At 46.5% G+C, this 144,179-nt stretch overlaps 2 protein-coding genes and 1 long non-coding RNA gene across 9 annotated transcripts in view; 2 read left to right on the forward strand and 1 right to left on the reverse strand.

The window, feature by feature from the left end:
- Positions 1-31,126: 31,126 nt before the first annotated feature.
- LOC143805447 (uncharacterized) lies at positions 31,127-32,265 on the reverse strand. The gene is made up of 3 exons (XR_013221246.1): positions 31,896-32,265; positions 31,614-31,851; positions 31,127-31,423 (listed from the first exon to the last, which is right to left on the reverse strand). It is a non-coding gene; the product is annotated as an uncharacterized LOC143805447 (long non-coding RNA).
- A 178-nt stretch (positions 32,266-32,443) lies between these two features.
- Positions 32,444-89,648, forward strand: SEC16A (SEC16 homolog A, endoplasmic reticulum export factor). 6 transcript variants are annotated; one of them, XM_077284802.1, is made up of 33 exons: positions 32,447-32,768; positions 36,103-38,532; positions 39,226-39,660; positions 39,937-40,073; positions 40,440-40,501; positions 40,592-40,727; positions 40,820-41,015; positions 41,604-41,784; positions 41,860-42,002; positions 42,333-42,394; positions 43,024-43,162; positions 44,027-44,266; positions 44,472-44,569; positions 44,991-45,072; positions 45,204-45,321; positions 62,243-62,354; positions 71,977-72,082; positions 72,167-72,307; positions 74,179-74,292; positions 74,384-74,585; positions 78,204-78,437; positions 78,616-78,701; positions 79,330-79,377; positions 79,467-79,616; positions 80,011-80,088; positions 81,627-81,686; positions 81,806-81,926; positions 82,150-82,287; positions 82,617-82,708; positions 83,517-83,576; positions 84,954-85,013; positions 86,668-86,754; positions 88,792-89,648. In XM_077284802.1, exons 2-33 carry the CDS (start codon positions 36,157-36,159, stop codon positions 88,858-88,860), a joined length of 6,363 nt encoding a protein of 2,120 aa, XP_077140917.1. In that variant the 5' UTR covers positions 32,447-32,768; positions 36,103-36,156; the 3' UTR covers positions 88,861-89,648. The 6 variants fall into 6 exon arrangements, with proteins under 6 accessions (XP_077140914.1, XP_077140916.1, XP_077140913.1 ...); XM_077284803.1 differs by having other exon boundaries at positions 39,229-39,660; XM_077284799.1 differs by having other exon boundaries at positions 32,444-32,768; positions 36,103-39,660; positions 84,954-84,992.
- Positions 89,649-132,937: 43,289 nt separating this feature from the next.
- INPP5E (inositol polyphosphate-5-phosphatase E) overlaps positions 132,938-144,179 on the forward strand; it is a 16,099-nt gene continuing 4,857 nt past the window's right edge. The window contains exons 1-9 of one of the 2 annotated variants that reach the window (XM_077284805.1): positions 132,938-133,193; positions 134,968-135,794; positions 136,540-136,663; positions 140,797-140,894; positions 141,330-141,454; positions 142,109-142,228; positions 142,648-142,755; positions 143,007-143,168; positions 143,539-143,654. In XM_077284805.1, coding sequence (XP_077140920.1) covers positions 135,100-135,794; positions 136,540-136,663; positions 140,797-140,894; positions 141,330-141,454; positions 142,109-142,228; positions 142,648-142,755; positions 143,007-143,168; positions 143,539-143,654 — 1,548 coding nt within the window. In that variant the 5' untranslated portion in view covers positions 132,938-133,193; positions 134,968-135,099. Of the gene's footprint in view, positions 133,250-134,967; positions 135,795-136,539; positions 136,664-140,796; positions 140,895-141,329; positions 141,455-142,108; positions 142,229-142,647; positions 142,756-143,006; positions 143,169-143,538; positions 143,655-144,179 lie in introns of both variants that reach the window. The other variant, XM_077284806.1, reaches the window with a different exon arrangement.

Consider the following 144,179-nt stretch of genomic DNA (forward strand, 5'->3'; position numbering starts at 1 on the left):
GAGTATATTCCGACTATAAGACGCACCCCCATTTTCCCCAAAAAATTTTTGTGAAAAAAGTGCGTCTTATAGTCTGACAAATACAGTAATTCAGCTATTTTCTGCTACAGAATGAGAAAATACTTCAGAGTGTAATCTGCTCAGGCAGTTGTATTCCCCCCATAAACCCTAAACATGCAAAGGCCAATGGAGTTAGCCCCTATCCTGGGAATTACACATTTCCAGAGTTTAATGGGTGCCCTCTTGAATCAGACAGTAGCTAGGGCTGACTTGTGCTGGATGTGTTGAAATGGTGATTTTTATCCAATAATGCCAGTGGGATTGAAGGGTACATGTGCTGTCGTTAAATTCCTGATACCATTCCAGATTGTGACTCCAAGTACAGACAAGCTACATGAATATGCAATGGAAAACCAGAGATACAAGCGTGACACCAGCATTACTACTTCTTTTGACCCTCACGTGTACATTGATTCTATTGTAGTACCAGACGAGTTCAAAGCCAGAGATCAAGTAGCAGTGGGATATGAATTTCTATTCCCCATCAGTCCATTTATTAAATATGTGGATTAGATAAATTATATCTACTAAGACCAAGTGTATTGGATGCTAACCCTGAGAAGTGCCTGAATGTGGCATCCCAGGGGAGGACATACCGCATGTGCAGCCGATGCAGTTGCATCGGGACCCGGAGGTAGAGGGGGTCCCCTGCAGGGCAGTTAACACTGAGGGCAATCTGGCCTGTTTACCGGGTCCCTGGCCAGATTGCCTTCATGTGCAGAAAGGCAGCGATCCCTGCAGCTCCACTGCCTATAGGAGAATATGGTAGCGGAGAGGAGCTGCAGGGATCCATCCTCCTTCCTGCTCGTGCTTCCTGTCTGACACAGCAGCGCGGCTGTATGACGTCAGTATTCAGCGCGCTTCTGTGTCAGATAGAAAGCTGCCGGCGATGACGATGCTGCGGCTAACGTGCGGAGAGGTGATTGATGTGTGTGTGTGTGTATGTTTGTGTATATGTGTGTAGGTGGTGATGTGTGTGTGTGTGTGTAACGTGCAGAGAGGTGAGTGGTGTTTGTGTGTAGGTGATGGAGAGGAAAATGATGGGGGTGATGGAAAGAGCAATGATAGTGGTGGTGGGGGAGAAAGCAATAATGGAGGTGATGGAAAGGGCAATGATGGGGGTGGTGGGGAAGAAAGCAATAATGGAGGTGATGGAAAGGGCAATGATGGGGGTGGTGGGGGAGGAGGCAATCATGGAGGTGGTGGAATGGGCAATGATGGGGTGGTGGGGAACAAAGCAATTATAGAGGTGGTTAAAAGGGCAATGATGGGAGTGGTGGCTAAGAAGGCAATGATGGAGGTGGTGGAAAGGGCAATGATAGGGGTGGCGGGGAGAAGGCAATGATGGAGGTGGGGGGAGAAGGCAATGATGGAGGTGGTGGGGGAGGGCAATGATTCGGGCGCTGAAGAGGGCAATGATTGGGGTGGTGGAAAGGCAATGATGGAGAGGGCAATGATGGAGGTGGGGGAGAGGACAATGATGGGATGCGGGGTGGGGAAGAGGACAATGAGGGATGTCGGTGATTGGGATGGCAGGAAGGGGAACTAATAATGGACTTATGAACAGGGGAAGGTAGAGGAAGACGTTAGATACGGATGTAAAATGAATTGGGTGGTGGAGGAGGATGCTAAGCCCCTGATAGTTTCCTCATCCATCTCACAATTTATTATGATGCTATTGGGGACTTAAAATTTATTGGGGATTGGTAGAGGAGGCGATAAGGTGCATAGGACCCTTTATAATGAAATGAAAGGTGGGAGAAGATGTACTGAATCGGGAGGTGGCGGAGGATGCTCAGTACCTGATAATGTCTTCTTCCACCCCCAAATTCATTTTGATGCTATCAAGTACTTATAATGAATGATGGGGACACACGACAAGGACTAAGGCTATGTGCACATGTTCAGGATTTGCAGGAGAAAATTATGAAGCACATCCTAATGTGTTGGCAGGAAGAAAGATGCATAAAATACTTTTTTTCAACATTTTTGCCATGCTTTTGTTACTTATTTTTCCCCATTAGCAAGGAGGGAAATACGCTGCAAGAATTGACATTATGCAGATTTTAGTCTGCTGCAAATATGCAAGGCAAAAATAAGCAATGTGTACATGAGACTTCAGGGATCTCATTCACTTTGTCTCTACTGTAAAACCTTGCACGTTTTCCGTGTGCACATAGCCTTACAGGTAATTGGGGAGAGTCACAGACTGAATAATTTACATTATTAGGAGGCAGAGAGTATAGTTAATGGGGGGCAGAGTGCTGCTTATCACTTTATATTTTAATGGTGCATGGCTAATCCTTATATATTATTTCTAAACACTCTTTTTCGGTGATAACTTTGTATCTCTGTTCATACTGCACCCACACACACAAATGATACACTATTTGAAAGGTAATCTTGCCCCCTTCAGCAAGAAAATAGCCAAACAAACCACACATCCATGATGTGATCATAAAATACAGTTTAAACATTAATTTTCATAAACCTGCTGTAAGGAAAAATGACCTGCAGGTGGCATCACACTACCACAAAGCACACTACCACAAAGTAGATTACAGACATCACAAACAAATTCTAACATTTGCCAGCTTGCCGAACTCCTTGCCCAGCCGATTGCAGGCACATTGGAGGATTGCACACTTCACTGCAGGTGAGTCACATATGCAAACACATTTGTAAACATGTACTGCTTTTTCGGGGATTACTTCGCTCCACCCACAAATTAATACACCATTTGAAAGGTAAACTTGCCCCCTTCAGCAAGAAAAGATACAAACAAACCACACATTCATGATTTGATCAATAAATACAGATTAAATATTCATTTTCAGAAACCTGCAGAAAAAAACAATAACCTGCAGGTGGCACCACAACCTCAAGACATTTTGTTAGCCTCTACTTATCAAACCAATTTATTGTATTACCAATCTACATATATAAATACCTCTCTGTGTTCATCATCTCATTAACCCCTTCCCGACCTCCGCCGTACTAGTACTGCGCTGCGGGAGGTGCATTTCTGACCAGAGCAGTACTAGTACGGCGCCGCCATTGCGCGGTGACCTGGTTCTGATGGCTGCTGTCCATGACAGCAGACCATCTCTGCACATAGCCCCGGGGGGCAGCATAGCCCCCACAGGCAATCCCTGTGATTGGCTGGTCAATTCTGACAAGCCAATCACAGCAATAAAACAATAAAGTTATTAAAAAAAAGCATGTGACTGGCTGTGATCTGTGCTGAGTGACGTAGCACCAATCACAGCCGTCAAAGTAGGTGGTGTGATCACCACGTCACCTCACCTGATTAACCCGTAGGGCGCTGATTGGCTGAACAATAGCTTCTAGCCAATCAGCGCCAAAGGGGTTAATTTAAAATAGCGATCACCGCCCTGCACGCCATATTTACCTCAGATTTGGCGTGCATAGCGGTGGACTAAGCCCCTCTGTGTACCTTGAGAGAAAGAATCCATTGGTGGCCAGTGTGATCAACCCGGCGATCTCCTGCCTCCTTCTGCAGCGTCCTGCTCCAGCTTGTGCTCTCTGCTGCCATCTGCCTGCTGTGTGAGGCCTGTGATCACAGCAGAGCAGCAGCACCTCCCCCACCCCTTCCCCATCCCCCATCCCTGTTCCAGTACCCCTCCACCTCCCCTCCCCCACCATCCAATTGACTTTTTAGCGCACTTTTTTGCGCTTTTTTCCTGTGCGCGGCGTCCCACGCAGAGCATTCGTGCTCTTCCTGTGTCTGCAGCACTCTGACCAGTATCGCTGCTGATCAGAGACTTGCCATGGGAATTTTTCTTTTTTTAGATAGTTAGCATAGCGGACTTCGAAGTCTAAGCCATGTCTGATTTTTTTTTTTTTTTTTTAAAGAAAAATAGGCATTAGACCTACCAGTAATTATGTTTCCAGGAGTCCATCCTGACAGCACCATGGAGGATGTCCTCCTCCCCCTTGCTGGGACAGGAAACACACGAGAGTTTAAAAGGTCATGTCCCACCCCCAAATCCTCAGTGTTGTAACAAGAACCGCCTCATGGAAATGCAAATAGTACTTTAATGACAAAAAGAACATATAACATCATATGTCAGAAACACATTACATCATGCATCTAAATATCAAACCAGGGAGGGAACAACCAGTGCTGTCAGGATGGACTCCTGGAAACATAATTACCGGTAGGTCTAATGCCTATTTTCCAGGACGTCCCTCCTGACAGCACCATGGAGAGTACCAAAGTACCTCCTTAGGGTGGGATTACCGCTTGGAGAACTTTTCTCCCAAATGCAGTGTGTTGACCAGACAAGACATAAAGTTTATAGTGTTTACAAAAGGTATTGGCACTAGCCCATGTTGCTGCCTTGCAAATCTGCTCAAGAGAGGCGCCTGCCCTCTCAGCCCAGGAAGCAGATATCCCTCGTGTAGAGTGTGCATGTAGACCCCCCGGAGGTGGGACCCCTTCAGACTGGTAGGCCTCAGAGATCACGGATGTGATCCAACGAGCGATAGAGGCCTTACAGGCCTTCTTTCCCTTATTCTTTCCCCCGAAAAGAATGAACAAGTTTGGATCTATTTGCCAGGAACTGGTGGCTGCTAGGTAATCTAAGACTGTCTGTCTGACGTCAAGGGAATGAAGGGCTTTTTCTTTTGCGTTGGCAGGGTTATTACAAAATGAAGGTAATACGATTTCCTGGTTTCTGTTCTTTGCTGAGCCTACTTTCAGAATAAATGAGGGATCAAGTTTAAGGATTAAACCATCTTCTCTAATCTGTAGGTACGGATCCCTAGTACATAGGGCCTGGATTTCCCTCACCCTCTTGGCCATGGTGACTGCCACTAAAAATGCTGTCTTCCGTGTGAGGATTGATATGGGCATATTATCAGCCAGGGCATATGCGTCTTTACACAGGAATCTGAGGACCAAGTTGAGGTCCCAGGGAGGCGTCAATTGCCTAATGGTGGGGCGCAACCTCTGAGTAGCTCGGATAAATCTGACCACCCACGGGTGTGATGCTAGGGGATAGTCAAAGAAGGCGCTAAGTGCCGAGATCTGCACCTTCAAGGTGCTTGGTCTAAGACCCTTGTTGAACCCAGCCTGCAGAAAGTTTAGGATTCTAGGTATGTCAGGAGTGTCTGCCGCAACCTCAGACCTGCCACCCTCCAGACAGAAATGCTTCCAGATCTTTAAATAGATTGCCGATGTGACTGGTTTCCTGCTGGCCTTAATAGTGGCTATCACTTGATCTGATAAGCCTCTGGCCTTCAAGATGTCCCCTTCAGGATCCATGCTGAGAGATGGAGTTTCCCTGGATTCGGGTGGTAAATTGGACCTTGGTGGATTACATCCTCCCAGAGAGGAAGCTCTATTGGGTTCTCGATCGCCAGGTCCGCTAGCAAAGGGAACCAGCTCCTTCTTGCCCAGTATGGAACGATCAAAATAACCTGAGCTCGATCCTCCTTGATCTTCCGGAGAACGGCTGGAATCAGTGCCAGAGGTGGAAACGCATATGAGAGAGGTTCCGCCCAGTCTTGGCTCAGAGCGTCTACCCCTTCCGGGAGGTCCAGTGGGTTCAGAGAGAAGAATCTTGAGACCTTCGAGTTTCTTCTGTTTGCAAACAGGTCTATATTGGGAGTTCCCCAACGAAGACATAGATCCTGGAAGATATCCTGGTTGAGTTCCCACTCTGTTGGGCACACCCGCCTTCTACTCAGATAGTCTACTATCACATTCGGAGAGCTCTCCAGGTGAATTGCAGAAATGGATAGGACCGAATTTTCTGCCCAGCGAAATATTCTTCCCACTAGATCCTGGAGCAGATGGTGTCTTGAGCCCCCCTGATGTTTCAGGAATGAGACCGTTGTCACATTGTCGGATAGTATCCTGACATGACGATTTGCAAGAGTGTGTCGATTTCTTCTCAAGGCCTCCCAAACAGCATACAGCTCCTTGAAGTTGGAGGAGCTGTGAATGACATGTGCTGGCCACCTTCCTTGTAGGATCTTGCCCTTTAGATGGGCTCCCCAGCCCCACGCACTGGCATCTGTAGTGACTACTACGTAGGGGGAGGTAGACCATAGCACTCCGACTCTTAGGTTCTCTGGCTGTGTCCACCAGAGGAGACACCTTCGTATTGGATTTGTTAGCTTCAAAGTACTGTCCAGTGAAGACTGGCGATGAGCCCATTTGGAGAGAATCAATCTCTGCAGAGGTCTTGAATGTGACTGTGCCCATCTGACACATGGTATGCAAGCCATCATTAGACCTAGCACTCTCATGGCCATCCTTATTGAAGCTCTGTGTTCTAATAGGTGCCTGATCTGGATCTGGATTGCCTCCAGCTTGTCCTCGGGCAGTAGGGATATCCTGCTTCTGGAGTCTAGACACACTCCCAAGAAGGTCTTCCTGTGTCCCGGAGTCAGGTCGGACTTCTGCCAATTTATGACCCATCCTAATTGTTCCATTATCGATATTGTCCAGCTTCTGTGGGCTGATAGTGTCTCTGGCGATCTTGCTACAAGGAGAAAGTCGTCGAGATATGGAACTATTATGATCCCCTGGTTTCTCAGGAAGGTGACGATCTCCGAAACCAGCTTTGTGAATATACAAGGTGCTGAGGCAAGCCCGAAGGGAAGGCATTGAAACTGGTAGTGACAGGTCCAGGACAGCAGAGCTACAGCAAACCTCAGAAGCCTCTGAGATGAGGGGTGGACGGGGACCTGAAAATAGGCACTCTTCAGGTCGAGAATGCACATCACAGCATCCCAGTCTATGAGGTGAATCGCTGATCGTATGGACTCCATACGGAACCTTTTGTACCTGACCCAGGTATTCAAAGGTTTTAGATTTATTATCGTGCGGGAGTCGCCAGACGGTTTTGTGATGGAGAATAGGGAAGAGTAGTGTCCTGGCCTACTTCTAGTGGCGGGACCGGAATTATGACTGCTGAAGAGAGCATATATTGCAAATCTATAAAGCATGGCAGAACCCTGCGTGACCACCGTAGGAGCAATGTATCTTTCTGGAGGAGGGGAGTAGAGCTCGATGCTGTATCCCTCTGCCACGGTCCGGAGGACCCACTGATTCTGAGTGATCTGGGCCCAATTCTCTGCAAAATGGCGGAGCCTTCCCCCGATATATGTGGCGTCATTGTGTTTTGGACTTAGAGGATGGGCTGAAGAAGTTCCTGTTCTTATTGCCCTGGCTACGGGAACCCCTATATGATCCTCTATTGGATCTACCCCCTCTGAAATCGTACTGTCTCCTGAAGGGGAATCCTTTCCGAAAGGATTGAGACTTTTTAGGTTTGTCCTCTGGGAATCCCTTCTTTTTATCAGAGGCAGATTCTAGAATAGTATCTAGAGAAGGACCAAATACTCTTGACCCTGAAAAGGGGATTGAGCAGAGCTTGGTCTTAGAGGCATTATCTCCTGACCAGGATCTTAGCCAAACCGCCCTTCTAGCCGCGTTAGATAAAGAGCCGCTTCTAGCTGAAAATCTAACTGACTCTGCTGTCATATCAGATAGGAAAGCCATGACCGATTTCATAATAGGAAGGGAGCTCAAAATGTCAGACCTCGGGGTTTTATTGGACAGATGCGCTTCCAATTGCCCCATCCATAGGTACATAGATCTGGCCACCGAAGTGGCTGCTATGTTAGTCTTAATTAGGGCCGCAGAAGATTCCCAGGTCCTTTTAAGAAGTATGTCAGCCTTTCTGTCCATGGGATCGCACAAATTGGATGAGTCCTCAAAAGGTATGGCTGTCTTTTTGGTGACCTTTGCCACCGGAACGTCTATCTTGGGTATTTCCTCTCATAACCTGACTTCCTCAGGCTCGAATGGTAAGCGAGCCTTAAAGTCACGAGACAGTACCAGCCGACGTTCCGCCTCCTTCCACTCTTCCAGTATCATAGCTTTAATATGTTCGCTAATGGGAAAGATTGTCTGTCGACGTGACATAAGTCCCCCGAACATCAGGTCCTGTCTGGATTGTGGCTTAGATGTCTCTTCTATCTGCATCGTGCTTCTCACTGCCTGCACGAGCTCGTTCATCTCCTCAGCCTGGAAGAGGTATTTTCTATGGTGGTCTTGGCTCCCTGAGGGGAGCTCCCCCTCTTCTTCTGAGACTGAGTCGTCTGGGTCGGACCTGTCCTCAGAACTAAACTCTGGCTCTCTCAGGTCTCGCTCCCGTCTGGCTCTCTTGCGGCCAGGGATGGGGCTGGACTGCCCTGAAATGCTGGACATGGAAGCCTGAACCTCTTCCCGGATTAGGGACCTCATTTCTGACAGAAGTGAAGATTGTTCATCCCTCATAACCTTAGATGTGCAAGATGCACACAAGGTCTTGCCGTGGGAGTCCGGGAGTTTCACGTGGCATATGGGGCACCTGTTGGACTTTGTAGAGACCTTGCCGGGTTTCTTAGCTGGTGCGGGGGGGACAACGGGGGTTCGCTTATCCTTAAATGACATAAGATAGGGAGTAAAATAGGATAGGCCTGAATTTTTTGGAACTGCAGTGAGGGAAGTCTGCGCTATGCGCACTTACCCCTTCCTCGCCGGGCATGTCTTCTTCCATGGCACCCTTGCTGTGGTAGACAGAAGGCCCCAGTGACTCCAGACGCTGGATAGGAGCGCCCTTGCTGCTATGCGTTCCAACGCTGGAGCGCACGCACTTCCCCGCTTTACGACGTCACCGGAAGTGACGGTTACCGGATGCCGCGATACCAGAAGTGACGCGGTTCTCACGGAGTTTCGGAAGACGCCGTGCAGGACGAGACACCGCTCTGGATGCCACGACTCCATGCCACATGGAACCGCGTCCGCAGCCGAGAGCATCCCCTTGGGAGGAGCGGCTGCCACCAGGAGCCTCGTCCCGCTCCTGGTCTTTGGAGCAGAGGGACTCCCCGCCCGGAGAGTTTCTACCCTGAGCCACTTGACAGGGGGAAGGGTATTGGCAAGCCGCACGATCCCCCTGAGCTCCGGTAAGCCTGCGCAGCTTCTCTTGTGCGTCCCTCCTTGCAGAGACAGGAAAAACACTGAGGATTTGGGGGTGGGACATGACCTTTTAAACTCTCGTGTGTTTCCTGTCCCAGCAAGGGGGAGGAGGACGTCCTCCATGGTGCTGTCAGGAGAGACGTCCTGGAAATAATAATAGTAGTTAGTACAGTGTAGTTTTAGACGTAGCGTAGCCGGCGTCAGTGTTTGGTGATGCCCCCTTTTCCATCCCCCCTCCCTGTTCTAGTACCCCCTCCCCCACCTCCAACTGAATTTTTAGCACATTTTTTTGTGTGCGCTGCATCCTGCGCAGAGCATTTGTACTCTTCCTGTGTCCGCAGCGCTCTGATCAGTATCATTGCTGATCAAAGGCTGCGTCACAGGGATTTTTCTCTTGTTAGCTAGTAAGCGTAGCGGACATCACAGTCTAAGTGACATCCGATTTTTTTTTTAGAAAAAAATAATAATAGTACAGTTTAGTTTTAGACGTAGCAAGGTAGCGCAGCCGGCGTCATTGTTTGGTGACGTCCCTTTCCCATCCCCCCTCCCTGTTCCAGTACCCCTCCCCCACCTCTAATTTAATTTTTAGCGCACATTTTTTGCGCTTTCTTTGTGTGCGCTGAGTCCTGCGCAGAGCATTTGTGCTCTTCCTATGTCCGCAGCGCTCTGATCAGTATCGCTGCTGATCATAGACTACACCACAGGGATTTTTCTCTTTTTAGCTAGTTAGCGTAGGGACATCACAGTCTAAGTGACATCCGATTTTTTTTTAGAAGAAAATAATTATAGCAGTTAGTACAGCGTAGTTTGAGACGTAGCAAGGTAGCATAACTGGCGTCACAGCGTTAGTGACGACCGATCTTTTATAGAAAACAAAATCGTATAGAGTAGTTTTATAGGTAGTGTATTAGGTCTAGTCGGCGTCAGTGTTTGGTGACGTCAGATCTTGTTGTAAGTTTTGCTGGCGTCACTGTTTGTTGCTATCGCCGGGTAATTTCTAGTGCATTAGGGGAGCGTAAGTGACATTGTTGCTGACGTCCGTTTTTCTTTTGTAAAAAAAAAAATTGAATTAGTTGAGTCGATTAACGTTTTAGTGAGTGCATTAAGGGAGCGTACGTCACATCGTTGCTGATGTCCGTTTTTCTTTTGTAAAAAAAAAAGAATTACTTGCGTTGATTAACTTTTTAGTGAGTGCATTAGGGGAGCATACGTCACATTGTTGCTGACGTCCGTTTTTGTTTTATAAAAAATAATGATTTGCAGCGGGTAAATTTATAGGGAGGGCATTAGTGTAGTGAACATCTAATTTTTTTTTTAACATCTTATTTTTCTTTTCATTTATTTCTTTTCTACATTTTATCTCTCTACTTTTTTCTCTCCATTTTGTTATAAAGAGTACCCTATTACACAAGCCCCACACATTACACGTTGTAAGATAATGTAAGACTATTCTTACTGAGTGTATTGGGGGACACTCGCTTTGCCGCGACATTCAGCACACGGGCACGGGTTTTTAACCCCTTCCCGACCCATGACGCCTATGCGGCGTCATGGAATGATCGCATCCCTGCAGATCGGGTGAAAGGGTTAATTCCTATTTTACCCGATCTGCAGGGAGAGGGGGAGTTGTACTTCAGCCTAGGGGGGGTGGCTTTGCCCCCACGTGGCTACGATCGCTCTGATTGGCTGTTGAAAGTGCAACAGCCAATCAGTGCAATTTGCAATATTTCACCTATGAAAATGGTGAAATATTGCAATCCAGCCATGGCCGATGCTGCAATAGCATCTGCCATGGCTGGAAATCATGTTCTGGCCCCCCCCCCCACCGCCCCCGATCTCCTCCCCAGTCCTCCGTTCTGTCCGGTACCCCCCTCCGTCCCCCTGTTCGCTCCCCCGTGCTCCTGTCCGCTCCCCCGTGCTCCTGTCCGCTCCCCCCGTCCTCCGATCCCCCCCCCTGTGCTCCGATCCACACCCCCCCCCCCCCTCATACTTACCGATCCTCCCGAAGTCGGTCCGTCTTCTCCCTGGGCGCCGCCATCTTCCAATATGGCGGGCGCATGCTCAGTACGCCCGCCGAATCTGCAAGCTGGCAGATTCGTTACAAGTACATTTTGATCGCTGTGGTAGGTTCTACCACAGCGATCAAAATAAAAAAATAATAAATAAACCCCCCCCCTTTATCACCCCCATAGGTAGGGACAATAATAAAATAAAGAAAATATTTTTTTTTCTTTTTCCACTAGGGTTAGGGTTAGAACTAGGGTTAAAACTAGGGGTAGGGTTAGGGGTAGGGTTAGGGTTACGGGTAGGGTTGGGGTTAGGGGTAGGGTTATGGCATGTGCACACAGAGCGGATCGGCCGCGGATCCGCAGCGGATCGGCCGCGGATCCGCAGCGGATTGGCAGCGGATAGGCCGCGGATCGGCAGCGGATCCGCAGCGGATTGGCCGCGGATCTGCAGCGGATTGGCCGCGGATCCGCAGCGGATTGGCAGCGGATTGGCCGCGGATCCGCAGCGGATTGGCCGCTGCGAATTCGAAGCAGTTTTCCATCAGGTTTACAGTACCATGTACACCTAAGGAAAACCAAATCCGCTGTGCCCATGGTGCGGAAAATTCCGTGCAGAAACGCTGCATTGTATTTTCCGCAGCATGTCAATTCTTTGTGCGGATTCCGCAGCGTTTTACACCTGTTCCTCAATAGGAATCCGCAGGTGAAATCCGCACAAAAAAACACTGGAAATCTGCTGTAAATCCGCAGGCAAAACGCAGTGCCTTTTACCTGCAGATTTTTCAAAAATTGTGCGGAAAAATCTCACACGAATCCGCAACGTGGGCACATAGCCTTAGGGTTAGGGTTGGAATTAGAGTTAGGGTTGGAATTAGGGCTAGGGTTTGAAATAGGGTTAAGATTAGGCTTGTGGTTAGGGTTGCGGATAGGGTTAGGGGTGTGTTGGGGTTACAGTTGTGGTTAGGGTTGGGATTAGGGTTACGGTTGGGATTAGGGTTAGGATTAGGGTTGGAATTAGGGTTACGGTTGTGTTGCGGTTAGGGTTGTGGTTAGGGGTGTGTTGGGGTTAGGGTTGTGATTAGGGTTATGGCTACAGTTGGGATTAGGATTAGGGGTGTGTTGGGGTTAGTGTTGAAGTTAGAATTGAGGGGTTTCCACTGTTTAGGCACATCAGGGGTCTCCAAACGCAACATGGCGCCACCATTGATTCCAGCCAATCTTGCGTTCAAAAAGTCAAATGGTGCTCCCGCCCTTCCAAGCCCCGACGTGCGCCCAAACAGTGGTTTACCCCCACATTTGGGGTACCAGCGTACTCAGGACAAACTGGGCAACAACTGTTGAGGTCCAATTTCTCCTGATACCCTTGCAAAAATAAAAAATTACTTGCTAAAACATAATTTTTGAGGAAAGAACAATTATTTTTTATTTTCACGGCTCTGCGTTATAAACTTCTGTGAAGCACTTGGGGGTTGAAAGTGCTCACCACACATCTAGATAAGATCCTTTTGGGGTCTAGTTTCCAAAATGGGGTCACTTGTGGGGTGTTTCTACTGTTTAGGCACATCAGGGGCTCTGCAAATGCAATGTGACGCCCGCAGACCATTCCATCAAAGTCTGCATTTCAAATGTCACTACTTCCCATCCGAGCCCTGACGTGTGCCCAAACAGTGGTTTACCCCCACATATGGGGTATCAGCGTACTCACAACAAACTGGGCAACAAATATTGGGGTCCAAATTCTCCTGTTACCCTTGTGAAAATAAAAAATTGCTTGCTAAAACATCTTTTTTGAGGAAAGAAAAATGATTTTTTATTTTCACGGCTCTGCGTTGTAAACTTCTGTGAAGCACTTGGGGGTTGAACGTGCTCACCACACATCTAGATAAGTTCCTTGGGGGGTCTAGTTTCCAAAATGGGGTCACTTGTGGGGTGTTTCTACTGTTTAGGCATATCAGGGGCTCTGCAAACGTAACATGATGCCCGCAGACCATTCCATCAAAGTCTGCATTCCAAAACGTCACTACTTCCCTTCCGAGCCCCGGCATGTACCCAAACAGTGGTTTACCCCCACATATGGGGTATCAGCGTACTCAGGAGAAACTGGACAACAACTTTTGGGGTCCAATTTCTCCTGTTACTCTTGCAAAAATAAAAAATTCTGGGCTAAAAAAATATTTTTGAGGAAAGGAAACACATTTATTATTTTCACGGCTCTGCGTTATAAACTTCTGTGAAGCACTTGGGGGTTCAAAGTGCTCACCACACATCTAGATAAGTTCCCTTGGGGGTCTAGTTTCCAAAATGGAGTCACTTGTGGGGAGTTCCTACTGTTTAGGCACATCAGGGGCTCTGCAAACGCAACCTGATGCCCGCAGAGCATTCCATCAAAGTCTGCATTTCAAAACGTCACTACTTCCCTTCCGAACCCCGACGTGTGCCAAAACAGTGGTTTACCCCCACATATGGGGTATCAGCGTACTCAGGAGAAACTGGACAACAACTTTTGGGGTCCAATTTCTCCTATTACCCTTGGGAAAATAAAAAATTGTGGGCTAAAAAATCATTTTTGAGAAAAGAAAAATTATTTTTTATTTTCATGGCTCTGCGTTATAAACTTCTGTGAAGCACTTGGGGGTTCAAAGTGCTCACCACACATCTAGATTAGTTCCTTGGGAGGTCTAGTTTCCAAAATGGGGTCACTTGTGCGGGAGCTCCAATGTTTAGGCACACAGGGGCTCTCCAAACGCGACATGGTGTCCGCTAATGATTGGAGCTAATTTTCCATTCAAAAAGCCAAATGGCGTGCCTTCCCTTCCGAGCCCTGCCGTGCGCCCAAACAGTGGTTTACCCCCACATATGGGGTATCATCGTACTCAGGACAAACTGGACAACAACATTTGGGGTCCAATTTCTCCTATTACCCTTGGGAAAATAAAAAATTCTGGGCTAAAAATCATTTTTGAGGAAAGAAAAATTATTTTTTTTATTTTCACGGCTCTGCGTTATAAACTTCTGTGAAGCACCTGGGGGTTATAAGTGCTCACTATGCATCTAGATAAGTTCCTTTGGGGGTCTAGTTTCCAAAATGGGGTTACTTGTAGGGGAGCTCCAATGTTTAGGCACACAGGGGCTCTCCAAACGCGACATGGTGTCCGCTAACGATTGGAGCTAATTTTCCATTCAAAAAGTCAAATGGCACGCCTCCCCTTCCGAGCCTTGCCGTGCACCCAAACAGTGGTTTACCCCCACATATGAGGTATCGGCGTACTCAGGAGAAATTGGCCAACAAATTTTAGGATCCATTTTATCCTGTTGCCCATGTGAAAATGAAAGAATTGAGGCTAAAAGAAATTTTGTGTGAAAAAAAAGTACTTTTTCATTTTTGCGGATCAATTTGTGAAGCACCTGGGGGTTTAAAGTGCTCACTATGCCTCTAGATGAGTTCCTTGGGGGGTCTAGTTTCCAAAATGGGGTCACTTGTGCGGGAGCTCCAATGTTTAGGCACACAGGGGCTCTCCAAACGCGACATGGTGTCCGCTAATGATTGGAGCTAATTTTCCATTCAAAAAGCCAAATGGCGTGCCTTCCCTTCCGAGCCCTGCCGTGCGCCCAAACAGTGGTTTACCCCCACATATGGGGTATCATCGTACTCAGGACAAACTGGACAACAACATTTGGGGTCCAATTTCTCCTATTACCCTTGGGAAAATAAAAAATTCTGGGCTAAAAATCATTTTTGAGGAAAGAAAAATTATTTTTTTATTTTCACGGCTCTGCGTTATAAACTTCTGTGAAGCACCTGGGGGTTATAAGTGCTCACTATGCATCTAGATAAGTTCCTTGGGGGGTCTAGTTTCCAAAATGGGGTTACTTGTAGGGGAGCTCCAATGTTTAGGCACACAGGGGCTCTCCAAACGCGACATGGTGTCCGCTAACGATTGGAGCTAATTTTCCATTCAAAAAGTCAAATGGCACGCCTCCCCTTCCGAGCCTTGCCGTGCACCCAAACAGTGGTTTACCCCCACATATGAGGTATCGGCGTACTCAGGAGAAATTGGCCAACAAATTTTAGGATCCATTTTATCCTGTTGCCCATGTGAAAATGAAAGAATTGAGGCTAAAAGAAATTTTGTGTGAAAAAAAAGTACTTTTTCATTTTTGCGGATCAATTTGTGAAGCACCTGGGGGTTTAAAGTGCTCACTATGCCTCTAGATGAGTTCCTTGGGGGGTCTAGTTTCCAAAATGGGGTCACTTGTGGAGAAGCTCCAATGTTTAGGCACACAGGGGCTTTCCAAACGCGACATGGTGTCCGCTAACGATGGAGATAATTTTTCATTCAAAAAGTCAAATGGCGCTCCTTCCCTTCCGAGCCTTACCATGTGCCCAAACAGTGGTTTACCCCCACATGTGAGGTATTGGTGTACTCAGGAGAAATTGCCCAACAAAATTTAGGATCCATTTTATCATGTTGCCCATGTGAAAATGAAAAAATTGAGGCTAAAATAATTTTTTTGTGAAAAAAAAGTACTTTTTCATTTTTACGGATCAATTTGTGAAGCACCTGGGGGTTTAAAGTGCTCACTATGCTTCTAGATAAGTTCCTTGGGGGGTCTAGTTTCCAAAATGGGGTCACTTGTGGGGGAGCTCCAATGTTTAGGCACACGGGGGCTCTCCAAACGCAACATGGTGTCCGCTAAAGATTGGAGCCAATTTTTCATTGAAAAAGTCAAATGGCGCTCCTTCCCTTCCGAGCCCTGCCGTGCGCCCAAACAATGGTTTACCCCCACATATGAGGTATCAGCGTACTCAGGACAAATTGGACAACAACATCCGTGGTCCAGTTTCTCCTTTTACCCTTGGGAAAATAAAAAAAATTTCGCTAAAATATCATTTTTGTGACTAAAAAGTTAAATGTTCATTTTTTACTTCCATGTTGCTTCTGCTGCTGTGAAACACCTGAAGGGTTAATAAACTTCTTGAATGTGGTTTTGAGCACCTTGAGGGGTGCAGTTTTTAGAATGGTGTCACTTTTGGGTATTTTCAGCCATATAGAACCCTCAAACTGACTTCAAATGTGAGGTGGTCCCTAAAAAAATGGTTTTGTAAATTTTGTTGTAAAAATGAGAAATCACTGGTCAAATTTTAACCCTTATAACTTCCTAGCAAAAAAAAAATTTGTTTCCAAAATTGTGCTGATGTAAAGTAGACATGTGGGAAATGTTATTTATTAACTATTTTGTGTCACATAACTCTCTGGTTTAACAGAATAAAAATTCAAAATGTGAAAATTGCGAAATTTTCAAAATTTTTGCCAAATTTCCGTTTTTTTCACAAATAAACTCAGAAATTATCGACCTAAATTTACCACTAACATGAAGCCCAATATGTCACGAAAAAACAATCTCAGAATCGCTAGGATCCGTTGAAGCGTTCCTGAGTTATTACCTCATAAAGGGACACTGGTCAGAATTGCAAAAAACGGCAAGGTCATGAAGGGGTTAAAACAAAACAGTCTATTTGGTTTATTAAGGTATCATAAACCACATCACGAACAGTCCATTTATACACTGTACCAGGACATCACATCAAGTTTCATATCCTCATTCTGTGGCAACTAAACACGCTGGTCCTCACTGACCAGTTGCCACGGGTTACTACACAGTTCAGGTTACAAGCACCAACAGCTTATAGAGGTACCTTATGGGAGCTCCTGCTCCATCTGCTGACTCCTTGTCAGCCCTCTCTCCTGGGGAAACTGCCTAACGGGGTTCACCAACCTGCCTGGCCGGCACACATCAGTCAGTCCAGAGCCACCGAAGGCCGATAGCTTCCCCAACGCCGATCATCCAGGTCCACAGTCTCTCAGGTGCTCCAAGAAGACTCCACTCGCAGGAGCTTCTAACACAGACTGTCCAGGACCATGATCACACTGTAGTCTTCATAACGTCCGTCCCACCTGGGACCGTCCAACACAGAGGCATGTGGCCTGTCTGGGTGCTATTCAGGACTTAGTCCAACACCCAGGCCACCAGGTCCAAACCATGTGCATACACAGGAAGCCTCCTCCCAGGGCTTCCAATACGGGAGCACACAGCTCATGCACAGGCTTCCAGGACCTTGCACTTGGACCATTCAGGTCCAAACACTGGAACCACACAGAAGACCCCTGTGACCCACACCCTGGTCAGGTTATGTACCTGTAACCACACCCACAGTAATGGATCACCTGGGCTGGTCACGTGATCCTGACATTACTGCAGGTCAATTCTCACGGCCTCAATACGACTCCGTGCACATACCGGGGAGACCATGCAGCGCCCCCTACCTGTTACAGGGGTCACTATATCACAACGTGTAAAAGCACCACTTACACACACATCCCCAGGGTTTGGGAAAAAAAATAAAAATGGCCCATTCGTCAACAAGACACTATTCACCAGAGGAGGCTTACGCAATCCTTGCGTCCGACACAGATTCAGCCAGTGAGGAAGATCCCACATTCCTCTATTCCTCATCATCCTCCTCCTCCTCATCTGGTGAGGAAGGACCCCCAGCAAGGCGCCCTAAGCCCCAGGCAACTCCTGCAGCAATCGATCCCGTATGGATTGCACCCCCTGAAAATTTTCAGCCCGTCATTCCAGATTTCAGCAGCAGCTCAGGCATCCAGTTTGACACCACTGGCCTCACTGAAATTGACTTCTTCAAATTATTTTTCAGTGATGAAATAATAAATCTTATGGTGGCCCAGACAAACCTGTATGCCCAACAATTTTTCACCCAAAATCCCACGTCATCATACGCCAGATGGACCCCCGTAAATGCAGCAGAGATGATGACATTTTGGGGAATTTTGCTGCATATGGGCATAATAAAAAAACCAGAGATTCGGCAATACTGGAGTACTGATATTCTCTACAGTACACCGGTATTCCGCATGGCCATCACAAGGAAACGTTTTGAAGGGATCCATACATTTTTGCATTATAATGATAATGCTCAGTGTCCTCCCAGAGACGATCCTAACTTTGATCGTCTATATAAAATTCGGCCAGTGGTTGAAAAATTCAGCAGAAAATTTGCTGAGGCGTACACCCCCCCGAGTGACATCGCTATTGATGAATCTCTTGTTCACTTCAAAGGGAGGCTAAAATTCCGACAATACCTGCCCAGTAATAGGTCCAGGTATGGAATAAAGCTGTACAAACTGTGCGAGAGTACCTCAGGGTACACCCACAGATTTAGGGTCTATGAGGGGAAGGACACCCAAATTAACCCCCCTGAATGCCCCCCCTTCCTGGGGGTGAGTGGGAAAATTGTGTGGGAATTTCTGCACCCACTGCTGGATAAGGGTTATCACCTCTACATTGATAACTTTTACACCAGTGTCCCACTCTTCAAGGCCCTCTCTGCCAGAGGTACAGCTGCATGTGGCACCGTGCGAAAAAATCAGCGAGGCCTCCCTAAGCCGCTAATTGGGCAAATGCTGAGAAAAGGGGAAAGCAGAGCCCAATGCAGCGACAACATGCTGGTGGTCAAGTATAAGGACAAAAGGGATGTCCTTATCCTGACCACCATACACCGTGACAACAGCACCCTTGTCACTGTTCGTGGGACCACGACACAAGTCCCAAAGCCAGATTGTATCTTGGATTACAATCGGTACATGGGGGGTGTGGATCTTTCAGATCAGGTCCTCCAACCATACAGTACCATGCGAAAAGCCAAAGTATGGTACAAAAAATTGGCCTTGCACATTGTACAGATGGCAATGTACAATGCTTTTGTGCTGTTCCGATCTGCAGGCAATACGGGGACCTTCCTTCAGTTTCAGGAGGTAGTCATCAAGGCCCTAATGTTTGGCACTCAGGGAGGTGAGGGTCCCAGTACTTCTGAATCTGATAGTGCCCATATTGTCCCAGGTCAACATTTCCCAGGACAGGTTCCCCAAACAGTGAGGACAGGACGATCACAAAAACGATGCAGAGTATGCTCCAAGAGGGGAATCCGAAAGGACACAATTTACCATTGTGAGACCTGCCCTGAGAAACCTGGCCTTTGCATTAAGGATTGTTTCAAAGCATACCACACGTCCACAAATTAATAAAATTTGTTTATACCCTGTTGACACAACACACTTTTATAAATCTGATGTACCCCGCACATCTTACATATAACACCACATTATAAATTCATACACCAGTAAAACAAAAAGCATTATAATCAATACTATAAAACTATGCCTCTAGATAAATTCATTCAGGGGTGTAGATTCCAAAATGGGGTCACTTGTGAGGGGTTTCCACTGTTTAGGCACATCAGGGGCTCTGCAAACACAACATGACGCCTGCAGACCATTCCATCAAAATCTGCTATCCAAAACGTCACTCCTTCCATTCCGAGCCCTGCCGTGCGCCCCAACAGTGGTTTTCCCCCACATATAGGGTATCGGAGTACTCATGAGAAATTGCACAACAACTTTTGTTGTCCATTTTCTCCTTTTTTACTTGTGAAAATAAAAAAATCGTTGTTGAAAAATCATTTTTGTGGAAAAAATTTGATATTTTTTTTCACGGCTCTACGTTCTAAACTACTGTGAAGCACCTGGGAGCTCAAAGTGCTCACCACACGGCTAGATAAGTTTCTTGAAGGGTCAAGTTTTCAAAATGGGGTCACTTGTGGGGGTTTTCCAATGTTTAGGCACATCAGGGGCTCTTCAAACGTGACATGGCATCCGCTAGCAATTTCAACCAAATTTGCATTCAAAAAGTGCTCCTTCCCTTCCGAGCCCTGCCGTGCACCCAAACAGTGGTTTTCCCTCACATATGGGGTATCAGTGTACTCAGAAGAAATTGCACAATAACTTTTGTGGTCCATTTTCTCCTTTTACACTGGTGAAAATAAAAAAATCATTGCTGAAAAATCATTTTTGTGGAAAAAACGTGATTTTTTTATTTTCACGGCTCTACGTTCTAAACTTCTGTGAAGCACCTGGGGGTTCAAAGTGCTTACCACACAGCTAGATAAGTTCCTTGAAGGGTCTAGTTTTCAAAATGGGGTAACTTGTTGGGGTTTTCCAATGTTTAGGCACCTCAGGGGCTCTTCAAATGCAACATGGCGTCCGCTATCAATTCCAACCAATTTTGTGTTCAAAAAGTCACAAGGTGACTCCTTCCCTTCCGAGCCCTGCTGTGCGCCCAAACAGTGGTTTTCCCCCATATATGGGGTATCGGCGTACTTAGGAGAAATTGCACAACAACGTTTGGGGTCCATTTTCTCAATTTACAATGGTGAAAATAAAAAAAATTGTTGCTAAAAGATCATTTTTGTGACTAAAAAGTTAAATGTTCATTTTTTCCTGCCACGTTCCCTTAGCTGCTCTGAAGCACCTGAAGGGTTAATAAACTTATTGAATGTGATTTTGATGGGTGATTTGAGGGGTGCAGTTTTTAGAATGGTGTCACTTTTGGGTATTTTCTTTCATACTGACCCCTCAAAGTGACTTCAAATGTGATGTGGTCCCTAAAAAAAATGGTTTTGTAAAATTTGTTGAAAAAATTAGATATCGCTTTTAACCCTTATAACTTTCTAACGAAAAAAATGTTGGTTCCAAAATTGTGCTGATGTAAAGTAGATATTTGGGAAATATTATTTATTAACTATTTTGTGTGATATGACTGATTTAAGGGCATAAAAATTAAAAGTTTGAAAATTGCAAAATTTTCTAAATTTTTGCCAAATTTCCATTTTTTTCACAAATAAACGCAAGTCATATCACAGAAATTTTACCACTAACATGAAGTACAATATGTCACGAGAAAACAATGCCAGAATCATCAGGATCCGTTGAAGCGTTCCAGAGTTATTACCTCATAAAGTGACAGTGGTCAGAAGTGTAAAAATCAGCAGGGTCAAAAAGGTGAAAACAGGCTGGGTCTTGAAGGGGTTAAATACATTAACATTTGACCAGCTTGATTTTCCAGAAATTACCTGCGCCTCCAACAACCAATGTGTGAAAATTTTGAACGGGCCAACTAGTAGTATATTAATGGTGGGTACATATCTGTATTGGGGGGAGACACATGTATGTATACAATATATGTGACCTTCTTATTCTTATTTTCAGGGCTGAAACGATCATCGTGACAAGAGTGGTGGCTGGGAGATGTCGACATGAAGGTCTGACCAGATGGAGAAGAAACAGGAGAAAGCAGCTCTAAATCAGACGAGACTTCAGCGGTAAGTGCCTGAATTTAGATATTATTCTATATCTGCACTGTGTGACGTGGAGTGATAATGTTTTTTTGTAAATTCCTTTATTCTACATTCTCACACTTGTGTGAAATGTCTGTGTGCTTCCAGGCTTTTTTATCAGATGGCACACTGACTCAGAGTTTTATAGGTCCATTCACACATACATGAAAATCACGGATCTGAGAACGAGATCCGTGAGGGTCAGAGAATGTTTTGTTCTGATCCGATTTTGAGGATCAAAATAGGACATGCTCAATGCATTTGTAAAAGCATCAATACATATTGGTTGTCCTTGACTATGCTACGTGGTACCCAGAAGCGGTTCCCCTAAGAAACTCCTCAGCCAAAAGTATAGCCAGTGAGTTGATCCACATCTTTGCCTGAGCAGAAATACCAAGAGAGATCCTGACAGACCAAGGAACACCCTTTATGAGTAAAGTGATGAGGGAACTGTGTAAGGCCTTGAAAATTATACAACTGAAGATGTCAGTTTACCATCCATAGACAGACGGCCTTGTGGAGAGGTTTAATAAAACCTTGAAGAGTATGTTTAAGAAGGTTATAGAAAAGGATGGTCAAGACTGAGACTCTCTTCTCCCATATCTGTTATTCTCTATCCGAGAGATGCCATAAGCCTCTACCGGATTTTCTCAGTGTGATCTCCTGTATGGCTGACATCTGCGGGGGCTTCTTGATATAGCGAAAGAAACCTGGGAAGTCGAAGTCACGCCCTACCAAAGCATCATTGAGCTTGTCACCCAGATGCAGGAGACGGTTGCGACTGTAATGCCCATCATAAGACAACATCCTCCAGGCCCTAGAGAATCTATTCCGGGTCTACAAGCGGTCAGCCAGTGTGAGGCAGTTCTGCCACTGGGGCCGAGTCCTCACACTTATTCCAACGGTAGAGAGTACGTTTTTGGACAAATGGCAAGGACCCTATGAAGGAGGTAGAAAAGCTAGGTGAAGAACTACAAGGTTAATCAACCGGGAAGACGTAAGCCGCACCACGTCTACCACATTAATCTTATCAAACCATGGCACGACAGAAGGGTCAAGCCAGAAGGGAACATTAAAGGTGTCACAACAGCAGAGACACTGTTGAATGCCCAAAAACAGCAGTGTCAAGAATTGTTGTAGCAGAACCGGGACACATTCTCAGATTTGCCGGGGTATACAAATGTCATAGAACGCGAGGTTCTGACTGAACTAAATGTGCGGGTGAACGTGAAGCCCTACCGAATTCCTGAAGCCTGCGAGAACTGATCTCCAAGGAAATGAAGCATATACTGAATCTCAGAGTCATTGAGGAATCTAAGAGCGGGTGGTCTAGCCCAATTGTCCTTGTTCCAAAAAACAATGGAGAATAGAGATTCTGTAATGATTATCGGAAGCTGAACGAATTCTTCAAGTTCGAGGCATATCCGATATCGCGTGTCAATTATCTGATCGAGAGACTTAGGCCGGCAAGATACATAACCACCTTGGATCTAACAAAGAGATATTGGCAAATCCCCATGTCACAGGAAGCCAAGGAGAAGTCGGCTTTCGACACACCCGAAGAATGCTTCCAATACGTCCGGATGCTGTTTGGACTGCAGTGAGCTCTGGCCATCTACCAGAGGACCATGGACCAGGTCCTCACACACCATAAAAACTTCACTGCAGAATACCTGGACGCTATTGTAATCTTCAGCCTGAATATGGGAAGTCATCTGGAAAAGGTCCAGGTGGTGTTTGATGCTCTCAGGAAGGTTGGAAGTTTCTATAAATCTAAAAAAATGTGCCATGGGGAAAGAGGAGGCCAAATATCTTGGATATGTAGTAAGTAGAGGCAAAAATCAAACTCTAGATCAATAAAGTGGATGTAATCCAGAAGTGGCTGAGACCGCTCTCAAAAAAACGAGTTAAGGCCATTTGGAATCGTGGGGTACTACAGGAGGTTCAGCCTAAACTGTGCATTGATGACCACACCCCTGACCGACCTTCTTAAGGGGGACAAAATTGGTTATGGCCAAATGGACTTCGGAGGTGGAGACTGCTTTTCAAGAACTGAAAGTAGCTCTCTTTAAACAGCCAGTTCTAGTAGCTCCCAACTTTAAGCAGGAATTTGTACTCCAAATGGATGCCTGAGAAATTGGATTAGGAACGGTCCATTCTCAGGATTACACGGAGAGGAGCATCCTGCTCTCTACCTGAGTAGGAAACGGTAGGCATGTGAGAAAAATTATTCCATTGTAGGAAAGGAATGCTAGGTCAAAAAGTGGATGGTGGACACATTGCCATACTATCTCTTAGGGAGATGATTGTAACGCTCGCGCCGAGACTGGTTGGCGCGGGCGCCTGGGGGTGTGGCCCCACTGGACCACAGACCGAACTTCCCTGGAAGGGGCGTAACTAAGTAGCTTCCTAAGTGTTCGCTGGAGCCACTGATGGTGAGGTCAGACTTGTGCAATAGGAAGCTACCAGGTACCACTCCAGGGTGGAGTTGGACTGTGGATGCTGATCCCACCGGGGACAAGACACAGGCAGGCAGGCACGGCTGTGACACTGGCTGACGGATCGGTATGGCAGAGGCCCTGACGGGCAGACTGGCTTGACGGAGATACAGGCAGGCAGACGGGCGCGGCTGGCACTCAGGCAGACAGGCGGGCACGGCTGGCACTGGCAGACAGGGCTGATACTCTGGTAGGAACTGGTATACAGGCGGATGTATGGAAACAGGTAAGAACCTGTTCAGACATGTGAATATAAACAAACAGATAGAGACCTGTACGGCAATTTGCAGAAGAGAGGTAGAGCAAGAGCGGATGCAAAGCAGAACCACAGGAGGCGGAGCAAAAGAAGAAGAGAAGGCGGAGCAGAGAGGGAGAAGGTGGAACTAAGAGCAGAGAAGGAGAAGGCGGAGCAGAGGAGAAGGTGGAACTAAGAGCAGAGATGGAGAAGGCGGAGCAGAGAGGGAGAAGGTGGAACTAAGAGCAGAGAAGGAGAAGGCGGAGCTAAGAGCAGGAGGTGGAGCCACATGCAGAAACGCAGGAGGCGGAGCCAAGAGCAAGAGATGTAGAACCGCAAGGAGCGGAGCCAGGTAGAACCGCAAGGAGCGGAGCCGCAGAGCGAGAGCTGAGCGGAGCCGCAGAGCAAAGCCACAGAGTGCAGAGCTGAGAGCAAAGCTGAGAGGCACAGAACCACAAGTTGTGGCAGAACTGAGCAGAGAGAAGCAGAGCCACAGATAATGGCGAATAGAGCAAAAAGATAAGGCGGAGGTACACACAGCAGAGTGGGAAATGACTAATGACAAAGGAGGAACAGGAACGGACATAGACCAGAGTTCAGACAGGAACAGACACGGATACGCAAACAGAACACAGATGAAGGCCTGCTAATTGCAGCCCTCTGAGACAGGAAACAGACACGACCTGGCAGCTCAGTAGCAAGTGCTAACTGAGTGAAATAGTTTGCTCAGGCATCCTCCAATGGGTGAGGATAACTTAAGTATCAGAGGCCTCTAGGCCATTGGCCAGGGACACCTTAGGGAGGTGCACACAGTCTCAATAAGAATCCGGAGTGGCTGGCGCCGCCCCCCTATGCACACAGCCAGGAAGTGTACACAGAGCAAGCGGCCATGGAGCACATGGCATGGAGCCGGCAGCAGACAGATCTCACAGCATGGCACTGGGTGAGTTGATGTAACAGGCAGGTGGGAATGGAAGGCCATGCAGTGATGCCAGCAGGGTTGTTACAATGATTTTAATTAGTGTCAGACCATGCCCCACTCAGGTGGATGAGGGAGAAAAAGGGGGAAAATGCTTGTGTTACCTGCTGGTTTCTAGCTTCTACTGTGGAACATAGCGCTGGGAACTAACATGGTAATGTTGATGCTCTCTCGAGAATCCCGTGAGTAGTGGTAGAATGTGTCAAGCTCCATGGTTTTAGGCAGAGATATGTAAGGTGACTATGATATAAACCTGAAGTAATGCTCTAGTACACATAGTATTAAGAGAGGTTAATCGACCATGTTAGGGTCAGGTCTTATTGTGGGCAGCTGAAGAGTTAGGGCAGGAAGGCTGCTCACAATCCCTCCATGATCCCCTGGGTGTGGTTCACATTGTAAAATGGCACGTGTTTATCACACACATGGTTGTGTGTGTGGAGGTGGGTAGACTTCCATTCCAGGCCAGTGCGCCTTTGCTAAAGGACTAAGGGTACCGTCACACAGTACCATTTACATCGCTACGACGGCACGATTCGTGACGTCGCAGCGTCGTATGATTATCGCTCCAGCGTCGTAGACTGCGGTCACACGTTGCAATCACGGCGCTGGAGCGATGCCGAAGTCCCCGGGTAAACATCGGGTTACTAAGCGCAGGGCCGCGCTTAGTAACCCGATGTTTACCGTGGTTACCAGCGTAAAAGTAAAAAAAAATAAACCGTACATGCTCACCATCTGATGTCCGTCAGGTCCCTTGCCGTCTGCTTCCTGCTCTGACTGAGATCCGGCCGTACAGTGAGAGCAGAGCGCAGCGGTGACGTCACCGCTGTGATCTGCTCTCACTTTCCGGCCGGCAGACAGTCAGAGCGGGAAGCGGACGGCAAGGGACCTGACGGACATCAGATGGTGAGTATGTACTGTTTGTTTTTTTTTACTTTTACGCTGGTAACCACGGTAAACATCGGGTTACTAAGCGCGGCCCTGCGCTTAGTTACCCGATGTTTACCCTGGTTACCAGCGAACGCATCGCTGGATCGCTGTCACACACAACGATCCAGCGATGACAGCGGGAGATCCAGCGACGAAAGAAAGTTTCAAACGATCTGCTACGACGTATGATTCTCAGCTGGGTGCCTGATCGCAGTAGCGTGTCAGACACTGCGAGATCGTAACGATATCGCTAGAACGTCACGAATCGTGCCGTCGTAGCGATAAAAATGCCACTGTGTGACGGTACCCTAAGAAGTTGGACTCTAACTCAAGCTGGCAAACCCACACTATTGTATGGACTGTTTACTTTATGTATCACTTTGTGCTAGTATTTGAGTTTTCCTGTGATGTGTTTTATGAGTAGAGATGGGCAACCCGAACAGTAAAGTTCGGCGTCCATACTGAACACCTACTGTTCGGGCATGGACACTGAACATGGTCTTCACCAGGAAGTCCATACTACTGTTCGGGTTCAGACCTCCGAACACTGGGTGTCTGTCGCGCTGTCATATGCATGACAGCGTGGCAAACACTGCATCTGATTGGTCGTAAAATAATCACCTCCAGACAACCGCGGTTTCCACGCTGTCAAATTACAGCGTGAGCCCACAGATATGATCGGAGGTATAAAGTTTACCTCCGGTCACTGGTGTCAGATGATGGAACTACTGCTCCCATCAGCCGACACCTGCTGCCACTAATAACAGTAAGAGCAGGCGGCAGCTGATGGGAGTATTCATCAGCCGGCGCCTGAGCTGTAATTAAATAATAAAAAAAGGCATGGGTTCCCCTGTTTTGTTTTTTTTAAACCAGCCAGGCAAAATTCACAGCTGGCGGTTGCAACTTTCAGCTGTCAGCAAGCCTGGCTATCAAGAATAGAGGTGTCCCCATGCTGTATTTTTTAATTATTTAATAAATAATTAAAAAAAATGGCATGGGGTCCCGCCCATTTTTGACAACCAGACAAGCTAAAGCAGACAGCGGGGGGCTGGTATTCTCAGGGTGGTAAGAGGCCATGGGTATTGGATCCCCCCAGCCAATAAATAGCAGCTCACAGATGCCCTGAAAAGGCGCATCTATTAGATGTGCCAATGCTGGCGCTTTGCCCTGCTCTTCCCACTTGTAATGTAACAGTGGTAAGTGGGGTTCATATTTGTTATGTTGATGACACCTTTGTATTTTCAGGTGACATCAAGCCAACGGATTACTATTGGAGAAGTGTCTATAAGACACCCATCCATTACTAATCCTATAGTTATATGGTAAAGACAGAGCTAGAATAAAGTATTTTATTTGAAATAATACAAACACTTTTACTTTTTAAAATAAAAATAACAAAAACAGTTATACTCACCTAAAGCCTAATTCCACTGAATCCCTAGTCTCCTGTAATAAAACAAAAATAAAAAACAAGAATATCCCTCACCTGTCCGTTGTTTTGACTCATGCTGTAATCCATGTCTGGGGGATAAACAGTTTTCAACCTGGATGTTGCCAAGATGCGACCGTCCAGGCTGAGAACCACTGGTGAATGAGCTGCTGCGAGCGCAGCATCAGTGACTAGGTGTGACGTCATCAAGATTACTGAGGATCCCTGAGGCTACGTTCCCAGCGGGGCTGAACTGCAATGACCTTGGTGAGATCTCTGCTAGAACCGTCAGAAAGTCTCATGGTGCAGAGGCGAGTTCACCGGGAGACTTTCTCACAGTGCAAGCGGGGATCTCACCGAGGTCACCGCATTTCAGCCTGGTTAGGAAAGCAGCCTCAGTAACCACCAGTAACCTCGATGACATCACTGCTAGTCGCTGATGCTGCATTGCAGCAGCTCATTCACCAGTGCTTCTCAGCCTGAATGGTTGCATCTTGGCACCGTTTTTTAATTATTAAATAATTAAAAAATACAGCATGGGGACACCTCTATTCTTGATAACCAGGCTTGCTGACAGCTGAAAGTTGCAACCCCCAGCTGTGGATTTTGCCTGGCTGGTTATAAAAAAAAAAAAAAAACAGGGGAACCCATGCCTTTTTTTTATTATTTAATTACAGCTCAGGCGCCGGCTGATGAATACTCCCATCAGCTGCCGCCTGCTCTTACTGTTATTAGTGGCAGCAGGTGTCGGCTGATGGGAGCAGTAGTTCCATCATCTGACAACAGTGACCGGAGGTAAACTTTATACCTCCGATCATATCTGCGGGCTCACGCTGTAATTTGACAGCGTGGGAACCGCGGTTGTCTGGAGGTGATTATTTTACCACCAATCAGATGCAGTGTTTGCCACGCTGTCATGCATATGACAGCGCGACAGACAACCAGTGTTCGGAGGTCTGAACCCGAACAGTAATATGGACTTCCTGGTGAAGTCCACGTTCAGTGTCCATGTCCGAACAGTAGGTGTTCAGTATGGACGCCGAACTTTACTGTTCGTGTTGCCCATCTCTACTCATAAAACACATCACAGGAAAACTCAAATACAGCCTTTGTCTAGCACAAAGTGATACATAAAGTAAACAGTCCATACAATAGTGTGGGTTTGCCAGCTTGAGTTAAGGTACCGTCACATTAAGCGACGCTGCAGTGATATCGACAACGATGCCGATCGCTGCAGCGTCGCTGTGTGGTCTTGGGGAGCTGTCACACAGACAGCTCTCCAGCGACCAACGATGCCGAAGTCCCCGGGAAACCAGGGTAAACATTGGGTTACTAAGTGCAGGGCCGCGCTTACTAACCCGATGTTTACCCTGGTTACCAGTGTAAATGTAAAAAAAAAAAACAATACATACTTACATTGCCGTGTCTGTCGCGTCCCTCGCCTTCAGCTTCCCTGCACTGTGTAAGCGCCGGCCCTAAAGCACAGCGGTGACGTCACCGCTGTGCTTTGCTTTACGGCCGGCACTGACACATTCAGTGCAGGAAGCTCTGAGCAGCAGCGCGGACGCCGGGGGACGTGACAGACATCAGAGGGTGAGTATGTAGTGGTTTTTTTTTTACTTTTACAATGGTAAACAGGGTAAATATCGGGTTACTAAGCGCGGCCCTGCGCTTAGTAACCCGATATTTACCCTGGTTACCATTGTAAAACATTGCTGGCATCGTTGCTTTTGCTGTCAAACACGACGATACACGCCGATCTGACGACCAAATAAAGTTCTGGACTTTCAGCAACGACCAGCGATATCACAGCGGGATCCAGATCGCTGCTGCGTGTCAAACACAACGATATCGCTATCCAGGACGCTGCAACGTCACGGATCGCCGTCGTTCTCGTTGCAAAGTCGTTTAGTGTGAAGGTACCTTTAGAGTCCAACTTCTTAGTCCCAGACGTCGATTACAGCATGGGACAGAACGATGGACAGGTGAAGGATATTGTTGTTTTTTATTGTTTTATTCCAGGAGATGAGGGACTCTGTAGAATTAGGTGTTAGGTGAGTATAACTGTTTATTATTTTTAAATAAAAAAGTAAATGTGTATTATTTTATTTCAAATGAAAGACTTTATTCTGGCTTTGTCTTTATTTACTATATAACTATAGGATTAGTAATGGATAGCTGTCTTACGGTACGTTCACATTTGCGTTGTGCGCCGCAGCGTCGGCGCCGCAGCGCACAACGCAAACCAAAACGCAGCAAAACGCATGCACAACGCTGCGTTTTGCGCCGCATGCGTCCTTTTTTTAATTGATTTTGGACGCAGCAAAAATGCAACTTGCTGCGTCCTCTGCGCCCGGACGCGGGCGCCGCAGCGACGCATGCAGCGCAAAACGCAAGTGCGACGCATGTCCATGCGCCCCCATGTTAAGTATAGGGGCGCATGACGCATGCGGCGCCGCTGCGGCGCCCGCCGCTAATGTGAACGTAGCATTATAGATGCCTCTCCATTAGTAATCCATGGGCTTGATGTCACCTGACAACACAAACGTGACATCAACCCCACAAATATGAACGCCACTTGCCACCCCTACAAGGCAAGTGGGAAGAGCCAAGCAATGCGCCAGAATTGGTGCATCTAATAGATGCGCCTTTTCTGGGCAGCTGCAGGTTGCTATTTTTAGGCTGGGGGGGGGGGCAATATCCATGGCCCTTTACCACCCTGATAATACCAGCCCCCTGCTGTCTGCTTTTGCTTGGATGGTTGTCAAATAATGGGGGGAGACCTCACACCATTTTTTATTATTTAAAATTTCTTGATTCTTATTCTTGATAACCAGCCTTGCTGAAGCTGACAGGCTGAGGGTTGCAGCCCCCAGCTGAGTTTTGCCTGGCTGGTTATCAAAAATACAGGGGAACCCACGCCATTTTTTTGTTTAATTATTTATTTACAGTGGAGGTGCCGACTGATGAATACTCTCATCAGTTGCTCCTGCTCTCACTGTAAATAGCGGCTGTAGGTGTCAGATAATGGGAGCAGTAGACCCATCAGCTGACACCAGTGACCGGAGGTAAACTTTATACCTCCGATCACAGCTGCGCACTCATGCTGTCTTTTGACAGAATAGAAGAAGTGGCTGTCTGACCGGCGGGGATGATTTTACTGCTGATCAGAAGCGGTTTTTTTGCTGCGCTATCATATACATGACAGTGTGGCAAACACAGGATGTTTGGGTCCCCCATTAAAGTGAATAAGGTATGGGTTAGGGCCCGGGTACTGTTCTGGTACCCACACCCAAACTTTTTGTAACTGATCGGCCGAACCCGAACATCCAGGTGTCCACCCATCTCTAGTTATGAGGACTGAAATAAAACAGCCGCACTTTTAAATAGAAAAGGTGAACCTCATATTGCTCCCAAGTGAGCAGCATTGTTACACCCTGAAAAACACCAGATACTTACTCGAACCTGGGAAAATTGGCTATTTGCCCACTTTGATGCCAGTTCTGATGCCAGAACCTGTTTGGGCCAGGCTGCCGTGTCCTGAACTAGATGCATCATTATCTGTGTCTGCAGTGTGAGATCAGTGGCCCAAAGCCATTGAACCCCTTCAATAACTGATGAATAAGAAACCAGCTTTAGGGTACGTTCACACAGGACTTTTTTGCTGCTTTTTTTAATGCTAATTTTCAGCTGCTTATAGGTGCGTTTTTTTCATGCGTCTTTTGTGGTATATGGTGAATCAAACATGTTTGATGACTACACCAAAGACACTCAGTTAGTACTCAAGCACGCTCACATAACACGTTATCAGAGCACGTTCACATCACTAGTATTTACCTACTACCTGGTCATTTAATTTGTTAGAAAAGGACATATGTTAAGTTTTTTATTTACCAATCTCCCAGTGGAGCTTAGCATCGCCTTCATCCCAGCGGGGGAACAATTTACGGCAGATTACATGCCATGCATCTGCCTTTTTTTGACGATCACTGTAGTTTGGGCAAGCTAAATCCCAAATTACAGGCATTGTTTCCACCTTGCAAAAATAAATGAAAAAGTAATTACCAAATGCAAGATGAAATGAAGCCAACATTCATGACAAGGAAGATACAGACATACACATGCAGAACACATGAACATGTACATAACAGCACATGAGCATCGCAAAGTGTACCATTGCAAACAATCGGATAGATAGATATATCACAAATTAAAAAAAATATTACCTCCATGATTAGTTGGGAAACATTAATGCCCATCCTCCTATATCAAGACATGGCTAACACCTCACTACCAGAAACTCCCTCACAATAGATCACAATCAGGACACCTCACAATGGCTCTTCACACCTCACAATGGCTCTTCACACCTCACAATGGCTCACAATGGCTCTTCACACCTCACTACCAGGAACTCCCTCACAATAGATCACAATCAGGACACCTCACAATGGCTCTTCACACCTCACTACCAGGAACTCCCTGACAATAGATCACAATCAGGACACCTCACAATGGCTCTTCACACCTCACAATGGCTCACAATGGCTCTTCACACCTCACTAACCACACCCCTAAGCTCTTGGCTGTGAGATCCCTTCCTGCTGGCCATGATTTTCTGCACAAAAAAAGCAGCAAATAATGCTACATGCGTTTTTTCAGCGTTTTTTTCATCACCCATTCAAGTCAATGGGTGAAAAAACGCTGCAAAAACGCAGCAAAAACGCTGAAAGAAGTGACATGCCCTATGTCCAAAAAAAGCAGCAAAGCAGAAAATACTGAGCAAACAAAAAACCAACGTGTGTGCATGAGATTTCTGAAATCTCATAGGCTTTACTGGTACTGTAAAAAGCAGCTGAAAATTAGCATAAAAAAAGCAGCAAAAAAGTCCTGTGTGAACGTACCCTTAGCCCCGAATAAAAAAAACTTCAGGGTCGTCACATTCATTCGATATTTTAATGATTTTTCCTCACAGAAATACAGATTGTACTGAATATTGTGTAGCACGATCTAACCTTGCAGGACGAGGTGGACATAATCACGTCTTGTCGTGCTGGGACTTGAAGTTCTTTAGCAGCGAAAAAGCGCAGCTCAAGACGGCGATTACCTCAGAAACCGACGCCAACAACATGGCCGCCGGCCGCTGAGTGGCGACATAATTTAGGTGTAGACGACACCCACTCCTCGCCCAGGTCTCAGGCATGTTCCGGAGTGCGGTGACGTCATAACGTAACGTGTTCTGACGTAGGAATGTACACGTCGGCGAGCCGGATATCCAAGATGGCGGCTCTGCCGACTTTAGCTTAGTTTGTTCGCTGCCGGTAGACGGTGAACGGAGCCGTTGATTTGTGCGGGCCGAGCTGAGGCCGCTAGGACTACAGGTGAGGAGGAGCGGGGAGCACAGCGCCAATATGGGGTGGGGGTCTGTGTGTGGTCCCGGGTATAAATCTCGGGGGGGGGCTGTGTGATGTGTGGTCCCGGGTATAAATCTCGGGGGGGGCTGTGTGATGTGTGGTCCCGGTTATAAATATTGGAGGGGGGCCTCTGTGCGATGTGTGGTCCCAGTTATAAATATTGGAGGGGGGCTCTGTGTGATGTGTGGTCCCGGTTATAAATATTGGAGGGGGGCCTCTGTGCGATGTGTGGTCCCGGTTATAAATATTGGAGGGGGGCCTCTGTGTGATGTGTGGTCCCGGTTATTGATCTTGGAGGGGGGCCTCTGTGTGATGTGTGGTCCCGGTTATAAATATTGGAGGGGGGCCTCTGTGCGATGTGTGGTCCCGGTTATAAATATTGGAGGGGGGCCTCTGTGCGATGTGTGGTCCCGGTTATAAATATTGGAGGGGGGCCTCTGTGTGATGTGTGGTCCCGGTTATAAATATTGGAGGGGGGCCTCTGTGTGATGTGTGGTCCCGGTTATAAATATTGGAGGGGGGCCTCTGTGTGATGTGGGGAGCGTCCATGTGATGTGTGGTCCCAGTTATAAATCCAGGGTGTGTGTGATGTGTTGTCCTGAGTATAAATCGGGGGGGGCTCTGTGTGGTCTCGGGTGTAAATCTTAGGTGGGTTTGTGCGTGTGATTTGTGGTTCCGGGTGTAAATCTTAGGGAGGTTGCGTGTGTCGCGTGGTCCCGGGTGTGAATCCTGGAGAGAGGTCTCTGTGTGATTTGTGGTCCCTGGTGTAAATCTTGGGGTTTGTGCATGTCATGTGTGGTCCCGGGTGTAAATCTTCGGTGGGAGGTGTGTGTGGAGTTCCAGGTATAAATTTCAGGTTGTCTGTGTGTGATGTGTGGTCCCAGATGTAAACCTCAGGGTCTGTTTGTGATTTGTGGTCCCGGGTGTAAATCTCACTGGAGGCAGAGGTCTGTTTGTGTGTGATGTATGGTCCCAGGTATAAATCTAAGGGGTCTGTGTGTGATGTGTGGTCCCAGGTAGAAATCAAATCTGAGGGGGTCTGTGTGATGTGTGGTCCCAGGTAGAAATCTGAGGGGGTCTGTGTGTGATGTGTGGTCCCAGGTAGAAATCAAATCTGAGGGGGTCTGTGTGTAATGTGTGGTCCCAGGTAGAAATCTGAGGGGGTCTGTGTGTGATGTGTGGTCCCAGGTAGAAATCAAATCTGAGGGGGTCTGTGTGTGATGTGTGGTCCCAGGTAGAAATCAAATCTGAGGGGGTCTGTGTGTGATGTGTGGTCCCAGGTAGAAATCAAATCTGAGGGGGTCTGTGTGTGATGTGTGGTCCCAGGTAGAAATCAAATCTGAGGGGGTCTGTGTGTGATGTGTGGTCCCAGGTAGAAATCAAATCTGAGGGGGTCTGTGTGTGATGTGTGGTCCCAGGTAGAAATCAAATCTGAGGGGGTCTGTGTGTGATGTGTGGTCCCAGGTATTAATCTGAGGGGGTCTGTGTGTGATGTGTGGTCCCAGGTATAAATCTGAGGGGCTCTGTGTGTGATGTGTGGTCCCAGGTATAAATCTGAGGGGCTCTGTGTGTGATGTGTGGTCCCAGGTATAAATCTAAGGGGTCTGTGTGTGATGTGTAATCCCAGGTATAAATCAAATCTGAGGGGGTCTGTGTGTGATGTGTGGTCCCAGGTAGAAATCAAATCTGAGGGGGTCTGTGTGTGATGTGTGGTCCCAGGTAGAAATCAAATCTGAGGGGGTCTGTGTGTGATGTGTGGTCCCAGGTAGAAATCAAATCTGAGGGGGTCTGTGTGTGATGTGTGGTCCCAGGTAGAAATCAAATCTGAGGGGGTCTGTGTGTGATGTGTGGTCCCAGGTATTAATCTGAGGGGGTCTGTGTGTGATGTGTGGTCCCAGGTATAAATCTGAGGGGCTCTGTGTGTGATGTGTGGTCCCAGGTATAAATCTGAGGGGCTCTGTGTGTGATGTGTGGTCCCAGGTATAAATCTAAGGGGTCTGTGTGTGATGTGTAATCCCAGGTATAAATCAAATCTGAGGGGGGTCTGTGTGTGATGCCCCCGTTGTGCGGCGCTTTCACAGCTAGCGTCGGTGCGCCGCAACGTCGCATAGCGACGTGCAGTGCACGACGCTAGTGTGAAAGTAGCCTATTCTGTCATGTCCTGTTAACTCATTAGTGGCTGGTTTCCCTGCAGGATGCTTCGTAGTTTACATCTGGGAGATGAGAACCTGACTTGACTTCTCCCATCTGAGGGTCTGTCACAGTGTAGACGATCCTCTGTCACCTGAAGGCGTCTTGTCATGATCGTTTCTTACAGTGTATCAGTATAGACCATCATTTTTTATCTCAATGGAAACAATTGTAACAAACCCTCAACTGTGAGATGCATGAAGTGGAAACAATGCACGATCTCCATTAACTGACAGCGAGCCGAGATCTTTAAAACATTAAGTTAAAAATAAAGTTGAAAATGACAAATTTTTTATTTTATTTTCCCTTTAAAGTTTGTGCGCCCCTAAAAATACCGTACATTTTGCTTGTAATTTTTGATATATCCGGTTTACTCTACAAAGACCCTTAAAATACAAATGCTTTTCCTTCCGGGAAGTGGGCGCTTGTCTAACAGTCCTTAGAGTGGAGAACAGAACATGCTGGTACATGTAGTCCTGGTGACAGTCTGGTCATGTGATCTGCTCTGGCTGTGCGTCGTCTCGCTGGTAGCTGATATGATCTCTGGCTGTTTGCTCGTTGACGTTTGCTGTTCCACGTCAGTTGCAGCTCCTTTATTTGCTTTCTACATTTCATTTCATCTGCAGAATTCGTGCTTGGTGTTGCTTTTCTGCAGGCGATGTCCTTGGTGTCTGCAGTCCATGGTTTCCCTGGTGTTAGGCGGCACTATGGGAAGACCATGTAATGAGGCCTGGTGATCGGTGTCACATCCTGGTCGGATAAGGAATTGCGGGGAGTGATTGTTTGCACAGTGGAGCCAATGCTGCTCTGCTCTGCTTCCCTCACTCCTGGACTCTCGCGCTGTGGCTTGTGATAGTCGTGGACTAAATCATTCTCTTTCCAGATAGTCATGGCAGACACGATATGTTTACTGGTCATACAGGCCTGGCCACAGATTGGTGCTCCAGTCCACATCTTGCCCACTACCCGGCCTTCATCTTGAACTCATAATTCTCAGAGATGGGTCTGGTATAACCCTATAATGACAGGTCAAGGAGGCATTGCCCTTCGTGTGTGCCGCGCATGAGCCATCATCACTTTACTATTTACCATCTTGTCTTCTCCTCCACAGGGCAGTATCCTGACATTTCCATTAGAAGATCATTTTTGGTTACTAGAGAGGAAAATGCAGCCGCCGCCGCCGCCTCCTCAAGCTGGTCCTCCGGGGATGGGGGGACCTCCTCGCATTGGAATGACCACTACCAATCAATACTGGCGTAGGAGAACTCCTACTCCTTCAACAGTAGCTCCCCCACCAGTGCAACCAGTCACAGACCCTTTTGCTTTCGGCAGAATGACCCCCCAAAATATTCCACCAACAAATGCACCTAATGCTACCATTATGTCAGCACCAAATCCACCGACGTCGCTGTACCCCCAGTCTGCTACTACTCTGAACTCCTCTCTTGGTGACGGAGGTCAAGTGTTACCGGTGTCTTCATCTCAATCCTTGGGAGCTGTTGCGGTGTATAGCAATGTGTCTGCTCCTTCAGTACCAATTGGGCATTTTACAAATAACCTGGCTTCACCCCCTATCAGTCACCCTGCTGTATCGTCCCTGCAGAACACAAACAGTGGACTAGACAACACCAATGCTCCTGTACCGGGCCGATCTCACAGTATCCAAGGCGTTCATATGGAAATGAATAGCAGCAGTAATGCTCCTCAATTACAGTCTCAGCAAACCACTGTACCATGGTCCTCGTCCCCGGCCACTCCACCTACCTCCACACAGCATGTCCCTGCTACTCAGCAATCGACTCACACTGCACCCTATTACTCCCCTCCATACTTAGAAGTTTCACACTTGCCTCCCCAGACTAGTGACCCTGGATATTTTTCTGCACCACAACGGACACCAACAGTAACTTATCCTCTTGGAGGTGGATCAGGTCAAGTACAGCAACATAACATACCGCCATACGGAAGCCTCATGCCAACGGATTACACACATAACCAGAATCCAGAACACAACAGCTGGTACAGCCGGTCATATCCGGATCCACTTAATCAAGCTCCTCTGCCCAATCCCAACACTATACAGACTGGAGCACCATTCTCTGCACCAGAAAACAGACCCCAGAGCGAGCCGGCAAGACCTATAGGGCAAATCAGCAGTGAGACAGATTCTGGGACCATATCCATGTTCTTCAAAGGAGATGAAGCTGAAAATGTGGAGATCCCTTCCACAGACAAGCAGCACAGGCCTGGACAGCAAGCTGTGGATGCAACTTGCTACCAGAGCCCCGGCTACCAGGGGAGCTTGCATCCATTTACTACCCCACCAGGTGTCCCTAGTGTTGACTCACCTTTACATCCTAGTGCTCCTAACCCTCAGCATACTTCATTATCCCAAAGTGCCAGTGGTTTTCATGATCCTAATGTCCCGTGGAAAACAGAGAATCAATCTGCAGAGGCCAAAGCGCCTACAGAGCTCCCGTACGATAATGTGGAGAACATAGAATGTGTACAGAACCTGGAAGTTCTTCCCAATGAGGCCCCTAATAACAGCCTATTTTCTACTGGCGTAAACCCCGAGACCTTTAGATACGGACCTGTACTTGGTTATGCTCTACCCAAGAATACGGTGAACCACACTGAAGGAGGCACAAACCTGGAGGCTCCTGGCGCAACACCTCGTCCTGTCAGATCGGATAGCGTATCTTCTAGCTATAGTAACTTAAGTCATAGAAGTTTGCCTGTTTCGGCAAGACCTCAGGAGCCGGAGGGCACCTTTATTCAGAAGGAGAGTGGAAGGCTTGAGAATGAAAACAATAGTTTCTTCAAGCAGATCGATTCCTCACCGTTGTCTGGAGATGTTTCTGTTCATGGAATGCCGCAAAATGCCCACCATGGAAATCTATCTCAGCCGCTCACACCAAGTCCACCAAAACCTACCGGGATCTTTCAGGCGAGTGTCAACAGCTCCTTCGAGCCCGTCCGTTCTCATTCAGGCGTTAAAGCTACAGATATCAACAAGTCGAAAGTAATCGGCGATGTCAGAGAGAACCATAAGCTGCCGCCAGCTTCTTCCCACAATGCAGGGCTGGCCGCTTCTCCTGGGAATTTGGAACTACCACCCGATAATCTGGAAACCATATTTTCGGGTAAAACTAACGCTGAGGTTTGTGCTGTAAACAGCGGACACCAATTTTCAGGAGGATCCGCGCTGGATAACATATCACTACTGCTAGAGAAACGCCCATCCTCCAGAGCACAAGGCTCAAATAAGAAGTGTGAGAGTCCCGCTACCACACTGTGGGCACAAGGAGAGCTGCCCAATTTTGGAGGGAATGTCCTTCTGGCCCCCCCAGCTCCTGCTGTTTATGTACCTCCTAAACCTCAGACTGAAGTCATTCAACCCCCAGAGGAAGGGTCATTGGAGGTTCAACATGGCAGGCCCGACCCGAGCCAGTTCTCAGTTTCACCCAAGGAGCACGTTTCTTCTGAAAATCTAGAGAATCCTCCAAAGATCGGGGATGATGAACATTCCCAGTCCCAGGCAAGTTCCGGCTATGCCAGCTTGTTGTCCTCTCCGCCTACTGAAACCTTACAGAATCAGCCCGTTTTGATTGCTCCACCTAGTAAAAGCTATAATCTGGCGCAGCCTGTTAATTTTTCTCTCTCTTTACCCAATCAAGTAAAAAGCCTTAATTCTGCTAAAGACTACTCCGCTGACAAGCTGCTTCCTGCTGGCGGTTTTGCTGCAGATCAAAGCGCTGTATCTTCTCTCGTTCCTCCTCTTAAGCCGCCCCCATCCTCTAATCCAGCTCATAAATTCCCAGCCGGTATTGAGCCTTTCTCTGACTCTCTCCCCAATCATCATCAGAACGTGCTGCTTTCTTCACCATCTAATCAAATCCCTCTTAATTTAGCAACTGAAAATCATAAAATTAAGACTGAAAGTGTCACTGAGCCAACATGTAAGGGTCCGCTTCCCAGCTCTGGGTCACATTTACGCATGGGTAATGAAGCAGGAATGTATGTGCTTCCGGTCAGTAGTAATGGCTTCAAATTAGAAAATGCTGGCGCACTTGATTTCACCGTTCCACGCACACCTGCCAATCACAGCATAAATGGGCCGACATCAGTACCAAGTAGACCTCCAATAGCAGGGCCCCTCTATCCCGGTCAGACCACTGTTCTCCCAAATTTTCAGTCCGGGTCTGATTATAACAAACAGGTTTTTTACCAGCAGGTTACTAAAGATGTTCAGCCCCAAGCTGCAGTTGAGATGTCGCAACCTGGACCAGGGGCTCCTCCTGAATACATGACTCCTGCGTCACAGCCCCAAGCGCAGACCATCGCAGGTAAACCTGCTAACCCCCAGCAAACAGATGCTCATGTGCCGGGTCCTCCAAACGCTGCCGGCCTTCCTTACAGCGGGCCTGCAGAGTCGGGAGCAAAATATGGTCCTCCTGAACAGCCACCATATCCTAGTCAGCCTGCGACTGGCATATCTGCACCTGTCAACTTTGCCGGGTATCCCGATCCATCAAGACCTCCCGCCTCTCATACTCCTCAGCAAGCAGATCCATACTATTACTACAGAGGTTATGGCACATACCCCACACCGTACCAGCAGCCTTACCCACCTGCGGATCCCCGAGCTCCTCATCTGTACTACCAGGTAAAACTCTAGGCAATGTGCGGCATTTCAAGGGATGGCCTACTTTATGTGAATGCATTTTATAGTATATCCAGAGTATAATATACCAGGTAGATGGGTCTATATATATATATATATATACATATAAAGAGATACGAGAGCAGCACCCTGTAAGCAATGGACCTAGATCATGTCTTCTATGATAGTATCAGTCAGTTACCCTGTTATATTACGCTGATAAGTGTATATGAATTAAGAGTAAAAGTGGCACTCTTATTCTATCATTTCTCCATGCAGGACCCCTATGGAGCTTATGACTCAGCATACAGACAGTACAGCAACTCCAGCTTTGCAAACTCCGGAAAGTACCCATACCAGGAACCTGAGCGGCCCAACTCTAGGTCCAGTCACTGCTCAGATCGGCCATCTTCAAGGTTTATCTTATTTTTTTTCTACAATTCATGTAAAGTGGTATCCGCAGGATATTCCATAAATGTCTGGTAAGTGCCCCCACATCTGCCTCAAGAACGGGGTCTCCTTACCCAACATCAATGTAGAGGGGGCGCATGTGCGCAACGTTCTACAATGACTTATACTGGAATTACTAAAATGGTGGAGCGAGCCACCATTGGCTACTTTCTGAGCTCCCTAGAAGTCACTGGGGAGACCTGCAATGCCGTATTTGTGTTTATGGTGGAACGAGACTGCCCCTTTAGTCCTCCATCTGATATCTATGGCTTTCCACTTGTGAGAAATAATGATACTTGCTATATCACCTTTTTCTCATTTCCGGTTTTCAGGCAGGGCTACAATGCTCCAGCCAGTTACTATGATCATTACCAGAGTCAATATGAATATGGAGGTGAGTGGAGTAACCTCATTTATAATGACTGTATTCTGGATACCAGAAACTAAACTTTTTTTTTTTTTTTTTTTTTTTTTTTTTTTACAGACGCTACCAGATGGGATCGGTATCCTGGAGCCTATGACCCTGGATACAGAGACCCTCAAAGTAGTTACTGGAGCTATATGTACGGTAGCCGTGAGGATACCTATAACAGGAAGGTTCCTTATGCGTACCCGAGCAGGTAGATACCACTCTAAGGAAAGCAATATGGACTCCATGGGGTTCTGCTACATCTACTGATGGACAGCTCTCGCCCACCCCTGTCCCCTATAGATATGCGTATGAGGATCGCTGGCAGTATGATCCCCGCTATGTTGGTGGATTTGATGACGAGCCTGACGCTCGGAGAGATCTTACAAAGGATGACTTTGATCGGCGCAGTGTGCACAGTGATCATTCATCTCGCAGCATACACAGCGAGCGCAGTGCCCACAGCCGCCGCAGCAGCTTCAGTTCTCGCTCACAGCAGGTGACCTTACCTGAATACTGCCTTTTCCTCTTCCGGTAAGGCTACTTTCACACATCAGGTTTTTTGTGTCAGGCTAAATCCGGCTAATGTGTAAAAAAAAAAAACGGATCCGTCTTTTTTTTGCGAAAAACTGATGTGCCGGATCCGTTTTTTAGCTGGATCCGATCCTCTTTAATGCGCATGAATTTTTTGGACTTCCTGGTTCCATAATGGATCGCCATGATTTACATTGAAAATGGTGTGAAAACCTGATCCGGACGCCGGATTGTTGTTTCACATCTCCGTTTCATCAGTTTTTTGCCGATTCTGTTTTTTCCGCCGGAGAAAAAAACGTTGCAGTAGACGTTCTGTCCGTCCGCCGGAAACGACTTTGAACGGATCCGGCAAAAAACGGATGAAACGTCTGGCCATCAGGCACAATCCAGCGCTAATACAACTCTATGGGAAACAAACGGATCCTGCGTACAAAAAAAACAGATCCGTTTTTTACAAAAAGTGCCGGATTGTGCCTGAAACAAAAAGCCTGATGTGTGAAAGTAGCCTAAAGCACCCGAGCTTTGAATATTTAATGTGACTTTCTTTCTCCAGAGCCAAGTCTACAAAAGCGAACAGGACTTAACAGCTAATGCCTACGGAGGCCAAATGCCCAATCCCCCACTCGATGATTACTCCTATGGCATGTATTCTAATGATTACAGCACCCAGCAGTCACTGGAGAGCTACAAGTACGGTTACCCGGCCAATAGTGAGTGGCAGCCAGTGGAACAAGGTGAGCGCTCCCTATACCTCTACACCCTACCCCCTGACCTCAAAACAAGTGGGATTAACCCTTGTCTGTCCGCAGTCCCTTCCAGGTCATTGACTCCAGAGAAGTTCGGGAGCCCTCATGTATGTGCAAGGTTTGGTTCTGGTGGACAATTAATTAAAGTGCTTCCCAATTTACCCTCTGACGGGCAGCCGACATTGGTGGAGATCCACAATATGGAGGTGAGAGGTCAAATAAGAAAATTAATTTCATCTGATGTAATCATTGAATGGGAATTCTATAACAAAATCCTGAAAGCCAAACCTTGGCTGAATGGAAAGCTCTGCTATAGACTGTAATTTTTAGTCCTTGCTATTTTCATAATATCTGCTTGCTGTCAATGACTGGAAAACACAGAACTGGATACAGTAGAGAGACGACAATGTGATAGACATGTTTCCATCTTGGATCCACTTCTGACCAGTTACTAACTTTCCACCAGCAGTCTGCTCTTATATACTAATGGGATTTTCTTGTTCTTCTTTTTTTTTTTTTTTTTTTTTTAATCCCAGATTATCATGCAGAACAGCCCGGAGCAGGAGCACATGAGGGCTTTCCCTGGACCTTTGGTGAAGTAAGAATCTTGTCACCTCCATTAAAGAAGTTGTTCCTTCTTTTTCTTTGATGACATATCCTTAGGATAGGTCATCAGTGTCTCATCTACCGGAGTCCGACACCCAATAGCCCCGCGGACTAGCTGTTATCGGTGTTGGCGACCACCAACCGGAAGTGCTGGCTTGTGGAGCTGGCCCTCTTCTGATAGTGGCCACCACAGTGTACTGCACATGCACCTGTTGATTTGAATAGGGGGCGAATGTGCAGTACCAGGCCTCGGCCACTATCAGAAGAGAGAGCAGCTTGGCAAGTGAGTACTGGCGGCCGCCGACACCGATATCGGCTGATCAGTGGGGGTGCCGGGTGTTGACCCCAGCCGATCAGACATTGATGACCTATCTTTAGGATAGGTCATTAATGTAAAACTATTGTGCAACCTCTTAAATTAATCTTTGACAAATGCTTGTAGAATAAAGGGATTGAAAAATGAACTTCAGTGGCATAGGTCAGCCGTTAGCCATGAATATACTCATCAGGACGAAGAGAGTAAACTTGAGTGTCGGCCCCTTGCCTTATATGCAGGTGCTTATATCTGTTTGTGCCTGTTGTCTGGAAAGTTACCGCTCACAGATCTTTCTTAATCTGCAGAGATGAAACTCACAAAGTTGATGTCATCAATTTTGCCCAAAATAAAGCCAAAGATTGTTCCCAAAATGAGAAGTTGCTAGACCAGGAGTCTGCGTGTCTGTTGTGGGACTTTATTGTTCTCATGTGCCGGCAAAATGGGGTGAGTAGTTCCGACGTTGCAAGTCACCACGAAGGCTTCAATGATGCATCATGTGTAGCTGCGCCTATCTCTGCACGGTCTGCGTTGGGCATGTGGCTGCACATCTCCCTGCCCAGTCTCCGTGGCCCGTGGGGGCTGCGCGTACCCCGTGCACGGTCTCCTTGGGGTCGCGCTCCCATGCTGAGCTTTATGCTGTGCGTTTTCTGCATGATCCTAGCTGATTGATGAAGAGTATTTGTTGATGTTGAACTGCAAGTCCCAGCATGCTCTGAAGACAAGCACACTCCTAACAACCCCTGTATGTAGTCGTCATAGATATGGGCTCTCCATTGTATCCATGATGAATGTAGCTCTGTGTCGTGGCTACGGTACAGCAGTGCTAACCAAGCTGATAGCAGAGACAGAATATCACTGTAGACTGTAATCCTGCGAGGGCAGGGTGCTCTCCCCTTCGGTCACTGTTATTTTGTTCATTGTAATTTCTGTTTTATATGTAAATGCCTTTTCACATGTACAGCTGATGGGAATTAATAGTACTCTAAAATAAATAATAATCGGGGGTGCATGATGGGTGTCATTGATTCTGCCTTTTTCCTTTTCTGAACCGACGCCTACAACCTGTACAGCCTACATCACACACAACCCAGTGAAGGTGTAGTTCATAGACATTGCATCATTAATGGGTTTTGTCTTTCTCTGTATCGGGGGATAATGCTGCATCCTGGGCGGCTCCCATTGCAATCAATAGAACTGGTGGTAATACCTGCTGGCTGCACACCTTCCATTGTAGACGTGTGCCTCATAACCTATTTGTAATATTGTTCTTGCTGTCTGATGTTTTGATCTGCAGTCTGTGTCTTGTAGACCGTTGTAGGGACAGACATCGCAGAGCTTCTCCTCCAGGACCACAAAACTGTCTGGCTTCCAGGGAAGTCGCCGAACGAAGCCAATCTGATCGATTTCACCAATGAGCCTCTAGAGCAGGAGGAGGAGTCCGGGGCGTCTCAGCTCTCCTTCCTCACAGGCACCTTACCTGACTCTGGGGTTGTTCTGGAGAAGGAGACAGAGCGATTCAGGGAGCTGCTGCTTTTCGGACGTAAAAAGGTTAATGTCCTGTTAATTATTGACGCCTCATGCAGATTTTCTTTTCTCCTGTCTTGTTACCTCTGTGGAGTCCTATGCGCAGTTTCTCACTTTTCTTGTGACATATGATTCCTTTGCTTTCTGAATATTTCATGTGTCTATTTGTGAGTGACAGTGGATCAGCAGCGCCTGTACTGAATTTCCATGTGAATCTCTTCTTTCATAGGATGCTCTGGAGTCTGCCATGAAGCACGGGCTGTGGGGCCACGCTCTGCTGCTCGCCAGTAAAATGGATAGTCGCACACACGCCCGAGTAATGACCAGGTAACGCGTACTAGAAATGATGTGTTATGTCATTGATGTCCTGCCGGTTTATTTCACAACATGTCACTTACTGCTCGCCACATGTCCTATTACACGAAGGTCAGATTCTTCCCTTCCCGTACGTGCCATAGGAGCTTTTACATCACTGGGTACTATTGTTTGCAATGCCTCATTTATGCTCAATACGCACTTGAAATACTTTGTGCTGCTGTTTTAAGTTTGATTCTTGTTCATGCCCTACACTATTCCCTGTTTTATCTGATACATTTTCAGTTCAGCAGTCTGTGGAGATAACCATGAGATCAGCTGTAGGAAGCTAGAGAGGATAGTGTGGGTAGATGTCTGTGTACATCAGTCACCCACTTCTATGACCGCTCCCCCTGGTAATTATCCAGAGCCATCATTTCTGTTTGGTTTCTAGATTTGCGAACAGTCTCCCGATTAATGATCCCCTGCAGACTGTGTATCAGCTCCTCTCTGGGAGGATGCCGGCAGCCGCCACGGTGAGTGTCGGGGACTGGTAAGGGAGACCTTCTGCACTCGCACAGTACGATTGTGCAGCTCATGATGCTGTATGCCTTTATACTTACATATTTGCATTGGAGAATCTAACAATATAAAATGCTCATTGCAGTGTTGTGGAGATGAGAAATGGGGCGACTGGCGACCACATCTTGCTATGGTGCTTTCCAACGTAACCAATAATGTGGATGTACCAACCCGGACCATCGTGACTATGGGAGATACTCTGGGTGAGACCGACTAGTGGTGGTCCGCACTGCAGATACTGTACATTAAAGGGAACCTGTCAGCAGGGCTGTGCTCAGTAACCTACAGACCGTGTCAGGTCAGCACCATTATACTGATTAAGGCTATGTGCACACGTTACCAAAAAAATGGTGCAAGAAAATGTCCAAAATGTACAAAAATCTTTATTAAATAAATATAAAAGATATAACAACAAGGAATACAGAAATGGTGGATAAAAGATGCAGGTAACATGTACCGTATGCCTGGAGATAAATGGCACCTCACCACAAGTCAGCAGACAGGCAGAGCATAACATAATTTGCTTACTGCTACATTTTTAGGACTCACTTAATGTGCCATAAATGAAACACAGAAATGTGAACCAACCAGTACGTATCACATAATGTAAGTATACAATGTAAACTCAAGGAGTCCTACCAGCTGCTGTCCTGGGGAGAGCACATCCACTCCAGACCCACCCCAACGCGCGTTTCGGCGATGTCCTTCCTCAGGGGGCGTGCCGAATCACCCACAAGATGGAGTTTATATAGTGCCAGTAATTAAAGATAGCCCATGCGCAGGGGTGCCGCACAATCAGTGCATCAGACCGGCGCCGGAAACACATGGGCCCATGTGATCCGACCCCGGACCGCGACCCGGAAGTACGGCAGTGACCCAGTGCGCATGACAGGGTCACTGCCGTACTTCCGGGTCGCGGTCCGGGGTCGGATCACATGGGCCCATGTGTTTCCGGCGCCGGTCTGATGCACTGATTGTGCGGCACCCCTGCGCATGGGCTATCTTTAATTACTGGCACTATATAAACTCCATCTTGTGGGTGATTCGGCACGCCCCCTGAGGAAGGACATCGCCGAAACGCGCGTTGGGGTGGGTCTGAAGTGGATGTGCTCTCCCCAGGACAGCAGCTGGTAGGACTCCTTGAGTTTACATTGTATACTTACATTATGTGATACGTACTGGTTGGTTCACATTTCTGTGTTTCATTTATGGCACATTAAGTGAGTCCTAAAAATGTAGCAGTAAGCAAATTATGTTATGCTCTGCCTGTCTGCTGACTTGTGGTGAGGTGCCATTTATCTCCAGGCATACGGTACATGTTACCTGCATCTTTTATCCACCATTTCTGTATTCCTTGTTGTTATATCTTTTATATTTATTTAATAAAGATTTTTGTACATTTTGGACATTTTCTTGCACCATTTTTTTGGTAGTCTGTTGCTTTAGCAATTGGTGTGTCCCTAGACATTCATTATACAGGCACTGGGTACCTCTTATATACAATATCTTATGCCATCATGATAGGAGGTTTTACTAGATTGTGCTGTATCTGTTTTCCTTATTTGTATGTGCACACGTTGCAGAATTGCCGCTGAAATTACCGCAGCAATTTTGCAACTCTCTGCCGCGGGTATAACGCATGCAGAATTGGCATTCGTATTCCCGCTAAACACTAGCATTTTAGAAGCGTAATTGGCTTGCAGAATGCTAGCATTTCCAAGCGATCTGTAGCATCGCTTGGAAAACTGATTGACAGGTTGGTCACACTTGTCAAACATAGTGTTTGACAAGTGTGACCAACTTTTTACTATTGATGCTGCCTATGCAACATCAATAGTAAAAAGATATAATGTTAAAAATAGTAAAAAAAAAAATCGTGATATTCTCACCTTCCAGTGGCCCCCGCAGCCTTCCCGCTCCTCGTGATGCTCCCGTTCCCAGTGATGCTTTGCGACAATAACCCCAGATGACGTAGCATCACGCGAGACCGCTACGTCATCACAGGTCATTGCCGCAAAGCATCACTGGGAGCGTCTCGAGGAGCGGGTAGGCTGCGGGGGCCGCCGGAAGGTGAGAATATAACTATTTTTTATTTAAAATTTTTTTTTTTTTTTTTAGACAGGTAGATGGTTCCCAGGGCCTGGAGGAGAGTCTCCTCTCCTCCACCCTGGGTACCATCCGCTGATGATCTGCTTACTTCCCGCATGGAGCTATTGCCGTGATTCCGCACAAAGAATGAGCATGCTGTGTATTTTTCCGCAATGCGATTCCGCCGCGGAAAAATACACAACATTAGCACAGCATTGCGGAATCCCATTGAATTCAATGGGCGGTGTTGTGTAAGCGTTTTCGCATCGTTTTTGCTGCGATTTGACGGCGATAAAACACTGCAACAACGCTGTCAATCTGAAACGTGTGCACATAGCCTAAAATGGTACCTGGGTTTATGAAATCTGTCTTGTAGTTGTTGTTTAACCCCTTTCTGACATCTGACGTAATAATCTGTCCATGTGCCCTGGGTCTATCAGACCAGGGACGGTTTATTAACCACTTAATGACCTGCGATATAGGAGACTGGTATCCCCTGTACAGGTGACAATCCAGCAGCTATAAGCTGTTCACTATAGCTAACAACTTGCTGCATCAGCCATGATCAGTGTTGGCATTGTCCATACCTGTTTAACCCCTTAGATTCAGCTGTTAATAGTGACTACAACATATAAATAGTTAACAGAGTGTGGGGGCTCCCTCTTTAACTCCACCAGCACCTTGAGATTATGATTCTGTGGTCCTGATGTTTGCCATGGCAATTCACGGCAAAATAGCGGCCTGATTTTAAAATGGTCTCACTTTTTGGGGTTTTCCACAACATATAACCCCCAAAGTCACTTCAAACCTGGATAGGTCTCTGAAAAAAAATACATTTTGTAAATTTCCTTGAAAAAATAAATTACTGCTACCTTTTTAAAGGGCCACTGTCACCCCCCTCCAGCCGTTATAAACTAAAAGAGCCACCTTGTGCAGCAGTAATGTTGCATTCTAACAAGGTGGCTCTTTTAGTTTTAGGTTCAAGTATACCCCAAATAAAGCGTTTTTATACTTAGCCACAATTTCTGTCTCTAGCCAGGTAGGCGGGTCCTCACTCCCCAGCTTGGCCAGCTCCTCTGCCGTCACTCACATCTTCCTGCGCTTTCGGCGCCGCCCCCTCAGCGCTGTTATCGTTTCAAATCCAGCCATTACATCAGACGGCCAGAGCTTACTGCGTCTGCGCAGGACACCAGTACACAGCGCAGGCGCCGGTTTTGAAACGATAACAGCGCTGAGGGGGCGGCGCCGAAAGCGCAGGAAGATGTGAGTGACGGCAGAGGAGCTGGCCAAGCTGGGGAGTGAGGACCCGCCTACCTGGCTAGAGACAGGAATTGTGGCTAAGTATAAAAACGTTTTATTTGGGGTATGCTTGAACCTAAAACTAAAAGAGCCACCTTGTTAGAATGCAGCATTACTGCTGCACAAGGTGGCTCTTTTAGTTTATAACGGCTGGAGGGGGGTGACAGTGGCCCTTTAAACCTTCTAAAATGCTAACAAAATAAAATAACATTTTACAAATTGTGGTGATGTAAAGCAAACATGAGGGAAATGTTGTTAATGTTTTTCTGTGGTGTGACTATCTAGATTAAAGAGATTCGGAGTGTGAAAGTTGCACTTTTTTTACATTTTTGTCAAATTTCTGATATTTTCTATAAATAAATACAAGATATATTGACCTAAATTTACCATTTTCATAAATTGCAGTGTAGCACGAAAAACAATCTCAGAATCACTGGGATATGTTGAAGCGTTCCAGAGTTATTGCCACATAAAGTGACACTGGTCAGATTTAAAAAGAAAAAAAAAATTGTCCAGTCACTAAGGGGTTAAGTCATCGCGAGATCGCCCACAATCAGTCTGATCGCCACCAGGTGTCAGCTGATTCTGACAGTTGACACCTGTCACGAAGTGGCAGGAGCAGTCACGTGCTGCTCCCAGCACTTTAACCCCCCTAAATGCTGCGATTGAGTGCGATCACAGCATTCTGAGAGACGGCTGAGGGCCGACAACCCCTCTGCCTTCGGATCGGAGACTCTGCGACATGACGCAGGGTCCCGATCGTTGCCATGGTAAACCGATGTCCTCATGACGACATCCTGGTCACCAGAGCTAGGAAAGTTCGTGGTCATGCGCAGTTCAACTTTCTCTGTCAGTGCAGAGCTGACAGTTTATACAGCATGGGGATGCTGCTGAATCCCCATGCTGTACAAGCGATCCGCCTGCAAAAAATGATCGTCCCATAGTGGAACAAAGTGAAAACTTACACTCACTGGCCACTTTATTAGGTACACCTGTCCAACTTCTTGTTAACACTTAATTTCTAATCAGCCAATCACATGGCGGCAACTCAGTGCATTTAGGCATGTAGACATGGTCAAGACAATCTCCTGCAGTTCAAACCGAGCATCAGTATGGGGAAGAAAGGTGATTTGAGTGCCTTTGAACGTGGCATGATTGTTGGTGCCAGAAGGGCTGGTCTGAGTATTTCAGAAACTGCTGATCTACTGGGATTTTCACGCACAACCATCTCTAGGGTTTACAGAGAATGGTCCGAAAAAGAAAAAAAATCCAGTGAGCGGCAGTTCTGTGGGCGGAAATGCCTTGTTGATGCCAGAGGTCAGAGGAGAATGGGCAGACTGGTTCGAGCTGATAGAAAGGCAACAGTGACTCAAATCGCCACCCGTTTCAACCAAGGTAGGCCTAAGAGCATCTCTGAACGCACAGTGCGTCGAACTTTGAGGCAGATGGGCTACAGCAGCAGAAGACCACACCGGGTACCACTCCTGTCAGCTAAGAACAGGAAACTGAGGCTACAATTTGTACAAGCTCATCGAAATTGGACAGTAGAAGATTGGAAAAACGTTGCTTGGTCTGATGAGTCTCGATTTCTGCTGCGACATTCGGATGGTAGGGTCAGAATTTGGCGTAAACAACATGAAAGCATAGATCCATCCTGCCTTGTATGGAGCATCTTTGGGATGTGCAGCCGACAAATCTGCGGCAACTGTGTGATGCCATCATGTCAATATGGACCAAAATCTCTGAGGAATGCTTCCAGCACCTTGTTGAATCTATGCCACGAAGAATTGAGGCAGTTCTGAAGGCAAAAGGGGGTCCAACCCGTTACTAGCATGGTGTACCTAATAAAGTGGCCGGTGAGTGTATATTAAAAAATCTAAGGCTACTTTCACATTTGCGGTTTAATTTGCAGCGTTTAATCCGCAAACGCAAGGACAAGAAAAATGCAGGAAAACGCGTCTAAACGCAGTGGTTCTAAAGCGCATGCGGCTTTAAAACGCTGCGTTTACATGCTTTTTTATGCGTTTTTCACGTGTTTGCGTTTTTTGTGCGCATGTTGAAAAAATTTACAGGAGAAAAATCTAGATTACCAGAAACAGCCAATGGGACTACAGAGGGAGTGTATTATGGGATATCTATATATAGACCCTAGGACTGCTGAAATCTTCAGATTTTGCTCCTGTATCCTGTGACATGATGGATCTTCACATGGATAGCGTTTACTTCAACCTGGATCTAAGCATCAAGATTTTTCTTGCGTGTGCGTTTGCTTGGGAGCAACACCGAATCCGTGAAAGACAGAGAAGGACACGGCGTACACCCAATTATAGAACTGTGGGAGAGCCGTGGTGCATATCACACCCTGTATGTCGAGCTCAATGAGAACCCGGAAAAATTCCCGGAATATACCAGGATGTCACAAGACTCCTTCCGGGATTTGCTTGCTCGTGTCCAAGGAGCCATCCGGAGACAGGACACACAGCTCCGTAGAGCGATTCCACCAGAGGAACGTCTCCTGGTTACCTTAAGGTACGTAATAATTCTAAACAAATGCTAGTCATAATTATTGCTGGTCTGACATGTATTCTTTGCATTTTTGTAAATTATTTTTACTTTATTACAGATTTCTTGCAACTGGAGAGAGCTTGTCATCCCTCCATTTCCAGTACCGCCTTGGAATTTCCACCCTGTCCGGAATAGTTTTTGACACCTGCCGGGCTTTGTGGAACGTTCTCCGTGAAGAATTTATACCCATACCCACCGAGGACATGTGGATGGAAATTGCTGATAAATTTTGCACTGTGTGATTTCCCCAACTGTTTGGGTGCGGTGGATGGGAAACACATCCGGATTATCAAACCAGCCAGAACGGGATCACAGTTCTTCAACTACAATAAATATTTTTCAGTAGTTCTCATGGCAATAGCCGATGCAGACTGTTGCTTCATTGCCGTGGACATTGGTGCTTTTGGCCGTGGCAACGATTCACAGACTTTTAAAAACTCTGATATGGGCCGATGTGTTTATGGCAAAAATTTTTATTTTCCACAGCCACAACCTCTCCCCAACACTCAAGGCCCACCGATGCCATTTGTAATGGTTGGGGATGAGGCCTTTCAGATGAGTGAAAATCTCCTGAAGCCCTATTCAAGTCGGGACTTGAACCGCACAAAACGGATCTATAACTACAGACTAACCAAGGCCCGCAGAACAGTAGTGTGTGCCTTTGGGATTATGGTGTCCAAATGGCGCATTCTAGCAACTGCCATAAATCTAAAAATGGAGACAGTGGATGAGGTGGTAAAAGCCTGTGTGGTTCTCCACAATTTCATTCTGGCTAAGGAGCGACCCACCATCGATCTTGATGAACCGGTTGCAAACCCTTTGCCTGATTACCGTCATCACCCGCTGCGGTCAACAGTTGAAGTAGGCCACATGCGGGACCAATTTGCTGCCTTTTTTGATTCTGACATAGGACGTGTGTCATGGCAGGACAATATGGTGTAAAATGTCCTGTTGGCTTCGGCTCTGTAAAGTTATGTTTTAAATGTTAATAATGTTTTTTCTAATAAAATAATTGTGTTTTATTTTCTTCGCCATGTCTCCTATTTCCTTTACCAACCACTTTGGGTTTTTGGGCTTAGGTTGTTGACGTCATTGCGTCCTGTCTCGGTTCACCAGTAGCTATTTGCCGCAGACTGTAGAGACGATGGCTGTTTGGTGTCGTCGCATTCGCAGTATTTGTTCAGTACTTAACATCAGTATTTGTAAGCCAAAAACCAGGAGTGGTTGTTAAATGCTGAAGTGGTGCATATGTGTTTATTGAACTTTTCCTCACATAGTTCCACTCCAGGTTTTGGCTTACAAATAGTGATGTAAAATACTGAGCAAATACTGGCAGTGTGACGGCAGCCTACACAACAGATCTATAGTCATCAAGTCAGGTGTCAGAAATAATGAATTCATGATGCACAAATAAATGGCTCCTGAATTCATTTTTTCTGACACTTGTCCTGCTGAGTATAGATATGCCTTGTATGACCTACATCGTCCCTTCACTTTGTGTGAAATATATTTAATGTACAAAGAAGATAAAATGGAGGTAATACAAGGCATTTCTCAAATCAGCAGGTCAGGTGTCATAAATAATGATTTTGTGAAGACACGACCTGTTGAGTATAGTTGTGCTGTGTATTACCACCAGTAAACAGAAAGAAGGGGTTTTGGAGAAAATACAAGTGTTATTTTTTGGGTCAACCTCATATCTCTTAGGCTAGGGTCACATTGCGTTATGTGACCGCGTTTAACGGACTACGTTACACCGCAGCATAACGCGGTGTTAACGTAGTCCGTTAACGCCGCCATAGCCTGTAATGGTGAACGCGTCGCTAGCGCCCGCCCACATTGGGCGTGCGCTAGCAATGTGCCGTCATTTGAGTGACGGACCTCGGACGCTGCTTGCAGCGTCCGCGGCGCGCCCGAGGTCCGTTCCTCGCTAGTGCAGATCGGGGATCTGCGCTAGCGGGGACGCCGAACGCGGACCCTAGAGAAGCATTGCGTTAGCGCAATCCTCTAGCGCTATGCGCTTAACGGATTGCCCTAACTCAATGTGACCCTAGCCTAAACCAAACACACACAAAGCTTCAGTGTTCTGCTAACTAAGTACTGGAGGTTGGAGGTGGCCCCCAAAAAAGTGTTCAACGCATTTTTTGTAATTGGCACACGGTGTGTGTTGCCGGCGGCGAAATACACAATTAACCAAACCTTATAGGGGCAAAATACAGGTTTATTTTTTGAAACACAAAAAAAAAAAAAATTAACTGCGCCTGCTTGGGGTTGAGTGACGAAATTGTGGGGTGTCGAGCTGTGAGGTTTTGCTTACTGTCGCCGACATAGGGGTGGCAGGAGAAGGCGCTATAAAACTACTGAGGTCAGGAAATTCGGGGATTGGGCTAGACACATGAGAGGGCTGAGACACACTGGAAGGGTGAGACAAACCAGACATTACAGACACATTGGGAGGTGAGGGGGGAGGGATAGCTATTGTTTTCTTTTTTGTTTTGCCTTTCCCTTTCTTGGGTCGGCGCAGCTACCCCGGGAGCCTCGTTGGGCTCATTGGTATCGGCCTGGCCGTGGTGGCCGACCTGTCATGGTCTGTGTGCCTTTGCAGCGGCATTGTTGTGGTGGCGGGTAACGCCAGGGCAGGGTCCGTCAGCGGCATTGTACTGTGGTGGCGGAGAATGCCAGGGTCCGGCAGCGGCGTTGTTGTGGCGGGGAACGCCAGGGCAGGGTCCGGCAGTGGCATTGTTGTGGCAGGGAACGCCAGGGCAGGGTCCGGCAGCGGCATTGTTGTAGTGTGGTGGCGGGGAATGCCAGGGTCCGGCAGCGACGTTGTTGTGGTGGCGGGGAACGCCAGGCCAGGGTCCTGCAGCTGCAGCATGGTGGTGGCAGTGGAGGAGGTCCAAGCAGGAGCAGTGGTTGTCATGGTGGTGGCGGTGGGCTGTCCTACTGCACTCGGCGTGGTGGTGCTATAGTGGTGTCCGGCAGTGCTTGGAATGGAGGTGGCCGTGCAGTGGTATGCAGCAGAGGTCGGCATTGAGGTAAAGCGTGACAGTGTGGGCACAGGTGGAAATGCCCCCACTGTCTGCTGAAAATACCGACTCTGCTGCATAGCCTGCACGTAAGCAGCATTGCAGGCCTGCATAACACTAATCTGGAGATCGGGACTAAGGTGTTCCGACATGCCCTGTTCTATTTGATTAAAAAAATGATGTGCTGGCCTCTGGAGGTCGGCTTTCACTTGGGCAAGGGCTGTGGTAACATCCTGGATACGTGTACTCATATGACTAATGGCAGTATCCAGTCGGTCACCCATCGCCTTGAGTCCCTCGTGGAAGACCGAGCTCAAGTGCAAAAACTCGGGCATGAGTGACCTGTCCGCGGCCCGCTGCCGGGAGGAGCCCAAAAAAATTGGGCAGAGGCTGAGGACTGGGGAAGGGGATCACTTGATGGACCAGCTTCCTGGTCTCCAGTTAGTGTGGCAGGCCCACTTGCTGCAGCGCTGGAGGATGGCTGGGACGGGTCCGTGGCTGACTGATGAAGGACCGCTCCAGAACCTGTGCCAACAGTGGAGCTCCAAGTGCTGTGAAAAAAGATTAAAAAAAAATTAATACCAACCATTTACAAAACGATAACTCCTGTGGAATATAAACATTGAGATTAAGGCTGAGGTCACACTAGCACTATTTGGACTGAGTTTTACATCAGAGTTTGCAAGCCTAAATCAGGAGTACAACAGTACGCAAAAAAGTATAATAAAACCATATGCTCCACTTCTGCATGCATCAACCACTCCTTGTTTTGGATTCAAAATACTGATGTAAAATATGAAGGGACGATGGAGGTGATACAAGCCATATCTATATACAAGCCATATCTATACTTACCAGGACAAGTGTCAGGAAAAATGAATTCAGGAGCCATTTATTTGTGCATCATGAATTCATAATTTCTGACACCTGACTTGATGACTATAGATCTGTTGTGTAGGCTGCCGTCACACTGTCAGTATTTGCTCAGTATTTTACATCACTATTTGTAAGCCAAAACCTGGAGTGGAACTATGTGAGGAAAAGTATTCAAAAAACACGGGCCCCACTTCTGCATGTATCAATCACTCCTGGTTTTGGATTTCAAATACTGATGGAAAATATGAATGGACGATGGAGGTCATACAAGGCACATCTATACTCACCAGGACAAGTGTCAGGAAAAATGAATTCAGGAGCCATTTATTTGTGCATCATGAATTCATAATTTCTGACACCTGACTTGATGACTATAGATCTGTTGTGTAGGCTGCCGTCACACTGTCAGTATTTGCTCAGTATTTCACATCACTATTGGTAAGCCAAAACCTGGAGTGGAACTATGTGAGGAAAAGTATTCAAAAAACACAGGCCCCACTTCTGCATGTATCAATCACTCCTGGTTTTGTATTCCAAATACTGATTCAAAATAGTGACCAAAAAATGCTAGCATTACAAAACATTTCTTTCTTTTTTTTTTTAACCAATATACTTACATTCTCCGGGCAAGGACCGGTCTCAAAAACGCAAGGATGCGGTGGTACTTGTATTTTCGGATCCTTGCTCCAAAACCACTTGGAAGCCGGCTCTCTTGGCGCAGGTCCTTGTTGAAGCGGTCCTTCATCGATCGCCAACGTGTTTTGACTTTTGACACTGTTGACAAAACAAAACATAATAGTTAGGACAATGGTCTTTTGACCGTGGTCACACAGCTGTGTGTGCTGAGAAAAAGTAATGACTTTCTATCATCATACACAGTTGTGTGAGCATGGCCAAGGTATTGACTACATCACACTGCATTGCGATACTTGCCAAATGCAGAACGGACCCGAGTCGGGGCATTGGCCCAGCCATCCCACAACGCTGTGGCCACCTCATTCCAAAGCCGCCGGATCGTCACGTTGTTGGCGTGCAGTGGATCCCGGGTGTCCCACAACAGGACTCGCTCATGGACCAGGGAGATGAGGTGCTCATTCTCTGAGGTCCTCATCCCGTTCTGGAACCTAAAAACAAAAAGGACATTAATATTGGAGACATTAACATAAGGAAGACAGAAAACAGAAGCAGAGGAATGGCATGAATATTGAAAGTAAAAAAAAAAATAGTGCTGAAGCAAAAGGGAAAGAAAGAGAGAAGTAAAAAGAAATGAAGATTCAAGAATTGTAAAGTGAGGATACAATAAACAGTCAGCCAGGTATACTTACACGCTGCCGCCGTGCCACCCGACCGTGACTCCGCTTCTCCTGCCCAGTCTCTTCCGCTGTAGAAGTGCTCTGAAAAAAGGAAAATATACATTGTCATATGTATAGATGTGACAGTGAATACTTGCCAATCTGAGGAGGTGAATAATCACTTCGCTGACATTTTCCCCTTGTGCAGGCCCAGGCGTTTGCTCATCATCAGAAGAAGACGACATTCTGATGCGTGCAGAAAGAAAGAAATGGCAGAAATTAGGCCATGTAGAGACATAAAATTGAAAAGAAAGGCATTTGGATAGGATATACTCACATTGTTCAGAGGCTTGTTTGCTGCTCCAAGGGGCTGTGGGGCGTCTCGTCTGCAAGGCAGTCTGCTGACTAGTGACCTGCAAATGTCCACTACCTCCCTTTATCACCTTGTATGTGGGGGGTGGCTTATCAGTGACTAGACATGTTTTTCTCAATTGAAATGCATGCGTTCAAAAACGCAGCCAAACGCATGTGCTAAAAAACGCATGCGTTTACATAGACAGCAATGCGTTTTTTTGTCGCAATCTTTGCGCAATCGACCGCATACGTTTCCAGGCGGCAAATTGACGCTTCTAGAAATGACTACATGTTGCATTTCCGCTCCAAGCCGCAAACGACGAGACGACGCATGCGTCGACAAACGTGGCAAAACGCGAAGAAACAAAAACGCATGCGTTTCTAATGTTAAATATAGGAATACACAACGCATGCGGATATATGCGGAAGAAACGCTGCGGACACAACCGCAAATGTGAAACCGGCCTCAGATAATTAAAAAGTTAAGATATTGTATCTATACTGTCCCACTAGTTAACCCCTTTAGTGAACACCATAAAAAAACAAAGCAAAAAACAATGCTTTATTATACCACAGAACAAAAAGTGGAAGAAAACGCGATTAAAAAAAAAAAAACAATATTAATGAAGTATCCCTGTTTTCGTACTGACCCGAAGAATAAAACTGCCTTATCAATTTTACCACACACAGAACGGTATAAACCCTGCCTCCTCTTAAAAAAATAAATAAATAAAGATCCTGAATTGCTGTTTTTCGTTCATTCTGCCTCTCACAAATCGTAATTGAAAGCGATCAGAAAATTTCATGTGCCTGAAAATCCTACCAATAAAAATGTCAACTCGTCCCGCTAAAACCAAGCCCTCACAAGACTCTGTGGGCCAAAATATGGAAAAATTATAGCTCTCAAAATTATGGCGATGCAAAAACTATTTTTTGCAATAAAGTGTCTTTTAGTGTGTGACAGCAGCCAAACATAAAAACCCAGTATAAATCTGGTATTGATGTAATCGCACCAACCCGAAGAATAAAGTCGCCATATCACTTATACCGAACGAGGAACGGCGTAAAAAATAAACTGAATTCTTCCTCCCAAAGATCGCACTACGGCTGGGCGCACATTTATCCTGTGTTCTGCGCTGAGCGCTTGCACCAGGGTTTCCATGTAAATCTCTGAAATACGTGATTCAGACAGAACCTCTGGCAGAAGATTCCGAATGAGGCAGATGGAGGCACTGTGGACGCAGTCTGACCTGTGATCCAGCGTTGTCTATCTTTTTAGGTTTGCATAAAAGTGCTGAACAGCCAGACGGAGTCCAGAGTAACTCTGTTGCCTCATTATAGGAAATGGATCCATCGGGGGTTTCAGCTAAATCAAGTCACTCAGATTTAGATGGAAACCCCAAAGTAAGTGCTTAGCGTAGAGCGCCGGATAAATGTAATCCCTAACGTTATGTAAAATGTTCCCAGTAAAAGCTTCAACTCCGTCCACAAAAAAAAGCAAGTCCTCGCTCAGATCTGTCATCTGTTAGGGGACTTCCACGTTACTGGTAGTAAAAAGGCTCCGGAAAAGTGAAATGGCTCCTCGCCGCCAAAATAAATTCAGCAAATTCTGCGCTCCCAAATCCAAATGCCCCCTCCCTTCTGAGCCCCACAGTGTACCTAAACTACATGTATCGTCCACGTTTGGCATTTCTGAAGCGATGAGAGCCCGCCTAACTTATGGGTGCATGCCTCCAGTAGCATGGGCTGGGCATAATGTACCAGTGAATGCAACGAACTGGTGACTGCCACGGCAGTTTGCAATTTTCACTCTGCAACATTCATTGCTGCTTGTTTCTGGAAAATACCCACGAAGTCAAAATTGTCACTACACCTGTAGATAAATTCCCCAAGGGGTATAATTTCCAAACTGGGGTCACTTGAGGGAGGATTCTGCTCTTCTAGATATTAGGGGCTCTGTATATGGAGTCCGCAAACTGTTCTAGGATAATCTGCTCTTCAGGAGGCAAATAGCGCTCCGCTCCTCCCAAATCTCTCTGGATGGCTTGGTAGTGCTGTACAGACACATACGGGGTACTGCCACATTCAGTAGATATTGTGGGACACATTTTGGTGCCATTTTTACCCACTTCTTGTTTGAAAATGTAAAATCAGGGGCTAAAACAAAATTTTGGTGGTAAAAATGTAGTTATTTTTTATTCACTGCCCAATGGTATAAAATTCCGTGACACACCCGTGGTGTCAGTATGATCACTGCACCCCTAGATGAATTCATTGAGAGGTGTAGTTTTGTAAAATGAGGTCACGTATGGGGGGTTCTGCTGTTCTGGCACCTCATGGGCTCTCCCAGTGGGTCACGGCACTTGCAAACTATAACAGTAAAATTTAGCCTTTCCTCCCTTCTGAGCTTTGCTCTGTGCCTGAAAAATATTTCCCAATTACATGTAGGGCATTGGGACACTCAGGGAAAAAAAAATGCACCTCAGTTTGTTGTACAACATTTCCTATTAGCCCTTAGAAAAATTAAAAACTTGGGGCTAAAACAACATTTTACTGGTAAAAATATAATTTATTCTTTCTTCACCGCTCAGTGGTATAAAATTCTGTGTGGCACATGTGGTGTCAGTATGTTCACTGCACCCCTAGATGAATTAATTGGGGAGTGTAGTTTGTAAAATGAGCTCACATATAGGGGTTTCTGTTCTGGCACTTCAGGGGCTCTGCCAATGTGACATGGCACCCTCAAACCATTCCAGCAAAATGTGAACTCCAATATGGAGCCTCTTCCCTTTTGAGTTTTGCACTGTGCCTCAAAAGTAGTGTTCCCCCACATATGGGGTATTGGTGTACACAGGAGAAATTGCACAGCAAATTGTATGGTGCAGTATCTCCTGTCACCCTTATAAAAATGCAGAATTTGGGTCTAAAATAACATTTTTGTGGGGAAAATTTGTTTTTGTTTTTTTAATGCATTTATTTTTTTCACGTCTCAACATTATAAACTTCTGTGAAGCACCTTGAGGTTCAAGGTGCTCACCACACATCTAAATATATTCCTTCAGGGGTCTAATTTCCGAAATGGGGTCACTTGTGGGGAGGTTCCACTGTTCAGGCAAATCAGGGGCTCTCCAAATGGGACATGAAGTCCTCTGATTCCAGGAAATATTACATTCAAATAGTCAAATGGTGCTTCTTCCCTTCTGAGCTCTGCAGTGCGCCCAAATAGTTTTGTTTTTTTCCCCCACCTCATATGGGGTATCTGCCTGTTCAGTAGAAATTACACAACAAATTTTGGGGTCCATTTTTTCCTGTTACCCTTGTCCAAAAAAATTGGATCTGAAGTAAAAAAAATAAAAAGTTAATTTTTTTCCCCACATTCCAATAACTCCTGTGAAGCACCTGAAAGGTTAATTAACTTCTCGAATGTGGTTTTGAGCACCTTGAGGAGTGCAGTTTTTAGAATGGTGTCACTTTTGGATATCTTCTTGGATATCTTCTATCATATAGACCCCTCCAAGTGACTTCAAGTGTGAGGTGGTCTCTAAAAAAAAAAAAAAGTTTCGTAATTCTTGTTGTAAAAATGAGAAATCGCTAGTTAACACTTATAACTTCCTAAGGAAAAAAAAAAATAGGTTACAAAATTGTACTCATGCAAAGTAGACATGTGGGAAATGTTACTGATTTATGTATTTTGTGTGACTTATCTCTGTGATTTAAGGGCATCAATATTCAAAGTTGGAAAACTGAAAGTTTTGCAAAATTCCAGTTTTTTTTCAAACGCAAGTCATATCAAAGAAATTGTACCACTATTATGAATTTCTAAGCAAAAACGTATAGGCATCCAGAGACACTAGTCAAAAAGAACAATAATGAAGAGATAGATTAAAATAAATGAGTTTTTATTGAACAAATTGCACATTAAAATTTGAAAAGAAAACCTGAATCAAAAAATTACCATGATACATGTTTGAGTAATCAAAAAAATTGACAGAATAATCAAGTCATCATGATTGGTGAAGCGGAACAGAATCAGGCTGCAGGTATTTAAATATAATAGTGCAAAGACTTCATGTGGCCAGAAATATGTGAGTTAATAGGCAAGTGCACATGAAAATAACATATATAACCTGACCTAATGAAAAAAGGATGCAATGTATAGCTTACCCATAATGCTGTAAACCGCCCGTTCGCGACACCACAGACGCCTTGACGCGCGTTTCGCGGATGTTCTTGCTCAAGGGGAGAAAATATTCTCAGAATCACCAGGATCCATTGAAGCATTCTAGAGTTAAAACCTCATAAAGTCCCAGTGGTCAGAATTGTAAGAATTGGCCTGGTCATTAACGTGCAAACCACCTTCGGTGATAAAGGGGTTAATCTTTATTTGTAGGTTTCAGTTAATGAGATTCTTGTGCTGTGGGGGTGCTTCCATATTCATCTGTATGGCTTCTGACAGGTCATTGATCCCTCACTGACCTGCCCCCAAATTTTACATACTAAATAAATATATGTATTGAAAAATATAAATAAATCACATTCAGCAGGCAAGCGCCGCCTGCGCTGCAGCATGATCGCATTTATAATATACATTAAATTATTTTATTTAGTGATATACATTTAGGCTGCCGTCACACTAGCAGTATTTGGTCAGTATTTTACATCAGTATTTGTAAGCCAAAACCAGGAGTGGAACAAATAGAGGAAAAGTGTAATAGAAACGTACGCACAACTTCTGCATTTATCACCCACTCCTGGTTTTGGCTTACAATACTGATGTAAAATACTGACCAAATACTGCTAGTGTGACGGCAGCCTTATTATGAAAAAAACTGTCTAAAAATGGCACTGGCCGTGCCTGTGCAGTAGCATCTATCGGCGATCCAATAGATGCTACTGCGCAGGCGCCAAGGAATCCGTTTTGCTAGAGGCGCCAGTGGATCACTGATAGATGTTACTGCGCAGGCGCTGCCGGCGCTATCTTGGTGGAGACATTTTTTTTTCTATCCTCTAGCTAAATGGTGCCTGCTACTTGGCAGGCACAGCCGGCGCCATTTTTTAGACAGATTTTTTTTTTTTTTTTTCAGAATAAATGGATATTACTATATAAAATAATTTAATGCATATTATAGATGCAATCATTCTGCAGCACAGGCGGCGCTTAAACCCCCCCCCTTTTTCCTCCAATACATATTATATTCAGTATGCAAAATAGGGGACAGGCAAAATAGGGGGCAGGTCACTGAGGGATCAGTGATCTGTCCTAAACCATACAGATGCATATGTAAGCAGAGCACCACATGAATAAAAAAAACAGGCCGCCCCGGAGCACGAGCGTGTCATTAACTGAAATCTGAAAATACAGATTTAACAACACCACAAGACGGATTTCATCAACCAAGGTATCATTTCAATAAGTATAGCGTCAGCAACCTACCACTAGGTTACTGTGCACAATCCTGCTGACAGGTTCCCTTTATTGTAAGCTTGCTGCTTGGAGGTCCATGATTACTTGTGTACTGATGCATTCCCTGTAAATAATGCTTTGGTGTAGAATTCTACAAAGTTTTGTAACTTTACATTTTGTCTGACCGATTTTTTACATTAAATAATTTCCCATCTCCCAGCGTCCCGAGGGCTCTTAGAAGCTGCTCATTTCTGCTATTTAATGGCTCAGGTCGGTTTTGGCGTATTCACCAAGAAAACAACCAAGTTAGTTCTCATCGGCACCAACCACAGGTGAGAAGACGGCATGAAAATACTTTAATAGCCAATGACATTAACCTGCACCCACTGTACACACATAAATTTCAATATCGCTTCATTGGGGCAACAGGAAACCATGGGTGTATGCTGTTGCCACTGGGATGCTGACACTATGCACAAAACAATTAGCTCCTCCCAAGCAGTGTACACCCCACCGACCAGCATCAAGTTAATCAGTATAGCCTAGTATGAGCAGAAGGCAGACATAGGTCTGTCACTAGACCCTTATCTACCTCAGTTTTCGTAATTTTTCGGTAATGACTTTCCCTTTTTCAGAAGGTTTCTTCTATCACTTGGCGGGAAACAGTGTAAACAATCACACTGTTATCCCACGTAGAGACACAGTACGGCGTGGGCTGACATCCCATATCCTCATCTGTCTATCCTGCACCTAACACACAAGATGTGTTCAAGGGATCCAAAATTGGTGCTGGCCCCTTCTGCATGCTCGCCCACCAGAGCCAGATGACGTAAGGAGGTACAGACGTCCCGATGAGGTTTAGACGTCTGTTCTTGCATCTCAGATATCTTCAGGGACGAAGGGGTTATCCCCTTTGGTTGGCAGGTTTTCCCCACCTCTGATATCGGTCATCAGTAGAAGCTATGTCTAATAATTCAGCCCTATAGAGTGGGAATAAGATTTATCGGAGGTGTTGGCAGTGTCTAGAAATTCTGACAGCGTTTTCTATACTGGGGCATGTATATATGTATGGGGCACTTAATTAGGGGTTATTATGTGTGTGTATTTTTTCCTGCTTCGTGCTTTAGGCCTGCTCTTCACCTGGTTCTTAGTCCTCCGCGCCTCTCCCCCCTCCTGCGCCTGCCTCTCTTCTTACTCTAGACCCCGGCTTCTGTGCGGCCTAGCTGCGGTCGCCCCCTCACTGCATTTTCATTGCTCTGGCTTTTCTGCCACTCGCCTTGGACATGCCCCTTCTACTTCTGTGGCGTGGGAAACTGTGCTCTATTTTCTGTCAGGAGGCCCGCCTCTTCTTCCCCGTATTAAACATTTTCCGGCATCCGGACCCAGCTTCACAGGAGCCTCTCTCGTCCAAGCTCTACTCTGCAGACTGACACTCTCCTCAGCAATCTCCTCTTTTTTTCTGTCCCCTAACCTGTCATTTGTTAATGAGCCTGTGTCTCTCTTCTATCATGCCTAATTCTAAAGGAGAGCATTCTCCGGCCTCTACTTTGTTCTTCCTGTAAATGCAGACTCCATTCAGGTCAGTCTTCTCCCCTCTGTCTGGATTGCAACAATAGCAATCCCTTTGTGCTTACTACCCAGCAGTCATCCACCGCTTCTGGAGAGTGCTCCCCTTCACCCATCCAAGGTGCCTCAGACCCTGGTATCCGTGCTTGACAGATTGCCTATTCCTCTCTCTGCGGATGCCGGCGAACCCCATAACCCTTCTTTACATCCTTCTTCTCATATCAGCATTGTCCATAAGAGGGCTGGGCAGGATAGTCGCTCCAGTTCCTCTTCTCGCTTCCCAGATGCTCCAGCAGTACCTGAGTTGGGCTCTGGTTCCGAAGCTGATTTAGGCCTGGATTCTGACCAGGCCTCTAACGTGAGACATAAATGAGACTTATGTAGCGGTCTATGAGACCGTTACTGTTAAGTATGCCCCTTCGGAGCCCTCTGATCAGGGAGGGTCCTTCAGACCGTTAAGGCGAACTCCTATAGCTTTTGCCCCCCCCCATAAGGAATTTGAAGGGGTCCTTTCAAGGGAAAGGGAAAATCTGGCCCGATGCTTCCAGAGAGGGAAGCAGCTAGGTATTTTGTATCCATTTGCCCCAGATGTTAAGGGAAAATTGGACCTTCTCTCCGGCAGTAGACTCCCCTGTTTCAAGACTGTCCAACAACACGGCCCTTCCCCTTACAGATGGGGCATCCCTTAAGGACTACAATGACAGACTTATGGGAGTCATTTGCCAAATCGGCCTTTGTAGTAACTGGTTCCTCCTTATGCCCTGTCTTTGCTACAACGTGGGTGTTGAAATCTATATCTGCATGGGCTAAGCAACTCTGTCCTGGCGGTAGCTGCACCTCGCGAGTTAGCCGTCTTAGCGGACCAGATCTTGCAAGTGGGAGAGTATGAGAGAGTATGTAGTGGCTGCCTACCGCCTCTTGTGCAGCTCAAGCGTCTAGTAATATAGTGGCCATCCACAGAACCATATGGCTAAAGTCATGGCAGGTGGACTTGTCCTCCAAGAAGCCATCTCGTTCCTCCAAACATGCGTCCTCTTTGCTTTCCCACCTCAGGAACATTTTACAGGTTTCCATTCAAACCTCTTTGTAGTTCCAAAGAAGGATGATACAGTTCAACTCATCCTAGATCTCAAGTTACTGAACAAAAGGGCCCGTCTTCATCATTTTGGAATGGAATCCCTTCTTTCCAGTCCACCACCTGACAGCACCATTGGAGGACGTCCTTCTTACCCTCAGTGGGACAGGAACCACAAGCAGTTAAAAGGACCCTCCCCACTCCACCCACCAGTGTTTTTCCTGTCCCACTGCGGATAGGAACGGCAAGCATGTCCTCCGACGGTGCTGTGCAGATGGTGGGGATCGGGGGTCCCAGCCTTTCCCTTCCCCGCCGCAAGATATCTGCGGCTGATACCTGCTATGGGGGGTCCCTCAGCCTCCCCAGTGTAGCGCTGCTCCTGGGGTCGGGTCCGCTTCCTCCTCGTGGGGGCTCTCGGTCCGGGTGCCTGTCTGCTGGGGAGTGAGTGCTTCCAGCAGCGGCCGGCTCCAGCATGCGGCCGCTACTTCCGGTCGCGACGACCGCGTCACTTCCGGCGCGGCCAGCATGGAGGATGGCGCCGGCAGCAGCGCCGGCCTCGGTGAGGGGCACAGCGCGTCACCGCAGCGGCGGTAAGGAGGGCAGGATCAACCAGGTATAAACTCACTAGGGGGGTCTGTATGCCGCCGGCCATCCTGACAAAGGAGCACTCGGCTATACGTCCATATTGTCATCTGCACTATGGAGGAGACTGCCAGACCTGAAGGGACTGACCAGATTCAGGGGCACGTGAGTGGGCTATGTAAAGCCATACCACAAAACTCACCCCTCCCCCTGCTTCCCTACTTACGGTGCCCACGTATCTCTATTTTACCCTAGGCTGAGCCTTCCATACCCACAGCCGAAAGGAATAAATCGGGAAAAAATAAATGCCCGATATGTGCCACTAAGTTTCCGGAAAATTGGCGGAAACCATTGTGCAAATCATGCACATCCAAAATTGTGGGTGATGAGCAGACGACACTACTATCCAGTATGAGGTCCATGATTCGACAGGAGGTTCAGGCTTCTATCTCAAGCTTGAATCTTTCCCAGCCAACTCAGTCAGAACCGCAGACTTCACGGAAGAGACCAAGGGAGTCTAGCCCCTCTTCCGAGGGTGAGGTTTCGGAGGATTCTGACCAGGAAGAAAGAGACGGATCTGTGGGCAGAGGGAAGAGATATCTCTTTTCCGCAGCAGACACAGATGAGCTTCTTTATGCTGTACGTAACACCATGCAGCTACAGGATACACCAGAGGAGACCTCGATCCAGGATGAGATGTTTGGCGGATTACATGCCCAGGTGACAAAGGTCTTTCCCGTCAACAACCACATCCGTTCCATGATCCTGGAAGAGTGGCAGGAAGCGGAGAAGAAACTAGGTTCCCAGGGATTTTAGACTTCGTCTGCCCTACAATCCTGAGGACATTAAAGTGTGGGATGAAGTTCCCAAGATCGATGTTCCACTAGCAAAAGTGGCGAAGAAGACCTCAATACCATTTGAGGACTCTTCCGCATTAAAAGATCCTATGGATCGTAAAGCGGACGGTTTGCTAAGGAGAACTTGGGAGTCCTCCGCAGCAATAATACGGGCCAATATAGCGGCAACATCCGTAGCCCGGTCAATGCATTTATGGATTGACGATTTAGAGGATCATCTCAAAGCCAAGACTTCTAGAGAGGTTATCCTTAAATCCCTGCCATTGCTCAAACTCGCAACAGGCTTTATGGCGGACGCTTCGGCTGAATCTGTACGTTTCGCGGCTAGAAGCGAATCTCTGTCTAACGCGGCCAGAAGAGCCATATGGCTAAAGACCTGGTCGGGGGATCTCCAGTCAAAAAATAAATTGTGTGGAATCCCATTCTCGGGGAATAAAGTATTCGGGCCTATTCTAGAGGATATCCTAGAAAAAGCCTCAGATAAAAAGAAGGGTTTCCCTGAGGAGAATACCAAAAAATATCAGCCCTTTCGTAGGTCCCGACCTGGTCAGAGGATAGACTACAATGGGAAAGGGAAGACTGGGAGGTGGTCTTATCCCGAGGGTGGAAAAGGTAGAGACTCCATCTTCCCTAGTGCAGGTACACCAAAGTCAAATAAATGACATAAAGGTGGGAGGTCGATTACAAAAATTTCTAGAGGGTTGGCAGAAGGTGTCCCAGAATCCTTGGATTCTACAAGTGATTGCACAGGGATACAAATTAGAGTTCTCCAGCAGTCCCCCAGAAAGATTTGTAGTAACCCAACCCTGCCCGCTCTCCGACTCCTCCATGTGGACAAACATCCGGGAGCTGTTGGATTTAGAAGCGATTGTGCCAGTTCCCATCTCAGAAAGAGGCAAAGGCCATTATTCCCATTTGTTTTCAATAAAGAAACCGTCCGGGGACTCCCGGACGATTATAAATTTAAAACCATTAAACAAATGGGTCCGGTACAAAAGATTCCGGATGGAATCTATAAAATCCACGACGCCTCTAATAGACAAGGACATGGTAATGTGTACCCTAGACCTAAGCAACGCATACTATCATGTCCCAATACACATCTCCTACCAAAAATACCTGAGATTTGCCATAAGGAACAAGGGGATTGTACATCACTTCCAGTTCAGATGTCTCCCCTTCGGGCTTGCTTCAGCGCCCAGGATCTTTACCAAGCTGATGTCGGAAGTTGTGGCCTATCTAAGGAACCAGAATGTGACCATAGTCCCATACCTGGACGACTTCCTGATAATGGCGAAATCACAGAAACTCCTCAAGATAGACTGCACTTTCACTCTTTCCATCCTACAGGAGCTGGGGTGGATTGTGAACTGGAAGAAGTCCTGCCTGGTCCCAAATTCCAGAATAAAATTTTTGGGGGTGATGTTGGATTCCAATCTAAGAACATCTTTTTTACCAGAAGACAGACAAGAGGCCTTGATCAGGCACATTCATCAGTTCAGGAGAAATACCCCCTACATAAGAGAGGCAATGAGGATACTCTGCTTCATGACAGCATGCATACCCTGTGTAAGATGGAGCCAGTACCACTCGCGGGAATTGCAAAGAGAAGTTCTAGGATCCTGGAACAGGAAACAGAGTTCCCTAGACAGGAAGATGGTTGTGTCTCCGTCGGTAAAGAGATCCCTAACCTGGTGGACCACACCAGGAAACTTGAGAGAGGGAGTTCCATGGATACTCGATCCCTGTGTTACGGTTACCACAGACGCCAGTCAATACGGATGGGGCGGTCATATAGGAAGAACATACTACCAGGGAGAATGGACTCCTCAAATTGCCGCAAGATCGTCAAATTTCAGGGAGCTGTATGCGATCTGGAAAGTGTTGTGCCAGGCCCAGTCATTGGTCCGAGACAGACACGTGAGAATACTGTCCGACAATGTCACAGCAGTGGCTTTTCTGAGACACCAGGGAGGTCCGAGACATCCACCACTGCAACACTTAGCAGACCAGATTTTCAGGTGGGCAGAAAGATCTGTCAAATCCATCTCGGCAGTTCACCTGGAAGGTGCCAAGAATCAGGTAGCAGATTTCTTGAGCCGAAAGTCGGTACATCCCGGAGAATGGGAACTGAACCCGGAAGTATTCAGCAGCCTATGCCAGAAATGGGGAACACCTCAGGTGGACCTCTTTGCCACCAGGTCAAACACAAAGGCCAGAGCATTTTTCTCTCTGAATCCTCTAGATGGAGCCACAGGAGTAGATGCCTTGTCTCAGTATTGGGGAGAAGGTCTCCTGTACGCATTTCCGCCTCTTCCTCTGATACCGAAGACACTCAGGAAGATACGAGACGAGAGAGCAACCGTAATCCTGGTGGTTCCCTTTTGGCCAAAAAGAAGCTGGTTTTCTCTACTGTCCAGGATGTCAACAGAAGAACCAGTCTTTCTACCGAACAGGCAGGACCTTCTACTTCAGGGTCCGGTGTTCCACAAGAATCCAGACTCTCTTCACCTATCTGCTTGGATCCTGAACGGCAAACCCTAAGATCCAGAGGCCTGTCAGAAGATGTCATTACCACACTCCAGGCAAGCAGAAAACCGGTGACTTCGGCGATATACAACAAGATCTGGAAGCAGTATTGTTCCTTTCAGGGAGAAGGTCATGTGGATACTTCGAAACCAGATATCCCCAGAATCCTCGATTTCCTGCAACTCGGATTTGACAAGGGCCTTCGGCCTAGTACTCTAAAAGTACAGATTGCAGCACTTAGTGTATTTTTGGATACATCACTAGCCTCCCATCCCTGGATAGCGAGATTTTCCAGGGCCACACAGAGAATGAGGCCACTTGTGAGGAAATCAACTCCTCCTTGGGACCTAAACCTGGTCCTTAACACTTTGTGTAAAACCCCTTACTTGCTGTCGGAAGATATGGACATAGCCAATCTCTCCTTTAAAACTGCCTTCCTAATTGCCATCACATCGGCTAAAAGGCTGGGGGAGATGCAGGCTCTTTCTATCCAGAACCCATATCTTCAAATCTTTGACGACAGAATAGTCTTCAAACCTAACCCAGCTTTCCTCCCCAAAGTAGTATCCTCTACCAATATAAACCAGGAGATAATCCTTCCTTCTTTCTGCCAACACCCTAAAAACGCAAAAGAGGGTGTCTACCATAACCTTGACGTTAGGGAGACTGTTCTAAAATACCTGGGGGCAACAGAAAGCTGGAGACAGGACACTAACTTATTTATACAATACGGTGGTCCAAATAGGGGTTGTAAAGCAGCAAAATCAACCATTGCTAGGTAGATTAAAAACATGATTAGCCTAGCATATACAGACCAAGGGAAAGATCCCCCAGACACTCTTAGGGCCCACTCAACACGAGCCATTTCTACATCATGGGCAGAGAAGGGGGGTGCCTCAGCTGAGCAAATCTGTAGGGCGGCAACTTGGACTAGTCTTTCTACCTTTGCTAGACACTATAAATTAGATGTCGTATCAGACCAATTAGCCTTTGGTAGAAAAGTATTACATGCAGTAGTCCCACCCTAGTTAAACATCCTTTGGTATTCTCCAATGGTGCTGTCAGGTGGTGGACTGGAAAACGGTAATTAGTTCTTACCGGTAGTTGTATTTCCAGGAATCCTCCTGACAGCACTACTAGTTCCCTCCCACTGCAAGCTTATACTACTGACTAATGTGATGTAACATTGGTGTGTGATTGTAAATAAACTCTCTTTTTTGCATCCATCCAGATATGGTACTTAAAAAATCACTGGTGGGTGGAGTGGGGAGGGTCCTTTTAACTGCTTGTGGTTCCTGTCCCACTGAGGGTAAGAAGGACGTCCTCCAATGGTGCTGTCAGGTGGATTCCTGGAAATACAATTACCGGTAAGAACTAATTACCGTTTTTTCATAGCTTCCATGGAATTTCAAGAGTTCCTGGGATATGGATATGGTGGATATCCAAGACGTCCATCTCCATGTCCCGATTTTTCCGAGTCATCAGAGATTCCTGCGATTTGCTGTACAGCAGGACCACTTTCAATTAGTCGTCTTACCATTCGGCCTGGCAACCGCACCCAGGGTCTTTACAAAGATAATGGCTGTGGTGAAGGCCATTCTACGGACACGGGGTCTAGTGGTCCTGCCTTACCTCGAGGATATCCTCGTAAAGGCCCCATCCTTCTCTCTATCCCAGGAAAGCATGTCCATCACTCGACACCCTGTCTCGACTGGGCTGGATAGTCAACAGGTCAAAATCTTGTCTAGTACCAACTCAGCGTTTTTTTTTATTTTACTGGGCGTGTGCTGTTAAATACCCTTTAGGAGAGGGTCTTTCTTCCTGAGGAAAAGAGCAAAGCTGCCAGAGGGGGGGATTTGCTCTCTTCAGGCCCCTCACTCTCCATCCCTTCGCTCAGCCATGGTGGTTTTGGGTAGGATGGTGGCGGCTGCAATTCTCTTCACTCCGTATCACACCAGGCCCCTTCAACAGACCGTCCTTTCACAATGGAACAGATCTGTTCTCTCCCTATATTGTCCAGTCTGGATCTCATCCCGAATCAGAGCGTCGCTGGTGGCTGTCCAGGCCCCCCCCCTCATTCATCAGTTGGTCCTTCCTCCGTATCCACTGGCAGGTGATTACACCGAATCCCAGTCTCCTCTGCTGGGGAGCTGTATTCCGCAATCTCTTGATCCAGCGTAGTTGGACACCAGAAGAGTTTTCGCTGCCAAACAATATTCTCGAGATCAGAGCCATTCTTCTTTCCCTCCTCTACTGGCAGGACCTTCTCTGGGACCTACTAGTTTGAGTCCAGACAAACAATACTACGGCGGTGGCATATGTCAATCACCAGGGAGGAACTCTGAGTTCTCAGGCCATGGCTGAAGTCTCTAAAATTTCTTCTTTGAGCAAAGAACAAGATTCCAGCAATATGTGCAGTGCACATCCCCAGTGTAGACAATTGGGTCATCGACTTTCTCAGTCCGGTCGGCTATCTTGGAGGTGTACCGGTTAAGAACAGAACGCCTCCCCCTGGGGTAAAGGCCCACTACTAAACCCGTGTGGTGGATGCCTCCTGGGCTGTTCGCCATCGGGCATCCGCCTTACAGCTTTGCAAAGCGGCGACACGGTCTTCTATTTACACATTCACCAAGTTCTATAGGGTTTATACCTACGCCTCGGCCGATGCCAGCCTAGGTAGTCTCTTGCAAGTGGCAGTGGTTAGTTCTCTGACCTGATTTGAGTTTGTGCTGTTTCCCTCCCCAGAGACTGCTTTGGAACGTCCTATGGTTTTCTGTGTCCCCCAATGAAGCAATAGAGAAAAACAGGATTTTTGGTTACTCACCGTAGAATCTATTTCTCTGAGCCTTCATTGGGGGACACCGCATCCTCCCATGTTTGACAACTGTGTTGATTCTTTCTACTGTTACAGTTTGGTATTGTGATATTTCTCTCTTATATTGTTAATTTCATGTTACTTCTCCTACTCACGAACTGGTTAACTTGGTGCCAGTCGGTGGGGTGTACACTGCTGAAGAGGAGCTAATTTTTTTTTTTGTGTGCATAATATCAGCCTCCTAGTGGCAGCAGCATACACCCATGGTTTCCTGTGTACCCCAATGAAGGCTCAGAGTAACAGATTTTACGGTGAGTAACCAAAAATCCTGTTTTCCCTTCCATACATACATAACAATTGTTTTACACCCTCACCGCCAATTACTGTCTTCTGTTGTCCACCACTACTTGATGGTACGCACTAATGATTTAGTAGCATAAGTACACATCAGGTGCTCAGTGTTCTTGTGGTTGTGGATTTACATAAATTTTACGTTCTGTGATTTTTTTTCTTTTTTTTTCTTTTCTTAGTTTGCCTTTTGCTAAGTTTGCCTCTAATGAAGCCATCCAGAGGACAGAAGCCTATGAGTATGCCCAGTCACTGGGGGCTCAGACCATCTCCCTCCCCAATATTCAGGTAAGAGGCTGTCGGAGTAGATGGGATCAGCAGTGCTCTGCAATGTGACCAAGCTCGGCAATTACAGTAGATTTTCTCTCCCAGGTTTTTAAGTTCATCTATGCTTGTCGCCTGGCTGAATATGGCCTCTCCGCTCAGGCCTTCCATTATTGTGAAGTCATCTCCAAGACTATTACCAAGCACCCATCCTACTACTCTTCTGTGCTGGTGGGCCAGCTGCTTGAGGTGAATATTTCCTACCCCATTTATTGCAGCAGAATAACACTTACTCTGTGGATTTTTTTCACCATTATGTCCCTTGATTCCTCATGTGAAAACTTCCAGATTCACACCATTAAATAGCAGTGGGGTGTGGCATCATGTGTGTTCCCTGGCACATCTACGATTCAAATCAGTGTCGGACCTACTTCTGCCAGGGTAATATTTGCTCACACCTGAGGTTTTGCTAAAGCTTTACCTGGTCTGGGTAATATTAGGCTGAGTCCTTGCTGGATACATTTTTTTCTTCCATGATACATATAAAGAGAAACCTTACTGTGGAGACATGAGGGGGCTGTCAGTGGGAGCTCTTGTCCGATGGCCTGAGTCCACATGGACTAGGGCTTATCCCACTGAAAGCCCGTTCTCCTTTTTCCATAGACATATTACTACTCGGACAACACAGGATGAGGGTAAAAGTGTGGCAATACTTTACTGTACCACCACCAAACGATAGCACATAGAACAGTCCCAACAAAATACCCAAGATGGTGCAAAATTAGTCTCGCACCTCCGCTGGTTCGCCGAGATTAGAGCATCTGCAAGTTCAGGGCTGACTACCCCCATCTGTGGCACCCTGCTTTTGGTGGGCATCCACAGAGAGGCAGTAACGACAAGCTTAGCAGACAGGCCTTTTGAGGCACGTGACCACATGGTCCCAACCTGGCTTCTCTGCACGTCTTAATGGAGCCACGTGACTGGATGGTACCAACCTGGCTTCTCCAAATGTATCCATGGAGGTCAGGTGACCGGATGGTCCCAACCTGGTTTCCCCAAACATCTCCATGGGGCCAGGTGACCGGAGGGTCACAATCCTAGCTTTTTCTCAAATGTATATACAGGTGACCAGACGGTCAAAACCTGGATTTTTCAGACATTTCCATGGAGCCAAGTGACTGTATGGTCCCAACCTGGCTTCTCCAAATGTATCCAGAGGTTCGGTAATAGTGAATGGAGCAGATCTGTATTCCAGCTAGGGCCGTTGTTCTTAAGCTGGTATCCTGTTGAATGTCAAATCTGTGTCCTTCTTGATGAAGCCATGATGTCTTGGCTGTTTTTCTGTCAAGTCACTTTCGATACAGAGGCATGCACCCCTTCCTTACATAGTTTACAATGGTCCTTCAAGCCATCATCCACAGGTCAATGGGAAGGTGTGATGAGATTAACTCATTGTTTGAGTATTTAATCAGTATAAAAAGTTTGTCCTCTGTTTTGCTGGTCAACAAACTAGCTGGCCTAGTAAAATGTGTAATCAACATATTAACAAATATAAATTGTGCAATTACCCTATGTCCCTGTCTTTTAAAGATAGCAGACAATGAGTTGCAGCAAACAACAACTCAAAAGTCAACATCCAGGCTAATAAGAACAATAGGCTGTGCTTCTTGACCAACCCCAAAAAACACCTACATTAAAAAGTAAACCTAAAGGTAAAAGCCTATGTTTGCAGGCTGACTGAAAATAGACTGGATAATTAAAATTAAATGATGGGTCGTTACATTTACCATGTGTCAAAGTGACGTCAATGTGAAGAAGGGCCGAGTGGGACGGGTGCCAAATATGATTACCCAGCAAATGGGAAACTATATAAACATAATATCCAGCTCAAAGAAAGGGAGACCACACCCTTAACTGCACTAAGTGCAGGAACCTGAAACTTAACCGAAAATGAACTAGGTAACAAGTTGCTATGCATGCAAAATTGGAGCATGTTCACTCTGTATGTATGTGGAGCTGTGATATTTGGGAACCCATTTGGGTCTTTTACACTAATTGTCATTCCTGCATGGAGCCCTAGTGATGATGTTAACGTTGTGTATGCTGCTTCTTTTTTTCAGGTGTCTTCACATTTGAGGTTTTTCGATCCTCAGTTAAAGGAGAAACCTGAGCAGGAGTTATTTGTAGAGCCGCCCTGGCTTCTTAGGCTGCGCCACTTGGACATGCAGATGAAAGTATGCTTACAGCTATTCAAGCAGATGTTTCTGATTGAGTAGGACGGTTTGAATCAATGTTTCTTTTGTTGTATTACACCTCTTTTTTTAGCAAGGTACTGTGGTATACAACACTGGCAGGATGACTCCGCAGCAGTACGCCTGTAGCACGCCAAGCTCTGAGCAAGATCATGTCAGCCTGTCTGAGGGCATCGCTGCTACACACGATGTGCCCGTCATGACAGATAATCCGCTCCTGACCAACTTCCTCCCCAATATGACATCCGCTCAGAGGGTTCAGCTGGCGCTGCCGGGTAAGGACTCAATCCTTGACATTTTACTTCATTAATGGGAGGCAGACAAGCAGCGTTTCTGTTTCTCTGTCATGCAATGGGATGTTTTACTCACTGTCTTAATGGTGTCACAAACCAACACTGAGGTGGGCAGTGATGAATTGTAGAGAAAATGAATGCACAGGATCTTGTGCATTGATGCCTGAAAAGAAATGGTGCAGAAATCTTACAAAGTGTAGTAACATCCGTCATCTTGTCCTGGCAAAGCTGTCTGTTGGATTTGGGCACCCCAGACAATTGCAAACTTTTTATGTAAAGCACTAAATGAGTGATATTACAGTGGCTTGCAAAAGTATTTACCCCCTTGGCTTTTTACTTACTTTGCTGCATCACAACATGTTTAAATATTTTTGTGATCGATTTGTGTGTGATGCACGAAATAGTTGAAGTGAGAAAAATATAGGCATAAATTAAATTTATGGGATCAAATAACTAAAAAATGTCATGTGTATATTTATTCACCCTTTTTGCTATGAAGCAACTAAAAAATTTTGGTGCAAGCAATTACTTTCATACGTCACATGCTTAGTGACAGAACGTCCACCTGTGTGCAATCTGTCACATGTCTGTTAGTATATATACACACCTTTTCTGAAAGGCCACAGAGGCTTGAAAAACCACTGGTACCAAACCAACACAGCTCGTCACCCCAAGAACACTATGCCCACAGTGCAACATTGTGGTGGAAGCATCATGCTGTGGGATGTTTATCGTCAGCAGAGACAGTGAAAATGGTACGAGTCGATTTTAAAATGGATGTTGGAAAATACAGGGATACTCTTGAGCAAAAGCTGTTTCAGTCTGTCAGTGATTTGAGTCTGTGACGGAGGTTCCCCTTCCAAAAGATAATGACCCAAAGCAAATTTCTTAACCAACACTCGAGTGGTTTAAAGGGAAACGTGTAAATGTTTTGGAGTGGCCTAATCAAAGCCCAGATCTTAATCCAATTAAGAATCTGTGGTCCGATTTGAAGATTGCTGTTCACCAGATCAAACCATCTAACTTGATGGAGCTGGAGCAGTTTTGCCTTGAGGAATGGGAAAAAGTTCCAGTGGCAAGATGTGGAAAGCTCATAGAGACTCATCCAAAGCGACTTGCAGTTGTGATTGCTGCAAAAGGAAGCTATAGAAAGTACTGACTTTAGTGTGTAAATAGTTATGCATACTGAAGTTTTTAGTTATTTTGTCCTAGTTGTTGTTTGCTTCGCAATACAAAGAAAACCAAATGTTCACAGTTGCAGGCATACTCTCAAGCTACCTTAGATGTTGTCTGATCACGCGCTCCATACCGATTTGCCATGATATCTAAGTAGTTTTGTTATATTCCACTACACAGTCATGTCCTAAAGGGTTGGCACCGTGGAAATTGTTCCAGAAAATTAAATATTTTTCCCTGAAGTGTGTATCAAATGCATGTTTCAAATTGGACATGATTTCACACAAAAGAAAAAAAAAATGGGCCAGACTAAATTGTTGGCACCTATCCGAAATTGCTGGTAAACAACTTTTTCAAGCATGTGATGCTCATTCAAGCTAGCCCGTGGAAAGGAACAGGTGGTATGAAAATCACACCTGAAATCAGATAAAAAGGGGAAAAGGTGACTCGATCTCTGCAGTGTGTGTCTGTATGTGCCACACTAAGTATGGAGAACAGAAAGGGGAGAAGAGAACTGTCTGAGGACTTGAAAACCCAAATTGTTGAAAAATATCAACTATCTCAAGGTTACAAGTCCATCTCCAGAGATCTTGATGTTCCTTTGTCCATGATGCACAACTTAATCAAGAAGTTTACAACCCATGGCACTGTAACTAATCCCCCTGGACGTGGACTGCAGAGAAAAATTGACCGAAGGTTACAACGCTGGATGGTTGAGAAGCAGCCTCAATCAAGTTCCAAAGAAATTCAATCTGTCCTGCAGGCTCAGGGTGCATCAGTGTCAACGCTGACTATCCGTTGACATTTGAAATAAATGAGAAGCTATAGCAGAAGATCCAGGAGGACCCCACTGCTGACACAGAGACATAAAAAAGCTAGACTGCAGTTTACCAAAATGTACGAGAGTAATCCAAAATCTTTCTTTGAAAGCTTCTTGCAGACAGATGAGACAAAGATAGAGCTTTTTGGTAAAGCACATCTTTCTACTTTTTACTGAAAACATAATGATGCCTTCAAAGTAAAGAACACATTACTTACAGTCAAATATTGTGGAAGCTCAGATGTTTTGGGGTGGTTTTGCTGCCTCCGGCACTGGGTGCCTTGACTGTGCACAAGGCATCATGAAATCTGAAGATTACCAAAGGATTTTGGGTCGCAATGTAGTGCCCAGTGTCAGAAATCTGGGTTTGCACCATAGGTTCTTTGTCTTCCAGCAGGACAATGACCCCAAACATATTAAAGAAGCACCCAGAAATGGATGGAAACAAAGCACTGGAGAGGTCTGAAGTGGCCAGCAATGAGTCCGGATCTAAATCCCATTAAACACCTGTGGAGAGATCTGAAAATTGCTGTTGGGAGAAGGCACCCTTCAAATACGAGAGTCCTGGAGCAGTTTCCAAAAGAAAAGTGGTCCAAAATTTCAGTTGAAGGGTGTAAGAAGCTTTAGTGATGGTTATAGGAAGCGATTGCAGTTATTTATTCCAAAGGGTGTGCAACCAAATACTAAGTTGAGGGTACCAACAATTTTGTCTGGCCCATTTTGGGGGTTTTGGGTGAAATTATGTCCAGTTTGCTGTGTTCATAACAAAACGTGTGATTACAATAATTCTCTAGGATAAATAAGTAGGTTTTGGAGCAATTTCAAGGGTGCCAACACTTTCGGTCATAACTGTACAAAAGCACACGGAGATGACATGTCTGTGATTAGTCACCTCTTGCCGTTATGAGAAAAGATGAGCGAATTTGCTCGGGCTCCCTCTTATTCAGCAAGCTATAGTGCTTGCCGAGTAAGCTGCAGAAGAAGCCCAGCTTCCTGGATTGTGCTGGCTGATCGGCGCCGTAGCTGCATATGTCGCGGCTGTGTGACAGGCATGACACATGTATGGAGAACCTGTTTATTGGGCTCGCTATACATGTCGTGTGTGTCACACAGTCGCGACACAGGCAGCTGTGGCGCCAATCAGCTGATAGGCCGACGTGATCCAGGAAGCCAGGTTTCCTCTGCAGCTTACTCGGCAAGCGCTATATCTTGCTGAATAAGAGGGAACCCGAGCAAATTAGCTCCTCTAGTTACAAGCTCAGCTACTGGTGTTAACCAGAGTGTGTAGTATAGTCTTGGTCTTCGCAGTGCTGTGAGCAGTAGTAGATGAAATGGGACCTGATTGGAGTGATAGTCGCCAACATGTCCTGCTATGTGTAGCTGACAGGTGATTGATGTAAGGTAGATGTGTCCTGGTGATGGCACCACATAACCTGCTATAAGGGCATGTACACCAGGATTTGTCTCCTTGGCTTCTGTCCCAGTGACCTTTCATTTTAATATTTGTACCAGGGGCCCATTATAGATTTTAATGTAAGTGTGTTCATAATTTTTTTTATATATATATATTTTTAATTTATTTTATTTTTAAAAAATATTTCCAGGTCCTGATAACACTGCCACTCTTTATCCACCACCTCTTCCTCCAGTCAGTGATATGCCGAGCACTGTCCCACCCCATGCATTTATACCTGCACCCATGCCAGCACCTGGACCAGGGTTTGTACCTGTAAGCAGTGAACAGGTGCCCACGTATACCCCAGCTCCCATGGAAACGGTACCAAGTCCTCCTCACTCTGCGGGATTCACTCCTCCAGAGCAGTGGAACCATGATCCAGGTGAGTTGATTACTCAGAATCCGCACACCACATGGGACGGATATTCTCTTCCGTGGCCTCGTCGTCTTTTTACATGTCTGTGCTGGGGTGACCTGCATTGGGGTAGGGGCTTCTGGACCTATCCGCTGATCCATAGAACATGTGTAAAAAAGCTTTATTCATTCTTATTTGTCTTAAGCCATACAGAGACCCCCTACAAACTCCCCCACCAAAACCACCTTCCATGACTCTGGATTTGACTTCTATGGTGAAATGGCAAAAATGGTAAGTATCCTGAGTAATCTAAAGAATCATGAAGATTGATCGTACAGGGTAAAACTTAGCCAAAATCCTGTGTCTAAAGGTATACACAAAATTGTATAACCAAGAGAGGGGAAGAGAAAATGCCAGACACCAATGCTATATAAATATATCTCCATGTGATGGGTAACTATCTTGAAAATGGCTCTAACTTGATTTAATTATTCTGTGACTGTGCCAATTGTTTGTTTTTTTTTCTTAGTAGCGGAGTTATATTCTAGCTAAGTGGATAACTTTTACATTCATATACTTATGGGTAAATTTATCTGTAGCACTGTTGTAAATACTCAATAATTTTCATCACTTATTTTGTTGTGACTATCTTTATTACTATTTCCTAGATGTATTTCCATATACTGTCATCAAAATGACCTTCTATGCTTTCGACAGCACGTCATTTTTTTTCTTATGTCTTAACATTTCAGCTCTGTCTTTGTTCCCCCTTTTTTTTAAAGTGTTTTTTAACACATTAACTATTTAATTTAATAAAGGATATATTTATATTGCATCGGTGTTTGGCATTTTTTCCTCCCCCCTCTTCGTCAGGGTTAATGCTGCTGTCGGTGATTATTGCCCATTGCTGTTCTCTCAGGCTCCAGGACCGAGGTCCAGAACGGTGTCTCAGTCGTCATCTCATATGGTGAGCTACTACCTACTGTATGCTTTATGGAGATTCACCTTCTGCTCCACATTGTCCCTCTCACTGTATAATCGTGTTCTTATGTACAGAGACGGACCAGGACCACCTCTGAATCCTCTACCCATTCAGTCGGGTCCAACCGCAGGAGTTCCATCGGTTTGCAGCCGTCACCTCCACCCATTCCTGAAATGAAAAAACCTGAGCCCAAGAAAGAAGCGAAGGCCACTGCTTCACATGGGGTGAGCGAAGTTCTACTGCTGCTGGTCATAGAGACCAAGTGGTCACATTAGTAACGTTCTATTGCTATACAAAGCTGTAGGTTTGGAGCATTACAGCAGCTTTGTAATGCTCTATGCAATATTGTCTCACCGCCTTATAAGCCGGAAGGTAAGCGGCACTTTATGGAATTGCTGTACGAGCCGTCCTCTGCACCAGTAGAGTCTAGATGCACTATGTCAGTACAGGATCTCGCTACTGAACAATAATGGCTGCCGCATCGTTTTCTAAGGGCCTGACCGTGAAGTAAATCAAAACTCACTGATAAGCTGCTTAACTGACCCTTATGTGTTGTACGTTGTAACGGAAGCTCAGCATTTAGTCCTTATACTTGTCTCTCTTCAAACCATTTTGTAGAGCGGTAGAAGTTGGTTTGGCTGGCTGATGAGGAAAGGAAAGAACGAAGCTCACCTGCCAGATGACAGGAATAAATCTGTAAGGATGAGCAGCTTGTATTCTGCTTTCTGTGCTGTAGGTCAACGTTGTCCGCCTGCGTCTCTATTGCCACCTCTTCCTGAGACAGTCACCAGGTTATGTCTGACCCTCATCTGGCACTTGTAGATGTAGTTCTCATAAGGTCATTGTTTACCTCCTGCATCGTGAGCGGAGCTCTGTAATCCTCCCTGTGATGTGCACGCCTGTGGAGCCCTCCATATTCAGGAGCTGGCCCACCCCTCCATCGCTGATTGACAGCTTCTCCACTATGTGTGGTGTAGGATAAAACTGCCGGAGGACTGAGCTCATGAATGTGGACCACTCAGCTGTAGGGGAGAAACTGATCATCTGCAGTTACTGAATAGTTCAAGTGATGATGCCTGCGTCTGGGGCGCGGTCATTTCTTTGATAGGCCAACATACACCCTGTGACAGATTTCCTTTAAGGCTATGTGCACACGGTGCGGATTTGACACTGCTGATTCGCAGCAGTTTTCCATCAGGTTTACAGTACCATGTAAACCTATGGAAAACCAAATCCACTGTGCCCATGGTGCGGAAAATTCCGCGTGGAAACGCTACTTTGTATTTTCCGCAGCATGTCAATTCTTTGTGCGGAATCCGCAACGTTTTACACCTGCTCCTCAATAGGAATCCGCAGGTGTAAAACCGCAAGTGAAATCCTCACAAAAAATGCAGGAAATTCACGGTAAATCCGCAGGTAAAACGCAGTGCGTTTTACCTGCGGGTTTTAAAAAAACGGTGCGGAAAAATCCGCACACGAATCCGGAACGTGGGCACATAGCCTAAAAAGCGTTTTCCAGTTTTTTTTCTTATATTACTCTTAAGGCTTAGATATGTATAAAATAACAGAGCCTTTACTCTCCTCTCTGGGTCCAGAAATGACTCTTTGCCCTATGCTCCATGTAATGACTGCAGCAGTAATATCTGGACTACAGCACTCGTGATCGGTTGCATCGGTTTCTGGATTGATCTTTCCTGTCATTGTCGACCACACAAGTTGCTGAGCCCAGTGATTGGTCAACGTCAATTCTGCTGCTCGTTAAGGACCAGAACAGCAGCAGTGTTGGCTCCGGGGAGGGTGAGCAAAAGCTCAGTATGATAATTTGTACATGTCTGAGCCTTTGGAGTAATAACACTTAAAACAGAACGACCCCTTCTAAACATTGATACTCATCACTGTATCAATAAATTTTGACTCCCAAGAATCAATTGGTTATCCACATTTTTTCCTACTGCTTTGCTGGGAAAGCTGTCCCCCTTTCTTACTCCCATAGGACTAGTCTTCTGAAAGGCAAATCATCCCCGGCTTGATGAACAGTCCATGTTTGGCTGCCATAATCGCCCATGATCTACATCTGTTCTGAGGGAGCTCGGCTGCTTTGTATGATGATCAGCGCAGTATTGTGTGGCAGTGTTTGCCAATTTGCTTCCCTGGTGCCTGCAGATCATCATCCCCAGTGTTTGACTCCTTGACGTTTTGCCAGTCACTTGCTGAAGGCTTTTTTTATGTTGTAGATTGTTTGGGATGAAGCACGACAGCGATGGATTAACCTGGATGAGCCGGAGGGAGAGGATGTGAGTATCCAGCTGCCAGCGTTTGCTCTTCGGGCCCAGCTGTGTCTCGTTCTCATTGGAGGATGAATGGTGGTTATACTGTACTTCTGTTTGATCCAAATGATATATTTTTATTCCAGAACAAGCCACTACCCCCTCCGCCATCCAGCATACCTAAAAGATCTATGGCTGCTCCTTCAGGCCCAGGATTACTGAGCGCTCCCCCCAATCCTTCAGTTAACATGTTCTCCATAAAAGCAGGTACAAGTAACGCTTCTTTCATTCCAGATCAGTGGCATAGGGAACCCATTGATGTGACTCCTGATATCATAATCTACAGATAGGCTATTGCTCTGAGTCCAGTCTACCCTTACATTAGTTGCTACTGGCATTTGGCTACACGAGGCCTGATTTTCTATTTACTTTCCACGTGTAGCACTGACATATTTTGCGTGCACTCATTCTTCTTGTCATCCTCTGCCAGGTGGAGCGCGTGCCCGATATGTGGATGTGTTAAACCCGGGAGGCAACAAACCTACCAACTCTGTGCCGCCACCAGCTGATCTGTTTTCTCCCTTGACCCCGATGCCGATCCCTACAAATCTCTTTGTCCCAAACGCAGGTATCTGATGCTGTTAGTCTCCTCTAGTGTTTCTATGAATCCTGTAAGTTTTTTATCCTGCATGTTTAATTTTTTCTTGTAACTTACTGAGCAGCGTTTATTCCAATGCATAAACTGATCCCAAATTATTATAATAAGAATTTATATCTCTAAATATTATGTGTTGTCCAATCAAATCCATCATCCAGATGCTCCGCAGTAGGAGCTGCTCTCTGCACCCACTCTCTCTGATCTTGATAATCACAGACGGTCCTTGGGGTCCTGTGATCTCGGTGGACGGCTGCTGTGATGTTTGCATGATCCAAATATATTTCCATTGTTTCTGACAGTCCCAGAAGAGGTTCACCCCCCTATAGGTTCTGAAGCAGAAATGGTACAGCCGTCTGATCAACCTGGCATCGACGGCTCCGCACAGACACAGGTGAGACGCCACATTCACTCGTGATGTTTGGATTGAAGGAGTAGTGGAGCGGTTGCTGAGCGCCAAATACAGCACTGATTTGCAGATGAACAAAATTGACTTTTTCGTATTTAATCATAACTCTCTTGCCCCACATGATCTAAACTTTCAGCCAAATAATGAACATTACTTAGCATGTTATCATTATCTTGTTCCCCTGCCTCCTGGATTTCTGTTTGCCAGGGGTGCTTCTAATGATTGACAGTTCGGCACAGCGGTATGGTTGTGCCTATTCCGAACTGTTCACTCTCGGATGCTTAAAGCGCAGGTAGGTTTGTTTCTGCAGCATTGGAGGAGCTGGCTGGAATCTGGAGCCAATAGCTATTGGCTCCAGCAAATACGGTCCGCTACAGAGCCGCGCTTACAAGCTCAAATGAAAGTGACAATCCGCCTCTGATAATGCAGCAGTGGTGGCTGGTAGCCTAGAAGGAAGGGCTTCCATAATTTATCCCAGGACCTGATGAAATTCATTTACTTCCAGGAGTCTCCAGGTATCGTCCAGTGGGGCCTAACTGCTTTCACATTTCAGAGTGATCCAGTATTATAATATCATGATGCAGATTATTGCAGACATTTTGCGCTGTCCCATCAGAAATTCTCATGTGAGACATTGGTAAATGGAAATTTCTGCTGGATCTGCCACCTGTGGCTGATACGTAGTAGCTGCATTCCAGGTGATTGAGAGTCGGGCTGGTCTCGGCAGCAATGTTCAGTGCTTCTACTTCATAAGCACCTGATAAACATTTTTCTATCACTTCTTTTCTGTCAGTTTTTAGCACCTGGACTGGATCTCCCAGCAACTAATCATGAAGACATCCCCTCTGGAGAGGTAAGGTCCAGTGTAATCAGATGGACACCCCTGATCTGCATCGTGTCATTTCTCATCATCGTTCATTATTACTTGTGACATAACCGATGTGGGGGAGCATGCAGTTGCTGTGGGTAATACGGTGGCGCCACTCAATATACAGTGGGGACAATAAGTATTTGATACACTGCCAATTTTTGTAAGCTTTCCCACCTACAAAGAATGGAGAGGACTGTAACTTATCATATGTACACTTCAACTATGAGAGACAGAATCTGAAAATAAAAAAACAAAATCGCATTATATGATTTTTAAGTGATTAAATTGCATTTCATTGCATGAAATAAGTATTTGATCACCTACCAACCAGCAATAATTCTGGATCTTACAGACCTGTTAGTTTTTCTGTGATAAACCCTCCTACTCTGCCCTCATTACCTGTATTAATTGCACCTATCTAAACACATTACCTCTATAAAAGACACCTGTCCACACACTTAATCACACTCCAACCTCTCCAACATGGCCAAGACCAAAGAGCTCTCCAAGAACACCAGGGACAAAATTGTAGACCTGCACAAGAATGGGATGGGCTATAGGACAATAGGCAAGCAGCTTGGTGAGAAGGCAACAACTGGCAAACTTATTAGAAAATGAAAGAAACACAAGATGACTGTCAACCTTCATCCGTCTGGGACTCCCAGGTCTCACCTCGTGGGGTAAGGATGTAAATCGGCAATGCATAAAATACTTATTTTCCCCACTGCACCTGTAAGTGGTAGAGCTCTATTTGCCGTCACTGTTCTTGTACAGGGCAGAGGATCGGCATCCGACAGTGTGTAGCAGCTTGTGATTCCTATAAAGCTGCTACTTTTTGGGTCCGTTCAGGAGGTTAACTCTCCCAGTAGTCTCTTCCTCTATGGGTAAAGCTTTGATCTTCTAGTGCCAAGAGCTTTACTTGACGTCTGAGTCAGATTTACGTTTTTGAGCCCTTTGGGCTGAGGTTACAGATTGGGTTTGGTGCTGCGGCCGCCAAGAAGCCGCTTGCTATATGTAATATATCTGTGCGGTCATTACCGATAAACAAGCCGTGTCTAATTAACCTCCAGCACTGCTGTGATGTTTAGGAATCGGCTTCTTAGCGGCCACACCTCTGACGCTCACTAAAACCTCCGTGTGACCCTGGCCTAAGACCCCCTCCCCCCAACCTTCGCTCTCCACACTTTCAGGCACTGTTGGCAGCGGCCATCTGCAGTGTTCGGCATCCGGCTGTTGTTTTATGTGCTTTTCCCCTGCATTTGCGATATTTCGGTTGGACTACTGCAGGATGTGATGCACCATGATTTGCATGATTTCTTATTTCTTTTTGTGTGTGGATTTTGCTTTTTTTCTTTGTAGCTTTCTCGGTCTAGTTCTCTGAGTTCCTTATCTCGTGAAGTAAGCCAGCATTTTCATCAGGTACATGCTGCTGGCTGCCATTGTTGTTATTGTTCTTTTTATCACCCTCGTTTTTCTTTTTTACACGTTTCATGTACTAATTTTGCTTGCCTTCTATGTTACCCTTGTCCTAACCCTGTGGAAGTGGCAGGAATTGCTCTGAACACTCGTTGCTTCACTTCTTGCACTTTCGGGTTACTCAAGCTATGGCCCCCGGCAGTCTCTACAGTGCCCACCCTCTCTTCTGTAGATGGAGCTTCTGTTTTGCTCATCTCTATTGCACTCCATTTAATCTCCTCCCTGTATACATCTCTGCTTGCTGTCAATGAATAAAACAGTCCCGCCATGGTCTTGTATTTCTTACGTAGGTGCTCGACTAATTACAGCCAGGGCTGTCTTGATGAGATGTGAACCCACAGGACTAAATCACCCCATGTCCATTCATTGACAGCAAGCTGGTCTTTTGGAAGTGGAGGGGTGCTATAGCACAAGGTATATTAGATGTTATACTTTCAGGACACAGTACAGGTCAATATTGGAAGTTGGCTCTTATGCTCCTGTCACTTCCAAAGCCTTTGTGGCCTTTTGATTGCAGCTTTGGGTGTGAATAGAGTATAAGCCATGATTTGTATTGTGTTCCCTTCATTCGCACTTTTTTTTTTATTGCGGACTCCTTGGCTGCTTCCAGTGCTGCTGTCTGCACACTCGCAACAGACATTGAGCTTGAGTTTGTGTCTTGGGCTTTGGTTCCTGACTAATATATTAACAACACGGTATGTGTTTCCCCCGGAGCCTGCCTGTTCCTCCTCACCCGGTGCATGCAGCATGATCCGTCTGCCAGTCCCTGGACCTTTTCTTCACGGCTGTGGTCTCCTGGATCATCTGCTGCGCTGTGAAGGAGTTTCCCTGCAGAGCTGTCGACATGGGTTGTAGAAAACAGAAGGGAGAGGTCTCTGCATAATGAAAAGCTCCAGGGCTGATTCCATTCCTCACCAGTACTCTGCTTGCTGTCAGCGACTTGAATTAGTTTTAAAACAAGAAGCTGAAAACTCCGTTCTGCCCTCTCCCTACAACAGCTGAGGATTTGTGTCCAGTCTGAACAATCTGCTCTGAGGTGAACAGAAGGGTCAGAATTGGACAGTGCAGCTTGCCGCTTCTGGATGAAACTTCCCTCACTTCATGGCCAGTTGCCACATGACTGTTTCACAGTTGCGTGACCATTGTTCCCTCAAGGGTGGGTAGAGCTTTGTCCACTCGGAGGCCTTCCTGCCGCCGTTTTGAACTTATATTTCCCACCCCGATACTTTATAATTAGCCATATTTTCAATTTTCCCTACTGCACAGTGGCCATCCTTCAGCTGTGTAAGTTGGGCTAGGTCAGGTAGGGCTGCCTTAATACTGCTGAATGGAAAAATAAATGCTCTCGTGTAATGACCTCAAGCAGAGATCTTTTATAATAATGAGAAATACAAAGTCTGTTAAGTTGTGTCCCAACACCCGTCGTGTGTGGAGACATCTGGTGCCCGGCTGATGTTACAATAAACATGAGGTAATGGGGTGACTGCCTGGTCAGCCGGGGTCACCTGGTCACCACTGTCCAGCTCTGTGTGCAGGCTCCTTCACTGGCGTTGTGAAATAAGTTGTAGATTTGACCCTACTATGCCGCTTCTTCCAGGTCTCTAGTAACATGGCTCCCAGCAGTGGAGGTCCTCCCCCTACTGGTGCCGCCGTTCCCTTCTATAATCCTGCAAGTTTTGCACAAGTAAGTAATGACCGAATAGTGACCACAGCTCTGAAGGAATAGACCTGATGTAACAGCAGAATAGTGGCCACAGCTCTGAAGGAATAGACATGATGTAACAGCAGAATAGTGGCCACAGCTCTGAAGGAATAGACCTGATGTAACAGCAGAATAGTTGGCCACAGCTCTGAAGGAATAGACATGATGTAACAGCAGAATAGTGGCCACAGCTCTGAAGGAATAGACCTGAAGTAACAGCAGAATAGTGGCCACAGCTCTGAAGGAATAGACCTGATGTAACTGCAGAATAGTGACCGCAGATTTGGAGGTGACTGGAAGATAAGACGCAATGTAATGGCAGAATAATGACCTCAGCTTTGGAGGTGTCTGGAGAATAGGATGTGATTTATCATTGCAGATCCTTCTACAGGTCCTTCTCAAAAAATTAGCATATAGTGTTAAATTTCATTATTTACCATAATGTAATGATTACAATTAAACTTTCATATATTATAGATTCATTATCCACCAACTGAAATTTGTCAGGTCTTTTATTGTTTTAATACTGATGATTTTGGCATACAACTCCTGATAACCCAAAAAACCTGTCTCAATAAATTAGCATATCAAGAAAAGGTTCTCTAAATGACCTATTACCCTAATCTTCTGAATCAACTAATTAACTCTAAACACATGCAAAAGATACCCGAGGCTTTTAAAAACTCCCTGCCTGGTTCATTACTCAAAACCCCCATCATGGGTAAGACTAGCGACCTGACAGATGTCAAGAAGGCCATCATTGACACCCTCAAGCAAGAGGGTAAGACCCAGAAAGAAATTTCTCAACAAATAGGCTATTCCCAGAGTGCTGTATCAAGGCACCTCAATGGTAAGTCTGTTGGAAGGAAACAATGTGGCAGAAAACGCTGTACAACGAGAAGAGGTGACCGGACCCTGAGGAAGATTGTGGAGAAGGACCGATTCCAAACCTTGGGGAACCTGAGGAAGCAGTGGACTGAGTCTGGCGTGTGCAGGAAATGGGCTACAGGTGCCGCATTCCCCAGGTAAAGCCACTTTTGAACCATAAACAGCGGCAGAAGCGCCTGACCTGGGCTACAGAGAAGCAGCACTGGACTGTTGCTAAGTGGTCCCAAGTACTTTTTTCTGATGAAAGCAAATTTTGCATGTCATTCGGAAATCAAGGTGCCAGAGTCTGGAGGAAGACTGGGGAGAAGGAAATGCCAAAATGCCTGAAGTCCAGTGTCAAGTACCCACAGTCAGTGATGGTGTGGGGTGCCATGTCAGCTGCTGGTGTTGGTCCACTGTGTTTCATCAAGGGCAGGGTCAATGCAGCTAGCTATCAGGAGATTTTGGAGCACTTCATGCTTCCATCGGCTGAAATGCTTTATGGAGATGAAGATTTCATTTTTCAGCACGACCTGGCACCTGCTCACAGTGCCAAAACCACTGGTAAATGGTTTACTGACCATGGTATTACTGTGCTCAATTGGCCTGCCAACTCTCCTGACCTGAACCCCATAGAGAATCTGTGGGATATTGTGAAGAGAAAGTTGAGAGACGCAAGACCCAACACTCTGGATGAGCTTAAGGCCGCTATTGAAGCATCCTGGGCCTCCATAACATCTCAGCAGTGTCACAGGCTGATTGCCTCCATGCCACGCCGCATTGAAGCAGTCATTTCTGCCAAAGGATTCCCGACCAAGTATTGAGTGCATAACTGAACATTATTATTTGATGGTTTTTTTGTTTGGTATTAAAAAACACTTTTATTTGATTGGTCGGGTGAAATATGCTAATTTATTGAGACAGGTTTTTTGGGTTATCAGGAGTTGTATGCCAAAATCATCAGTATTAAAACAATAAAAGACCTGACAAATTTCAGTTGGTGGATAATGAATCTATAATATATGAAAGTTTAATTGTAATCATTACATTATGGTAAATAATGAAATTTAACACTATATGCTAATTTTTTGAGAAGGACCTGTATTATCGCATGTAATACATCTGACCTGACTCTTCCTCTTGTACCCACAGCCTCCTGCCTCATCGGGTGTAGCGCGGCCTGGACGACTTGGTCAGCGGAAATATCCATCTCTGAAGTAGATCCGACATCTGTTGCGAATCCTCACAAACATTTCACAAGTTCCTGACTGCATTTTCCAGCAACTCTGAGCAGGAGACATGGATTCATCTTCTGGGTGATGAGATTGTGATCAGAGAGTACTGGTTTGCATTGAATGCCCCTCCCCCTCGGCCCCCAGGGGCCCAGAACATTCTAGAACAAATCTATAGAGAGCATAATTGTCGCTCCTTGTGGCCTTTCCCTTCTCATCGTCATTAACGCTGTACAGGACGAGTGCTAAGGTCATGCATAAAATAGTATGGTCATGGTGAGGCAGCGCTCCTCCCCTTCCCCACCCAGAGAATGGTAATATATTAAGACTGTGATTGATGAAAGCCAGAAGATTTCACCCCGTATTCGAACTGTAGGCGACGTCTCCCTGGAATCTGCCTCTTGTATAGCCTTTTGTAACATAGGTCCTGGTGGGCGGGGGGGTCAGTGTCAGCAGTTCTGCTGTAGACCTCTCCTCCTCCTGTAGATTACGTCCTCATTTTTCCTATTTTCTGATCTGTGATTTTTTTTTTTTTTTTAAAGTGCAATATAATTAATTCTCTGATTAAACTAATCCTGGAAATTAAATCAAGGAAATCTCTGCCGCCTGCTTGAAGCAAAGACTTAGTTCTCACCGCCCCTCCCCTGTCTTCCTGTGTCTTAAAGAGACTCCGTGCTCTGCTTCTAAGAGACCCGCAGGACGTCCGCGTGACTGAGACTGAACGCTTTTAAATGTTTTTTAAAATTATTTAAATAAAAAAATTCACAAAAGCTTTGATTTCATAACATGCGGAGCGATCACTAAGCTGGGGGGAATCTCTGGGAGCGCGTGGGGAGTGTATCACTAGCAGAATAGTGAGTGCAGCTTTGCAGTTTAATACAGGAGGTAACACAGGATCAATAATGTAATGTAAATACACAGTAACTGCACCAGCAGAACAGTGAGCGCAGCTCTGGAGTATAATGCAAGATGTTGTTTTGTGTCTCTGCTGTATTTGGTTTATGGTGATATGTGGCAGTATTATCGCCTGGCTCGTTCACCCTTGCTTCTGATTGTTTTGTGGATAGAAGCGGCCATGTGGATTCAGCAGTACCGCACCCCCAGAGGGATCAAGCTGGGCAGTAATGGATCATTATGCAGTGAAGTAGAAAACTTGAAGATGTCAGATGCTGTGACCAAAAGACTATTCCATTTATTGAGCATTGTCTCCTCTTTCTTCCAGCTGGAGATGTGTAGATTTGTCTTGTATCTGTGGTTCCCTTAATACTTAACAGCGGACAATGAGGATTTAGAAAGAAGTAGCCCTATAATATTGGGGGTCTCTTGTCTGACACAACTTAAAATTGACCTCATTGGTCCCATCTCCGCTGACAGCCAATATTCTACACAGCCAATCTGATCCCCCGGGAAGAGGACATTCCTGTACAGTGGCACAAAGCAGATGTGAAATGTGACCAATGGCAAAGCTGAAATCTAAGGGTACCACTGCCCCCACTGTAGGGAACGTCCGGAGGGAACTGGAATGGCCATGGAGAGTGAAGTTGCAGCAATAAGCAGATTCATAAATCCAGACTACAGGGTTTTAACCCCACTTGAGGGTACTGTAGGGCGTGAGGGAATTCATTAAGGCCGTGGATGTGAAGAGGTAGGGGCCTGTGACCACCTAGTACAGGGTCAAAAATCTACAAACTGGCTCTGGAATTGAGCGCTGTTTCCTCCTGGAGTCTTGTAGGATCATTCTGGGCGATTCATATGAGTGCTGCAGCCAATTATTTGCCGGTGATTGTCTGCAGTGGTTTAATCTCCACCTCATCTAGTAGAAATGTGGAAAATTCACCTGAAATTTGAGTCATCAGGCAGCACACAAAAGGTTAATGACACTTCGTGTGCCCAGCTAGAAACATATGAATTAGTTCATTATAATTAAGCCAATTATCCTGTCATTTCCCTCTTCATATACACTACCAAAGCAAGGGTGATACACGGTGTGTAGCAGTGAATAAAACATGCGGGATGTTGTGCTGCCTGAGGACTTAAGGAAATTTAACCCCTTCACCACCAAGGGTGGTTTGCACGTTAATGACCGGGCCAATTTTTACAATTCTGACCACTGTCCCTTTATGAGGTTATAACTCTGCAACGCTTCAACGGATCTTGGCGATTCTGACATTGTTTTCTCGTGACATATTGTACTTCATGATAGTGGTAAAATTTCTTCGATATAACTTGCGTTTATTTGTGAAAAAAACGAATATTTGGCGAAAATTTTGAAAATTTCGCAATTTTCCAACTTGTAATTTTTATGCCCTTAAATCACAGACATATGTCACGCAAAATACTTAATAAGTAACATTTCCCACATGTCTACTTTACATCAGCACAATTTTGGAACCAAAATTTTTTTGTGTGATGGAGTTATAAGGGTTAAAAGTTGACCAGCAATTTCTCATTTTTACAACACCATTTTTTTTAGGGACCACATCTCATTTGAAGTCATTTTGAGGGGTCTATATGATAGAAAATACCCAAGTGTGACACCATTCTAAAAACTGCACCCCTCAAGGTACTCAAAACCACTTTCAAGAAGTTTATTAACCCTTCAGGTGTTTCACAGGCATTTTTGGAATGTTTAAATAAAAATGAACATTTAACTTTTTTTCACACAAAATTTATTTCAGATCCAATTTGTTTTATTTTACCAAGGGTAACAGGAGAAAATAGACCCCAAAATTTGTTGTACAATTTGTCCTGAGTACGCTGATACCCCATATGTGGGGGTAATCCACTGTTTGGGCGCATGGCAGAGCTCGGAAGGAAAGGAGCGCCATTTGACTTTTCAATGCAAAATTGACTGGAATTGAGATGGGACGCCATGTTGCATTTGGAGAGCCCCTGATGTGCCTAAACATTGAAACCCCCCACAAGTGACACCATTTTGGAAAGTAGACCCCCTAAGGAACTTATCTAGATGTGTGGTGAGCACTTTGACCCAACAAGTGCTTCACAGAAGTTTATAATGCAGAGCGGTAAAAATAAAAAATCATATTTTTTCACAAAAATGATCTTTTCGCCCCCATTTTTTTATTTTCCCAAGGGTAAGAGAAGAAATTGGACCCCAAAAATTGTTGTGCAATTTGTCCTGAGTACGCTGATACTCCATATGTGGGGGTAAACCACTGTTTGGGCGCATAGCAGAGCTCGGAAGGGAAGGAGCGCTATTTTACTTTTCAATGCAAAATTGACTGGAATTAAGATGGGATGCCATGTTGCGTTTGCAGAGCCCCTGATGTGCCTAAACATTAAAAACCCCCACAAGTGACACCATTTTGGAAAGTAGACCCCCTAAGGAACTTATCTAGATGTGTTTTGAGAGCTTTGAACCCCCAAGTGTTTCACTACAGTTTATAACGCAGAGCCGTGAAAATAAAAATTCTTTTTTTTTTTCACAAAAATGATTTTTTAGCCCCCAGTTTTGTATTTTCACAAGGGTATCAGGATAAATTGGACCTCAAAAGTTGTTGTCCAATTTGTCCTGAGTATGCTGATACCCCATATGTGGGGGGGAACCACTGTTTGGGCGCATGACAGAGCTCGGAAGGGAAGGAGCGCCATTTGGAATGCAGACTTAAATGGATTGGTCTGCAGGCGTCACGTTGCATTTGCAGAGCCCCTGATGTACCCAAACAGTACAAACCCCCCACAAGTGACCCCATATCGGAAACTAGACCCCCCAAGGAACTTATCTAGATGTGTTGTGAGAACTTTGAACCCCCAAGTGTTTCACTACAGTTTACAACGCAGAGCCGTGAAAATAAAAAATCTTTTTTTTTCCCACAAAACTTATTTTTTGGCCCCCAGTTTTGTATTTTCCCAAGGGTAGCAGGAGAAATTGGACCCCAAAAGATGATGTCCAATTTGTCCTGAGTACGCTGATACCCCATATGTTGGGGTAAACCCCTGTTTGGGCACACGGGAGAGCTCGGAAGGGAAGGAGCACTGTTTTCCTTTTTCAACGCAGAATTGGCTGGAATTCAGATCGGATGCCATATCCCGTTTGGAAAGCCCCTGATGTGCCTAAACAGTGGAAACCCCCCAATTATAACTGAAACCCTAATCCAAACACACCCCTTACCCTAATCCCAACAGTAACCCTAACCACTCCTCTAACCCAGACACACCCAACCCTATTCCCAACCGTAAATGTAATCCAAACCCTAACCCTATCTTTAGCCCCAACCCTAACTGTAGCCCCAACCCTAGCCCCAACTCTAGCCCTAACCCTAGCAATAACCCTAGCCCTATCACTAGCCGTAACACTAGCCCTAACCCTTGCCCTAACCCTAACCCTAGCCCTAACTCTAGTCCTAACTCTAGCCCTAACCCTAACCGGAAAATGGAAATAAATACATTTTTTAATTTTTTTATTTTTCCCTAACTAAGGGGGTGATGAAGGGGGGTTTGATTTACTTTTATAGCGGGTTTTTTAGCGGATTTTTATGATTGGCAGCAGTCACACACTGAAAGACGCTTTTCATTGCAAAAAATATTTTTTGCGTTACCACATTTTGAGAGCTGTAATTTTTCCATATTTGAGTCCACAGAGTCATGTGAGATCTTGTTTTTTGCGGGACGCGTTGACGTTTTTATTGGTAACATTTTCGGACACGTGACATTTTTTGATCGCTTTTTATTCCGATTTTTGTGAGGCAAAGTGATCAAAAGCCAGCTATTCATGAATTTCTTTTGGGGGAGGCGTTTATACCGTTCCGCGTTTGGTAAAACTGATAAAGCAGTTTTATTCGTCAGGTCAGTACGATTACAGCGATATCTCATTTATATCATTTTTTTTATGTTTTGGCGCTTTTATACGATAAAAACTATTTTATAGAAAAAATAATTATTTTGGTATCGCTTTATTCTCAGGACTATAAGGGTACGTCTCCACGGTCCGTTTCGCCGGCCGGATCGCCGCAGCGGCGAAGCCGCTCGGCGCTAAGCCCCGCCCCCTTATGGGACGCGATGGTGCCGGATGTGTACAGTACACATCCGGGATCATCGCACCCCTCGCCATAGGGCCCTGTGATATGCCTTGCGGGGACGCTGCGTCCCCGCAAGGTGTACGGACATGCTGCGTTCTGAAAAGACGCACAGCATGTCCGGAGTCGCAGGGCCGCCGCGTGCGGGTTTCCACGCATAGTGGAGACGGGATTTCATAAAATCCCCTCCACTATGCTGGAACATCTGGACGCTGCTTGTTTGACGCTGCAGCGTCAAACAAGCAGCGTTTACTGACCGTGGAAACATACCCTTACTTTTTTATTTTTTTGCTGATGATGCTGTATGGCGGCTCGTTTTTTGCGGGACAAGATGACGTTTTCAGCGGTACTATGGTTATTTATAGCAGTCTTTTTGATCGCGTGTTATTCCACTTTTTGTTCGGCAGTATGATAATAAAGCGTTGTTTTTTGCCTCGTTTTTTTTTTTTTTTTTCTTACGGTGTTTACTGAAGGGGTTAACTAGTGGGCCAGTTTTATAGGTCGGGTCGTTACGGACGCGGCGATACGAAATATGTGTACTTCTATTGTTTTTTTTTTTATTATTTAGATAAAGAAATGTATTTATGGGAATAATATATATTTTTTTTAATTATTTTGGAATATTTTTTTTTTTTTTTTACACATTTGGAAAAATTTTTTTTAACTTTTTTACTTTGCCCCAGGGGGGGACAATACAGATCGGTGATCTGCCAGTTTGCATAGCACTCTGACAGATCACCGATCTGCGAGAAGTGCAGGCTGCTTCACAGTGCCTGCTCTGAGCAGGCTTCTGTGAAGCCACCTCCCTCCCTGCAGGACCCGGATCCGCGGCCATCTTGGATCCGGGTCTGGAGCAGGCAGGGAGGGAGGTAAGACCCTCGCAGCAACGCGATCACATCGCGTTGCTGCGGGGGGCTCAGGGAAGCCCGCAGGGAGCCCCCTCCCTGCGCGATGCTTCCCTGCACCGCCGGCACATCGCGATCATGTTTGATCGCGGTGTGCCGGGGGTTAATGTGCCGGGGGCGGTCCGTGACCGCTCCTGGCACATGGTGCCGGATGTCAGCTGCGATATGCAGCTGACACCCGGCCGCGCTCCCCCCGTGAGCGCGGCCGATCGCGTATGACGTACTATCCCGTCGGCGGTCATACGGGCCCACCCCACCTCGACGGGATAGTACGTCAAATGTCGGGAAGGGGTTAAATTTTCCATTTCTTCATAGTCCTCAGGCAGAGCATGAAAGAAAGTGTAAGCAGTAAATAATAAAAAAGGGCAGGACTAATGGTTGGATGCCCCCATTAACATTCTTTGCCGAATGCCCAAAAGCTAAGACATCGAGTCTGTAGTGTTTCACAAAAGGTGAATGCCGATGACCAAGTAGCTGTCCTGCATATGTGGCATGCATATTTGATGTAACAGAACATACCATTTCTCTGCACCAGAAAAAGCTATGGAATCTCCAGACCTTATAGAAATTAACAGACCTTAAATATGCCACTCTTTTCTATTAAAAAAAGAGGGGGGGGGGGGGGTATTTTACCATCTTTATCACAGGGTTACCACAACAGAGCGGAGCCAGAAGACTGCAGCGTCTGGTTGCTCCTACTCCGCCTCTGAGAAGAAGCACGTCTCCAGTGTATTAAACATGTTTATTTCTTCCAGCTGAACAGGGGTTAATCGGCCATGCTGAAAATCCCTGTGTTCAGCTGTGCTCTGTTAGCCACTCCTTTTTCCTATAAAATCGGAGCTCTATTACCAAATCCTTGCCAGAGATGGCTCTTGTTTCATGACAGACAAAAGGAGGGAGAGAAGTTGGCATGAGGAGGAGTGCTGGAGGAGTTATAAGCGACTGTTTGGTTTGTATGCTTTATAATCCCTTATCCTTCCCTGTTTTGCTTTCTTCCCCTTCCCACACACCTTGGTGGATTCCTCTGTTATATGTGAATGAATATTTTGTGTGTATGTAGTTTTCGGTTTTCCCCTTGTCTTTGTTGCCCTGTTTGTCGTGTTGATGTACTGCGGTCAGGGGTGGGATTCAAATTTTTAACAACAGGTCCTCTAAGTCGCGGCGGCCGGAATTTTGGCCACGCCCATTTTCAATAACCCCGCCCATACTAATAAGCCACGCCCAGTGGCACGATTCATATTTTTTTAAGCAGTTTGTCTCCCTTAATGACAAGAATACGTTGTGACATACGGTATTAAAGTAATTCAAAGAAACAAACGACTAAAGCAAATGTACTGCACAGGACAATTCACTCGTATATCAGCTGAGAATCGCCAATGCAAGTCAATGGGTGCAAAGAAAAAAAATCCTACAGCACTCGCACCATGCGAGTGCTGTCCGATTTTTATGCACCGGCGTCCTTTGAAAAGCCGGTAATTCATGTCCGGTGTACAGTAAGATCACACGGCCTCATTCATTCCCTATGGGACTTGCGGACATGTGCGGCACTTGCAGCAACGGAAAAAAAACACTGCTAGCAGTGTTTTTTTGTCTCACCGCAAGTGCCGCACATGTTGGCTAGTAGCAATCACTACCTGTCCCTAGTGAATCAACCACAGGGCATGCTGGGATTTGCAGTCCCTACAGTACCAACCACAGGGCATGCTGGGGATTTGCAGTTTCTACAGTACCAACCACAGGGCATGCTGGGATTTGCAGTCCCTACAGTACCAACCACAGGGCATGCTGGGATTTGCAGTCCTACATCTCCATAATTAGAACGACAGGACATGTAACCTAAACCTGTAGTTATTCTGCAGCTACAGAATAAAAAAGTCAGGGCGTGAAGGTACAAGTCCCCCTTACACAAAGGCTGGGAATGCTGGAATTTATGGTTCTACAGCAGCTCCAGAATAATAAAAACAAGCCTTGCTGGAAAGTGTACATGGGGCAGGGCGGCCACATACTGCAGAGGCCCCCTAATTGAAGCAGGACATTAACCATGTCCTGATCACTGTGATGTTCCTCTCAGCACCTCCCCCTCTGTTCACAGCCTCATGTCAGCAGCAGGGCACAGGCAGCAGCAGAGGGAATCACAGCGTGAGGCTCAGTGTGATGCTCCTTCCCTCACCGCAGAGGGCAGCATCAACAAGAACAGGGCCCCTGTCAGCATAATGTTGTGCAGTCTGTAGCTGAGCGGGCCGGCCTCTCCTGCTAGCGCTGAAGCTGTCGGATATGCTGGGAGCAGCAGTTACACACCAAGCACCGGACAACTGACCTGGACACAACAATCCTCACACCATCCTCCCCCGCAGCTGGTGCTCAGGCAGGAACCAACTGAACTTGGCGCCACAGCGAGGAGGGGGCGGGGCCTGCAGTGTGACGTATTTCTCCTCCAGCTCCCGGCCTCCACTGCAGCATATGTGATAGCGCAGCGCAGGGGCCAGAAGAGGGAGATAGGGAAGAGAGAGATAGGGAGGGCGGGTGCGTTTGGATGGGTGCTACCCCGCATTATTTTAAAAAAAAAAAAAAACACACCTTGCTCAGGCGCCGCCCCCCCGCATCCTCCCGCCCCTAGGCACGTGGGAAATACGGCCCTGATTACCGGAACGCTGGCAGCTAGAAATTTTAGTAAACGGCTGCCCCGTACCGGGTCGTACCGGCTGAATCCCACCCCTGACTGCGGTGCACAGTAGCGCACCCCCTCTTCCCTGGGTGGTGGAAGGGAACAGAGAAGGGCTAACTTAGGAGATAAGGAAAGACGGAGACCCCGACGTCTTTGCTATCTGAAGTATCCCGGGGAACAGAGCAAGCTAGGGTGCCCCCAAGAGTTAGGGCCAGGAAAGGAGCCCCTGGTCCCAGGTCACTCGACAGCTGTGTCATGACAGTCTTCAAGTATGCAGAGTCCAGATTTCAGCACTAACCATCTGTTTTGACTATCGGTTGGCAAACCATGGCTGGGTCGTTATATTTTCTAAAGCAATTAACAGATGGAGAACCAAAATTAGTAAATCAGTACTCCCGTGGGATTTAATCCTAGTTCTAAATGGTCTATGTACAGTTAGGTCCATATATATTTGGACAGAGACAACATTTTTCTAATTTTGGTTATAGACATTACCACAATTAATTTTAAACAAAACAATTCAGATGCAGTTGAAGTTCAGACTTTTAGCTTTCGTTTGAGGGTATCCATATTAAAATTGGATGAAGAGTTTAGGAGTTTCAGCTCCTTAACCTGTGCCACCCTGTTTTTAAAGGGACCAAAAGTAATTGGACAATTGACTCCAAGGCTATTTCATGGACAGGTGTGGGCAATCCCTTCGTTATGTCATTCTCAACTAAGCAGATAAAAGGCCTGGAGTTGATTTGAGGTGTGGTGCTTGCATTTGGAAGGTTTTCCTATGAAGTAAACATGCGGTCAAAAGCGCTCTCCATGCAGGTGAAACAAGCCATCCTTAAGCTCTGAAAACAGAAAAAAACAATCCGAGAAATTGCTACAATATTAGGAGTGGCAAAATGTACAGTTTGGTACATCCTGAGAAAGAAAGAAAGCACTGGTGAACTCATCAATGCAAAAAGACCTGGGCGCCCACGGAAGACAACAGTGGTGGATGATCGCAGAATAATCTCCATGGTGAAGAGAAACCCCTTCACAACAGCCAACCAAGTGACCAACACTCTCCAGGAGGTCGGCGTATCAATATCCAAATCTACCATAAAGAGAAGACTGCATGAAAGTAAATACAGAGGGTTCACTGCACGGTGCAAGCCACTCATAAGTTTCAAGAATAAAAAGGCTAGACTGGACTTTGCTATAAAACATCTAAAAAAGCCAGCACAGTTCTGGAAGAACATTCTATGGACAGAAGAAACCAAGATCAACCTCTACCAGAATGATGGAAAGAGAAAAGTATGGCGAAGGCGTGGGACAGCTCATGATCCAAAGCATACCACATCATATGTAAAACACAGCGGAGGCAGTGTGATGGCTTGGGCATGCATGGCTGCCAGTGGCACTAGGTCACTAGTGTTTATTGATGATGTGACACAGGACAGAAGCAGCAGAATAAATTCTGAGGTATTCAGAGACATACTGTGTGCTCAGATCCAGCCAAATGCAGCCAAACTGATTGGTCGTCGTTTCATACTACAGATGGACAATGGCCCAAAACATAAAGCCAAAGCAACCCAGGAGTTTTTTAAAGCAAAGAAGTGGAATATTATTGAATGGCCAAGTCAGTCACCTGATCTCAACCCAATTGAGCATGCATTTCACTTGTTAAAGACTAAACTTCAGACAGAAAGGCCCACAAACAAACAGCAACTGAAAACCACCGCAGTCAAGGCCTGGCAGAGCATCAAAAAGGAGGAAACACAGTGTCTGGTGATGTCCATGAGTTCAAGACTTCAGGCAGTCATTCCCAACGAAGGGTTTTCAGCAGGGGCGTAACTACCGCGGTCGCAGGGGTTGCAATTGCGACGGGGCCCGCAGTGCTTAGGGGCCCACCCAGTCCAGCAGACTGGGCGGGCTCCTAAGAACTCTAAGCTACAAAATGGGCCGCCGGCCCTTTAAATAATTCTTCCTTACAGGCCCTGCTGCGCGTGCACTCGCGATCACGGGTGGGACTGCACTTGACCCGCAGCAGAGCCCCTCCACCGCAGAGAGCCGCACACCACTACTATAGCTGCCACTGCTCTGTGCGCACAGGACCTGTGATGAGGTCACAGGAGGGGAGGAGTTGGAGTCACATCACATGATCAAGGGCTTCCGTGTAGTGCAGGACAGTAGTGCAGTGCTGTTTGTCATCGTGCTGGAGGGTAAGCTTTTGTGTGAGGTCAGGAGGGGTTTGGGTGGATGTAGCAGAGCAGTGTGTGTATGAGGTGTACGGAGCGGAGCCGGGTGTGTATGAGGTGTACGGAGCAGAGCCGGGTGTGCATGAGGTGTACGGAGCAGAGCCGGGTGTGCATGAGGTGTACGGAGCAGAGCTGGGTGTGTACGAGGTGTACGGAGCGGAGCCGTGTGTGTACGAGGTGTACGGAGCGGAGCCGTGTGTGTACGAGGTGTACGGAGCGGAGCCGTGTGTGTACGAGGTGTACGGAGCGGAGCCGTGTGTGTACGAGGTGTACGGAGCGGAGCCGTGTGTGTACGAGGTGTACGGAGCGGAGCCGGGTGTGTACGAGGTGTACGGAGCGGAGCCGTGTGTGTACGAGGTGTACGGAGCGGAGCCGTGTGTGTACGAGGTGTATGGAGCGGAGCCGTGTGTGTACAAGGTGTATGGAGCGGAGCCGTGTGTGTACGAGGTGTACAGAGCGGAGCCGTGTGTGTACGAGGTGTACGGAGCGGAGTCGGGTGTGTACGGAGCGGAGTCGGGTGTGTACGAGGTGTCGCATCTCTGCTTCAGGAAAATGGCCGCCACGATCTCCATCTGTGCACGCGCGGCATCCTGCGGCCATTTTCCTGAAGCCGCGGCCAGCAGAGCGCCGCTTCTGCGCACGCGCGGCCAAAGGAAGATGGCCGCCCCCACTGATCACCAATGAAATGTCGCACATCACGCTATTTTCACTCCCCTGTGCAGTGGATTCGGGACCTTGGGCATGCGCACACCACTACGCCACCAACGGAAAACTAAGCAAGATCTGGGGGAAGACACCACGCCCATCTGACCAGACCAGCCTGATTGACAGGCGAAAACGACTACTTTGGTAACGTATTTCGGCAGCATAGGTGGGGAATCGGGGTCCACAAAATACACTGTTGTAATGCACAGCTCAGGCCCTATTTAACAGTATTTTTATCTCATACGGAAAAAACGGGGTGACAGGTTCCCTTTAAGAGAAAGCCAAAATAACCCCGGGACAGAAGGCGAGAGCAGGGGGGAGGTGCGGGACAGAGCCGCTTTAGGCTAGTTTCACACTAGCGTTAACTACAATTCGTCGCAAATGCGTCGTTTTGCCGAAAATACGCATCCAGCAAAAGTTCTTGCTGGATACGTTTTTTCGTCATAGACTAACATTAGCGACGCATTTGCGACGCATTGCCAAACGTCGCGTCCGTTTTGCGACGCTTGGGCGTGTGGTAGTGGACCGTCAGGAGAAAAAAACCTTACATGTAACGTTTTTTGCTCCCGACGGTCCACTTTTTCCGACCGCGCATGCGCGGCCGGAACTCCGCCCCCACCTCCCCGCACTTCCCCGCACCTCACAATGGGGCAGCGGATGCGTGGGAAAAATGCATCCGCTGCCCCCGTTGTGCGGCGGAGACCACACTAGCGTCGGGAACGTCGGCCCGACGCACAGCGACGGGTTGTTCCCGACGCTAGTGTGAAACTAGCCTTAGTCAGGAGAAGCTGAGGAGCTGCAGCCGGTTTACATCAGCCACCCCTGTACCAGAGAGGAGATTGTGAGTTGTGTATATGAGCTGGTATCTCTGGTGTGTGTGTGTGTGGTATCTGTAGTGTGTGTGTGATAACTGTAGTATGTGTGTGATATCTGTAGTATGATGTGTGTGATATCTGTAGTGTGTGTGTGTGTGTGATATCTGTAGTGTGTGTATGTGTGTGTGTGTGATATCTGTAGTGTGTGTGTGTGTATCTGTAGTGTGTGTGTGTGTGATATCTGTAGTATGATGTGTGTGTGTGTGTGTGTGATATCTGTAGTATGTCTGTTTGTGTGTGTGATATCTGTAGTGTGTGTGTGATATCTGTAATATGATGTGTGTGTGATATCTGTAGTGTGTGTAATAACTGGTGTGTGTGATATCTGTAGTATGATGTGTGTGTGTGATATCTGTAGTGTGTGTGTGATATCTGTAGTATGTGTGTGTGTGAGGCAGCGGCGTAACTACTACGGTCGCAGCTGCAAGCGGCTCTGGCAGGTCAGGGGGCCGTGAGTCCCCTTGAGCCTGTCTCCCTTATGCTTGTGTCCCCATGTGCCAGTCTCCCTTGCCCATTAGTCCCTGTGTGTCCCCATGTGCCTGTCTCCCTTGTCCCCTTATGCTTGTGTCCCTTGTCCCCGTGTGCCAGTCTCCCTTGCCCATTAGTCCCTGTGTGTCCCCTTGAGCCTGTCTCCCTTATGCTTGTGTCCCCGTGTGCCAGTCTCCCTTGCCCATTAGTCCCTGTGTGTCCCCATGTGCCTGTCTCCTATGTCCCCTTGTGCTTGTGTCAGTCTCCTTTGTCCCCTTGTGCTTGTGTCAGTCTCCTTTGTCCCCTTGTGCTTGTGTCAGTCTCCTTTGCCCACTAGTCCCTGTGTGTCAGTCTCCCTTTCCCACTTGTCCCTGTGTGTCCCCTTGTGCTTGTATCCCTTGTCCCCTTGTGTCAGTCTCTTGCTCACTAGTCCCTATGTGTCCCCTTGTGCCTGTCTCCCTTGTCCCCTTGTGCTTGTCCCTTGTCCCCGTGTGTCAGTCTCCCTTGCCCACTTGTGTCAGTCTCCCTTGCCCACTAGACCCCTTGTATCCTTCTCCCCTGCCTCCTAGCCCCCATGTGTCCCCTAGTGCCTGTCTTCCTTGCCCCCTTGTTCCCTCTCCTCTGCCCCCTCGTCACCATTTGCTCGTGTCTTTGTCACTGCCCCTGTATGGAGGGGCTGCATTATACTATGAGGGGGGCTGCATTGTATTCTATGGGGCTTACATTGAATTTTATGGCAGGGGGGGCCCCATTTGGAAGTTCGCACCGGGGCCCATAACTTTGTAGTTACGCCACTGGTTTTCAGCCAAGTATTAAAAATAAACATTTTATTTAAAATTATTGAATGTGTCCAAATCCTTTTGGTCCCTTTAAAAACGGTGGCACATATTAAGGAGCTGAAACTCCTAAACCCTTCATCCAATTTTAATGTGGATACCCTCAAATGAAAGCTGAAAGTCTGAACTTCAACTGCATCTGAATTGTTTTGTTTAAAATTCATTGTGGTAACGTCTATAACCAAAATGAGAAAAATGTTGTCTCTGTCCAAATATATATGGACCTAACTGTAGGTTTCCTTATGAACCCCAGAAGGACATTAGCATCAAAATGCTTTCCCTGAAGACCAGTTTCTTGGTAGGCATCACTTTGGCAAAAAGAGTAGTGGAAATTCATGCCCTGTCTGTTACGATCTTCCAGTATGCGTAGATAAGGATCTCTATCATACTTGGACTAGACCCACCGTTTCTTCTGAAAGTGGTGTCCAGTGCCAACTTGAATCAGCAGATTATCTTACCTTCCTTTTTGCCAACGTCCAAATAAACGGAAGGAACAAATGTTTCATTCACTCGATGTAAGACAGGAGGTTATACAGTATGGGGAGGCTACCAAAGGTTGCAGGCAGGATTCAAACCTCCTCATCCAATTTGCGTTAAAATAAAGGCAAGAAGACTTCAAAGGTGACATTGGATATGTATTAAAGCGCATTCAACAAGTGCGATCTCCTTTTCGTTGGTTGAACAGGCAGACGTCTTGGAGGACCAGATTTGTAGGGCCACATCGTTCTCCAGCCTGAACATCTTTTTTTAGACATTACAAGTTGGATGTGTTATCTGGGCAACAGATGGCCTATGGAAGGAAAGTCCTTCAGGCATTAGTCCCTCCCTAAATCCACTTATTTGGTATTACTCCTGGTGTGCTGTCAGTAGGGGCGCCCTGGAAAGTAGGAATTCGTTCTACCGGTAATTGTATTTCCAGAAGTCCATTATGACAGCACCGCTGCGTTCCCTCCCTTGAATTCTTTGTACTTATGTGAAGTTAACATTTGTGTAACGGAATTCAATAAAATTGAGTTGCATCCATCCTGGTGTGGTGATTGGTAAAGACACTGAGGGTGAAGTAAGGTGGGGGGGGACTTTTAATGTTGTGTTTCCTGTCCCTAGAGGATAAGAAGGACTACCTCCTGGTGTGCTGTCATGATAGACTCCTGGAAATACAATTACCGGTAGGACTAATTCCTACTTTCGCCTAGTCCTGTCTCCGCTGGGTCTGAGTCAACAAGTGGGCATTATTTTGTCTTTACTCCATGGGGATCCACTGGCTTGGGCATTTGCTTTGCCTGAGGATTCCCCGGTGTTTTCCTCTGAGGCATTTTTTTCAGTTGTTGGCCTCATTTATCAGAACCATGACAAATGAATTTGACAACCATGAATCCAGGATCAGTAAGTTTGTTCAGGGAGACCGTAAAGCTGAGGGCTCCTGCTGAGAGTTAAGATGCTGGGCAGTGAGTCGGGGAAGTCATGGAGTCCAAGGTCAAAAGCTTCCTTAAACAGAAGGAATGGACAAAGGTATAGTCAAGGTCACAGTCCATCAAGGCAAAAGGGGGGAATACCAACTGGTAGTCAAAAGGCAAATCCAAGGTTTGGCAACAATGATCAGAACATTGAGCAGCACAATACTGACCTGAAATTTTACGACTGGCAATAGCCCAAGCATAGCCAGCCAGCTAAATAGCCAAGCAATACCTGGAAGATTTCCAGCAGTGCCGACCTAATTGGGCTGTATGGAAATCCATACACAAAACTGACAGTCTAGCACGCCTCTGCATACTATAAGGCAGCTGAGCTGTCACTGACAATGCTGACAGCCCGGAATGTCCCTGCAATCCATAGGACAGCTGAGCTGTCGCTCACTATGTCCTTAGGGCACAGGGAGCAGTGGGATTGTGATAGTACCCCCTCTTCTTGGGGGTTGGGGGCTCCAGAAATTTCAAATGGAATGTCCTGACTAACTGGTATTTACACCTTAGCCTGGGGACCAGAATCTCCTCAAGTCTGCATCCCCTCAAGTGGATGAGGTATTGGAGGGTATTTGGGACCCTTCAAGAATACATGATCCTCTGAACCTCATTCTTTAAGCCACCATTGACCGAAACCGTAGAAGGGAGACCCTGCCGGGACAAACTCCTTTAGTAGGGATCTATAGAAAACATTAGGAATCCGATGAGACAGAGGAAGCGTCAATCTACACGTCACCATGTTGACCACCACCAGAATCTCATATGGAAGAATAAACTTTGGATCTAACTTTGCCATTGGCACTTTAAGTTTAATATTTTTAGATATCAACTAAACCTACCTACCTTAAAGACGGTACACGCTGAACATTTTCTATTTACCTTCATTTTTTGGCAAATCTGAGCCTTCACAATATTTTTTTGAAGCCATTCCCAACATTCTGTATGGTGACATCCACCACAGAACATTCAGAACTAATTCTAGAAAATGCCCCAAAATGGAGATAATAACCATAATTGCAGAAAAATGACGAGATCACAGTAGACTAACTGACCCAACTGTTAAAGGCAAATGCAGCAGGAGGTAAAAATGAGGACCAGTCCTCATACTGATCCGCCACCAAGCACCTTAAAATTTGTTCCAAAGCCTGACTTGTCATAACGTTGGTTTCAGGGTGGTAGGCAGAGGAAAATGACAATTCCATATTTACTACAAAAAGCTCTCTCCTATCAGACACAAAGTTAAGATGGATCCCATGTAACCTTACAATATGAGAAATCAACAACCTGGAGAGTATTTCTGCATAATAATAATTTTATTTATATAGCGCCAACCTATTCCGCAGCGCTTTACAAATTATAGAGTGGATTTGTACAGACTACAGACATTACAGCATAACAAAAATCACAATTCAAACAAAAACAGATACCAAGAGGAGTGAGGGCCCTGCTCGCAAGCTTACAAACTATGAGGAAAAAGGGGAGACACGAGAGGTGGATGGTAACAATTACTTTCCTTGTTTGGACCAGCCGTAGTGTAAGGATCAAGTGTTCATGTAAAGCTGCATGAACCAGTTAACAGCCTAAGTATGTAGCAGTACAGACACAGAGGGCTATTAACTGCATAAATTGTATGAGAACATGATGCGAGGAACCTGATTTTGGTTTAACTTATATGAGTAGGCCACACAGGGATGATTAGGTTAATGCGTTGAGGCGGTGGGCCAGTCTGAACAAATGCGTTTTTAGGGCACACTTAAAACTGTGGAGATTGGGGATTAATCATATTATCCTGGGTAGTGCATTCAAAAGAATTGTCGAAGCACGTGAAAAGTCTTGGAAACGGGAGTGGGAGGTTCTGGTTATTGAGGATGCTAACCTCAGGTCATTAACAGGACGGAGAGCACAGGTAGGGTGGTAGGCTGAGACCAGGGAGGAGATGTAGGGTGGTGCTGAGCCATGGAGTGCTTTGTGAATGAGGGTAATAGTTTTGTACTGGATTCTGGAGTGGATGGGTAACCAGTGTAATGACTTGCACAGGGTGGAGGCATCGGTGTAACGGTTGGTGAGGAATATGATCCTGGCAGCAGCATTCAGTACAGATTGGAGCCGGGAGAGTTTGGTAAGAGGGCGGCTGTTTAGGAGAGAGTTACAATAGTCCAGACGAGAATGAATGAGTGAAACAGTAAGAGTTTTTGCAGAGTCGAAAGTAAGAAAAGGGCGAATTCTAGAAATGTTTTTGAGATGCAGATAAGAGCGAGCCAATGATGCCATTTCTGCATTAGGTAATCCTGACAAATTAATATAATGAGTCTGTTTGCTGAATCGGTCAATCACCACCCAAATAAAAGTTTTCGCATCTGATGGACTCAAGTAAGTGTTGAAATAATTGGACAGATGAGTCCATGGTCTTTCTGGAATTTTCAATGAAATCAATTCCCCAGCCAGTTATGATAAGAGTTTAGCACATGTGCAAACTTTACAAGCGGACACAAAAACATTTCATTAGTCACAGACTGCCACCAAATAGTCTAGCAATGGCTTTCAGTGTATGACCACTCAAGACGAAATCATGAAACTCCTATAACCGATACAATCTTAGATACACAGGCACAAATAAATTGGACCCTGGAGTAGCAGAAGGCACCAATGACTGGACTTTACTGATTTCTGCTTCCAACTACGAGGATACCATGGGAGCCACTATGCCCTGAGGAAGAATGGAGGACAGATGTTCTGGAGGAGAAACTGAATCAAGACTGCGAGATATGTCAGCTTTCACATTTTTGGACCCTGGCTTGAATGTGAAATTGAACCTAGGTAAAATCCAGGACTGCCTGGGCTGTCTGGGAGTTGTTTAACTGATTCAGTGCAAGCTAGATTATGATCAGTGACCACAGTAACTTGGTGAACTTGAGGCCAATATAACAAAGTAATTCACGATTCCCAACATTATAATTTATTACAGCAGATGAGAATTTTTTAGAAAAAAATGCACATGGACATAGATTTGTTAAGAGTTTTAGTCCCCTGTGATAATACTGCTCCTAGCCTGACCTCTGAAGCATCCAACTCCAAAGACTCTTGGAGATTGGGTTGAATGAGAACAGGAGTAGACATGAATATTTTAATCTTTCAAGAGCCTTAATGGCATCCGGCGACCAAACTTTGAGATCTGCGACCTTACATGTAAGGTCAGTTTGAGGTTTAGCAATTTGAGAAAAACCCTTGATGAATTTTCTATACTAGATGGCAAATCCATTGCAATGCTTTAAGATCACGAGGTTAAACCCAATCAATTATGGCCTGCACCTTCCCAGTGTTCCATCTTTTTAAACCCTTCTGTTGATAACTAAACCCCAGGAACAAAATTTCCTGAACAGAAAACACTTTTCTCTAATTTAGCAAACAGAGTTTTCCCTCAACCTTTGTAATACTACATGGACATGTTTCTGGTGAGAGTCTAAATTGAGCAAGAAAATTTGAATATCATCCAGCAAAATCACAAGAAATCTTCCAATGCAGTCAGAGAAAATATAATTCATAAAATTTTGAAATCCAGCAGGTGCACTGGATAACCCAAATGGCATGACAAGATTTTCAAATAAAACCTCAGACTTTAAAAACACCGCTTTTCCTATTCCACAAGACACCACCATGGAGAGAGAGGATCTGACCCCCAAGGACATGAAACCCTACAACGTTAAAAGATGGAGCCCTCCAGTACGCTTCAGTAGTTTACTGTCCTTGAAGGAAACCCTACAGCTCTCCGGTGCTGCGGGGGAGTGAAGATCCTACCTGCGGCCAAGATGCCAGCATCGCCGAGTTAGGTCGGCATCCAGAGGTCCCTGACGGCAACAACGGTGAACACAGGAAGCAGGGTCATCTCTCCTGGGAAAACTGCCTGACTGGGCACGGTGCATCCCTTGGAGCTGGCAAAGTGAGTGACGTCCGTTCCGGGGGCAAGGCTAATATGGCTCAGAGCGTCCCTGGATAGGAGCAGCATTATCCAGAATAGAGGTGCAGGGTGAGAGCAGGACACATTTCTAGCCTACTCCTGAATCGATCCGGGATGGACCCAGAGAGGTGATGGAGAATAAAACCTCCCCTTACCTCAAAACCATGCTGCAAGAGGTATTCCAAATGGAGGACAACAGCCAGCCTGGGGAACATACAAAAGCAACCCCTCCGACCTCGGTAGTCAACTGGGGTGAGTCAGGGTTGATCACTGGATAAATTGTATTTTTGTTTTATAGGATAGGCCTAGAAAAGCGCATTCAAAGTCTAAGCACAAGGAATGTGCGTTATGCAAGTATAGATTAGCGCTCGCTTACACTAAAATGCTGTGCAAATTGTGCATCGAAAGAACCCTAGCAGAAGAGTCCCCTTCCCTCATGGCAAATATGAAAATGTTTAAAGGAGATTAACGCCACCACCTCAGCAAGAAAGACCAGTGTGAACTGTTGCACAGAGGAAGAAATAGAGGATTGAGAACTAGGCGGTTACTATTCAGATGCCTCATCATCCTCTTCCGACAGCTGCGGAAATCAATCTTGTTTCCCAGCAGAAGACATGAGCAAACTGGTGAAGGCAGTTAGGGCAACATTGAAGGTAGAAGAAATTAATGCACCAAGATCCATGCAGGATCTAATGGTCGGGGGACTAGAGATCAGGATGCATAAATGTTTCCATGTCCATAAGAACATAGCCTCACAAATATAAATAGTAAGAAACTAAAAAATGACAGTGTTGGCCCCCTTAAAAGTAGTCTGGGTGAAATGGTGGATGAGGATGAGGAAAAAGCCAATATGCTAAATGACTTTTTTTCATCAGTATTTACAAAAGAAAATCCCATGGCAGACAAAATGACTAGTGATAAAGATTCCCCATTAAATGTCACATGCTTAACCCAGCAGGAAGTACAGCGGCGTCTAAAAATAACTAAAATTTACAAATCTCCGGGCCCGGATGGGATACACCCCCGAGTACTGCAGGAACTAAGTACAGTCATTGATAGACCATTATTTTTAATCTTTAAAGACTCCATAATAACAGGGTCTGTACCACAGAACTGGCGTATAGCAAATGTGGTGCCAATATTCAAAAAAGGGGCAAAAACTGAACTCGGTAATTATAGGCCAGTAAGTTTAACCTCTACTGTGGGTAAAATCCTGGAGGGCATTCTAAGGGATGCTATGCTGGAGTATCTGAAGAGGAATAACCTCATGACCCAGTATCAGCACGGGTTTACTAGGGACCGTTCATGTCAGACTAATTTGATCAGCTTCTATGAAGAGGTAAGTTCCGGACTGGACCAAGGGAACCCAGTGGACGTAGTATATATGGACTTTTCCAAAGCTTTTGATACGGTGCCACACAAAAGGTTGTTACATAAAATGAGAGTAATGGGGATAGGGGAAAATATGTGTAAGTGGGTTGAGAGCTGGCTCAGGGATAGGAAACAAAGGGTGGTTATTAATGGAGCACACTCGGACTGGGTCACGGTTAGCAGTGGGGTACCACAGGGGTCAGTATTGGGCCCTCTTCTTTTTAACATATTTATTAATGACCTTGTAGGGGGCATTCAGAGTAGAATTTCAATATTTGCAGATGACACTAAACTCTGCAGGGTAATCAATACAGGGGAGGACAATTTTATATTACAGGATGATTTATGTAAACTAGAAGCTTGGGCTGATAAATGGCAAATGAGCTTTAATGGGGATAAATGTAAGGTCATGCACTTGGGTAGAAGTAATAAGATGTATAACTATGTGCTTAATTCTAAAACTCTGGGCAAAACCGTCAATGAAAAAGACCTGGGTGTATGGGTGGATGACAAACTCATATTCAGTGGCCAGTGTCAGGCAGCTGCTACAAAGGCAAATAAAATAATGGGATGTATTAAAAGAGGCATAGATGCTCATGAGGAGAACATCATTTTACCTCTATACAAGTCACTAGTTCGACCACACTTAGAATACTGTGCACAGTTCTGGTCTCCGGTGTATAAGAAAGACATAGCTGAACTGGAGCGGGTGCAGAGAAGAGCGACCAAGGTTATTAGAGGACTGGGGAGTCTGCAATACCAAGATAGGTTATTACACTTGGGGCTATTTAGTTTGGAAAAACGAAGACTAAGGGGTGATCTTATGTTAATGTATAAATATATGAGGGGACAGTACAAAGACCTTTCTGATGATCTTTTTAATCATAGACCTGAGACAGGGACAAGGGGGCATCCTCTACGTCTGGAGGAAAGAAGGTTTAAGCATAATAACAGACGCGGATTCTTTACTGTAAGAGCAGTGAGACTATGGAACTCTCTGCCGTATGATGTTGTAATGAGTGATTCATTAATTAAATTTAAGAGGGGACTGGATACCTTTCTGGAAAAGTATAATGTTACAGGGTATATACACTAGATTCCTTGATAAGGCGTTGATCCAGGGAACTAGTCTGATTGCCGTATGTGGAGTCGGGAAGGAATTTTTTTCCCCATGGTGGAGTTACTCATTGCCACATGGGTTTTTTTTGCCTTCCCCTGGATCAACATGTTAGGGCATGTTAGGTTAGGCTATGGGTTGAACTAGATGGACTTACAGTCTTCCTTCAACCTTAATAACTATGTAAACTATGTAAAAGCCAGACAGGAAAACTTTTATCCCAAAAGAGATTAAAAGGAAATCTGGGACAAAGTGCCCAAAATAGATGTGGCAGTATGCAAAGTGTCCCGTAATATGGCTCTCCTGTTCGTCGATGCAGGGCTTTTAAAGAATCCACATGATAGGGAAGCAGAAAACTCTGAAGGGAGTCTGGGGCAGCACCCTTTAAGCCAAATATAGCAGCCACATGTATGGCGAGATCTCTGAGAGTGTTGCTTAGCCAACTAGAGGGGCAGATTAGAAACAAATGCACAAGAGCAATAGCTTGCCAGTCTTCCAAACATAACAAAAGCGGCAGATTTCCCTTCAGATGCCTCGGTGGACTCAGTCCAGTTGACATGTGTGCATGTGCTTTCTCAAATTCAGCTAGAAGGGCCCTTTAGCCAAAAAATTGGACTAACTCTAGGCTCTGCGGCATTCCCTTCAAGGGTGAATATCTCGTCGGGTCAGCCTTGGACGAGATTCGAAAAAAAGGAAAAAAGGGTTCCTACAAACCAGGACCCCAAAATTGAAAAGACTTTTTTGTACATCAAGAAATAACACACAAGGGACGGTTCCTAGGCAAAGGGACCCAAAGTGGAAGGAGTCCAGGAATAAAGGTAAGACCTCGCAAGGGGACAGTTTTTTTTCTGGATTCTATAAAAAGCTGGGGAGACAATGCTGCTAGAGCCTAGGTAAGTGGAAGGCTGAGAGTTTCTTCCTGCCTGGGAGAGGATTTCCATAAGCCCATGGATATTAGACACCTTAGTAGAAGGGTTAAAATGAGAATTTTGTACTCTTCCCCCAGAAAGATGTGTGATCACGAAAGATCAGCACTCGGGCAAATCAGGGAGCCCTAGAGAGGGAGGTAATGTCCCTTAGGCTACTTTCACACTTGCGTCGGTACGGGTCCGTCGCTATGCGTTGGGCTGACGTATCGACGCACGTTGTGAAATTTGTGCGCGACGTGGGCAGCGGATGTAGTTTTTCAACGCATCCACTGCCCATTCTGAAGTCCGGGGAGGAGGGGGCGGAGTTTCGGCCGCGCATGTGCGGTAGAAAATGGCGGACGCGACAGACAAAAAGACGTTCACTTGAATGTTTTTTCGTGCCGACGGTCCGCCAAAACACGACGGATCCGTTGCATGATGGATGCGACATGTGGCCATCCGTCGCGATCTATCGCTAATACAAGTCTATGGGAAAAAAACAGATCCTGTGAGCACATTTGCAGGATCTGTTTTTTTCCCAAAACGACAGATTGCGACGGATGCCAAACGACGCAAGTGTGAAAGAGGCCTTATAGAAAAGAGGGTACTGACTTGCATACCAGAAGAAGACGAAGGGAAAGGGTTCCACATTCCCCTCTAAGAAAAAAAACAACAGACCAATCTTCCTGACGATTATAAATCTAAAAAGTCTAAATTAGTTTCTTGTTTCCAAACACTTCAAAATGGAAAGAATCAAGTCGACAGTAAAATTATTTCCAGGATGTTTTATGGCCACTATACAGCTCTGCCAAAAATGGAGACCACTTCAAAATGTTCAGTTTGTCTGCCTTTTCTCTTTATAGGTATATTTTTGAGTAAAATATAAAGTTTTCATTTATGCTATAAACTACTGACAACTAGGGTTGAGCGACTTTCATTTTTTTAAGATCGAGTAGGGTTTTGGGAAACCCGATTTTGTCCAGAGTCGAGTCGAGTGCAGTCGGCCGATTATCGCTAAAAGTCGGGGATCGACCGAAACACGAAACCCAATGCAAGTCAATGGGGAAGCATAGTCGGCAGTGAGTGGAGGCCAGGAAAACACCTACAGTGCCCATTTTAATGCCAAAAACATCCATTCTTGTTTCTGAAGCTTGCCAATCTTAATTAACTGTATAATAATAGTTGGGCATAGGGAATTGGGGGAAAGTTGTGGGGGGAGTAGGGCTGGCTCAAGTTTTTCGTGGGCCCAGGAAATGCGGACTACGTCACGGCGGTGTTGCAGGGAAAGGTAAGTATTTAAAAGTTGCAAGTGCTGTGATCCTGAGCAAGCAGGGGGGGGGCCCACTCGTTCGCATTGCCACTGGCACAGGGCCCCTCAAAGTACGGCGGTGTGTTTGCATGGCGGGGGCGCCTCCCACCAGCAGCGACACTTTTGCGTACTCTGAGGGGCCCTGTGCCAGTGACGTCGCCAACGAGTATGCCCCCCCACCTGATGAAGGAACCTGCACTTTCATCTGCACCTTCCTCTTTGTCCCTGTGTAAGGTGGTATAACATGCGGGAAGGGGAACCTTACTTTCAGCAGGGACAGATTCTGGCTGTGTAGAGTACAAGGGGAATGTAGTGGTCTAGGTCAATGTACCAGCAGACTCATTTAGCAGTGGCTGGGCAATGGGCAGGATGAGGAGGAAACAGATATAGGGCCAAAGAATAAAGTAGGCTACATGCAGTTCAAAATTGGTAACAGGACTATACAGGCGGCATTGCTTTGTTCAGTGGAGTAGCAAACCCAAGAGCAGCAGACACTGTTTCAAGGGCCTAACCACACTAGTAGGCCAAATGCAGTTTAATATCTGATAGTATAGGGCGAAAGCCAGAATGTGGAAGCTCAGCTTTGTTCAGTTGAGGACAACACCAGGGAGGGGCAGACACCTTTAGTAGGCCGGAAAAGCCTATTGCATTTTTTAAAATGGTAATTTGGAGCAGAAGGTTGAAGCTCAGCTTTATTTAGTTGAGGGCAACACCAGGCAGGGGCACACAGACAGACACCTTTAGTAGGCCGGAAAAGCCTATTGCATTTTTCAAAATGGTAATTTGGAGCAGAAGGTTGAAGCTCAGCTTTATTTAGTTGAGGGCAACACCAGGGAGGGGCAGAAGCCGTTAGTAGGCCCTAACCACCATTTTTTTTTTAAAACCACTTAATGAGAGCCGGAAGGTTGAAGCTCAGCTTTATTTAGTTGAGGACAACACCAGGGAGGGGCAGAAGCCGTTAGTAGGCCCTAACCACCATTTTTTTTTTTAAAACCACATAATGAGAGCCGGAAGGTTGAAGCTCAGCTTTATTTAGTTGAGGACAACACCAGGGAGGGGCAGAAGCCGTTAGTAGGCCCTAACCACCATTTTTTTTTTTAAAACCACATAATGAGAGCCGGAAGGTTGAAGCTCAGCTTTATTTAGTTGAGGACAACACCAGGGAGGGGCAGAAGCCGTTAGTAGGCCCTAACCACCATTTTTTTTTTAAAACCACTTAATGAGAGCCGGAAGGTTGAAGCTCAGCTTTATTTAGTTGAGGACAACACCAGGGAGGGGCAGAAGCCGTTAGTAGGCCCTAACCACCATTTTTTTTTTTTTAAAACCACTTAATGAGAGCCGGAAGGTTGAAGCTCAGCTTTATTTAGTTGAGGACAACACCAGGGAGGGGCAGAAGCCGTTAGTAGGCCCTAACCACCATTTTTTTTTTAAAACCACTTAATGAGAGCCGGAAGGTTGAAGCTCAGCTTTATTTAGTTGAGGACAACACCAGGGAGGGGCAGAAGCCGTTAGTAGGCCCTAACCACCATTTTTTTTTTTAAAACCACATAATGAGAGCCGGAAGGTTGAAGCTCAGCTTTATTTAGTTGAGGACAACACCAGGGAGGGGCAGAAGCCGTTAGTAGGCCCTAACCACCATTTTTTTTTTTAAAACCACATAATGAGAGCCGGAAGGTTGAAGCTCAGCTTTATTTAGTTGAGGACAACACCAGGGAGGGGCACACAGACAGACACCTTTTGTAGGCCTGAAAAGCCTATTGCATTTTTCAAAATGGTAATTTGGAGCAGAAGGTTGAAGCTCAGCTTTATTTAGTTGAGGGCAACACCAGGGAGGGGCAGAAGCCGTTAGTAGGCCCTAACCACCTTTTTTTTTTTAAAAACCACATAATTTGAGCCGGAAGGTTGAAGCTCAGCTTTATTTAGTTGAGGACAACACCAGGGAGGGGCAGAAGCCGTTAGTAGGCCCTAACCACCATTTTTTTTTTTAAAACCACATAATGAGAGCCGGAAGGTTGAAGCTCAGCTTTATTTAGTTGAGGACAACACCAGGGAGGGGCAGAAGCCGTTAGTAGGCCCTAACCACCATTTTTTTTTTAAAACCACTTAATGAGAGCCGGAAGGTTGAAGCTCAGCTTTATTTAGTTGAGGACAACACCAGGGAGGGGCAGAAGCCGTTAGTAGGCCCTAACCACCATTTTTTTTTTTAAAAACCACATAATGAGAGCCGGAAGGTTGAAGCTCAGCTTTATTTAGTTGAGGACAACACCAGGGAGGGGCAGAAGCCGTTAGTAGGCCCTAACCACCATTTTTTTTTTTAAACCACTTAATGACAGCCGGAAGGTTGAAGCTCAGCTTTATTTAGTTGAGGACAACACCAGGGAGGGGCAGAAGCCGTTAGTAGGCCCTAACCACCATTTTTTTTTTAAAACCACATAATGAGAGCCGGAAGGTTGAAGCTCAGCTTTATTTAGTTGAGGACAACACCAGGGAGGGGCACACAGACAGACACCTTTTGTAGGCCTGAAAAGCCTATTGCATTTTTCAAAATGGTAATTTGGAGCAGAAGGTTGAAGCTCAGCTTTATTTAGTTGAGGGCAACACCAGGGAGGGGCAGAAGCCGTTAGTAGGCCCTAACCACCTTTTTTTTTTAAAAAACCACATAATGAGAGCCGGAAGGTTGAAGCTCAGCTTTATTTAGTTGAGGACAACACCAGGGAGGGGCAGAAGCCGTTAGTAGGCCCTAACCACCATTTTTTTTTTTAAAACCACATAATGAGAGCCGGAAGGTTGAAGCTCAGCTTTATTTAGTTGAGGACAACACCAGGGAGGGGCAGAAGCCGTTAGTAGGCCCTAACCACCATTTTTTTTTTTAAACCACTTAATGAGAGCCGGAAGGTTGAAGCTCAGCTTTATTTAGTTGAGGACAACACCAGGCAGGGGCACACAGACAGACACCTTTAGTAGGCCTGAAAAGCCTATTGCATTTTTCAAAATGGTAATTTGGAGCAGAAGGTTGAAGCTCAGCTTTATTTAGTTGAGGGCAACACCAGGGAGGGGCAGAAGCCGTTAGTAGGCCCTAACCAAAGTTGAAGGCCAAATGCAGTTTAATTTCAGATAGTATAGGCCGAAAGCCAGAAGGTGGAAGTTCCGATTTAGACAGTGGAGGACAATTTGAATTAGGGACTGCAGACAGACTTAGTAGGCTGTCCCCTGTGGACCATGCATCCACCACATTAACCCATTGCGCCGTAATGGACACGTAATCTTCCGTTGCCATGCCTACAGGTCCATGCGTCTGTTGTCAGGTGCACCTTTGTACTCACAGATTGCCAGAGTGCATGGACAATGCGGTCTTCTACATGCTGGTGGAGGGTTGGGATGGCTTTTCTCGCAAAAGAAGTGTCGACTGGTTAGCTTGTAGCGTGGTACAGCGTAGTCCATCATGGCCTTATTAATAGTAAATAAAATATATAACTAGGCTCTATGAACTTTTAAATAGGTTCCAGGGGTACACGGGCAGCATTGGTGTGGTCAGTGGAGGAGTATTGCAAGTAGGGGCTGCAGACAGGCTATCAAAGGCCTAAAATAACAAACAGTAGGCAGTCATGGCAGTTTTACATCGGTTACATGGATACACAGGCAGGCACTCCAGGCAGCATTGTGGTCAGTGGAGGAGTATTGCAAGTAGGGGCCGCAGACAGGCTATCAAAGGCCTAAAATAACAAACAATAGGCTCATGGCAGTTTCACAGCGGTTACATGGATACACGGGCAGGCAGCTTGGTGGTGGTGAGTGGAGGAGTATTTAAAGTAGGGACCGCAGACAGGCTTCAAAGGCCTAACATAAGAAAATGGGCTGGCTGTAGGCACTTTATAATTGGTTCCAGGGGTACACGGGCAGCAGTGGTCTGGTCAGTGGAGGAGTATTTAAAGTAGGGACCGCAGACAGGCTTCAAAGGCCTAACATAATAAAATGGGCTGGCTGTAGGCACTTTATAATTGGTTCCAGGGGTACACGGGCAGCAGTGGTCTGGTCAGTGGAGGAGTATTTAAAGTAGGGACCGCAGACAGGCTATCAAAGGCCTAACATAACAAACAATAGGCTCATGGCAGTTTCACAGCGGTTACATGGATACACGGGCAGGCAGCTTGGTGGTGGTGAGTGGAGGAGTATTTAAAGTAGGGACCGCAGACAGGCTTCAAAGGCCTAACATAAGAAAATGGGCTGGCTGTAGGCACTTTATAATTGGTTCCAGGGGTACACGGGCAGCAGTGGTCTGGTCAGTGGAGGAGTATTTAAAGTAGGGACCGCAGACAGGCTTCAAAGGCCTAACATAAGAAAATGGGCTGGCTGTAGGCACTTTATAATTGGTTCCAGGGGTACACGGGCAGCAGTGGTCTGGTCAGTGGAGGAGTATTTAAAGTAGGGACCGCAGACAGGCTATCAAAGGCCTAACATAACAAACAATAGGCTCATGGCAGTTTCACAGCGGTTACATGGATACACGGGCAGGCAGCTTGGTGGTGGTGAGTGGAGGAGTATTTAAAGTAGGGACCGCAGACAGGCTTCAAAGGCCTAACATAAGAAAATGGGCTGGCTGTAGGCACTTTATAATTGGTTCCAGGGGTACACGGGCAGCAGTGGTCTGGTCAGTGGAGGAGTATTTAAAGTAGGGACCGCAGACAGGCTTCAAAGGCCTAACATAAGAAAATGGGCTGGCTGTAGGCACTTTATAATTGGTTCCAGGGGTACACGGGCAGCAGTGGTCTGGTCAGTGGAGGAGTATTTAAAGTAGGGACCGCAGACAGGCTATCAAAGGCCTAACATAACAAACAATAGGCTCATGGCAGTTTCACAGCGGTTACATGGATACACGGGCAGGCAGCTTGGTGGTCAGTGGAGGAGTATTTAAAGTAGGGACCGCAGACAGGCTATCAAAGGCCTAAAATAACAAACAATAGGCTCATGGCAGTTTTACAGCGGTTACATGGATACACAGGCAGCTTGGTGGTGAGTGGAGGAGTATTTAAAGTAGGGACCGCAGACAGGCTATCAAAGGCCTAACATAACAAACAATAGGCTCATGGCAGTTTCACAGCGGTTACATGGATACACGGGCAGGCAGCTTGGTGGTGGTGAGTGGAGGAGTATTTAAAGTAGGGACCGCAGACAGGCTTCAAAGGCCTAACATAAGAAAATGGGCTGGCTGTAGGCACTTTATAATTGGTTCCAGGGGTACACGGGCAGCAGTGGTCTGGTCAGTGGAGGAGTATTTAAAGTAGGGACCGCAGGCAGGCTTCAAAGGCCTAACATAAGAAAATGGGCTGGCTGTAGGCACTTTATAATTGGTTCCAGGGGTACACGGGCAGCAGTGGTCTGGTCAGTGGAGGAGTATTTAAAGTAGGGACCGCAGACAGGCTATCAAAGGCCTAACATAACAAACAATAGGCTCATGGCAGTTTCACAGCGGTTACATGGATACACGGGCAGGCAGCTTGGTGGTGGTGAGTGGAGGAGTATTTAAAGTAGGGACCGCAGACAGGCTTCAAAGGCCTAACATAAGAAAATGGGCTGGCTGTAGGCACTTTATAATTGGTTCCAGGGGTACACGGGCAGCAGTGGTCTGGTCAGTGGAGGAGTATTTAAAGTAGGGACCGCAGACAGGCTATCAAAGGCCTAACATAACAAACAATAGGCTCATGGCAGTTTCACAGCGGTTACATGGATACACGGGCAGGCAGCTTGGTGGTGGTGAGTGGAGGAGTATTTAAAGTAGGGACCGCAGACAGGCTATCAAAGGCCTAAAATAACAAACAATAGGCTCATGGCAGTTTTACAGCGGTTACATGGATACACAGGCAGCTTGGTGGTGAGTGGAGGAGTAGTGCAAGGAGTGTCTGTCCCAGTACTCCCAAAATATAAATAGATGTTAATGTCTCGCAAAACAACCAAAACAAAAAAAAAAGGTGGCATACTTAGGTACAGGGGTGGGCTCATCTACTGAGTTTCTGACATAGTAATTTGGCAGTAACTATTTAATGGTGCCAATATAGGACACAGACACAGAGTACTTTAAGTTGCATCATAGATGTCTACAAATTTGTATTGTCAGTGCCAGACATTGAATGATGTCAGCGAATAGACTAAAGATTGGTGGAGCTGTGCGACATAATTTTGCACGTGGTAGAGCACATTTTGAGCTGGGGTAGGGGGGAACTCTCTTGAGGCCGGCGGGACCGCCCCAGGGCCCCTCATGTTACAACGGTGTGTCTGACGTTGGGTGCGCACCACCACCGCCAGAGACACTACATTGTACTATGAGGGACCCAGTAGCAATGCCGTCAACCAAAAGCGAGCACACCCACCTCTTCAGACAAACAGCAGTCTCACGGGTGCTTGCGCCAAGTCGCGATACCACGGCCCCGTGTGGGGAGTTTTGCCATTTAGGGAGGTGTAAAAATGTCGTATGCTGTACAATCAGCTGCAGCAAATTAGACATTAGAAAAGTAATTCACAGGCAAGAGCTTTTCATAGGAAAGCTAGGTGTCGGCCGGGCAAGGTGGGGCAAAAGATTTCGAAATCCAGTTGTGGTTCATTTTAATGAATGTTAGATCGTCAACATTTTGGGTAGCCAGACGAGTCCTTTTTTCGGTTAATATTGAACCTGCAGCACTGAATACTCTTTCTGATAGGACACTTGCTGCCGGGCAAGCAAGCTCCTGCAATGCATATTCTGCCAATTCTGGCCAGGTGTCTAATTTGGAGGCCCAGTAATCAAATGGGAATGACGGTTGAGGGAGAACATCGATAAGGGATGAAAAATAGTTAGTAACCATACTGGACAAATGTTGTCTCCTGTCACTTTCAATTGATGCAGCAGTACCTGTCCTGTCTGCGGTCATAGCAAAATCACTCCACAACCTGGTCAGAAAACCCCTCTGTCCAACGCCACTTCTGATGTGTGCACCCCTAACACTCCTAGTCTGCTGCCCCCTGGAGCTCGTGTGAGAACGATCACGTGCGCTGTGTGCTGGGAATGCCTGAAGCAAACGGTCAACAAGAGTTGATTGTTTGGTTGCTAATATTAGTTCCAAGTTCTCATGTGGCATAATATTTTGCAATTTGCCTTTATAGCGTGGATCAAGGAGGCAGGCCAACCAGTAATCGTCATCGTTCATCATTTTCGTAATGCGTGTGTCCCTTTGTAGGATACGTAAGGCATAATCCGCCATGTGGGCCAAAGTTCCACTTGTCAAATCTCCGGTTGTGATTGGTTGAGGGGCAGTTGCAGGCAAATCTACGTCACTTGTGTCCCTCAAAAAACCAGAACCCGGCCGTGACACGCAACCAATTTCCTGTGCCCCCGTGAAAGTTTCCGCATTAAAAATATACTCATCCCCATCATCCTCCTCATCCTCCACCTCCTCTTCGCCCGCTACCTCGTCCTGTACACTGCCCTGACCAGACAATGGCTGACTGTCATCAAGGCTTCCCTCTTCCTCTGGTGCAGACGCCTGCTCCTTTATGTGCGTCAAACTTTGCATCAGCAGACGCATTAGGGGGATGCTCATGCTTATTACGGCGTTGTCTGCACTAACCAGCCGTGTGCATTCCTCAAAACACTGAAGGACTTGACACATGTCTTGTATCTTCGACCACTGCACACCTGACAACTCCATGTCTGCCATCCTACTGCCTGCCCGTGTATCCTCCCACAAATAAATAACAGCACGCCTCTGTTCGCACAGTCTCTGAAGCATGTGCAGTGTTGAGTTCCACCTTGTTGCAACGTCTATGATTAGGCGATGCTGGGGAAGGTTCAAAGACCGCTGATAGGTCTGCATACGGCTGGCGTGTACAGGCGAACGTCGGATATGTGAGCAAAGTGCACGCACTTTGAGGAGCAGGTCGGAGAACCCAGGATAAGTTTTCAATAAGCACTGCACCACCAGGTTTAAGGTGTGAGCCAGGCAAGGAATGTGTTTCAGTTGGGAAAGGGAGATGGCAGCCATGAAATTCCTTCCGTTATCACTCACTACCTTGCCTGCCTCAAGATCTACTGTGCCCAGCCACGACTGCGTTTCTTGTTGCAAGAACTCGGACAGAACTTCCGCGGTGTGTCTGTTGTCGCCCAAACACTTCATAGCCAATACAGCCTGCTGACGCTTGGCAGTAGCTGGCCCATAATGGGACAACTGGTGTGCAACAGTGTCATCTGCCGATGGAGTGGTTGGCCGACTGCGTTCTGTGGAAGAGCTGTAGCTTCTGCAGGAGGACGAGGAGGAGGAGGAGGGGGTGCGAACGCCTACAGCCAACTGTTTCCTAGACCGTGGGCTAGGCACAACTGTCCCTAAATTGATGTCGCCTGTGGACCCTGCATCCACCACATTCACCCAGTGTGCCGTGATGGACACATAACGTCCCTGGCCATGCCTACTGGTCCATGCATCTGTAGTCAGGTGCACCTTTGTACTCACAGATTGCCTGAGTGCATGGACGATGCGCTGTTTAACATGCTGGTGCAGGGCTGGGATGGCTTTTCTGGAAAAAAAGTGTCGACTGGGTAGCTCGTATCGTGGTTCAGCGTACTCCATCAGGGCTTTGAAAGCTTCGCTTTCAACTAACCGGTAGGGCATCATCTCTAACGAGATTAGTCTAGCTATGTGGGCGTTAAAACCCTGTGTACGCGGATGCGAGGATAAGTACTTCCTTTTTCTAACCAGAGTCTCATGTAGGGTGAGCTGGACTGGAGAGCTGTAGATCGTGGAACTTTCGGGTGTGCCGGTGTACATGGCAGACTGAGAGACGGTTGGAGACGGTATTGTTTCCGCCGGTGCCCTAGATGCAATATTTCCTCCTACAAAACTGGTGATTCCCTGACCCTGACTGCTTTTGGCTGGCAAAGAAACCTGCACAGATACTGCCGGTGGTGCGGAAAATGGTGGCCTTACAGTGACGGAAGGGATGTTGCGTTGCTGACTAGCTTCATTGGCCGAGGGTGCTACAACCTTGAGGGACGTTTGGTAGTTAGTCCAGGCTTGAAAATGCATGGTGGTTAAGTGTCTATGCATGCAACTAGTATTTAGACTTTTCAGATTCTGACCTCTGCTTAAGCTAGTTGAACATTTTTGACAGATGACTTTGCGCTGATCAGTTGGATGTTGTTTAAAAAAATGCCAGACTGCACTCTTCCTAGACTCGGATCCCTTTTCAGGGATTGCAGACTGAGCTTTAACCGGATGGCAACGCTGTGCTCCAACAGGTTTTGGCTTTGACACGCGTTTTGGTCCAGATACGGGCCCGGCAGATGGAACCTGTTGCGATGTTGATGCCTGCTGCGGCCCCTCCTCCACCTCCGCTTCTGAACTACTGCCGCCTGCACCCTGTTCCCCCAATGGCTGCCAATCGGGGTCAATAACTGGGTCATCTATTACCTCCTCTTCGAGCTCGTGTGCAACTTCGTCTGTGTCACTGTGTCGGTCGGTGGTATAGCGTTCGTGGCGGGGCAACATAGTCTCATCAGGGTCTGATTGTGGATCTGTACCCTGAGAGGGCAATGTGGTGGTCTGAGTCAAAGGAGCAGCATAGTACTCTGGCTGTGGCTGTGCATCAGTGCACTCCATGTCAGAATATACTTGTAATGGGCATGGCCTGTTAAATGTTTCACTTTCTAAGCCAGGGACGGTATGTGTAAAGAGCTCCATGGAGTGACCCGTTGTGTCGCCTGCTGCATCCTTCTCTCTTGTTGTAGTTTTTGCTGAGGAGGACAAGGAAGCGACTTGTCCCTGACCGTGAACATCCACAAGCGACGCGCTGCTTTTACATTTACCAGTTTCGGAAGAGGAGGCAAAAGAGCTAGAGGCTGAGTCTGCAATGTAAGCCAAAACTTGCTGTTGCTGCTCCGCCTTTAAAAGCGGTTTTCCTACTCCCAGAAAAGAGAGCGTTCGAGGCCTTGTGTAGCCTGACGACGAAACTGGCTCCACAGCTCCAGACTTAGGTGGAATATTTTTATCCCCACGACCACCTGATGCTCCACTACCACTACCATCATTACCAGCTGACAATGAACGCCCACGACGACCTCTTGCACCAGACTTCCTCATTGTTTTAAAATCTTAACCAAAGTAACTTTATTTGTTGCTGTCAAACAACTTACACGGTGAGCTATAACTTCAGTATGATTTCAATATCCCTTAACAGGTTGGTGAGACCACAAGGAAAATCAGGCACAATGTTACACACTCTGTTTTCTGTGGCACAAAATCACAGAGATGACACACACGCAGGACTGTCACTCAAGCACTAATGTCAATATTAATCTCCCACCTAATTTATTTATTTTTTTTTCTCAGGGAGACTTTAGAAACCAAATAATATTTAAAAAAAAAAAAAAAAAAGGCTTTCTATGGCCCACAATTAGAGAGAGAGAGGTGGCACAACCAGGAGTCAAGACTGGCGCACAAGCTGAAAGGGCAATATTACTCTCCCACTGTTTTTTATGTTTTTTTTGTTTTTTTCAGGGAGACTTTAGAAACCAAATAATATTAAAAAAACCAAAAAAAAAAAAGGCTTTCTATGGCCCACTGAATGAGAGGGAGAGAGGTGGCACACCCAGGAGTCAAGACTGGCACACAAGCTGAAAGGGCAATATTACTCTCCCACTGTTTTTTTAGGTTTTTTTTTTTTTCAGGGAGACTTTAGAAACCAAATAATATTAAAAAAAAAAAAAAAAATAGGCTTGCTATAGCCCACTGAATGAGAGATAGCACACACAGCAGTGGCACACAAGCCCTGACTGAGGCCAATATTTTTCTCCCACTGATTGATGTAGTGTTTTTGTGTTGAGGTAGAATTTAGAACACAAATCACGGAAAAAATAAATAGGCTTTCTATGGCCCACTGAATGAGAGGGAGAGAGGTGGCACACCCAGGAGTCAAGACTGGCACACAAGCTGAAAGGGCAATATTATTCTCCCACTGTTTTTTTAGGTTTTTTTTTTTTTTTTCAGGGAGAATTAGAAACCAAATAATATTAAAAAAAAAAAAAAAAATAGGCTTTCTATGGCCCAATGAATGAGAGGGAGAGAGGTGGCACACCCAGGAGTCAAGACTGGCACACAAGCTGAAAGGGCAATATTACTCTCCCACTGTTTTTTTAGTTTTTTTTTTTTTTTTCAGGGAGACTTTAGAAACCAAATAATATTAAAAAAAAAAAAAAAAAAAAAAAATAGGCTTGCTATAGCCCACTGAATGAGAGATAGGACACACAGCAGTGGCACACAAGCCCTGACTGAGGCCAATATTTTTCTCCCACTGATTGATGTAGTGTTTTTGTGTTGAGGTAGAATTTAGAACACAAATCACGGAAAAAATAAATAGGCTTTCTATGGCCCACTGAATGAAAGGGAGAGAGGTGGCACACCCAGGAGTCAAGACTGGCACACAAGCTGAAAGGGCAATATTACTCTCCCACTGTTTTTTTATGTATTTTTTGTTTTTTCAGGGAGACTTTAGAAACCCAATAATATTTAAAAAATAAAATAAATAGGCTTTCTATGGCCCACTGAATGAGAGGGAGAGAGGTGGCACACCCAGGAGTCAAGACTGGCACACAAGCTGAAAGGGCAATATTATTCTCCCACTGTTTTTTTAGGTTTTTTTTTTTTTTTTTCAGGGAGAATTAGAAACCAAATAATATTAAAAAAAATAAAATAAATAGGCTTTCTATGGCCCACTGAATGAGAGGGAGAGAGGTGGCACACCCAGGAGTCAAGACTGGCACACAAGCTGAAAGGGCAATATTACTCTCCCACTGTTTTTTTAGGTTTTTTTTTTTTTTCAGGGAGACTTTAGAAACCAAATAATATTAAAAAAAAAAAAAAAAAAAAAAAAATAGGCTTGCTATAGCCCACTGAATGAGAGATAGCACACACAGCAGTGGCACACAAGCCCTGACTGAGGCCAATATTTTTCTCCCACTGATTGATGTAGTGTTTTTGTGTTGAGGTAGATTTTAGAACACAAATCACGGAAAAAATAAATAGGCTTTCTATGGCCCACTCAGTGAGAGATGGCACACACAGGGATGGCACTGTAGCAGAAATGCCAATCTTAATCTCCCACAAAAAAAAAACAAAAAAAAAAAAAAAACTGTCCTACAATTACTATCTCCCTGCAGTAATGTAAGCCAGGTATGGCAGGCAGCAATAGGAGTGGACTGATGCACAAATTAAATAAAAAGTGTGGACAAACAAAAAAGATAGCTGTGCAGAAAGGAAGGAACAAGAGGATATGTGCTTTGAAAAAAGCAGTTGGTTTCCACAGTGGCGTACACACAGCAATACAGCTATCACGGAGCCTTCTAGGGCAGCCCAATGAGCTACAGCGCTGAGGGGAAAAAAAAAAAAAAATAGCTTCCACAGTCCCTGCACACCGAAGGTGGTGTTGGACAGTGGAAATCGCTGCAGCACAAGCGGTTTGGTGGTTAGTGGACCCTGCCTAACGCTCTCCCTGCTTCTGACGAAGCGGCAGCAACCTGTCCCTAAGCTCAGATCAGCAGCAGTAAGATGGCGGTCGGCGGGAACGCCCCTTTATAGCCCCTGTGACGCCGCAGACAGCAAGCCAATCACTGCAATGCCCTTCTCTAAGATGGTGGGGACCAGGATCTATGTCATCACGCTGCCCACACTCTGCGTTCACCTTCATTGGCTGAGAAATGGCGCTTTTCGCGTCATTGAAACGCGACTTTGGCGCGAAAGTCGCGTACCGCATGGCCGACAAGCACAGGGGTCGGATCGGGTTTCATGAGACGCCGACTTAGCCAAAAGTCGGCGACTTTTGAAAATGATCGACCCGTTTCGCTCAACCCTACTGACAACATGTCTCCGAATTTCCAAGCAATAACTGAAAAGTTGACAAAATTAAAAAAAAACAAACATTGCTTTCAGACCTCAAATAATGCAGAGAAAACAAGTTCATAATCATTTAGAAAAAAACAATGCTAATGTTTTAACTGAGGAAGCGTTCAGAAATCAATATTTTGTGGAATAACCATGATTTTTAGTCACAACTTTCATGCATCTTGGCATGTTTTCCAACAGTCTTTCACACTGCTTCTGGTGCAAAAATTTAAGCAGTTGTTCTTTGTTTGATGGCTTGTGACTATCCATCATCCTCTTGATTATATTCTAGAAGTTTTCAATGGGGTTCAGGTCTGGAGATAGGGCTGCACATGACAGGGTTTTGATGTGGTGGTCTCTTAATTTTTGCCAGAGCTGTAGACTTCTGAAGTATTATTATGTTTCTATTTATTAAAACCACCAAAAGTATTTCTGAGTACCAGTTAACATTCAGGGATGCTTAACACATTTACAATTTCAGGTCTTCCCCTGTGGCTTATCTATGGGCCCAAGGGCATTTACAGAGTAAAGGTGCCTTCACACTAGGCGACTTTACAACGATAACAACGGCGATCCGTGACGTTGCAGCGTCCTGGATAGCGATATCGTTGTGTTTGACACGCAGCAGCGATCTGGATCATGCTGTGATATCGCTGGTCGTTGCTGAAAGTTCAGAACTTTATTTGGTCGTCAGATCGGCGTGTATCGTCGTGTTTGACAGCAAAAGCAACAATGCCAGCAATGTTTTACAATGGTAACCAGGGTAAATATCGGGTTACTAAGCGCAGGGCCGCGCTTAGTAACCCGATATTTACCCTGGTTACCATTGTAAAAGTAAAAAAAAAAACAGTACATACTAACCCTCTGATGTCTGTCACGTCCCCCGAAGTCCGCGCTGCTGCTCAGAGCTTCCTGCACTGAATGTGTCAGTGCCGGCCGGAAAGCAAAGCACAGCGGTGACGTCACCGCTCTGCTGTTAGGGCCGGCGCTTACACAGTGCAGGGAAGCGGACACCGGGGGACGTGAATGTAAGTATGTAGTGTTTGTTTTTTTACATTTAACACTGGTAACCAGGGTAAACATCGGGTTACTAAGCGCAGCCCTGCGCTTCGCAACCCGATGTTTACCCTGGTTACCCGGGGACTTCAGCATCGTTGGTCGCTGGAGAGCTGTCTGTGTGACAGCTCTCCAGCGACCACACAGCGACGCTGCAGCGATCGGCATCGTTGTCGATATCGCTGCAGCGTCGCTTAGTGTGAAGGTACCTTTAGTGGCAGAGAAGTCAGCTCACATAAGAGGAAGATATTTTACTCATTCTTTAGACAACTTCCGAGTTGTGGGGAATTCGGTAGCAGATGGCGAACAAGCGATTTTAACAAATTTGCAAAATACTGTGTTCTCTGGGTTGGATAATAAACATAAAAAAAAATCATAAAACCAGAACACATGCAAATATTCATGGGAATTTAGTTAAATTCCAAAAATCAAACTTTAATCCAGGGAGAAAAAGTAAAGAAGGTGTGCAGATTGGCATCCGAATTAGTGAAAAACCTGATGACTTCCCTAAAAAGAGCTATGTCAAGCCTGGGGATCCTAACGATATGCATCCCTGCCGTGACTTGGGCATGATCCCATATCAGGAAACTTCAGTGGGAAATTCTGAAAGAAGGAGAAAGCCGAAGGAAACCTAAACAAAAGGATTATTATTTCAACAGACACAAAGGAATCCTTAGGGTGGTGGCAATGGAAAAAAAAATCTTTCTAGGGGAGTTCCATTGGAGATCTGGAATCCCAAAGTAGTCATCACAGACATAAGTCCTTTCGGCTGGGGCGCACACAGACAACAAAATCCTTCAAGGGGGATGGCCTCAAAATCTGATTCATCTATAACAGGAAGGAGCTAGTAGGAAGGAGCTAGTAGCCATCAGGCTTGATCTACTAGAAATCCTGCTGGACATAAGGGGCACCATATGAAAGTTTTGTGGGACAACAAAACAGCAGTGCCATACGTAAAGAAACAGGGAGGCACAAGGTCCAGAGATGTCATGACAGAAGCAAGCACAATATTAACTTGAGCCAAAGGAAACTATAAATATCGGAAAGTTATCGAAAAGGAGAAGAGAACTCCGAGGCAGATTACCCCAGTCGTCACCTGATAGACCAGGACAAGTGCCCTTTAAACCCAGGGGTATTTAAAAAGATCACCAATCGCTGGGGGAAACCTTAAATAGACGTATTTGCAAACAAAAAAAATAAATCGATAATTATTTTCTATAAATCCGAAATATCTTTCATATGGAGTCAATGCTCTGCTCCACAGATGGTCGGGGAAACTAGTTTATGCTTTTCCTCCAATCTCTTTCATTCCAATAGTGATGAGTAAAATTTGGACAGACCGAGCTGAAGTGATACTAAGAGCCCCCTTTTAAACTGGGAGAATTCTGATCACCTGGCTACACCATTTGGACGTGGGAGACCCATGGCTACTTCCGGAGATCCCAGAGCGGTTATCCCAGGGGCTATTACCACATCCCAATGTGAGTGGTCTCTATTTGACAGCATGACGTTTGAGCGGAAGCTTCTAGCGGATAGGGGACGCTCAGAAAATGGAATCTCCACCCTCTTGAATTCCAGGGGAAAAAAAAAGCGTGATTGATATTTATGCTAGGATATGGGAAAAATTCCTAAACTTTTCAGGGTCAGACCCACTAAAAAACAACCTGGTCCCCTGGGTGTCTATTCTACCTTTCTTTCAAACCTTTGTCGCTTTGTGAGTAAGGTTTGAAAGATAGTACCCTAAGAGTCCATGCTGCAGCTTCTATTTTTGACCGGAAAATTGCTGATCACCCTTTTAATAGTCCTTGAGGTACCCCAGCAGACCCTTCAGACTAGCAGAGCATATTTGTACCGACTTTAGACATTTCTTTTTTTTTTTCAGTAAATATATTTATTGAAATGTTTAAACAGGAAAAACAATAAAAAGAATCATTACAATGTCCAGAGCTAAACATTACGCTTCTGAGAACACAGCACAAGTGTAGTTGAACAAGGACTCTGGCACATAAAGGGTACATGCTTCTCATCTTGAGAATCACCTCGGGACACGGACCTTATATACAGAATACAGAACCTGTAAGAAAAGCAATTGTAAAGATAGGAGAAAAGGAAAGAAAGAGTAGAAAGAAAAAAAAGAAAAAAAAAAGGGAAAAAGAGAAAAAGGGGGGAAATGGGGAAGAAGGGGAGTAAGGAGGGAGAGGGGAGGGGGGGTTAAGGGAGACCCAGCAATGTACACGCCCACATATTGAGAATTATGAGTATGTACGCAGCCAAGTCAGAAATCCTGTGCTCTCCTTGAAGGATTGCCAGAGAAACCAGGTGCGTCCCTGGTCATATGCAGCATCACCATCACCCGCCACCAGCGACTCCAGATGATGTAATCTATCCATTTCAGCTATCCATTCCTCTGTGGAGGGGACCTCAGTGGACCTCCAATGTCGGGGAATAACTGCTCTGGCAGCTATTAGGCAAAATCTCAAGATCCCCTTTTTAACGGAAGCTATCGAACTAGGTATCAGGGACAGTAGGGCCATTTGGGGGGAGGGCTCGTGGCGGACCCCAGTCATCAAGTGAAAGGCATCAAAAACTGAGTTCCAGAAAGGTTGCAGGGGACCACAGGACCACCAAACATGAAGCATAGAGCCCGTTTAGACATTTCTTTTAACAATTGGGATCCAATTTAAAAATCTCCTTCTGACACCAATCAATAACAGGATTGTGAAGAAGCAGCCATGGAAGCCCTAGTACCAAACCAGCAGGTAAATTATCCAAAAGAAAATGGATTCAGAGTGAAGTGTTCCCACTTGGAGTATGAAAGCCACCGTTACCCTCTTGACCGAATTCCGAACTAATGGTGTCTTGTCAATAGCGAAAATATGGGTCTTTCCAAACTAACTGTCCGTTATCCTAACTTTACAGCAAGTCCCGAATCAATAAAGTTAGAAGCAGACCTACAGTCAATTAACACCTGGTTTTAAAGGGTAACACCATTTCATTTTCAGCAGTACTTTATCAGAGGAAGAAAAAGGTGCCTAGGAGTTTAGGGGAACTTCTCGACAATCACCCAGATATGATGTTCTCCCGACGGTTTGCTTGCCTGAGAATCAGTTGGGCAATTCTTAAGAAAATGTCCAGTGAGACACTCCCATACCTTCTGCATGTGCACCATGACACCCCTATAGCCTCCCCATGTGCAGCATGACACCCCCATAGCCTCCCCATGTGAAGTACGACATACCCATAGCCTCCCCATGTGCAGTACGACACCCCCACAGCCTCCCCAGGTAGAGCACGAAACCCTCATCGCCTCCCCATGTGCAGCACGACACCCCCATAGCCTCCCCATATCCACCCAAACACATGAAAAAAATAACACCTCATACTCACCTCGGTCCCATTCCCTCAGCGCTCTGCTTCTTTTCCGGTCTCCGGTGCACTGACTCTCTGCAGTACACAGCTGACAGTATGATGAAATGACGTCATCGAGTCAGCAGCTTTATACTCTGATTGGCAGAGGAAGTGACCAGAGGCCCCTCCTCCACCAATGAAGTCAACACAGATGAAGACAGCGAGCGGGTGTGTGCGGTGCGACTCTTGGGCCTCTGTTTTCCAGCCCCTCCACTGTCTTGGTCCACGGGCTGGACTTAGAAAGCAAGAGGGCCGGATGTGGCTCGCGGGCCGCACTTTGCCCAGGTCTGCTTTAGACTATACCAAAATCATTCTTTTGGAGCGGAGATCAATTCCAGGGTGTAGTTGTGGTGTAGGTTACCCACTCTTAGGAGGAAGTCTTCTGCCATTGAGAGGCAAAACTCTGTTGCCTTCCCCATCCTGGGGGTTTGCTTCGGATCTTTTGAAACAAAAGTCTCTTTTGTAAGCAGAACTTGGAGCCTCTTTAAATCAAATAATTTTTATTGAAAGTTTTTCTTCAGTTCTTTACAGAATATATCACCATAATTGAAACTTCACTTTATATACATATATGTATTCAAAATAACATATTGTTTAGGAACGTGCATCATAAAAGTATGTCTATCAACCTCGCTCTCTACCGTCCAATAATTTGCATGCATTATATCTTACAATCATAGTTCTGTGATCCTCACTTCCTTTACAGAACCTCAACATTGCCCATCCCGATAAGTCAAATTACCTCTCCAGCAACAACCCTCTTGATGGCATTCCGGGTCTGTCCAACCATGGACCCCATATTCTCTCAAATTTATTCATTGTGTTTCGCCTTTTATATACCCTTTCCCAATCTAATAATGTTATCAATTCACTAATTAATGGAGGTGAGGAATTAATTCATTTGGATGCAATATGTTTCCTGGCCTGAAATAAAATACGTGACTGGAGCCTGTTTAGGCCTGAACTTCATCGGTTTTCCTGTGCGAGGATTGCGCTGAAATCTAGGAGACCCTTTCACTGATTGTGCGAAAACTTTAAAACTAGGCTCTCTTGAGGAACGTGGGAAAGTAGAATCTTTGTCATCATAATTAGAGATGAGCAAATTTGATTGGGTCCCTGCTTATTTGGCAAGCTATAGTGCATATAAGCTGCAGAGGGAACCCAGATACATGGAGCGCGTCGGTTAACCAGCTGTCTGGCTCCGCAGCTGCATGGGGGCCAGACACAATACATGCATGGATGGTCCAACACACAGGCTCTCCATGCATGTACTGTGACACAGCCACAACACATGCAGCTGCGGAGCCGAACAGCTGATCAGCCGGCGCGCTCCATGTATCCAAGTTCCCGCTGTAGCTTCTGCAGCAAGGGCTATAGCTTGCTGAATAAGTAGGGACTGGAACAAATTTGCTGATCTCTAATCACAATTGATTTTAGGATACTTTCATGTTGAGGACCAAACAGTGATGACGGCTGCTTTTTGGTTTGTATGTCACTTGACCATTGTTTGATGCACAAGATCTGCAGAATACAAAGCTAGGGACATTGTGGAAATATTTTAGTACATCCAGAGGCTCATCACATCTAATAATTCCACAGCAGTCTTTATGAGACTGCACACAAACTAATAATGAGGTATAATGTGGAAGCAGCCATAAGGTCAGTCATAACTCCCTGTATAGAGGCCAGACCTGTGTATGGACCTCTACCCCACCATAGGGTCAGGAGAAACTCCCTGTATAGTGGGCTGACCCGTGTATGGACCTCTACCCCGCCATAGGGTCAGGAGAAACTCCCTGTATAGAGGGCAGACCTGTGTATGGACCTCTACCCCGCCATAGGGTCAGGAGAAACTCCCTGTATAGAGGGCTGACCTGTGTATGGACCTCTACCCAGCCATAGGGACAGGAGAAAATCCCTGTATAGAGGGCAGACCTGTGTATGGACCTCTACCCAGCCATAGGGACAGGAGAAACGCCCTGTATAGAGGGCTGACCTGTGTATGGACCTCTACCCCGCCATAGGGTCAGGAGAAACTCCCTGTATAGAGGGCTGACCTGTGTATGGGCCTCTACCCCGCCATAGGGACAGGAGAAACGCCCTGTATAGAGGGCTGACCTGTGTATGGACCTCTACCCCGCCATAGGGTCAGGAGAAACTCCCTGTATAGAGGGCTGACCTGTGTATGGACCTCTACCCCGCCATAGGGACAGGAGAAATTCCCTGTATAGAGGGCTGACCTGTGTATGGACCTTTACCCCGCTACGAGGCTTCAACGATCCGGCTTCAGAACAGAGAAAAAAAACATCTCCCCCTCGCTTTAGGAATATTTTTGTAGAGGGATATGATTGGATAATTGGCTTAATTCTAATGAATTGCTAATTAATATGTCTCTTCTTTTCAGGAAATGTGTCATTAATCCTTCCAGGCGCTGCCTGAGGATTATGAGGAAGGCAGAATTTGCTCCTAATCTTTAGGGTAAGTTCACACCAGGTGTATTTTCAGCATTTTTTTCTGCAGCAAAACCTGATCTCTTGGCAGGAGAGAAGCTGCAGTAAAAAAAGCATGTTTTCCCTGTGTCTTTTTGCTGCAGTTTTGGCATGCTAGAAACCTCCATGTCTGATCTGGACAGAACAAGGCGACAGTGAGAGAATGGAAAATGTCACATAAAGGTAGAGAAAGGTTGGCAGTGACGCTGACTGGGGATAAACATCCGATCAGTAAGGTAAAGGTTTTTTTTCATATTTGTTATCCTTATCCCGGGACTTATTAATAAAGGGGTATTATACGATATCCAGCAATGAACACCGCTCTAATAAGCGGCCAGCGCAAATAAATGCGCCCTCTATAGACGGGGCCTCTGTGCAGTGACCCCATCACACCAACAGTTGCGGCTATGAGAGCGATGATCTCCTCCCACCTCCAGAGGCCGCTGTGCGCAGTCTGTGCGGTGACCTTCTCCTACCTCCAGATGCCGCTGTGTGCAGAATGTGTGGTGACTTCCTCCCACCCCTAGGGGCCGCTGTGGGCAGTCTGCTGGTTTTCTCGTCTCTAAGACGCTCATTGTGCTGGTTACTAGGTGCGGGATGTGGGGTTTGGTCACCCGGAGTACTCGGCGGTGAGTGTAATATCAGCGAGCAGAGACCTGGGGCTGCGACTGAGGTGAAGTGACTGGTGAGGAGAGGTCACCCCGATGTCTGCGGGGGGCAGTGTTCACCCCGATGTCTGCGGGAGGCAGTGCTCACCCCGATGTCTGAAGGAGGCAGTGGTCTCACCCCGATGTCTGCGGGGGGCAGTGGTCACCCCGATGTCTGAAGGAGGCAGTGGTCACCCCGATGTCTGAGGGGGGCAGTGGTCACCCCGATGTCTGAAGGAGGCAGTGGTCACCCCGATGTCTGAGGGGGGCAGTGGTCACCCCGATGTCTGAGGGGGGCAGTGGTCACCCCGATGTCTGAAGTAGGCAGTGGTCACCCCGATGTCTGAAGGAGGCAGTGGTCACCCCGATGTCTGCGGGAGGCAGTGGTCTCACCCCGATGTCTGCGGGGGGCAGTGTTCACCCCGATGTCTGAAGGAGGCAGTGGTCACCCCGATGTCTGCGGGAGGCAGTGGTCACCCCGATGTCTGCTGGTGGCAGTGGCCTCTCCCCGATGTCTGCGGGGGGCAGTGGTCACCCCGATGTCTGAAGGAGGCAGTGTTCACCCCGATGTCTGAGGAGGGCAGTGGTCTCTCCCCGATGTCTGCGGGGGGCAGTGTTCACCCCGATGTCTGAGGAGGGCAGTGGTCTCACCCCGATGTCTGCGGGGGGCAGTGTTCACCCCGATGTCTGAAGGAGGCAGTGTTCACCCCGATGTCTGAGGAGGGCAGTGGCCTCTCCCCGATGTCTGCGGGGGGCAGTGGTCACCCCGATGTCTGAAGGAGGCAGTGTTCACCCCGATGTCTGAGGAGGGCAGTGGTCTCTCCCCGATGTCTGCAGGGGGCAGTGTTCACCCCGATGTCTGAAGGAGGCAGTGGTCACCCCGATGTCTGCGGGAGGCAGTGGTCACCCCGATGTCTGCTGGTGGCAGTGGTCTCTCCCCGATGTCTGCGGGGGGTAGTGGTCACCCCGATGTCTGAAGGAGGCAGTGTTCACCCCGATGTCTGAGGAGGGCAGTGGTCACCCCGATGTCTGAGGGGGGCAGTGGTCACCCTGATGTCTGAAGGAGGCAGTGGTCACCCCGATGTCTGAGGAGGGCAGTGGTCACCCCGATGTCTGAGGGGGGCAGTGGTCACCCCGATGTCTGAAGGAGGCAGTGTTCACCCCGATGTTTGCGGGAGGCAATGGTCTCACCCCGATGTTTGCGGGAGGCAATGGTCTCACCCCGATGTTTGCGGGAGGCAATGGTCTCACCCCGATGTCTGCGGGAGGCAATGGTCTCACCCCGATGTCTGCGGGAGGCAATGGTCTCACCCCGATGTCTGCGGGAGGCAGTGGTCACCCAGAAGTCTGCGGGAGGCTCCGGTCACCCCGATGTCTGCGGGAGGAAGATGTCATTTGCACCCCCACCTCTTATCTGTTGTTTCTCTTGGTACTCCATTTGTTCCCCTGGTTATGGCTGTAGTTGGTGGAAAGGACAATGACCCCCATCATCATCCAGTTTGTGTGTCCGGGATTGTACAGATCCTGACATTCTCGTGCTGTGGTCACTACTGACCCCCTGATGTAAAGTTTTAAGTGAGGTGTTCCTCTATTTGGGGGTGTCGGGGTGTTGTCCGAGGGGACTCCGTCCTGATTACCTCAGTAGTGCAGAGAATAACTGAGCATTAGTCGGAGTTTCCCCCCCGAGTCCTGTGTGCGGAGCGTCCGTATCTATAGGAACCTGTGAGGGCTGATAGTCTCATGTCTCTCATTGCAGATCCTGCCCTGTGCAGTGATGCCAGTAGTCCTCACCCTCCTCAGGATGGAGCCCCTGATCTGTGGCCGGAGCTCGGTTTGTCTTTCCTTCATGCATGTCAGGGACATTAATAAGCTGTAACCTGCAACCATTATGCCCACAAGAATGGAAGTGAAGATGTCTCAAACCTCTCAGTCTTCTGACCTGGGACGTGTCTTGGTGGATGATGATGTGATGATGGATGGCTCTGACCTGACCATAAACAAAGAGCAGGAGATCAGGGACTGGATAGAGCAGCAGACGGATGACGCTCCGCTGCTCAGTAAGAACTTTACAAATCATGTTATACCCAAACCCCCCATCAGACCAAAGCCGCGTCAGCGAAGACTGGAACGAGCCTTCTCCCTGGATGACCAGAGCTGGCGCCGGAGGTTTAAGGCGAGTCAGGGGAGCTTAACGGACCCTAATGAAAGTGGCTCCTCTACAGGGTCTCTCCAGGAAGCCTCTGCTCTCGAGGATCTGGCAGCTGAGTCATCAGGAACCAGTCACTTGCAGGCCAGCATGGTGTCAAGGTTCCCAAAAATCAGTCATAAACCTTGTCTCGCACACACCAAGCCCCTGCAGCTTCTCCCCCAGTTAGAAGCCAACACGAGTCTGAGGACACAGAGGACGACTAATAGGATGGAGCTGGATTACAGGGATTATAAGCACCAGCAGCTTCTCCGCCATAGCAGCAGCCTGGGCGACACACGACTGAACGGTGCAGGCTGCGACCTCCACTCCAATGAGTCCATGAAAAGCACCTACAGCCTTCTCACCCCCCTCCGCTCCAAGGATGTCCGCAACAGGTGAGGCAACCCTCGAAAACTGGGGCGCAGTGTGCCCGGGATTATTTGTATTCAGCTCGGGGGGATACCTGTGTTTGGAATCCGTATGGCCATATGTTGCCCCATGTGAGAAATATAAACATGCATCTAGATGTGCTTTTATTTCGGGGCTCATGCCTGCAATATTGAACTCTGCGGCCCCTTCATTTATTTTTTAATGGGTTCAATATTTTAATAAATTACAGATGTAATTGAAAGTTGAGATAAGTGACCCATGGGGGGCGGCCATGATGTCTTCCACATGACCACTGCAGCCTCCTCATGCTGCTAGCATCAGTGTCAAGACCAGTGATTGGCTGCAGCGTTCACTTGGATGTACATGATGTTATTGCTACAGGGCAGTGGAGAAAGGTGGGGATGGGCCTTTGCTGGTTGCTTTTTGGGCATGCTGGTCAGTCCCTATAATGAATCGCTGTATGTGAGATTTGGAGATCTCTGCGGGTGATGTGCTCATTCCTCCCCGGTGTCATCTATGTGAAGTTACAATTAAACCTAAAATACTTCACAGTTCTCAATTTCTCAAAAATAAAAAAGTGTCTGCAACTTTCTTTATTGTAATCATGTGCCCCCAATAAGTGACTAGAAGCTGTGTAATATAAGGATGTGTGCTGCATCCGTGCATGGTGGGACATTCGGCTACATACAGACCTCACAGGTATTTGATGATCCCCCTAAGACCACTGCAGACTGTTTCCTGTCTTCTCAGGAGTTATTTGGAGGGGAGTCTCTTGGCCAGCGGCGCGTTGCTCGGAGCTGAGGAACTAGATCGATATTTCCCAGAGAGGCTGCTGCGAGTTTTCATTGCTACGTGGAACATGCAGGGACGCAAGGTGAGACGAGGAGGATGGCGCAGAAACCGCAGAATTGCGCATGCCTGTTGAGTGAGTGGGCTCTTGCTAGGGTTCTCTGACCAATCAGATGTCTCCACGCTGCTGTTATCCCTCTCACTTCACAGCATGAGTATCACATAGACTCTGAGGCAGAGATGCTGCAGCTGCATCCCCCCACCCGCCACTGTTTTCTGTAATGTAATTGACTTCTTTGGACGAGGTGTCGGAGATCCGCAGGCTGCAGGACAGCGAGGAAAATGCCACTGCCCCCATAATAACATAGATCATGTACACTTAACTGCTATAACCACAGGTGCCCAGAGTCCCCCCATCCCCGTAACAGATATCGGCGCTGCAAGCAGAGGTGTAGATGGGGCTGTCACTGATGTAACATCTCCCTCCTCTAATAACTGTTCCTTTAATAATTAGGTCCCTTACTTGGCTCCTATGTGCGGGGCTCAGCTGGGATTTTGTTCTACTGTAATTCATTATTCGGACTCCTTGTTTTTGTCATGAGTATAAGAAACTCTTTCCATTTCTTACGCTACGCTCTATATTTACCGATACCATCCAGGGGAGGCTATAAATACAGTCTTTCCTGTACTGAGAATTGTGCCGTCCCTGGGGTGTCAGGCCCTTAACTCTTTATAGCATGATGCACTTTCTGATTCCTCGTGTTCTCTGCACATGATGTCGCCTTATTCTGGGATATCAGTATTGACGTTCCTCTGTGCCCTCTTACCCCGCAATATCAGTAGTGACGTTCCTCTGTGCTCTCTTACCCCGGGATATCAGTGGTGACGCTTCTCTGTGCCCTCTTACCCCAGGATATCAGTAGTTACATTCCTCTGTGCCCTCTTACCCCGGAATATCAGTAGTGACGCTCCTCTGTGCTCTCTTACCCCGGGATATCAGTAGTGACGCTCCTCTGTGCTCTCTTACCCCGGGGTGTCAGTAGTGATGTTCCTCTGTGCTCTTTTACCCTGGGGAATCAGTAGTGACGTTCATCGGTGCCCTCTTACCCCAGGATATCAGTAGTTACATTCCTCTGTGCCCTCTTACCCCGGGATATCAGTAGTGATGCTCTTCTTTGCCCTCTTACCTCAGGATATCAGTAGTGATGCTCTTCTGTGCCCTCTTACCCCAGTATATCAGTAGTGATGCTCTTCTGTGCCCTCTTACCCCAGGATATCAGTAGTCATGCTCTTCTGTGCCCTCTTACCCCGGGATATCAGTAGTGATGCTCTTCTGTGCCCTCTTACCCCGGGATATCAGTACTGATGTTCTTCTGTGCCCTCTTACACCGGGATATCAGTAGTGACGCTCTTCTGTGCTCTCTTACCCCGGGATATCAGTAGTGACGCTCTTCTGTGCTCTCTTACCCCGGGGTATCAGTAGTGACGTTCATCGGTGCCCTCTTACCTCAGGATATCAGTAGTGACGCTCTCCTGTGCTCTCTTACCTCAGGATATCAGTAGTGACGTTCCTCTGTGCTTTCTTACCTCAGGATATCAGTAGTGACGCTCTTCTGTGCTCTTTTACCTCAGGATATCAGTAGTGACGTTCCTCTGTGCTCTCTTACCTCAGGATATCAGTAGTGACAGTCCTCTGTGCTTTCTTACCCCGGGATATCAGTAGTGACGCTCCCCTGTGCTCTCTTACCCCGGGGTGTCAGTAGTGATGTTCCTCTGGGGTATCAGTAGTGACGTTCATCGGTGCCCTCTTACCCCAGGATATCAGTAGTTACATTCATCTGTGCCCTCTTACCTCGGGATATCAGTAGTGACGTTCCTATGTGCTCTCTTACCCTGGGGTATCAGTAGTTACATTCCTCTGTGCCCTCTTACCCCGGGATATCAGTAGTGACGTTCCTCTGTGCCCCCTTACCCCAGGATATCAGTAGTGATGCTCTTCTGTGCCCTCTTACCCCAGGATATCAGTAGTCATGCTCTTCTGTGCCCTCTTACCCCAGGATATCAGTAGTCATGCTCTTCTGTGCCCTCTTACCCCAGGATATCAGTAGTGATGCTCTTCTGTGCCCTCTTACCCCAGGATATCAGTAGTGATGCTCTTCTGTGCCCTCTTACCTCAGGATATCAGTAGTGATGCTCTTCTGTGCCCTCTTACCCCAGGATATCAGTAGTGATGCTCTTCTGTGCCCCCTTACCCCAGGATATCAGTAGTCATGCTGTTCTGTGCCCTCTTACCCCAGGATATCAGTAGTGATGCTCTTCTGTGCCCTCTTACCCCGGGATATCAGTAGTGATGTTCTTCTGTGCCCTCTTACACCGGGATATCAGTAGTGACGCTCTTCTGTGCTCTCTTACCCCGGGGTATCAGTAGTGAAGTTCATCGGTGTCCTCTTACCTCAGGATATCAGTAGTGACGCTCTCCTGTGCTCTCTTACCTCAGGATATCAGTAGTGACGTTCCTCTGTGCTCTCTTACCTCAGGATATCAGTAGTTGACAGTCCTCTGTGCTTTCTTACCCCGGGATATCAGTAGGAATGTTCATCTGTGCCCTCTTACCCCGGGATATCAGTAGTGACACTCCTCGGTGCTCTCTTACCCTGGGATATCAGTAGTGATGTTCATCTGTGCCCTCTTACCCCAGGATATCAGTAGTGATGCTCTTCTGTGCCATCATTATTATTTATTTATATAGCACCATTAATTCCATGGTGCTTTACATGAGAAGGGGTTACATCAAAATACAAATATCACTTACAGTAAGCAAAACTAACAATGACAGTCTGATACAGCGGGGAGAGGACCCTGCCCTTGCGGGCTTACATTCTACAGGATTGTGGGGAAGGAGACAGTAGGTCGGGGGTTGCACCCGGGATATCAATAGTGACGCTCTTCTGTGCCCTCTTACCCCGGGATATCAGTAGTCACATTCCTCTGTGCTTTCTTACCTCAGGATATCAGTAGTGACGCTCTTCTGTGCTCTCTTACCCCAGGGTATCAGTAGTGACGTTCATCGGTGCCCCCTTACCCCAGGATATCAGTAGTGACGCTCTTCTGTGCTCTCTTACCCTGGGTTATCAGTAGTGGCGCTCCTCTGTGCTCTCTTACCCCTGGAAATCGGTAGTGATGCTTTTTTGTGCCTTCTTACCCCGGGATATCAGTAGTGAGGTTCCTCTGTGCTCTCTTACCCCGGGATATCGGTAGTGATGCTCCTCTGTGCCCTCTTACCCCGGGATATCAGTAGTGACGTTCCTCTGTGCTTTCTTACCCTGGGATATCGGTAGTGTTGCTGTACTGTGCCCTCTTACCCCAGGATATCAGTAGTGATGCTCTTCTGTGCCCTCTTACCCCAGGATATCAGTAGTCATGCTCTTCTGTGCCCTCTTACCCCAGGATATCAGTAGTCATGCTCTTCTGTGCCCTCTTACCCCAGGATATCAGTAGTGATGCTCTTCTGTGCCCTCTTACCCCAGGATATCAGTAGTGATGCTCTTCTGTGCCCTCTTACCCCGGGATATCAGTAGTGATGCTCTTCTGTGCCCTCTTACCCCAGGATATCAGTAGTGATGCTCTTCTGTGCCCTCTTACCCCAGGATATCAGTAGTGATGCTCTTCTGTCCCCTCTTACCTCAGGATATCAGTAGTCATGCTCTTCTGTGCCCTCTTACCCCGGGATATCAGTAGTGATGTTCTTCTGTGCCCTCCTACACCGGGATATCAGTAGTGATGCTCTTCTGTGCCCTCTTACCCCGGGATATCGGTAGTGATGCCCTTCTGTGCCCTCTTACCCCAGGATATCAGTAGTGAGGTTCCTCTGTGCCTTCTTACCCCGGGGTATCTGTACTGATGCTCCTCTGACACTCAGGAGGCATGCATCCAGAATCATAAGCTAATTACGGATTATCAGATGCCAGAATAATGGGTTTTCTGATACCTCACTTGTTTCCTGCATTACCCAGGATGTATGAAAGCTGCTGATGTTCCGCAGTAACACACGACTTGCATTGTATTATTCTTTGATACAATTGCTTGTGGTGGGTGTAGTTGTATATCTCTCAGTCAATATTCACATTAGTCTGCAGACATTCAGGGTAACGTGGGGTTATACAGACGTGGGTTCATGTATCCTTGTGTGTGAAGTTTCTTCCCCTCTGCTTCATGCAGGAGCTCCCGGAGACCCTGGATGATTTCTTGCTGCCGTCAGATGATGATTTTGCACAAGACATGTATGTTATTGGCGTCCAAGAAGGAAGCCCGGACCGGTCAGTGCCCCAATCATTTTATATCTGTGAGATTGGAGAATCGTATCTGCTCTCTTTTGTTATCACATTTGTCTGTGATTCATGTGAACATGACAGATCTGCAGTACCACACATGGCCACTGAGCAGCGCTGTATTTGTGAGGGAGAATCTATGTTTCAGTGTGATACACTCTGTACAGTAAAGCGGAGTATTCCCATCGCCTGAAGCTGTGCCTATATCCCATGACACTTCTACCTGTAACCGTGACATAGAATGTGGAGTGAAGCCACCATCTACATCGCTGTGCACACTTGTTCTTGTGGTTGCTATCTCACACTCTGTCCTGGGGGCTCCGTCCTTTCATTGCTGTGGGTAGTTGTGACCGAAGCCGCCATTTCCTAGCGGCACAGCCATTAAGTAGTCTCTTAGATTGTGACCCTTGTGTGTATTTACAGGCGGGAGTGGGAGGTCCGACTCCAGGAGACCCTGGGACCACATTACGTGCTGCTCCACTCCAGTGCTCATGGCGTCCTCTACCTGTCAGTCTTCATCCGACGAGACCTGATCTGGTTCTGCTCTGGTAAGATCTGTTCTCACTTCTTTCCACATGTGGGTCTTCTGTGATCAGCTCATATCACAGAGAAAGCAGCCGGCAAGTGTCCATAGGCTTGGGAGGTGCAGGGGTCATTAGCAGAGAGGGGCCAGTGCACAGAAACTAGACATGAACATTTAAAGGACCCTGGACAATCAGCCATGTTCATAGTTCATGGTCACCAGAAGTGAACCTCCTACCTGCAGGTATCCTGGGCACCTCATTGTAGGCCTGGCTTTACCCTATTGAGGTGATGTCTTGCTGAGCCAGCAAATCAAAAGAGGTGCCCTTGATGCCTGCGGGTAGGAGGAGGTTCACTGGGCTCCTATTTAGTGGCTACGGACTACTGACCTGACCATTGTTCCAGGGTCCTAGGAATTTACTCGCTCATCTTTAATGACAATTACTTTATAAGGAGTTCTGGGGCCATTCCGAATGTTTGAGGTCTGTAGACTTTTCTAAGGGCATACCAGCAATCCAGCACATCAGATAATCCAGCACTGACGGGTTGGATTGAAGGTATGCTGCTGTACACAATGTGTGGATTTTACAGGAGGTCCTAAAGCTTTGGAGGCGCCAGCAGGACAGTGTGATGGGATCCTATCCCTGTGTGTATTGATTCTGATGTGTTTTCTTCTGTAGAAGTGGAATATGCCACGGTCACCACACGGATCGTCTCACAGATCAAAACCAAGGGAGCCCTCGCCGTGTCCTTCACTTTTTTCGGAACCTCCTTCCTCTTGATTACGTCGCATTTCACATGTAAGAATATGTCCAAGCTGCTGTGTGTGACGCTCGACCCAATAATGACTATGCACCTTCTAATAGACTTTCTGCTCTGTCCATTCTAAGGAGCTCTGCTTGTTGTCAGTGAATGGGAACATTCTTGTTTGTAGTCCAACGCTTAAATCCTCTGCGGACCTAGCCCTGCTCATTACTGTGGGGTTGCGTCCTCAGATACATTGTAACAGACTCTCATCTGTGTGAGAGAACAAGGCGAGAAAATAGTTTTAGCTTCTTGGTATTAGTGACAATTTCTTGTTAATTCAGTGGCAGCAACCAGAGATTTTGATATGAGAGGATGAGAAAATAATGATCTGGTTATTTATGAGCCATTCAGTAAAAACTCTGAAGGCGAACCCTGTGTCCGTCCATTCTGATCTGAGTGTTTCTGTTGGCAGCCGGAGATGGCAAAGTCATCGAGAGGATCCTCGACTACAAGAAAATAGTTGAGGGTTTGGCACTACCTCGTAATATTCCTGACACCAACCCGTACCGCTCCAATCCCTGTGAGTACGATCAGTCCCCGGTGTCTTGTTCTGCTCATTAGTCTGCAACCGCACACCCCGCGTGATACCTGATGAGCTGTACTTCCACCTTCTGCCTCTAGAGGCAGTGTAGTAATATTGGAAGGCTCCAGAAGTAGTGAATGATGGCACTGTATAAGGGGATGCACAGATTGTTCCTGCATGGATGATAATTTCTTCTCCATCTGACATTGGTCACCCCAACCGTGTGTCTCCTCTGCTTGCCCTTCCAGTGGATGTTACAAGCCGCTTTGATGAAGTTTTCTGGTTCGGTGACTTCAACTTCCGTTTGAACAAAGATCGTTCAGGAGTGAACTCCATTTTACAACGTAAACCGGACCTAGATATGTCGCGGCTGCTGCAGTACGACCAGCTGATCAAAGAGATGAACGACGGTAATGGTGGATTGGACGCTAATTTATTATTTCATTTTTTCGCATCTTCAGTGGTGAAAGTTCATATGAGCGAGAATCGCAGCAGCGGAGCAGTAACCTTGTAACAAATGTACAATAACAGATTGGTATATACTGCAGTGCACCCTTCCCCCGCTGCAGACAGACGTAGGATTTAGGGGCGTCTCACAAAGCCGTTACGCCGTCAGCAAAAGTCATGGATTAGGAAAGAGGAGACCGAGGTGCAGGTGAACAAATCTGAGCTGGAAAATGAGCGCAGGCCGCCATCTGCTCAGCCTCTGATTACAGGGAGACGCCGAATGCTGCTCCTCCTGCGCACTCTCATAAGCTTAGTATTTCTCTTTCTGTCCAGGGTCCATATTTAAGGGATTTGAAGAGGCTGCTATTCAGTTTCTCCCCACGTATAAGTTTGACATCGGCTGTGACGATTATGACAGCACATCCAAGCAGAGAACACCGTCCTATACGGTAAGAGAAAAGCTGGGGGGACCTGAACCCCCTCATATGTGTCATATGTTAAAGCGCTCAACTTGGTATCAAAATGAATAGACGTCCTTGTAGGAGTCATTACCCTAACACAGTGTTCCCCAACTCCGGTCCTCAAGAGCCACCAACAGGTCATGTCTTCAGGATTTCCTTAGTATTGCACAGGTGATGGAATTATTGTCTGTGAAGGTGATGCAATTATCACCTGGGCAATACTAAGGAAATCCTGAAAACATGACCTGTTGGTGGCTCTTGAGGACCGGATTTGGGGAACACTGCTCTAACAGAAGCCATAGGTTTAGAAATCTGCTGGATAGAACATTTTCCTTGTTTATATACAAATTAGGTGTTTGGCTCACTGTGGGAGGAGACATGCGATCCAGAGCCTTTCCTCTGACAGTTACACTGGCTAGCTCCTCCCCCACTGCAATACCTGACAGTACTGGGTCAGTGAAGGTGTTGGAGAGCAGGAGCTCTGCATTGTGTGGCCCTGCCTCTGGATCATGT

This window comes from Ranitomeya variabilis, chromosome 2 (assembly GCF_051348905.1).
Source record: "Ranitomeya variabilis isolate aRanVar5 chromosome 2, aRanVar5.hap1, whole genome shotgun sequence".
NCBI classification, from domain to species: domain Eukaryota; kingdom Metazoa; phylum Chordata; class Amphibia; order Anura; family Dendrobatidae; genus Ranitomeya; species Ranitomeya variabilis.

Bases quoted from the DNA above. Each gene is read 5' to 3' on its own strand.
- SEC16A (XM_077284798.1), top strand. From the start codon at position 36,157: ATGCAGCCGCCGCCGCCGCCTCCTCAAGCTGGTCCTCCGGGGATGGGG. The intron at 45,073-45,203 runs GTGAGTGTCGGG...TGCTCATTGCAG, and splicing joins GGATGCCGGCAGCCGCCACG to TGTTGTGGAGATGAGAAATG. The intron at 72,083-72,166 runs GTAAGAGGCTGT...TTTCTCTCCCAG, and splicing joins TCTCCCTCCCCAATATTCAG to GTTTTTAAGTTCATCTATGC.